This window comes from Choloepus didactylus, chromosome 16 (genome assembly GCF_015220235.1).
Source record: "Choloepus didactylus isolate mChoDid1 chromosome 16, mChoDid1.pri, whole genome shotgun sequence".
Lineage (NCBI taxonomy): Eukaryota > Metazoa > Chordata > Mammalia > Pilosa > Megalonychidae > Choloepus > Choloepus didactylus.
The window spans coordinates 17900341-18044519 of NC_051322.1; the positions used below are offsets into that span (position 1 = coordinate 17900341).

General features: G+C 38.8%; 1 protein-coding gene across 3 annotated transcripts; it reads right to left on the minus strand.

Moving 5' to 3' along the window:
• Positions 1 to 3846: 3846 nt before the first annotated feature.
• Positions 3847 to 63049, minus strand: ZCCHC2 (zinc finger CCHC-type containing 2). Of its 3 annotated transcripts, XR_005212185.1 has the most exons (15): positions 61976 to 63049; positions 49040 to 49151; positions 46288 to 46364; positions 43954 to 44025; positions 39827 to 39939; positions 32327 to 32421; positions 29279 to 29362; positions 27583 to 27640; positions 21774 to 21909; positions 20597 to 20661; positions 20106 to 20200; positions 15859 to 16002; positions 11091 to 12584; positions 10000 to 10140; positions 3847 to 4976 (listed from the first exon to the last, which is right to left on the minus strand). XR_005212185.1 is itself a non-coding variant. In XM_037805873.1 (14 exons), exons 1-14 carry the CDS (start codon positions 62915 to 62917, stop codon positions 10073 to 10075), a joined length of 3540 nt encoding a protein of 1179 aa, XP_037661801.1. In that variant the 5' UTR covers positions 62918 to 63049; the 3' UTR covers positions 8031 to 10072. The 3 variants fall into 3 exon arrangements, 2 of the variants coding, with proteins under 2 accessions (XP_037661801.1, XP_037661800.1); XM_037805873.1 differs by lacking the exon at positions 3847 to 4976 and having other exon boundaries at positions 8031 to 10140; positions 15859 to 15987; XM_037805872.1 differs by lacking the exon at positions 3847 to 4976 and having other exon boundaries at positions 8031 to 10140.
• Between the last annotated feature and the right edge of the window lie 81130 nt (positions 63050 to 144179).

Genomic DNA, 144179 nt, shown 5'->3' on the forward strand with positions numbered 1-144179 from the left:
AAAAGGCAACACCTGCAACCCTCTGTTTGAGTTTAGAAACTTATTTGTTCTTTTAATAGTCATGTCGCTATAAACACATTGGGGAGGAATCTAGGCCCCTGTGTCCCAAATAAGGCCAAAGGAAGTTCAGAGGGGACATGGCTGCAGGCTCACAATTTCTGTCTCCTGGGCAGGTAGGAAAAGAGGTCAGCAGTGACCCAGCCATCATTGTGCCTGGTTGTCCCTACAAGGAGGGACTTGGAAATCCTCAGTATCCTCCCCCACCACCAAGCAAACCTGGTGGGCTCTGGGTTTGGACCTTTGCAGCCACAGAGGAATCCCACCTTAGGCACATTGCTGAGTGCACTGCAAGGCCCAACGGGAGACCGCTTGGCAATGCTAAGATTAAACACAGAGTGAAGTCCTCTGCCTAGTTCCTGTCCCTGGGTGTCTCCACATTCCCATGTCATTTCAATAAAAAGAGCAAAGCACAGTCTAAGCCAAAGAAGAGAGACAATCCTAATTTTGGCAGGCCCTAAAATAGGAAGGCAGGTTTTGAACAAATGAAGAAAACATTTTTAAAGGAACAACTTGATAGTGCTCCCTGAATGCCAGGCACCACGTTTAAATGTATTATCTTATTAACCCTCACACCAGCCCTATGAGATAGCTAGTATTGTAATCTTTATTTTACAGGTGAGGGAACTGAGGCGCAGAAGTAAAGGAACTTGTTTGATGCCCCCCAGTTCATGAGTGGCAGCCTTAGGGTTTGTACTGGTTTGTATATATTATGTCCCCCAGAAAAAGCCATGTTCTTTGATGTAATCTTGTGTGGGCAGACATATCAGTGTTAATTAGATTGTAATTCTTTGAGTGTTTCCATGGAGATGTGCCCCACCCAACTGTGGGTGATGACTCTGATTGGATAATTTTCATGGAGGTGTTGCCCCACCCATTCAGGGTGGGTCTAAATTAAATCATTGAAGCCATATAAATGAGCTGACAAAGAGAAGGAATTCAGTGCAGCTGAGAGTGACATTTTGAAGAGGAGCCACAGCCAAGAGGGACACTTTGAAGAAAGCACAGGAACTGCAGATGAGAGACAGTTTGAAGACGGCCATTGAAAGCAGACTGTTGCTCCAGAGAAGCTGAGAGAGGACAAATATCCCAAGTGCAACTAAGAGTGACATTTTTGAGGAACTGCAGCCTAGAGAGGAATGTTCTGGGAGAAAGCCATTTTGAAACCAGAACTTCGGAGCAGATGCCAGCCACATGCCTTCCCAGCTAATAGAGGTTTTCCAGACACCATTGGCCATCCTCCAGTGAGGGTACCCGATTGCTGATGTGTTACCTTGGACACTTTATGGCCTTAAGACTGTAACTGTGTAACCAAATAAACCCCCTTTATAAAAGCCAGTCCATTTCTGGTGTTTTGCATTCCGGCAGCATTGGCAAACTAGAACAGGGTTCAAACTTAGTTTATGCTGATAACCACCTATTACGCTGCCTTTAAGAAAAATTTACAACTGTGATTAAAAAGTTGTGCAGGAACCTGATGCATTCAGAATTGCAGTTATCACTTATTTGTTAGTAAATATATCTTCCAAAGTGTTTGGAAATTGCTTGGCCTAGTGGTTTAAACATTCCCCCTAAAATCAAATTTATGCTCCTTTGTTTTGCAAACTGCCCTCCCTCTCCCTCCAACCCCCATCAGTGGTGAAAGGCAGATTTCAGCCACTTACCTTTTCATATTTCTGTCCAAATTAGTCAAGTTCAAGTGAAGTTTTCCTGTACGCCTCTGCTGCTGCATATGCAGTGTAGCTTGCTGCCTCAGTCTCACACCCTGTAAAGGAACCAACTCCTCTGGGGGCCTTGGGAAGCCTCTTCTGTCCCCGGTGTGTTTGAGGAGTTATCAGAGATCTATTAGTGACTCATAGATGAGGTTTGGGCCTCCTGGGGCAAAGCCCTTCCTCACCCAAGGCCCTGGCAGCTGGGAACAGAGACAAGAGCTGGGAAGAGTGGAGGCTTGAGGAGGCAGGGGTGGGGGCAACAGGGTCTTTGGGAGCAGGTCCGAGGAGCTGCTGGGGGAGCGCATGGCCGGGGACTTCAGGGAGGGAATGAATGCAAGTGCAGGACCAACTCCTGACAGTGGGAGGAGACACGGGCACCTTCCCACAGGCATCCAAGAGATGGGCGTGTTGGGAGAGGGATAGAGAAGGAGAACGGAAAGCCCCAAAGAGGCTGTTGAGTTAGCAAGGGCAGTGATGTCAACATAAAATCTTTGCATGGAACTTGAAAAACATTTGAGACTTCAGTTCTATAGGTCTGCTTGTTGAGTAAAGTATTTTGATTTAAGCCCTTCAGGTGATTCTGCTGCAGGTGACCTAAGGACCTCAAGTTGAGAAACACTGGCCTACAAGATGTCACTCTTGCAACCCACCCCTTTTAAGCCTACTTCCTCTCCTGCTTCCCGCCTTGGCTTTGGGCCGCCCTGCAACTACCCCCTGCTCTTCCTTCTGTGCAGTGGCCTCCTCCACACCCCGGGAGCCCCGCCCAGCCCTTGCTCTGCCGGTTGCCCCGCAGCGCTTGTGAGCACTGCCTTGTGCCTCATCTCCCCACCCAGCACATTCCACATTATTTTTCTGAAACACCTTGCTGATTATGCCGTTATCTTTGCCATCTCTCACCTCATCACTAAGGAAATTCTTCCTCCTTGACCCAACTAAAACATTGGACCCTTTGAAAATCTTTCCCCAGTTCTCTCCAGGCAGAGTTCATGTCTCCATTCTCCATGGTCCTTCTTCTCTTTGCTATATTGTGGTTATTATGCCCCTCACTAGACTCTGAGCTCCCAGCCTGGCTCACTGCAAGTTGTCGGTAAATGTTTGCTAAATTACTTAGCAAATCTGTGCAAGTGCTACTAACCTCCCAAGCACCAGATGCTATTTGATTATGCTAAGAAAACAGCACCAAAAAGACAGAGTGTGATTCTTAGTCTGACAGAACATCAGGACCTTAAAGATAATGGAAAGTGCATCTTTGTATAGATAATGCTGGTATGTCAGAGGTGGGCAGACTTTTTCTGTAAAGGGCTAGAGTGAATATTTTAGGTTTTCAGGGTTATACGGTCTCTGTCCTGACTACCCAACTTTGCTGTTGTGGGGCAAAAGCAGCCGTGGACAGTACACAGATGACTGAATGTAGCTATGTTCCAAAAGAACTTTATTTGGGGACAATGAAATTTGAATGTTATGTAATTTTCCCATGTTATGGATTTTTTTTGTTATTCAACAATTTAAATGTAAAAATCATTCTCTTTAGCTTGCGGGCTGCAGTTTGCTAACCCTGGGCAGAAGTTGCCAGTTTGCCACCCACGTCCAGCCCTCTGTCCTTTGGCACAAGACTCAGCATGAGCTTTGTTTCTTGACTTAGAGGCCCCCACAGGTAAAAACTTTATAAATACAAGCAGAGAAGGGCCTAGAGATTTTGAGGATAAGGAGGGGGGCCAGAAACTGCTCTGGAGCCCAGGGCAATGTGCAGCTGGAAGTATGTTGATGCTGCCACCTGGTGACTGGCGGCCTAAAGGAGCCTTCTCTCTCAGCTCTCACCCAAGGACCTGGGGAACATTTTCCTTCCCACAGGCACAGTGTGGGGCTTGTGTTCCTGATAACACCGAATAAGGACTGCAGATCAACTGATCCAAAGGTTAGTGTAAAAGAATTAGAAACCTTTATAATCATAATTATTTAAGGTGAAAAATTAAGCTTCACATCATGAATATTTGGAGCAGAAAGGCACCTTTTATATCATTTAGTTCAGTGTCCACCACCCCTTACTGATCATCCAGCCAGCTTTTAGATAAGAATAAAGGTGGGCATCTTCTTTGGTGGGCATCTTAGCACGTAGAGGGGCTTTCTGGGGGTGGGTGTGATTGTCACAGTTCCTGCCTTCAGATTGCTGTGGGTGGTGGTGAGGGTGGAGGGAGTGGCCGGGACCATCTCCATGGCCATGCCAGAGCTTCAAAAATATCAGCAGAGACACACGTCCTCTCTGCTTGCCCTGCTGCTTCATTTCTTAATTTCCCAAAAGTCTAAAAGCTAACGGAGTAAACTCTTGGTTTGATTTATGATGAGATAAAGGGCATAATAAAAACCTTTGCAAGGCAAAATGCAGTGTTCCAACAGAGGAACGTCTGTGCATATTTAAAGCCTTCTGAGACAGGAAAGAGCTGATACTCCTTGAATTTGTCGGAGGCAGCCAAATGCTTAAAGCTCAGTTCTAAAGGTCCTGGGACTTCCCATCTCTGGAAACTTTTCTCCATCCCAAGTCCTCAGATCCTTCAACACACACACAGAAGACGCACAGATCATCTAGGGCAGGGCACCTGTCCAGGCCTTCCCCGGCCCCGCCCATCCTCTCTTAGGGGCCCGAGGCCACGGCACTTCTTAGCTGCAGGGTTCCTATGGATTTGTGCAGTTGTAAAGTCACTGCCCTGGGTTTGGAGTAGAAGCACCTGGGGGAAGTGGCAGAGAGCAGTGCAAGGAAGTGAGCATTCATGGCAAACTGGGGCCTGGGCTTCATCACTGACACGTCTGTGCACTTAACCTCTCTGAACCTTGAGTTCCTAATCTGTAAAATAGGGATAAAGATCTCGTACCCTTCAAACGTGTGATGTGCAAATGCAAGGGGAACTGTAAATGACCATAAATATGTTCAAGGCTGATTATATGCAAACTTTGTTCTCAATGGCTGAAAGAGGAGACTCTTAGAATTACTTTTATGGCCAGCTGCCTGCATTCTTTAAGGTTCTGGGCCCAGGCTTACAATACCGCATGTTTTCTCTCTTACGTTAATGTTCTCTAAATTAGGTCAGTAGGAAGTAACATCTGCTTGCTTGCATTGTCCTCATCTCCCACCAGGTGGCATTGCTTCCCACTGAGCAACTTCTTTTGGTAAGAGGCTGGCTGAGACCACCTTTTATAGCAATCGAATTGGAGCTGCCAGAGGAAAAAGGAAAAACAATCAGGAACCACCGACCTCCCACCTCACCCTGCCTCTCAATCCCAAAATTTAAAAGTAGCTCCAGGTGCGCGAGGCTTGCAGTCAGAGCCGATGGAGGTGTGACTGCATGAAGGAGAGCGCCCTGGTTCACATGCAGAACAGGCAAAAGAGGAAACCTAAAGCCTAATGTTTATCAATCTTGCTTCCAAGATTGATAAACATTTGCATACACGCAAAAAGTTCAGGCAGTGTTTACCCATGCCCCAATCTAGAGGGCTTACATTTTTCAAAAGAGGAAAACATTTTTAAATGAGGTAGCTTTCTCTGAGAAGTGGCAAAGAAAAGTTATTTTTGCATTTATAGGCCCAATAACTGTGATCTATAAGCAGTGACAAAATGATGCTGGATTGACCTTAGGAATGCAAACTGTGCAAGCCACCGTGCTAATGGTTTCGTGAGAAGCCAAGGCTGCACACCACAGCCTGCCTCTGCACGGGGAGGCTGCAGGGTCTGCAGAACTGCAGTTGGGGGAACCACCCCGCACGAGACTGTACATGACTGTGAGCCGCTCACTCCTGGCACAGCAGGTCTCACCCCTCAAGAAGGGAAGGTCCAAGGATGCAGTGACTTGTTTAGAGTCAAGGCACCCCATTTCCTCACTTCCTCCCCCACACCTCAAATCTCATTTCACTGAAAAGAAATGAGCCCTTTTTGTGGGATTGGGGGTGGGGAGGGTAGGCACTTTTTATATTCTTTTGAGATGAAATTATGGAAAAGTTATGGAGTTGAACTACTACCACTGCTTGCCTCCATTGGTTTCACTGCCTTAACCTTAGAAGGCTTTTGTAATCTGCATGTAGAACTGAAAAAAGGTCTCTTCCAAGCTGAAGTGAATGGTATGCATAACAATTATAGGCCACCTGTATTTTTTTTTAATATTTTATACTGTGCTTTTAAACTCTTTAGAACATTCTAAAAAAATATATTTTTACCACTTACATGAAAAAATAATGGATTTTGCCTTGTAGCAAACTTACTTTGAGATGCAATCATTAGTACTGCACAACTCAGCCCATGTGCACGGAGACCCTATCTGCCATTAACTGATAAGCTCTCCAATTAGATTAAATCTTTGAGGGCAAGAAATAGTCCATGTCTTTCATCAGTGGATAGAAGTGAACTGACTGATCTTAATCTAACGAGGAACTATGTCTGCCAGGTGCCTTACCACCCAGAAGAACCATCTCCTTCACTCTCAGCCAACTTCTCTTGCACATTTTCCATTCTCTTCAAACAGCATAACACTTCTGTCGATCAAATTGAATTCAATTAATACTTGGGTGCCGTCTAAGTGCTATTTCATTATGTTGGACCTTTCTCATGTATTATTTAATTCTCATAGCTGTCACTTAAAACTAACAGTCTCATTTTACGTCTAGGGAAAACAAAGCTCAGAGGCCCAAGGTTCCTTCTCCTTGTCTCTCGCATTGTTTTCTAAATCGGCACCTCCAGTCAGTTCTCCCCACTTGCCAACCCAAGTCCAGGCCCTCACTGCCTCACCCCAGATTACTTCAATCGCCTCAACAACCTCTGGACATCCAGCTTTCTTTCCTAGGCCATACAACGATTTCCTCAAATACCACAGTCAACATGTTCCTCCTCTATTTAAAACTTGATAACCTTCCTTTTCCATTCAAGTAACTCCAAAATCTCCTGTCTGACCCTATTTTTATCTGTTGAACCATAAATCTCGTAACTCTGAAATGTTCCCTCCACTACAACTGTATTTGTGCATCCCCCTTCCCCTGCACACCCTGTCATGTCCCCCCCAGTGCCTTTCCTGACACACTTTCCTGCCTCAAATGCATCCCCTCACAGGGGCCGTGAGTCTCGCTGTGCCCTTCAAGTCTTGCAGGAGCATGCCTAGCCTCCCCTCGTGCTATCAGGTCATCAGTGGAACCTGTAAGGATGTGGACCGAGGAGACCTTGTATACTGCTGGTGTGACCGTAAACCACCCGGAAAACAACACGGCACTATCTTGGAAAACTGCATATTTGCATTCCTACAAACCAGCAATTCCACTCCTAGATACAGAATATCCTAGAGAACTCTTGCACACACAATCCAGGAGACTTACAAAAACATTAAAGTATGACACCATTTTTATAAAAATCAAGAAAACCAAAAACTGTATATTTTTGGGGGATATGTAGTATGGGAAAACAAAAAAGCAAGGGAATAATTATACTTAGGAGTGGTTGCCTTGGTATGGTGCGGGAAGGAAAGAGGGTGAGTAAATAGGTAAGGAGCACAGTAATACTGGTATTGGAGATGTTCCAGTTCATTTGGAAGGTAGGTCTGTAACTCAGATACTATGTCAGGGAAAAGCTGGTACACTGCAAACAATCCCAGTGGCCAACTGGATTCTTAGCTGGCTTCAGACAAGAATCCAATGCCCTGAGAACTCGAATCCTTCCAAGTGTCCATTCCTGGGCTAAGGACTGGGCACTTCCACAGGGCTCGGGCAGAACAACACACCAGTCATCCCATCACCAGAGAACACGCCCATCCCTGGAGGCTTCCACAGGACCTCTCCTAGGCTCTCATACGTTACTGCTCGTTTAAAAACCTTGACCTGAGACTGGATTGAGGAGGACAAAACCAAAGAAATAAAACTTTAAATATCATACTGAGATAGTTGCCTGGCTGATAAAAGAACAGATTTGAGAGTCAATCAGGCCCCTTAAACTTTCTGTGAGGGCCTCAACCAGAAACATAAGCCCTGTGCTGGGGGGAACAGTGTGTCCACCAACAAAGAATCGCAGTCTCCCTTCTTCTGAGGTCACACAGATGACCTATGCTAAGGTTACCTGGGGAAAAACTGAAGAACACCCAGATGGTAGAGAACTTTGGGATTCACCACCCATTAGCACATAAGCAGGGATATGGGTTGATTCCTTTAAAAAAAAAAAAAAAAAATCACCATGCACCATGTCCTCCTATCCTTCACTTTTACAAAATTTGCAATGAAGCACAATGCTTAAGCTGTTTTTCATTTTTTTTTATTGCTGTTAATTCAAGGAAAAAAGGTTGCATAAAATCCAATCTGTTCTAGAAATATAAGTGGCCTTTCCAGTACATAACATTTCAAATATCAAAGTATATGGTAAACATACAAATAAGGAGAAGGTAACATACCTCCTATGTACAGTACAGTATTTTAAATCATAAAATAAGCTCCATAAAGTACAACTGGCAAGTGATTCACAATGCGTTCATACGTGGCTTATCAAACTCTCACTTGAACAACTCAACTGCAGCTTAACAATTAATTTAATAATGTGGTCCAAAAATACCCAGATCAAATAAAATATATTTAATCAAAATAATTTCCTTTACTCAAACTTTTTCTTTTTAAATTAAAGCTTTCATCTACCCCTTCATACCCACCCCCCTTTTCCCTTCCCCATAACTCCCACTTCTGAAAGAAAGTTTCAAAATGTACATTGATGCTATAAATATAAATCCTACCTATGAAGCATTAAATTTAGCTTCTTTTTCCTTCAAGCTTTTCTCCTTTTGTCTAGCAATGTGCCAGGCTTCTGACCCAAGACTGGATACTTAAGTTCCTCCGCTGCACACCAGCCATACTCCACCGAACAAATCTATCGTTTCTGCTCTGTTCTGAGGAATGGGAAAACAAAGGTAGCCACCCCCTCCCCCCACCCGAACCCCTTAGACCTACGACTATACAGTGGTAGTTGTTCACTGCTGTTGAAAGCAGCAGTCAGAGAAAAATACACCCAATCTTCCAGATAACCTCAGTGCACTTTAGGAAATCAAAAATCACCTGGAAGCAATTTAGTCCATAGATTGGCTTTAAAAAACTTCTTTTACAGCAGCATTAAACTTAGTGACATGACACTGACATGATTAATACCATCTTAACCCACTCGGAATTCAGTCTTTCACATTATCATCAAGCCTAGTGGTAAACTGTTACAAAAGTGACTTTGCTTCGAGACACAGGTTAGGGAACAAATACCTGACTTTTTGTAGAAACCCACAGCTTCTGTTCCGATTGAAATAAACCATATACATTTCAAACACAACATAACACTGTAACAGTTGGTACAGGAGAAGAGAAATCTTTACCCAAAGTAGTGTCTCTTTCACTGTGACACAGTAGTAGACCACAAGAAAATTGGCTGTCGACTTTCATTACAAGCACAAACACACAAGAGAACAACAGTCATACCAGTTTGTTCACTTTGTGTCTCTCTGTAGCAACAGGCTAAAAAAGTATGATGGAAGTAAAAAGTTTGGTTTGTTTTTGTTTTTAAGAAAAAGCTTTTTGTCCATTTCATATATATTTTTTTCAGTTTCATATGGTTTTACTTCTTCCTCTCTCTCCCACTTATTTTAATTTTTACTTGGACAACAAGCGCTGCATATATGTATTTGTATGATGCTGTTATTACATATATACACACTATTTGGGGAATCTGATTTCTCCCTTAACATTAAGGTGAAAAACATTTTACCCTCAGTTTATATGCAGAGCAGTTTACAATGTGTGGACAAGGACACTGTCAATCAATCACTCCACAGGCAGTGGGGAAAATGAGGGTGGGGGGGAAAAGTGGGAGTTTGGGGTCAAAGTGAGAAAAGCTGGGGAAGAAGCCAAGTTCCTTTTTTTCAAAACCATATGACTGTCACCAGTGTTGTAAAAAAAAGGTCAAATACACAGTTTTAAAGATTCAGTAAACATTGCACACAGCAAGTATTCAGTGTAACAAGAAAACAAAAAGCACACAACATTTTCCTTTTGACAGTTTGTTTGGATGTTTAAATTACATGTATCATACATATAAGCCTGTTGTTGAACCAGGAGACCAGAGGCTCAAAAGCAATGCATTCTTCTTTTGTTTTGGACATTGGGACAAGAGAAGTGAAAAGCCCCAACTGCATAGAAATCTAGGAAATGTAAAGACAAAAAAAAACAAACAACAAAATACCTTTCCTTTCCTCCCCTCCACACCCCACCGTAACTCGCCCCCACTTCAGTGTGTTAAGGAGGCTTTACTTGTTTCAGTCTGCAGAATCCAACGTATCACTAGAAGGGGGGAGGGGAGGTGCGTATCTCAGTCTGTAAGTGCCTAAAACGGGAAAGACAGAACCGCTAAGTCACTGCTTACAGTTAAATGTATCACAAACCACTACAAGATATCAAATGGGCATGCTCCTCAGAAGGCACCTTCCTCAGCACTTAAGTATGATTACAAATGGTAAATAAAATTACTTTAAAAAGGCAATATGAAGTTTGTGCTTTAAGTTCAACCTAAAGCTATCAAACTCGATCTTCCTTTAAAAATGCCAAGTAAACAGACTCCCAATTCAAGACTTCTTTTTCTGGGTAGGATTTGGCAAAATGACAAAAGCCAAATGCAAGTGAAAGGGAAAAGTTTGTGGTTACCACTGAATTTGGTCTCCTACTCATACTATTACGAGCACTTTCTTGTTCTTTCGGATAAGAATATTAAATTTAGTTCAAATTCCCTTACCCCCAAACCAGTGCTTAAATACTGTTCTTGTAAAATGCAACTGAATCTTGGATCTTTTTTTTTTTTTAAATATCTGCTGGGAGGGAAAGGGGCAGTATGGGGGAATACACATGAGGCCAGTGAGTTATGCATAGTTACACTAAATAGTGTCTAAAAACCTTACGTGTTGGCTGACTAGATTACTTCCTATTTTTTCAGTATTTAAAAATTTTGCTTACTATATGAAACAGGATTGTAGCTTTTAAAAAAAGTGCCACAAGCAAGAGATTTGACATTATAGAATGCAAATTCCCATTATATTCTTTGAAAGTGCCTTTATAGTTTATTCTTTACTGGAAACTGACTCCCCCCAAACTTCCTTGTGCTTTGTGTGACCTAAGACTATACTAGGTTTTTAAGCTTGCATTTTGTGATTTGTCACTGAAAACACAACACACATAAAAGAACACACAGAACTTTCTGCTACAACAGAGTCCCCGTGATCGAGAAGGGAAGGAGAAATGGGTCAGCTCAAAAGCAAGTCCTCTGGGAGCTATCGGGATTACCTTGCTGGTTGGCCTCCATGGACGACTGCTTACAGTCCTGTGCATAGTGCCCGCTCACACCACAATTGTAACATGAAACATTCCCATTCTTCTTGGGCCCCGAACCATTGGTGTTGGCAACTACACTGGGTGCTGGATATACAGGATAGAATCTCCCAAATCCTGCCATCTGTTGCATGCCATAGTTGGCTTGGCTCCCCATGACTGGGTCATGCATCAGTCCATTTGCATATGGAGTCTGAGGCAGAAAAAAAGGAAGTTGGTTTCCATTGCTCTGATGTGCTTGGTTGAGGTAGCTGCCATTGCAAATGGATGGCAGAGTAAAGAATGACGGGACTCGGTACACTGGTCCGGGCATTGGATTAGGGTAATAGTAACTGTTTAGCTGAAGGTTTCCATTGGTCCCACAGCTGCACCTTCGCCCGCAAGAACCACACGGACCTGAGCCCATCTGCTGGGGTGGCAATATTGTCCCATTAGTGTTCGTATTTCCCACAGCACTGATGTAAGACGTGCTGTCACTCTGTGCAGTACTGTGTGTCAACGCAGGGCTGGGGCAGGGGGCAGGGCCTGGGGTGTGGGTAGGAACTGCGGGAGGAACCGTGGCCTGGACCTGACTGAGGCCCGCACTCGGGGACTGAGTGGAAGTGGCCGCTGTGTTTAGCACGTTGGAATTCTGGTTGGGTAATGCACTGGCAGCAAGGGGAGAGCCCGGTAAAGTGTAGGAAGCTGGTGGCTGTGCAGCTGAGAGGCCAGCTGATGGAAGAACTACCTTCACATTGGTAGGCTGAGGGATTGTCCCTGCGTTTCCCTCCATTTGAGGCACCATTTGATTTAGTCCTACCACTTGGGATACAGATTTTGTGATGGGATCCGTGGTAGCAGCGGGAGATCCTGGAAAACTACCTGGGTTATGGACAGGAATAAAGGCAGTGTTTGGTGATCCGATGTTCAGACTCCCGGCTGGTTGCTGGGGGACATTAACTGTGCAACTCTCAGAAGATCCTTGTGGCGGTGCTACCTTCAGCCTCTGAATTGTGAGATGCAAAGCAGGGGTGCCACTGTGGGGAAGGAAAGTTGATGGAATTGGTAAAGGGGAAGCCAGTAATTCGAGGTGCTTTTCAGACTCGCCAGTAGAAGCCGTTGGTGCGAGTATTCCTACAGGGGCTGAATTTGTGGACTCCCTTATTGCAGAAAGAGCAACAGGACTAGGAACAAGCATTCCTATTGTTTTGCCTTCAGCAGATTTGGGTGAAGGTACAACAACCTCAGACTTCTGGGCACCATTGTGCATGACACAGTGTAAAGTTGGCATAAAAGAAATATGCTGATACTTGGGCGAGTTTAAGGGATCCTCTAAAAGGCTTCCGTTCTCGTTTCCTAATGAAGCAATTTGAACAGGTGGCTTGACAGTGACAGTCTGGTTGACAGAACCATAACTTGTAAACCTGGTTGTAGGTGGATTCCCAGAGTCCTCAGAATTGCTGTCTGTATCTAAGAGAAACAAATGTAAATAGATATTAACACCTTTCTTTCTAGAAATAAAACTTAAGTCTATCAAAATTAACTCTGAAGTTTGGAACCGGGATACATATGTCCCTCTACCATGTTACATGCCTGTCCAACATGACCATTTTTAACTTTTGGCTTTCCATAGATCACCATCATATCCAGCTTTATTTGAAAATATATGGGAAGATAAAAACAAAACACATTACAAGGTTATCTGGAGACTGAATGAAGCACGTATAAAATGAAATGATTTATTTAACACCACCTTATTGCTGGGGAAAGTATTAGATACCTTTAGCTTTAATCAATTTTAGGCTAGACAAATCCAGGTTCTTTGTATTTGTCTCAGATAAATGATACAATTTAAGTATGTTAAAATCGGGACTATATTTAACCAAAATCTAGAGCTAGGGAAGGGAAGAATTTTTTAGAAAGTAATAAATAAATATTCTTATTTTTAAATATTTCAACAAGGGAAATTTAAAATTTAAAACTCCTGTTACACAGTCATAAAAACCAGTGTGCTAGAACAGCTTTATAAATACTAGTTGAATTATACTGTGTACTTAAAATGTTTATATTTATTAAGGTAATAATTGGCTATATTCAGTTTCAGATGTTAAAATTTTTTGAAACAGAACACTAAAAACTAATCAGACTAGTCTTTGTGGAGAAAGGTCAAATAAAATCTACTTATTGAATGTCAACACTTTTATTAATTCAACTATTTTCGATTACAGAGAAGAGATTTAATTAATGAACGAATGAGTCTAGGATAAACTTCCCCTAATGGATTAAGAATTGGGGATGTTTCTGGCTAAATTTTACAAAACAAAAAGTATCAAAAATTTAGAAATTCATTTAAGGCATTATATATATACCATTATACCAATACAAAGTCAAAAATAAACATTTAATTCCAAAAGAAGCTAGAACATTTTTCAGATGACCAACTAAACTGGGCTTTAAACTAAACTTTGTTAAATCTTAAGTCATAGCAAATAACCCCATGATTTTAAATGGTCCCAAAAGCTTTTCTGAACATTGTAAGTACTTATCTAGCTATTCAGAAATAGGTATCATCCTTTTCACTTTGATTTTGAAAATCAAAGTCTCAGAACAACAATGAAACCCACTACTACAATCAACAAGAATGAAAAAGCACATGCCTTTCAAAGACACCTTTTCATGCACTCAACATTCCAAAAATGACTAAAGCCCTCTACCAAAGTGGATATTTTAGCTGGTTTTAGAGAGCCCTAAATGAGTCATCTGTTTAGGGAAGGCTCATTTAGCCACTTAACAGCCAAGCCTATTTGATAAAAGGGCAAGTTCCTCCATATAGACCCGCCAACTCACGCCAACTGATGACAGGAAAGGGCTGTTACAAAGTTCCCGAGTGTGCAGTTGTACTCAACAATTGTGACCTGGAGGCCAAACCTGCACTGTTATTAGCTAAAGGGCCACTGGATTATTTGTGCATCACATAGAATCAAGCATAACCTGTGAGATGAAACATACTCAAAGCTTGTCTCTTCAGGGAAATGCATACAAACACCCCCATTCAGCCTTCGTAACACTTCTGTGAGAGGCTGCTTTCATTTTTTTCTCTCAGAAGGAAACTGCAGACCAGACGTGCAGAGTGGACTTAGGCGCAGAGTCACAGGTTACCTTTGTTTTGACTATAAAGACGGACGTGAATTACATGTGCTGCATCAGCACTGCAGCCACAGCACCAAAGCTTGGTTCCCGCAGGCTGCACGTGAGAAAAGAATGCTGAGCTCTAGGGATCACTACGGAAAGGTGACCCAAGACAAAGAATTTGATATTGCCCACCAGCACGACATACCTTCTAACCAAAGGGTTACCAACTGGATGCTCTTATCGTGTAAAGAACTACACCCTCCTTCAACATACACATTTTCGAGCTCTAACTTCCTGAATGGTGGATAGTAAGGAGCTCCAAAAATCTATGCCATAGAAACCATGAGAACACTGGCAAAAACTGTGAAAGACAACTTTTTTGAAACTCTGGAAATTAGCCAGACAATCCAAAGAGTGTTTATTCAAGAAAAACTGCTGAATCTAGATAAGAAAATGAGGCTTGCGGTGTTTTAATTTGCACGAATCCCATTCTCCTAGCTCCAGCTTTGAGGCAGCCCTGAAAACAGTACTGCAACTACAGTAGCTGAAAACCAGCAGCCTAGCAGCCACCAAGAGAAGTAGGGGTTGGAGCTCCCCAAAGCCCTCCCTATCTTCAAAGAACTCTCACTATTTGATAGGTCAAGCAGCTTGCTAAAAAAGCTCCATTCTCAGGGTTTGTCTTTATTTGTGACCTGACTCAGGGCTCACTCTATGTGAACAGCTCTATCTGGAAGCATTTGCCATAAACAAGAAATTGTTTAACAAGTTGGGGTACCAAGAAGCTGACCAAAAAACTTGAAAGGAAAAACTAGAGAATGAGTTGTCCATAGGGGGCTCTGAAAAGCTCCAAGACATTCCAGGGAGTCTAGAAAGCCACACTCACGCACAGGGCAGTGTGCATGCCCAGGAAAGACCCAGCGTGGCCCTACGCTCTCACCTCTCTGGCTGACTTTGAAGCTCTGCACAAAGAGGAAGTGAAGACATAAACACACAGAAAAATAGCAAAACAGCAGATGTAAATCCTACCTTACCAGTAATCACATAACATGTAGAGATAAAGCACACCAATCAAATGGCAGAGATTAGGAAAATGAATTTAAAATATGATCCAACTATATGCTGCTACAAGAGACACACTTTAGATTCAAAGACACAAATAGGTTTAAAGTAAAACAATGAAAAAGAAGTTACCATGTAAAAAGTACCCCAAAGAGAGCTGGAGCAGCAAAACTATTATCTGACAAAATAGACTTTAAGACAAAAATTGTTATTAGAGACAAAGAAGGGTATTTTATCATGATAAATGGGTCAATCCTTCAGGAAGACATTAACGATTAGAAACATATGCACCTAACAACAGACTACACTCCGTAATGACTCAGTCTATTTAATTTCATATGCAGTGACGTTTTGTAAAATCAACATTGCAAGAACTGCTAAAGCAACGGTTTGTAAGACACTCTTTATACCAATGAAATTTAAAATCATTAATGACAGTTATAGGAACACAACATGCTTATGTTTGAGTTTGATTTTAAGGAACAGCACACATTTGCCTCCTCCATTTCCATGCCCCCCCCGCCCTCTTCCCACCCTCCACCAAATAGCAAACCTCTATCTTTTTCCTCTTCACTTTCAAAGCTTTCTCTCCCATCATGTCGTGGGCTAGATGGAGAACTGTAACTCTCTGAAGATGTTTCTCCACATGTGTCATGTCCAGATCCAGTGTCCAAATTCACGTCTAAAAATAACAACCCTATTTTAAAAAACCATGTTAAACAGTTCAAATAATTCTGAATTGAACCATTAGAAATTAGTTGCCATTGTAAATATATTCTTTTAAAAATTTTCTACAATCACCTAAAAAGCTGGTCCTTGACCTAGGTGAAAATTCATCATTAAATCACAATTTTAATATAAAATAATTAAAAATAATTGATAAATACATTTTTAAAGGTGTAGAGGACCAAGTCTATCTTACCGACTAAGAAAGAAATCAGAGTTAAGGTTCTTTGAAGGGTCTGTCTAATACTATCATGTTGATTGACTTTCTAAGTCTAGATATTTTAACTCCTCAGAGTTGATGGAAAATTCATTCTTTGAAAGAACTTAAAAATAGCCCTGATTGACAAAATGCCTGTTCAGTTAAAATTACTATGCATGAGGCATTTTAAATCAGGGTAAAAAGCTTCCCATTTACTAGACTGAGTAGCCCCTGCTGCCTAGAGGCCAAACCTACACTGACAAAGAGTGAAGTGTGGGGTGCAGTACCTGCTAGGATCAAATAGCTCTATCTGTTTAGGGCACAGGAGAGTTTATTGGTATATCTAGAATTGGGCATTTCTACACTGGCCCAAACTTAGGGAACTGCCCATTCATTTCTGTATACCCAGCCCAAACTTAGGGAACTGCCCATTCATTTCTGTATACCCAGCAACCAGCAGAGCTTCTGTCTAAAAGCAAGCATTCAATACATCTTTAATGTATAAATTCCCTTATAAGGGATTCTGGAGCGATCTTAAAGAACTGTAGATCAGTGAAACACATCCATTGCAACGTGCTAGGACCAATAAAAGGTAATGATTATTAATCAGTTGGGCAAAATATGTTAGAGAAAAAGACATGTATTGTGTCACAAGCAATTTAGTTGTCTAACCTGTGGTTTTTAAGGGCATAAATTTGTAACAGTGCTAAGATTGTTAAAGGTGACCTAGCCGAGCCCAGCCACTCAAATGTTAGATGAATACTGAAGAAACAAAGTCAGCAAGAATGCACATGGTGCTAAGTCCTTTTGGGCAATAAAATACTAAACTGCCAAGGTAAAATTCTACAAAATCTCACGAGGTTATAAGAAGAGAGGTAGAGGGGTTACATGGGCAAGTTATAGGAAAGTAATCCAGGGTACACTTAGGCACAACAGGCTGTGGATGTGACTAAGGAGACGGGTGCTCGTCACACTGATGGCTGTGTGAAGACAATCTAATGAGCTATCACTGGCGATACTGGCCCAACAACCTGGCACTGAATTATACTAATGGAGACAAATGTGTGGCAAAGTGGAAAACAAATGGAAGGAGGAAAGATCAGAGGTAAGGGAGGCTGGCATAAAGTATTTCTACAAGTTCACTCAGGGAGACCTTTTGTTTTATTTAGCTTTTTCCTCCCTCTTTTAGCTGCCATTACCAAAGGAAACCTCTAAGATAGTGAAATGTTATAATATTCTCTTGGAATTAAATACTTATGTAAGTTACATGGGTTTTTTTTCATGTCATTTCTTCCCAAAAATGATTCAGCTGATTCAATAAGATGCCCATATGACTTTAGATTCAAAATGTAACCATTTTCTGAGTGGAGAACTGTGGGCTGACAAGTGCCACCTGCTGGGCAGGAGAGGAAAAGCAGAGTCGAGAGGCTTCACAGTCTGACAATCTTCTGGGGCTCATCCTCAGGGATGTCTGACAGTCTCAGGGATGTCTGACAATCTTCTGGGGCTCATCCTCAGGGAAACTTAATACTAATTACACCCTCCTCCTGAGACCTGGGCCTGTCTGTCTGGGAAAATCTGACTGGGGATAATCAAGGAAATGAGATGCCTAGACAACAGAAAATTACGAGTTGCATTACGAAAAACAAAGACATGGTCCAGTCAAAGGAACAAACTTACACTTCAAATGAAATACAGGAGTTGAAACAACTAATTAAAGATGTTCAAACAAACATGCTAAATCAAATCAATGAGCTGAAAGAAAATGTGGCAAATGAGATGAGGAATATAAAGAAGATACTGGGACAATAGAGAAGAATTCATAAGTTTGAAAAAACAAATGGCAGAACTTGTGGGAATGAAAGACACAACAGAAGAGACGAAAAACACAATGGAGAGATACAATAGCAGATTTGAAAAGGCAGAAGGAAGGATTACTGAACTAGAGGACAGGACATCTGAAATCCTACATACAAAATAACAGACAGGGAAAAGAATGGAAAAATATGACCAGGGTCTCAGGGAAACTGAATGACAACATAAAGTGATCCAGTGTATGGACAGATGAGTAGAAAAATGGGGGAAAAAAGTTAATGAGTAATAGTGGGGGAAGAGGGGGTATGGTTTAAGTGTTCCTTTTTAATTTTGTTTTCATTCTTATTTTTACTTTTACTTTTTGGAGTAATTAAAATGTACAAAAACTGAGCGGATGAATGTACAACTGTATGATGATACTGTGAACAACTGTACACTTTGGATGACTGTATGGTATGTGAATATATTTCAATAAAATTGACTAACTCAGTAATACTTCAAATTCTAATTTTTTTCTACTGAGTCTTAATGTAATAGATAAAACCATTAATGAAATAACTAAGATAAAAGAGTTGCATACTCTAAGAAGCTTCTAAAACTTACTTTTACAAAGAAAGGTAATATAATAGTATTGTTTACGTGTGAGAAATGGAGAAAGGCAAAATAAAAAGCTCTTATGATGTTCTACCAAAAAAAAAAAAAAAAAACACAAAAAGCATTAGAGCATTGAATTTTTCTAGGCATAAAAAAGGTGTATTTCTCCATTTATTTAGATATTCTTAGTGTCTTTCAATAATGTTTTATACTTTAATTCATAAAAGAGTTGCACATATTTTGTTTGAATTATTTCTAGATGTCTTTTTTAGGGGTCAGGTTTGCTATTATAAACAGTATGTATTTATAATTGTTGCTAGTATTTAAGAATGCAATTAACATGTTTAGCTATTTTGTAATTGGCAACTTTGCTAAATATTAATGCTGATAATTTATTTGTAGGTTCTATGGGGTTTGCTATGAACAAAAATAGTAGGCTTTTTTTTTTTTCCAATTCATATTCCTTTTGGATCTTCTCTTGTTTTACTTTCTTGGTGTACTCATTATGCCCTCCAATATGACCGTGAATAAAAGTGGAGACAGACATAAAAAAAAAAAAAAAAGTAACCATTTTCTTTCATCAATAGTCAGTCTCTTCATACAAATATCTACTGAAAATACACTCCATTTAAAAAATATATTCTGGTTATTTATACCACATCAAAACTACTAACATTTGAATAAAATCCAAATAAAAATCCTTATGGGTGAAATCATCTGACAAATTATAAGGCAGACACACGGACAAAACATTCTTCTAGAGAATGTTCGTGAGCTTTTCTCTCTTCATATCTTTTATATCTTTATAGCTTTACTATTGGTAGTAAAAGGTTAAAAAAAACAAAAAACAAAAAACACAGACACGCAATCAATGAACCAGTAGAAGGAGCATTCTCAGCCATATGAACAAAAATCTTGGACTTAAAAATAAAGGGACCTCAAAATAATGGTGGGTAAATGGAAACCACACAAACCTTGTACAACAAAATGTTGAGGATATGAATTCCCCTAAACCCCATAAAACTCTACAAAGGACAGTTATTAAATCACAAAAAAAGTCAAGAACATTCTAAATTATGGCTTCCATAAACACATCTGCTGGCTCCCACCACGGTGCCCTGCAGGACGTGGAGGAGGTCTTCCGTGTCCTCTGAAGCTGCGCTCCAGAGCAGAGACTGGTGTGGAAGGGAAACAAGTTAGGAGACCACTGCTGCCAAAAGAAGGGAGAAGGTAGGTCAACATAACTGTGGCAAAGGAAATGTTTACCTCCAGGACTGAATTATATCCCTTACATTAACTCCACTAACATTTAAGAATTGTTTAAGTCAGCTCTTACTTTACATTAATGCAACGTAAAAGTATAAAATAAGAACTTGACATGACAGCTTGATGCCACCTAATAAAATAAGCATCGTGCTGAATATTTGAGGGTGAGAGGTAACTGAAAGAAAAACAATCTCCCTTACCTTTTATGGCACCACCATGGGCATGCTGAGCAGTGGAGAGCCTAATGCCATTTATTCTACTATTCAATCTGTTGTCAGTTTTCTTAATTTTCTCCCTAAACCAAATATATACAAGTTACCCACAATTTTCATGGAGTCTGCTATGCAGCCCAGTAAGTACAATATTAACAAAATCCCCCTCAAATTTTTTTTATAATTAAAGAAAATAATTTCAGTAAGGTATAATCTGAACGTTAACATTTACCCCTCTTACTGTACAGTTCTGAAAGTTTTCCACCTTTGAAGTAAATATACTGTTTGACATTAGCTTTAATTTTATCATCTGTACATGCTGATTTTATGAATTTAAAAAGTAAAGCCCAGAAGTAAAAATATAATGAAAGCTAATGCAAAAATACTACTTGTATCATATAAGCTAAACACACCTATTCAAATACTGCATGTTATCTTTCCTTACCAATCTGATAATGGAAACATTAAATTGGACCTACTTTTCTATTTGTGGCTTTCCTTTCTTCTTATTTATTGAAGATAAGCTCCATTTTTCAGCTGAATGCTGGTAGAAAGAATAAAAAGAGCAGACTAAAGCTAAACCATAATAATCACGCAGGTATTCTCTTGTTCTGATGTCAAACGTTAAAATGCCACCTTCCCAGTTGTATATACTTATCAATTTTGATTTCCAACCTATTTTTGAAATCATCTACCTGTACCATTAAAATTTGCCTCATCTGTGACAAATACTTAATATTCATCATCAGACAAGTATTTATTTCCTGGTTTGCTTTTTTAACGAACCTGTATTCTTTCTTCTGACCACAAAATAAAATGTAAAAAAGCAACTGGTATTTCTTTTAGTTTACTAGAATTCTCAAAAAGTTCAGGTTGGTAAAACTGACAAAACATGTTTTTACTAACTCTAAGAAGAAAAGGTATAGGCATTAGAGTAGAAGGGTAAAAAGTATAATCAGATGGGTTTTGAAAATAGGCTATAAGTAAGTATGACTGAGACAACTTACTGTTTCTCAATGCTTTAATGGTTTACTCTGTAAAAACGCATTCCAGGACAGGTTAACACCGGATCTGAGTGCTAGCCAGAGATACAATTAGGGTAACAATTCTGTTTTCTAGAGAGAGGAAGAAGGTTCTTTGCATACCTGCAATACTTCTTCCTCATACCTGTGGTACTGCTGGACTACACTAGACCTATTTGAGAGCATTCTGCTATCTGATTATGCCCAGTTCATAAGAAAGCAAATGTTTCCTGTGACATTCATGAGTGCCAGTAAATTGGCCCAACTACTCATGAAGGTCAGTTTCAAAATTCACATCACCAACAGATAGCAAGACAGTGTCTGAAATGTAAACAATGACTCCAAAAGCAAGAAAATGTGGCCTAACAATTTTATGTACTCCCAGTTAGAATAAACATTTCAGGTGTCTTAAAGTATACAAATTTTACATGAACAAAGTAACCTAAATATGCTTCTTCAGTTCTCAGAGGAGCTTAGAACATATATACCAGTTAAGTTTAAGTCTAATAATTTATTATGCCTTCATTTCTTTCTGCCAGATATATCAGCTGGCAGAATGCTTACAGAACTCAGTTTTCTTATAGAGTAGTAATGCTTTAACTATTTGGCAAAAAAACATAAAAATACCCTGTACCTGGTTAGCTAAGGTCCCACAGTGCTCTGGGTGCTGCATGGCGGTGCAGCTCTGCTTCCTCCAATCCACGATTCCATTCTGTTCAGAACACTGCAAAGCCAGCCCATCCAATGGAGAACAACTTGTACCAATAGTGCTATCAAAGGAAAAGTGTGCATGTCTTTAAAGTATGAAAATGTGTCCTCCATAATCTATCCTGTTATATCACACAACGAAGAAGCTATAGTAACACTTTCCTCAGCATTTAAGTTTTCTATAGTATGCTAGATAAAGTTCTAAAGAAAAAAAAATGTATATTATGGAAAATAAACCAGTACACATCTACTTTGTCTATTTAATAATTAACACTGCCTCTAAAGGGAGTAATAACAAATGTAGTTCTGCTTTTAGACTCTATGCTATGGCCATCTTGTACCACTTTACAGTGGGGAATAGAGAGACTTGTGTAACTCCAAATCTTGAGAGAATCTCTGTACTAAGTACTGCATATAACCAGACAAATGAAGGGATCAGATAATATGACTAAAAACCAAATGAAACTCAGTAACAGAGAGAGAAATGGAAAATTCACAAATTTGTGAAAATTAAACAACATACCCTTAAACAACCAATGCAGTCAAAGAAGAAATCACAAGGGAAATCAGAACATATCCTGAGGCTAATTAAAATGAAAACATAACATACCAACACTTATGGGATGCAGCAAAGGCAGTGCTGAAAGAGAGATGTATAGCTCTAAATGCTTACATTATAAAGGAAGAAGAAAGACCTCAAATCAGAGACCTCCCCTTAAAACAGGAGGACCTAGAAAAAAGAAGAGCAAACTAAACCCAAAGTGAGGAGAAGGAAAGAAATAACAATGATTAGAGTGGAGATACATGAAACAGAGAATAAAAAAATAAAATAAAATAGAAAAACCAAAATAGAATCAACGACACCAAAAGCTGGTTCTTTGAAAAGAGCAATAAAATTGACAAACCTTTTGGTAGACTGACAAGGAAAAAAAGGAGACACAAATAACTTAAAAACAGAAATGAAAAAGGGGACATTACTACTGACTCCACAGAAATAAGAAAGACGACAAGAAGATACTATGAATAACTGTATGCCAACAAATTAGACAACACAGATGAAATGGACAAATTCCTAGAAACACACAAACTACTTACACTGACTCAAGAAGAAACAGAAGATCTCAACAAAGCAGTAACTAGTAAAGAAATTCAATCAATAATAAAACACCTCCCAAAAAAGAAAAGCCCAGGACCAGATGGGTTCACAGGGGAATTTTACCAAACATTCCAAGAAGTATTAATGCCAATCCTGCCCAAACGCTTCCAAAAAACTGAAGACAAGGAACACTCCCTAACTCATTCTACAAAGTCAACATCACCCTCATACCCAAGCCAGATAAAGAAACCACAGAAAAACAAATTACAGACCAGTATCTGTAATAACAGCAAACTGAATCCAACAGCACATTAAAAGAATTATACGCCATGATCAAGTGGGATTTATCCCAGGTATGCAAGGGTGGTTTAACTTAAAGAAAAACAGTTAATATAATAAATTACATTAATAAAACAAAGGAAAAAAACACACGCTCATCTCAATTGATGCAGAAAAAGCATTCGACAAGATCCAGCATCCCTTCTTGACAAAAATACTCAGAATACTAGAATAGAAGGAAACATGCTCAACATCATAAAGGGAACATATGAAAAACCCATAGTTAACATAACACTTAATGGTGAAAGATCGAAAGCTTTCCCTCTGATATCAGGAATAAGACAAGGATGTGCACTGTCACCATTGTTATCCAACATTGTACTGGAAGTTCTAGCCAAAGCAATTAGGTAAGAAAAAGACATGAAAGGCATCCATGGAAAGGAAGAAGTAAAACTTTCTCTATTTGCAGATGATATGATCCTATATACAAAAAATCCTGAAAAATCCATGACAAAGTCACCAAAGCTAATAAGTGAATTCAGCAAAATGACAAGATACAAAATCACTGTTTCTATACAGTAATAATGAACAATTGGAAGAAATTAAAAATTCCATTTACAATAGCAACTAAAAGAATATATCTAGGAATAAATCTAACCAAGTATATTAAGGACTTTTACACAGAAATCTGCAAAATATTGCTAAAAGAAATCACAGAAGACCTAAATAAATAGAATGGCATTCTGTGTTCATGGATTGGAAAAGTAAATATTGTGAAGATGACAATTCTGCCCAAAGCAATTCAGAGATTTAACACAATCCCAATCAAAATTCCAACAGCTTTCTTTGCAGAAATGGAAAAGGCAATCATCAGATTTATATGAAAAGGTAAGGAACCCCAAATACAAAAGCCATCTTGAAAAAGAACAAAGTTGGAGGACTCACACTTCTTGATCTTAAAACTAATTACAAACTACAGTAATCAAAATAGCATAGTACTGGCAGAAGGACAGACATATTAGACCAATGGAATTGATTTTTTAGACTTCAGACATCAACCCTTATATTCATGGCCAATTAAGAGAACAGTCTCTTCAACAAACGGTTCTGGGTAAACCAGATCTCCATACGCAAAAGAATGAAGGTGGGTTCCCACCTCACACCATATGTAAAAATAAACTCAAAATGGATCAAAGATGTTAGTATTCAGAACCAGAATTATAAAACTCCTAGAAGAAAACATGGGAAGGCATCTTGAGGATTTTGTGTTAACCAACGATTTCTTAGACTTTACACCCAAAGTATTAGCAACAAAAGACAATATAGATAAACGGGACTTCACAAAATTAGAGACTTTTGACCAAAGGGCTTCATCATGAAAGTAAAACAACCTATACATGGGAGAAAATATTTGGTGATCACATATCTGGTAAGGGTTTAATATCCAGAACATATAAAGAAATCCTACTACTCAACAACAAAAAGACAAAAAACCAATTTAAAAATGGGCAAAAGACCTAATAGACATTTCTCCAAAGAAGATCTACAAATAGTCAAAAAGCAAATGTAAAGATACCTTACATCATTAACCATCAGGGAAATGCAAATCAAAACCACAATGAGATACCATTTCACATCCACTAGAATGGCTGCCATTTAAAAAAATGGAAAACTACAAGTGTTGGAGAGAATATAGAGAAACACGAACATTCATTCATTGTTGGTAAGAATGTAAAATGGTGCAGCTGCTGTAGAACAGTGTTTGGTGGTTCCTTAGAAAGTTAACTATAGAATTACCTACCATATGACCCCGTAATCCCACCACTACGTTTATACCCAAAAGAATTGAAAGCAAGGACTCAAACAGATATTTGCACTCCAATGTTCATAGCGGCATTATTCACAATTGCCAAATGATGGAGCAACCCAAGTGCCCATCAACTGATGAATGGATAAATAAAATGTGATAAATACATACAATGGACTATTACTCAGCCATAAAAAGGAATGAATTCTGATATATGTGACAATACCAATGAACCCTGAAGACATCATGTTGAATGCAATAAGCCAGACACAAAAGGAAAAATATTGTATTATCTCACTAATTTGAAATAATTAGAATAAACAAACTCACAGAGTTGAGAATCTAGAATATAGATTACCAGGGGTGAGGATGGAGGTAGGAATGGAGAGTTAATGCTTAACTTGTAGGAGTTTCTATTTGGGATGATGGAAAAGTTTAGGTAATGAAATGTGGCGATGGTACCACAACACTGTGAATGTAATTAATAGCACTGAAATATATATTTAAATATGGCTAAAAGAGGAAAACTTAGGCTTATATATGTTAGTAGAACAAAAATTTTTTAAATATATCCTTAGGCCTGTACAACACAGTCACTCTCTAGAGGAAACGATGGACTACAGTTAAAAGCACGATAATTATAAAAATATTCTTTCATCAGTAGCAGCAAATTTACCACAAAAATGCTACGTGTTAATAATAGGGTAGTATATGAGAACTCTGTATTTTATACATGATTTTTCTGGAAACCTACAACTTCTCTAATAAAAAATAATAAAATAAATAATTGAAAACATAAAACTAACAACAACAACAAAGAATCCCCAAGAAACATGCACTAGAAACTGACCAAGAGGATCCAGACAACAGAGTAATGGACATGGACTTAAAATAACAGTGCTTAACACATTCAAAGAATAAGACACAACTGAGAAATTTGGAAAAGTACATGAAACTATAAAAAAGAACTAAATTTAAATTCTAGAACTATAAAATAAACTGAAATTAAGAACTCAGTGGATGGAAAACATGCAAAAAATCAGTGAGGAGGAAATTTTGTTAGAAGAAAACACTCAGAATGGAGTACTGAGAGAAAAACATGAAAAAGACAACAAAGAGTTTAAAAGACCTCTGGTACATAATGAAAAATCTAACACACAAGGACCTGACATCTCAGAGGAAGGAGAAAGAACCAGGGCTGAAGCAATATTTAAAGAGATAACAGCAGACTTTTCTAAAGCCAAGAGATATCAAGTTACAGATTCAAGAAGAATTCATTCAAAGAAAGCTACAAAGCATAACACAGGGAAACTGATGAAAACCAGATAATGGGAAAATATTAAAAGCAATTAGAGAGAAAAAGCACGTTACCTTCAAAGGAGTAACAATAAGATGGACAGAAACAATGGAAGCCAGACAGCTTATGTTTGAGTTCTCCCCAAAAGCTGAACCTGGAATGAGTGTTATTTATTTGGGAGCTGATCCCAGGAAGCAGGAAGCAAGGCAATGGGGAGAGTAAGATAAGAAGGAAAAACCACTGTAAGAGTTCATTACTGAGGGTGCCACGTCAGCAACAGGGGATCCAACTGCTGAGACCCCCGAGAACCATCTACCCAAAGGACAGGAAGCTGCGGCTCCCCCACCAGCCGGGGGCTGACCCCGGGCGGTTCAACCCCCCCGCACTTCTGAACTATGGTTGTGTGAGGGGCAAGCAGGTTCTCACAGAATCAGAAAAGACCCCGGGCAGAAAGTGGGAAGACTGTGGCGCTTGCTGGAGGTGGGACAGTGCCATGTGAGGGAGCCGGAGCTCACGCAGGCTGTCTGTACCTGCAGCGGAAACCAGAGGGAGGCTGAGGGTACGACACAAGCACCAAAGGCACATCAGCAAACAACGGGACTATCATTTCAAAGCACTGAAACAAAATAACCGCCTACCTAGAATCCTACACCCAGCAAAAGTATCTTTCAAAAATGACACAATAAAGATATTTTTCAGACAAAACCTAAGTGAATTCACACTGGCAGATGTGATTATAGGAAAGAGTAAAGTGTTCTTCAGTTAGCAGGAAAGTGATCATAAACGGATGCTGAGATACAGGGAGGAATGAAGAGCAATGGAATGGGTAAAATCTAAATAATTACTGAAAAAAGGTTTCATGGGTCTTAAAATATAGAGAGAATGAAAATACATGATAGCTCTAGTTTATGAGTCAAGAGGAGATAAACGAAGATACAGTGATCTAAGGTCCTCAAATTGTAAAGTGGTACAAGCACAAATTACTATTAGACTTTATTAAGTCAAAGATGAATGATAAAATCTCTAGGGTTACAAATGGACAGAGAGAAAAACAATGTCTAACAATTAAGGCTGTAAGAGAAAAATAGGAAAATAACCCAAAAGAAGGTAAAGGACAGAAAAGGAAATACAGAAAAGGAGAGACAAACGGAAAGAAAATAAAATAGTTGAATTATACCCAAATATATAATTAAATTAAATGTAATACTGATTAAAAATGTATAAAGACATTCATGTTTTGGAAATTAGATACCTACTTCACGATGGTACTTTTCCCAGTATGTTTCTTGTGGATTATGGTATGCTGTAACACATCTAGAGTAGGGGAACAAGCAATTAATTTATTATACTAAATGCTTTAGTAAAAATCCAAAAGACTGATGCTACTAATTTCTGTGATCAGGCAGAACAACTCCATGCTAACATGGAGCCAAGCATGAGTGCTTCTAAGCATGTAACATTTCTCAAAACAGCAAATCTGTTAAAGGAACCATGTTTCAAAGACATAATAAGCTATTGGGTTTCCTCAAATATCCTCTCAAATGTACTCTGCCTAGTAGCAAATTAATCTCATTCAAAACTTTGAAAGTCTGATGTGAGCATGCCACTGCAAAGCTACACCATTTGATTTCAGGTAGACAGAACTGTCCTTTTAACTATTTAAAAAAAAATGAAGTGTTTCAAAGATTCAAAAAACACATACCTATTATAACAAACTCCCATGTATCCACTTCCCATATTTCTGTTTGCTTTTTTTTTTCTTTTTTTTTTAAGAAACAAAATATCACAGATCCAATGGTGGAAAGCCTTCCTCCAGGCAGTCCCCTCCCTCCCTCTCACAGAAGCTTAACCAGCCCCCTGAACTTTATGGAAACACGCTAGCACATGTATTTTTTTTTAATGCTACCCATATATGTGTTCCTGGAAACATACAGTGGTGCTGCATGTTTGAATATACTATAAATATCCTTTGCTTTAATTGCCACAGGGCATCAATATCCAGAATTTATTTGCAACTTTATTAACATTTAAAACATTCAGGTTATTTCCAGTTATTTGCTGTTACAAACAACACAGTTGTGAGGACCCCGTTCGGGTCCCCTTGAGCACCTGCACAACAATTTTATAGAAGTAGAACTGCTGGGTGGCAGCATAAAATTATCTCTGACTTTCCTAGGTAGTGCCAAACTTCTTTCCAAAACAGCAATACCAGTTTATACTCCCATCAGCAGTGAATAAGAGTTCCCGTTACTTCATAGCCTTGATAACGTCAGGCTTCAAATTTTTTTGCTAATCTGATGAGTGTGAAATGATACTTACAGTTTTAATTAGCATTTTCCTGACTACTAGAGAGGCTGAGCACTGTTCAATGGCCACTGAGTTTCTTCTTCTATGGACTGCCAATTTATTTTTCTCCCATATTTCTTTTAGGTTGATTTTCTCATTGATTTACAGGAGGCTCCTTCCATAGCCTGGATTTAGTACTGTGCTTGTAAGTATATTGTAAACATCATCTCCCAGTCTGTGACTTATCTTCTAACTGTACAGTTTCTTTTATTCTATGTAAGTTCTAATTTAATTTAGATTAGTAAGATTTCAACTAGTGTCATTTTCTGCCTTAAGAAATCGTTCTCTCCCCAGATACCTTGTATTTTCTTCTCCAAGTTCAGTTTTACACTGAACACATAATTTGTTATTCAGTTGATATTTCTGTGCATGATGTTAGTGGGGATCCAATTATGTCATTTTTCTTTTCACATGGAAAGCCAACTGTGCCGACACCATTTACTGAGTATTCCATTGTTTCCCCACTTATTTGTAATGCTATCTCTGTCATACTCCAAGTTCCCACATTCTGTTTCTTGGCACCGTAACCTGATCCAATGGTCTATGTGCTTACCCCTGTGCCAATAGCAGGCAGACTAACTTACTCCAGTAAGGATCAACATTTACCTTCTTCCTGACTTGAAGCTTCTGAGCTGTCTTCTTTCAAGTGTTCTAATACCTTAGACGTCTTCAGAGAGGACTGTAAGTTATCTGCAGGAATAATTCAATACTATTAACTTTTTAGGAAAACTACAATAGAGAGAAAATAAATAAAATGATTATTTTCCCCCCAAAGAAGATGAGAGTGGAAGTTAGTGATAAAAAGATAATTTCTACTAGTTAGGGTCTTTAATAAACCAAGATGACTTGGCCCAAATCACTAAAGGACTGGAAATAGCCAGCTTTTCCCGCAAGAACCACATGATGTGCAGGGACTTTCCCAGTTTGCTCCTGAGTAAGACTGGAGTGATGGACTAATGGGTGCTTATCAAACAATCTGTGGTGTGGTTAGATTTTGCTTTTGTTGTTTGTTTTCAATTTCCAATTTGTTGTGGACTGTTACTTTTGTAAAACACAGTAATAACGTGACAATGTCAAACTGCTATGAAAGCCTCTCACTGTCTGCTCTCAATTTCTGTTCTCTATTACAGACTAGTAACTAGCAATTTGTGGACCAGCAGTGGTCCAGAGAATACATTTTGATCGCACTGGACTACTTCTCCATTAAAATACAGACCAATAGGATTCTCAAGTTCAACATCTTGAGTCATTAGGAATTTAATGTTTGTTTCTGCAGTGTTAGACTATAAGGATATGGAGTGCTGCTCTGCATCGCAGGGAAACAAAACATTTCTAAAGCTGTCAATTTTTCAGAAGAAACAAATACATGAAAATAAAAACATATTCACTGGTGAAACAACTGAGACATACATGAGCATTACCCTGACAAGTTTTTCTAAAATCTAATATCATGTACTTTAATACAGTATTTTAATTTTTAAAACAATCTGAATCTGATACTTTACAACAAAATCTGCCAACAACCTCCTTAGCATTACTCAGGTAATTTAAATACTGTCATGCTCTCAAAATGAGTTTTCTATTATTTAAAAATATACTACTCACCTGGGTGAGTTTTTCTGGCAGCCTGTTAATCTCAATTAAACGTTTAATGTTTTCTTCAGTGCATTTTTGGAATTAAAAAGAAGCTATTTACAGATGTTCACTAGAAAGTACTCATACCTGGTTCAGGCAGAAAGCACTGATTGTTAAATCTACACATCTTTAGATGGATCAGGATTCTCTAAAAAGAAAAACTTGCCACTAGCAGGGCATAAGTTACCTGTGGCATTCACCTTGCCTTACTCAACTATTCATGAAGTCATACATTTTAATTCTAATTGCTAATAATCTGTTTAAATATTTAAGGAATATACACATACATATATATATCTATTTATTTATTTTATATATGCACACACACAAGAGACACTTGATTTAAAAGTTAACCCAAACATGTTATAATATCCAATTCATATTATTTTTCACCAGTTTCCCACCTAAAATTGAGAAAATATGCATTTTCTTTCCCCTTTAGGTTAAGGCAAATACGAGTTTATTGGAAACAGAAAAGAGGATTTAAAGAACATTCTTGTTATAGTGGCTGTGCTTAAAGATTGCAGAAATTCTGACGCACATGTCAATTTTACTGGCGGAATATTTGTTAAAAAAGAAGGCTGAGATAGATGTTGTGTATAAAACTAAACACAAAGCAGACTGTGATGAATGCTGTAACGCAAGGGCAAAACTGAACTTTAAGAATGTAAGGAAACCCAGGAAAGTTTCATGGAAGAGGTGATATTTCAGTTGGGTCTTCAAATGGATGTGATTCAAGAGGCTGTAACACAAGAAACATGGGTAGTGAAGAAGTAGCCTAACCCAAAGAGAAGTCTGGTCTTGCCCTGGCTCCTTGGAGATGCTCTCTAAGCCCTTGGACTGGCTTGCCTGATAAGAAGGCCTTTGTTTGCCTGGAGGCCTTGGGCCCTGGGCGCTGCAGAGGGGCTGGAAACTAAGGCTAGCCACTTTTACTCCGGACACCAGGACCTGGGTAAGCTTCTCTGGTTGCCACATGCATTGTTGCTGGGAGGGGTAAACACTGTCTGCACAACTCCAGTGGGAGAGGACAACTGTAAGCTTTGTGTGTGTAATTCTGCTCTCTGCCGCATGCGTTTCTTTACTCGGTTGATTTTAATCTGTATCCTCTCACTGTTATAAATTGTAACTGCGAGTGTAACAGCTTTCAGTGAGCTCTGTAAATCCTTCCAGCAAATTATCGAACTTGAGGGTGGTCTTGAGGACCCTTGAATTGGCAACTGGTGTCAGCCGTGAGGGTGGTCTTGGGGATACCTGCATGCTACAGAAGGGCACTTAAATAAGAGTACAGAATGAGTGAAGACACTGGGACAGGAAATAGCAGGTATACTGAGTAAATGCTGAGTCTTTGAGCAGCCAGAACATAAAAAGTCAGAAAGGAGGCTCAAGTAAGCTCATGGCAGGGTTTGAACTTCATACAAACTTTAAAGGTTTTGAATAAGAGATTACAATTCAAATTTATACCCTAGATAATCCTGAGTTAGGTTAAATAGAGTGAGAAACTAGAATCTGAGACAACAGGGCTGGTAAGAAGGGAACAAACAGGGAGGCATCCTTTGTCCTGGCCTTTAAATGACTAGATATGAAGAGGAAAAGTGAAAGGAATAGGCTGATGTTCCCACCTAGGGACAATGGGAGGACAGGGAGGTCATTATTGGAGACAGGAGCACAGGAGGAATGAGGCAGATTACAGATTATAGACCAGGCAACCAACTTCACTACAACATCTCTGCAACCTGTAAGCCAGCTGTGGCAAGCACCTTCAGAATCAAGTACGTCCAAAAGTTTTAAGATGCCTAGACCTTACCTTTGAATCAGTCTGTTTTGCTATGTTTGCTTTTAGACATTATTTTCTTTAAATAAAGTACCATGCAAAAGTCACTTTAAAAACTACAAATATTTCATACTTGTATGTCACTGCTCCTTGACTTCGACTGAAACAACAATCCCATACAAGATGGCACGGTAAAGCAAGAAAACCAAGCAAGTTAGATTTATACAGAGGAAGAGAAGGATGCTTACTCAGACTGTGTAAAGATTCTGACGATATGGACTGAAAAAAGCTGTGTACTTTCTGACTCTGTAGAAAAGCTTGTGATGAAGTTGAAAATAGCTGCCTGCATATAAAAAGAAAAGAGATTTGTTAATTTCATGTAATAATATATCCCCAAGAGTCTCATTTTAGATTATAAAGCAGATTTAAGTGGCAGTTTAATTCAAGGATAAGTACTATTTTGTTTTCCTAAAGAAAATATTATTTCCTAATATATTTCCTACAGGAGGAAGTAAATAAAAAATTAACAAAGGTTATTTGCAATAATCTACTAAAAACTTATTTTAATTTTTAAAATTTTGTATAATCTAGTAAGGTTTCAATTCTGGCAAAAATTTATTTCAGCCTTTTGTCCAAGTCAGCCAACTGCTTTCCTCTTCTTCACAGGTGGTGTTACTTTCCATCATCTGTACCATTAAGGAACCTTCCCACACTCTTAACAGGAGAAGTCAAGAAGTTTTTATGTTAAGACTCCTGGAAAATATTGAAAATACTGAACATGGTGATGTATCAGTTAAAATGTATTAAGTATTTCTACATTATAAGTTATGACGGTTTGAAGATTCATGTTCATTGCGAACCATACCATGACTCTAAGTTATTTGTGATCTTTGAAAAACCAATTATCCTCAGTTTATTAATGTAATGAAAGATGCCAACTGGAGGTCTTCCCTACAGTGGTACTATAAAAGGTTCTTTAGCATCCAGTTACAGCTCAGTTTCAATGGAAAGTTTACTCTTGGATTTGAGTACCAGTTCAATCACTTAGAAGCTGAATCACCTTTTAGATCTGAATACCAGTTCTACCACTTAGAAGCTCAATCACCCTAAGCAAGTTATTTTTAGTCTTTTAGCCTCCATATCCTCAAAGAGAATACTACCAATTCCTAGGGTATATACAAATAAACTGGCACCCTGCCTGGTACACAGGTGCTCAACATACAAATCCCCTTTCTATTACTTTTGAACACTTCAAATGCTCATTAAATTTTAATTCTTAATTTCTCCTAAATCATTCAGGTTAATATAAAATCATTAAATACCATAACAAAAGATGACCCACATGGGACAGAGCTGCCTTGTATATTACGCAAAATTGCTTCTTGGTACTAAAATGTGGAGATACATTTTCAATAGGAGGACAAAGGCAAAAAATGAAGAGAAAGAGAACAATTAGATCTGATGTGAGGAACTAGTCTGAATTTCTGTCTGAACACATGACTAAAGACTGGGGTTAAAAACCCAAAGGCAGCAATGGAAACTGTGCCTACTTACGTTCACAAACTAACTGGCCACAAGCACAGACACATCTTCAACACGAGGCCTGAGTGCCAGGTGCCAGTCCAGACACCACTCACGACCCGGTATCAACCACACATCCACTACAAAACACCACGGCACACGCTGAAGCCACGCACAAGATAAAGACGCAGGACTGAAACCAGCACACAAACTGAAGTCAAGGCTACTAACATACACACAAGACGGCAATTAGCCTATTCAGAAATCACTGGAGCAATTCTTTAATTAAATTAAATGAACAAAAACAAAAAGACTACATTTTGACATGACAAAAATCATCAATCCAACCTCAAATGTACATTTCAGCACCATAATTTTCATTTTCCTAATTTAAAGCGCATACTTGGAACTGATACAGTATGTTCTATACCAACCAATCCTTATTTCACTTACAAACTCACTTCCTATTTCCCACTTTCATTTTCTTACTCCCTTCTTTATAAATATACATTTCTTAAGTGACACAAACGATGGTGCTACTAATAACCTAAAATTCAAAAACTGAGAGTTAAGTGCCCTAACATCCTATTAACAGTGTTGAGATGACTGGCTATTTGGGAGAAGTTATGGATCCCAACCATACTTCTTACACCAAAATAAAATACAAATGAATCAAAGATTTTAAAAAGGGGTGGGAGGAGAGTACTAGAAGAAAACATCTTAAATATAAACATAATCTGTGAAAAGGTCTTTCCCAGTACGACACAAAGCCCTGATATCTAAGAGAAAAGAATGATAAATCTCACTACATATAAATTTAAAACATCTACATGGCCAAGAAATAAAGACAAACAGGGCTCCTTTCCTTAATCTAATAAGTAACTCTTATAAATCAATAAGACCAATACAAAAGTGGACTGCACCAAAAGGCCAATCATAGGAAAGTACAAATGGCCACTACAATAGATTTAAAATGATATGCTCTTCCTCTTTAAGATTAGCAAAGGTGAGAAACTGAGACTATCTTGTGTCTGCTGAGGTGCGGAGATACAAGACTCCTGAGGGGGTCAACTGCTGCTACTTTAGAATCATTTTAAGAAATACTGTATATTAAAATATGTATAACCTTTGACCCAACAATTACAATTCTAGACATTTATCCTACAGATAAATATGTACCCAGATGTGTTGAGAAACATATTCCCAGATACTCACTGTGGTATTATTTGTAGTAGTTTTAAAACATTAGTAAACAACCAAAATGGCCATCAAAACATACTGATTAACTTAATTATGGTACAACTAAAACTGAAATATGTAGCAAATAAAAAAAGAAGGCAGCATTCTTTCTACATGTACACGGATGTGTAACGTGTCCCAATATATTCAATGAAAAGAGCCAAGTGGCATTAAAGTATGTATAGGATAATTCCACGTGCAAAATAAAGGAAATACATACATACACATAAACGCAAGGGCACAAATGTGCACAGAAAATTCCTGAAAGGTTATATAGATACTTAAAGAAGGCTACCTGTAACAACTAGACTTGGAGAGGGGAATTAAGAGACTTTTCACACTACACTTTGCCTTGCATTCTTCACAATTAGCTTGAATAAATAAATAGCTTTACAGTAAAAGGGTTAGCTTAACACACACACACACAGGCAAAATATGACTACTGCTAAGGAGAATCCTGAAAAGCTAAAACAAAGAGTCAGATGCAGTATTTTAATTGGGGTCCTGGCTGAGAGAACCAAATTTCTGAAAGTGGTTCCTTGTGGAAATAATTTTTTTTCCTGAAAAATCTCAAATAAAAGTTGCAAATATGTACAAAGAATTTGTTTTTCTGTACCTTAAGTTGCTGATCTGATGCCCTGATACCTGGAAATACATTACTTCCTATAAAGACATTACACGGTCAACATCAGGACACCATTGCTGATAAATTACTACCTTCTAATTTTCAGACCCCACTCAAGTTTTGCTAATTGACCCCAACATGTCTTTTTTATCAGAGACTCCACTGAAAACCCTGCACTGCATGCAGACATGTGTCTCCAGCTCCTCGCTCTGTTCCTGACTCTCACGGCTTTAAGAGGACAGGTAGGATATTCTGGGGAATGTTCTCAGTGTAGGTCTGTCTGGTGCTTCCTCACGTTTAGATTCGTGGCAGGAGTGGCAGAAGAGAGATCCCGTGTTCTTTGGCTGCAGCCGATCACGTGGCGGAAGACGGTGATTAGTGATCAAGTTCACTTTACTGGATTAAAGTGGCATCTGCCAGGCTTCTTCACTCTAAAATTACTTTTGCTCCCTTTATAATGAATAAGCATTGTGTAAATGGCTTTGATACTATAAATATCCCATTCGTCAAACATTTAATCTATTCACTTACTCATTTATTTCAACATGGATTCACGGTTTCCTATTTCATTCAATGATCTTATTATTTTGATGTTTGACTTTTCCCAGATTTGGCTTCTGTGTCCTTTTGACATGGTCACATCATTTGTGGGGCCTCCTTGCTTTTCGGCACAGCAGACTCGCTCATCTTGTACTTTTCCTGTCCCAGCCCTGAAATCAGCTTTTCCTCCAAAGAGCCTTAGTTCTTTTTAATGGAGAATGACTTTTACAAGTCAAGATCTGGCCACTAGACATGCTACTACTATGGCACCGTGGCTGCCCCCAGGCCCACTCAATGAACAAAGTTGTTGTGCAAACAAATGTGTACACACACACCCTATACACACTACCGTATCTGTTTACCTATATATACTGGCAAACACAAGTCCACACCAGTCCCTTTGATTCCAACAGACACTCCAGGTTCATTCTGGTTCTCTCCTTTTCCACATCTTAACTCCCTTCTCCAACAGTGAGAAACCTGGTTCTCATTATCCTTAATGTATCTACTTATTCAACCAATCGTCCTGTCATCAGTGGTGTCCCATTCCCATGCTGCTCCCCTCCTCCACCACACAGCCCTCCTGACCCTACTAGGCTCCCCGCCCTGCACTGGGCCATCCTTCCCCGTGGATGCGCCACGCCCTTCTCGGCCCCTGACAGGCCTCCAGCCACCCTCGGTCACGTGCAGATGACCTCCTCACACCACATGGGTCACTTCTCTGCCCTGAGGCCGCCGCTCGCCTTGCTTTGCCCCACCGAGTGCTTCAGACCTATCTGTTGAGGAGGGACAGGGGATAGGCGGATAAGAGCTAGTAATAACTTTTTGTTATTACTAAGACTTGAACCACATGGTGAGTTTAGCATGTCTCCCAGAACACATATTTATCAACACGTATTTGTTTAAAAATAACAAATATATTCTCACATAAACAAATACATGAGAACAGGTAAGAGAATTTGGGAAACAGTACCTGGAAAAACCAGATCTACTAGGTATTCATAACCTATAAAGCAGTAATAATTAAAACGTGATCCAAGAACAGAAATGACAGATTGATGGAATAAGAAGCCCATAAACAGATATCAAAATACCTAAGAATTTATGTAAAGAATCATATAGGAAATCAATAATATAGACAAAAAATTAATTCACTGAATAGAAATTTGTTTGGAAAAGAGAAATAAATTTGGGTTCTGAACTCATGTGGTATTTCAAAAGAAATGCCAAAATGATTAAAGGAAACAAAATGATAAAAACTTTCAAATATACCAGTAGGATACAGTACTAGGAATGTAACTATTCAAAGGTTATCTGCACTTAAATTCTGATATTGCCAGACAGCTTTCCAAAGAAATGTTACCAACTGACAGCCCTCACAAACAAAGAATAAGAGTATCTGTGAAGATTTTTATAACATAGAAATAATTGCAAGTAATTTTTTCTAGATTTGAGGATTGTTGTCACTTTGCTTACAGTGCATTTTCTTTATTATATCATACAGAAATTTGATTTATGAGCATTTGAATTTTTTTAAAATGGTTTCAAGGTACTGTGTGACACTTAGAAAAATCTTTCATACGCACGTAACAGATTTCACGTTCTCTTTCCTGCATTTGTCTTTAAGGCATATAGAGTTTATTTTGATGTAAAATCAAAACAGACTCCAACTTAATTCTTTTTCAGGTAGCTACTGAGATGTAGCTAACATTTAACATACAATTTGAGAACTACTTTCTGTTCTGGAACGAGTTATATGGAAACATAGAAGTAAAAACTGACAGACTTAATATAATATTTTTAAACTTTATTTAAAATATCACAGCTAACTGAAAAATATAAAAGATAAATGGTTATTAAACAAGAGGAAGGGGTAGCAACAGACAAGACAGATTTAACGAAGCATTAGGAATACTGTATTTTATATAAATTTTTTTATATAAAATGCTAGGGTATTAGAATAGCTAGAAGGAAATAATTGAAATGTTGGAACTGTGACCCCATAACATTCTTTGAAATTTATTCTATAGCTACTCATTAAATTGCACTTTGAAAGTTATCACCTTTCTTTATATATATATTTCACAACAAGGAAATAACTGAAACTGTAGAACTGCAATCCATAACATTCTTTGAAATGTGCTCTCTAACTACTTGTCGTACTTTGAAAGTTATATATATATATATAAATTGGATTTGCTTGGAGTGTGCCCCACCCAGATGTGGGAGATGATTCTGATGGGATGTTCCCATGGAGGCGTGGCCCCACCCATTTAGGGTGGGCCTTGATCAGTGGAGCTATATAAATGAGCTGACTCAGAGAGACGGAACTCACTGAGTGCAGCTGGGAGTGATGTTTTGAAGAGGAGCAAGCTTGCTAGAGAGGAACGTCCTGGGAGAAAGCCATTCTGAGGCCGGAGTTTTGGAGCAGACGCCGGCTGCCTTCCCAGCTAACAGAGGTTTTCCGGACGCCATTGGCCATCCTCCGGTGAAGGTACCCGATTGCTGAGGTGTTACCTTGGACGCTTTGTGGCCTTAAGACTGTAACTGTGTCACGAAATAAACCCCCGTTTTATAAAAGCCTATCCATCTCTGGTGTTTTGCATTCTGCAGCATTAGCAAACTAGGACAACAAGGAACAGTTTTACCTCAGAACCACTAATCCAGACATTTCATGCTCTAAGCTCAACTTGATTCTTTCTAGCTTATTTGGCCATCCCCAGGCCCCTGTTCCCAACTGCTGTCCCTTCCCCTCAGACTCCCCCATTCCCACTCTTCCATTCCAGCGTACACCTAATCATCCATCATTCTGTAAAACTGAACAGTTTGTCCTAAATTCGCCTGCCCCATTTGTCCTTTTGTCACATCTATCCAAAAACGCTCCAATCAATCCAACCCTCTGCTTTCCTACCACCTGGACCTGAACTGCTGGAAAGATTTTTTTTTAAATCATCCAACAGGACAGACGGACATCACTATAATTTACTCATCTTCAATCTCTACTGGACTCCAAACCCGGTCCAGCTTACTAGGCTTCCTTCATCGGGTTGTTCTCCAAATTCTACAAAACTATTTTAAATCCCCTCTACTCTCAAACATCTGATTCCCCATCCTCAATCTACTCCTTAAGCTCTTACTTTAGAGAAAATATAAACCATGAGACAAGAGATCCCTCAACTTCTCACTATGAAACATGGAATTTACCTACCACAAACCTTTGCATGTATGGGGGAAGAGGGTATAACTGTGCCAGCAGTTACGTCCCCTCACCTGCATCTTCAATCCCTTCCTCTCTCTGCAAGCACACAGGAGGCCATGGGAGCTAACCCAGCCAAGGTACAACATTCATCTACCTACAATGAGCAAAGACCCTAACTTATCCACCACTGTTCTTCCAGCCAACAAAAGGCAGAGAGCAGGCATTCAATAGGTGTTGTTTTCTTCACTTTCCCATCCTTTAACCCAATTTCTTACTTGATAGCTTACAACAAAACAAATAAACAAGCCTAAAGTCTACCTCTTGGGAAAGGGCCTCTTTCAATAAATATTTTATGGGGAAAATAAAAGGTTTTTTTATTGAATATTTGTGTGCTTCAGATGCAATGATTTATGATATCGGAGAGTTGACAAGTACAATGATAAATTACTTTGGTGCCTTTTACTATGAGACTAGACCTGAAAAACACATGGATAGAAAGCCCGTTTTTTTAAGTACTCCAAAGAAAGAATCTCCGAGCACCCTTTAAAACCCATTCTAATTCTCCTGGACAGCCTGCCATGTCTGTGCAATTGTTGTGATAAGTGTTCATTAAACTGTTGTTACCTTAAGACAGGCTCCAGACCAGGATGTCGCCGTTCTTCCCTTTTCAAGGAACCCTGATTCAGCGCTCTTAAGATGGTCTTGTCAAAAGTCTCTGAAGACAACTCTTTTGGAAGCTAGAAAAGAAAACAAAATAAAACAATATATAAAGTTAAGTTTCTTATTAATTGGTAAATATTTTATAAACCAGATGTATAAAATGAAAAGAAATGCCTCCTGCCCATATTAAACATCCCAAAGCAACTCCTTTTCCAAATCTTCAAGAAAGGGCTCCATGCTGAAGCAGTACAGGTTTTTCTCTACCAGGAAACACAAGGTGGGACTTCCGTCCACACCACAGGGCTCCCCGAGATGCAGATGCATGCCTGAGACAGGCCTGCAGAAACTTCCCATGTGCCACGCTGAATTACACACGCCAAAGTTCTCCAGTTAAACCCAGCACTTTGCATTGTATACCAAGCTTTGTTTGTCTGTTTGGCCTCAAAGAATATTCTAAAGAGTGTTATCTCTGCCTTCATAGTTGTTAATTTTGTGCCTTCTCTATACACTTTAATATACTACTGCCATACAGCAAATAAAGAACTAGGTATGAAAAGTGGGGAGAAAAACTCTCAACCTTGCATATAAAAGGTTTAGTAACCTTCCCCTCATTGTGGTGGAGGTACCCTCAGAGCAATATGAGCTAGAAACCAGACACACACAAAAATCACTTAAAATTTTAAGTCATTTAACTAGTTTATTTTTAAAAATTCATATTGAATTCTTTATAAAATTGACTTTCCAAGTCTTTCAAGAATTCAAAATTTTAAATTTGACTTTTAATAACTAGTCTTTGCAATTAACTTCTGAATAATTGCCACTTTCATTAAATTTAAGAGTAGAACCATTAACACTGTAACTACAGAGCCATAGGAATATAAAAAAAGTCTACACAAGTTGCTGATTAATGTATTGAGCTTTAATTTGAGAAACCTAAAGTACATATTTTTTGGCAAATAAGCATTTTGAGTATGTAACTAAAGTAAAAAAAAGTGTTACTAATTTTAGGCTAGCAGGAATATGACACTCAAGGTGTTATGTCAGAACGAAGCTGAGTGTCTGATTAACCTGGTGACATCCATGGCTCTGTACACCCTGACAGCAGAATCATTTCCTCTGACCACTAACTGGAAGAAGTAAATTCTGGATCTGCACATTTCCCAAACAAAGAAATCACTATTTCAATATTCATACTTTGGTATTAGCATTATAATATAGATTTAGGAACAAAAATTACATAATATAGTCATGCATTGTATTTCCCATTTTAAAAATGACTTGTATAGTTAAAGAAAACCAACTACAGTGGAGAAGTCCACTGAAACTACCTCATCACTGACGATTCTTTTTAAATACATGCAGGTAATGGTATATAAATTTTCTTCAAGTCAATGCCATTTTTCACAAAACTGGGCAGTGTTGATATACAGTCATTAGTTTTTGCAAACTGATTTACTTAAGTATTTTTTGTCTTCAATTTCCAGGGACTATTTTCAGTCTTAAAGGAGGACATATTTGCTAAAAATACAGCTTTAAATCATGTCTTTTATAGTCTAGTAACTCATTTTGAATTTTCTCACTTCCCAAATCTTACTTTTAGCATCCCAAGCCTCCCCTCAAGCGCTTGCTCAGCCTCAGCACACGCTATTAGCAATTTTCCTTTAAATCACTAGGGCCCAAAGGATAATTATCTACCAAAACTCAATGAAGTTTAGTTTTTGTAAGACTTTATTCCTTGAGTCAACAAATATCCAAACTCCTACTCTGCCCCAGGTACTGTTTTAAGCACTGCGGATACAGCAGCGATGGACAGAAACTAAACCCTGCCCTCATGGAGCTTACATTCTGGTAATAAAAACAACATATATAGCTTGTCAGATGTAGTTCCTAAGAAGAAAAATAAAGCAAGGGAAGGGGGAGAAGGTGTGGGAACCATAGGCTGCCATTTATGTGGGAAAACAAGGATTTGAAAGCACTATCGTCAAACTTACACACTTTTCTACATAATAGCAAACTAGAAGTACACACAGTAAAATAACATCTACAAAATTTAGAAGTTGTTAGTTGTACAGGTGGTCAAAAGGACAGTTTTTGTTCTTTCTGTAGATTTTTAAAAGGAAGGTAAAAAAGAAAAAGGATGGTTTTGCCAATAGACAAAGTTTGACAGTAAACCTGAAAAGATATTTCATAGTAGGCATTTTCTGGAAGTGCATAATGTTGCAGATAATTACACATAAACCGATGAGCCATTTATTCTATTTTAGAAAAATACTTAAGATTTAAATGTTGGCTCAACAGGGGGAACATCAATTACCATGTTTCTGAGAAGTGAATTACTTATTTGGGGCTGAATTTCTTTAAAGCACCTGAACTTTTAGAAAAACTATGTGACTGAAAAAGTGAAATCTGTCAGGGCTACAATAGCGGAAGCTTAAGGAGACCCAGCAGGTGAAAGGCCCCAGGTGAAGGGCGGGCTCTGAGCGCTGGCTTCACTCTCCTGGCAGCGTGAACGCAGAGCTGCACCGCCCCCCCACACACACACACAAACACACAACACATTTGGCTTTGACAGGTAGCTAGCTGTGCTGGTCCCCCCGCACAATGGACTCCACATTCCAATTGTACCTCCAACTTTAGAATTCCATCACGGAGAAAGCAACAGAATAAAGGAGAAAAGAGGAAAACAAAGCAAGTTGCTCTCTAACCCAAATGAAGCCTGCTCATGGAGCTCATCTTAACTGCTTAAATCATGAGCACACTGGCCAGGAGCTAGCTCTCTCCTGTGGGCACCCGGCTGAGGGCTCCTGCTCTCAAGCCACGGCCACTCTCTTTCCTTGGAAGCCTTTCCTGCACTTCTACAACCATCACCATGATCCAAGTCCTCAGGCAGAAGCCAAGCCCTCACACACCCGTGCCTTCCCTCGCTCATTTCTTCCTTACCAAGTTGTCTAAAGCTGACTCGAAATAAATGAAACCCCACCCTCCACCCCCATCTTTATGTGCAGTTCCTAGCTTAAAATAAGCCACAGGAAAATGGAACTATCCAAGTCATCCCGGGGTGTTATTTCAGGCATCTGAAACCATTCAGATGGACTAACAAGAAATCCAGGTGAACTAACACTTTGACAGAATATCAAACTATGTGCTCCTCAGAGTGCCAACATTTAACTGCTGCTCAAAGTTCTGCAAGCTGATGAAAACGAGTCTCTTCCAGCTTTAAGAATGAGTCAGACACACATGATCTGAAAAGAATATTCTTACAGTGACAAGCAATTTAAAAACTAGGACTGTTCTGAAAAATTGCAGATGTTATAGGCTCAATAACTACATAGCACCTTTACCAAAAAGTTAATAGTTGAGAACGCTTCCTATTTCTGGACTTTCACATTTATCTCCCTAATCCCAATAACAATAAATCTAAAAATATCTGATTAAGAAATAGTATTTTATTGATTGTCCATTTAAACCTACTCTTTTCTATATGTATTTATTTCTATCCATACTCTTTCAGTAAAGTAAAATTAGTATAAAAGAAACAGGTAGGTGATGGTTTGAGCAAAATGATCTGATACCTTTTACCTCTGCAAGTCTGTATAAGATGTTTCCATTATTATTCTCAATAGCTTGGAGATTCAATCATTTTTTAGAGATGCAGGGGTTTGGGAGTGAAGCTGGAACTCAAAGAAAGAAGAAATGGAGACGCATTTAAGGAAGTCTTCAGAGGTGGCTGAATAGCGGTCAGGTCTGAGAACCATGACCAAATGAAAATAAGCCTCATCTATTTTTACAGATGCACTCTTTCATAAGAAATACCCTTAAAAGCAACCACCAATAATAAACATCTTAGCAAGGAACTAGGAATAAGGTTTTATTTTTTTAAACATGGAAAACCATCGTTTCCTTATATTCGTAACATAAAGTAATTAAAACTTAAGTTTAACATGACATTTTCAAAAGTTAATGTCCATGGAGAATTCTAAGCCAACCTTTAAATATGTATTTTAATTTTCCTGAGGTTTGTTTTACATTGAAACTTTTGGATTCTGTATATTACGTAAAAATCATTTTAACAACAAAATCTTTACTTTTACCTTCAGCAGAAATTCCTGTAGTTCTTGGTGGGTTTTTGTTACTGTTGTTACTGAAAGATCAGACCAATTTACCTGATTTAAAAGAAACACACACATATTATATGGTTATTCCTCAGGTGGGAATTGGCTGGAAAAAAGCCATGTGTAAAGCAAAGGGCCTTACTTAAATTTCATTAAGATTGACAATAAGAAATGATAAGAAAAATTACTATGACAAATGTCATAATTTCTTCAAAATTGTTTAAATTAACTATACACTGACATTCTACTCAAAAAAGCTTTCTAGTGCCTTTCAAATTGCATGGTTTTGTAAAAATAATTCTTTAAATAATGCGACTATGCTTTAGTAATTTTCAGAAAGAGAAATGTCTTAATTCCTTTTTGTGAAGTTGACTCCAAAATAACACTTTGACAGTGCAGATCTATGCCCAAGAAAAGATAAAAATTCTATCTCCTAGAGCCTAAGTATATATTCTTAAGAGAAATAACTAGAGTTAACTGCCCATCTTTGAATATTTCTTATTACCATACATAGTTTTATGATGATGTATAGTTAACCAAGAGATTTCATCTTTATCTTACATCTTTAAAATCCTATTAAAGTGGGTGGGGCAGGTATGATGCTCTCTGCTTTCAGATAGAGAAACTAAAGCTCAAAGAAGTTTACATGGGTGCGACCTAAGTAAGCAGAAGAGCCAGAATGGGAATCTATTATGCTACCTGCCTCCTGGATTCTTTTTCAATTCAGTGGACTTGACTGGGATCCACTAATAATTTCTATCCTACAATTAAATATCTGAGCTATGTTAATATCTAAGCCCTCCCTACCAACTACTCTTATTACAATTAATCAGATATTTTAAAATACATTGAAAATTTTATCTAGCAACCCTCAAAACAATCTTTATTAACTGTCACTTCTTTTAAATGATTTTTAATTATTCAAATATTCATTGAGCAGCTACTTGTGCCAGGCACTGTTCTCAGTGAAGGAACACAGGAGAGAGCAAGACAGTTTAGTCTCTGCTGGATGAGTTTACAGTCTAGTGCAGGAGACATAAAAGGAGATAAGTAAGAAGAACTTCAAAGAGTGATTAGTGCTTTGAAGAAATGAACAGGGCATGGTGCAAGAGTGGAGGCACAGCAGAGCAGATATCCAAGAAGTCCTCTGAGAAAGGGGCACTTGGGCACAGATTGGAGGGCAGAGGGTCCCAGGTCAAGGAGACAGAAAAGGCTTCAGGAAGGAACAAGTCTGTGAGTTCTAGAGCAAAGGGAAAGTCAGCATGACCAAAAGAGAGCAAAGAGTGGCTTGTGTCACCTGTTACAAAACTGTAAATGAAACACATGGAGATAAGGACTTAAAACTTGCATGAAGATACTTCTCCTACGAAGCAGAAGTCAAAGTTTCAAAATTCACTCAATAAATATACTAAGCAGGACAGATACAGTGTATAGATACAGATACAGGGGTAACACAAGCATGAAGATTTCTGGACAATAAGCTACCAGGAAGATGCAGCCCAGTTATAAATAATCTGTGGAAGATAGGAAGGGAGTAAAGGTTTGATGAATGAGAAAACATTCTGTTGGAGGATGAGAAATGATTCTAGCTAAAATTCAGCAAGATCTTTGAGGAAGGAACTGAAGTGAGGAAGCACAGAAACCTGGTGTTGTTCCCTGTAGCATCAGGTGTGTGCAGTTCACCTGCAGGGAGGAAGGTTGAAAAGGTAAAACGATGGAGCAGGGAGGAATAAAGAAGAGATGGATAACATCACCAGGCAGTAAGGAGACACCAGAGGTCATCCCAGGAGTCATCTAATCAGAGATGGGCTTCAGGGTTAACCAGACAGCTGTTTGGAGGACAGAATGGTGGGACAGCAACTACAGGTAAGACGACCAGGGAGCAAAGGCCAGGGAATAAAAACATCACAGAGAACGGAGGGGAGGAAAATGTCAGGGAAATCAATGCCAGGAAAGACAACGCTGGCAATCTTGTTTTAAACAACATGGGTGGAAAGTCTTCTACTTTTTAAAGGTACATCTTATATCTTGTCTCCCTAAATCTTTTTTTTTTTTTTAAATAAAATTTTCAGAGTAATTTTAATGTGACAAAATCTTTGAAGTTTTTTTTACTCTGGAAAACCATGCAGAGGATACTAAAAACAGTTCATTCCTTTCCATTAAAAAAAAAAATATATATATATATATATATGTATATCTTTTCTTGAATTAGCAAACCTGTCGTAAGTTTTTCCAAAGATCAATTTTCATTCTTTCTAAAAGATCATTTAACACAGAATATGAGATATCTTTTTGTGGGTGACAGTAGCTTACTTTGAAGGTGTATTCCCAATATTTGTCAGCCCTTTTTCTCTGGACTCCTTTCAACATTATCTTCTCAATGTGTACAGCTGAAAGAAAAAAAAAACACACACACACACATACAATGACTTGTTCTACAGAGTCTAGATACAACTTTCAGTTAACTAGGACAACCCTATAATTTGACAAATGCTTAACAATTAAGTTGTTTGCTTTCATCTTTACTACTGGCAATAAACCATGAAATAAAAAACAGAAGCATAGCAATGTGCCATCCATCCATGAGATAGTATTTTTCTATCTCTATTCAACATGCAGAGTGCCTAGGTACTTTCAAGCACACTGCTAAACACCAGAGATAAAGATAATAATAATAATAATAATAAGGTGCCTGCACTGAAGATATTTTCTAGATGATAATCTTCAAAATTGCTTTCAGATCACCATACCAGAATTACGGCATGTTAGTATCAAATGCATGTGTTCATTCAACTATTTATACACAACATGTATACACTAGAAAATATCTTGTTTTTTTAATTGAAAAAAAAAAACTATTCAAAAGTAATATATCAAAATTGTTAAATATCTAATTGGGATATAAAAATAGTTTCTTTCAAAGATGTCCTTTAATATCATAATACCGAACCATGAAGGTTCACTCCAGCAAAATTTTTGCAATCTATTATAAAATAGCAGTGATAAATTACGTTGTGATTTAGGAACAATTTACTCTGAACTGAACTGTATTGTAATCTGCTTATTTGTCAAGTAAGCAAATACACAAATCCTGCAACCACTCATCTTAAACATCCTTTAAAAAAAATACTGACTTAGGAAGTGAAACTTTTTGCAAAATGACAAAAGCCAATCTACTAAGCATAACATAAGGATTAAAGAAGAAAAGACAGTTGCTTAGGGTGCAAAGTGATAATGAATATGACAAAGGTTGCAGGAAGAGTCAGGACAGTGACTGAATAGGAACGGGTTACAGCTGGATTCAATGGATCAGGAGATCGGGAAGAAAAGGGAAGGATTTATTTTGCCCCAGTGAAATAAGTTAAAATAGTTGAAGTCAAATATACAAAGTAACAAAATTAAAGAGGAAGAAATAAGATTGTTATAGATCATGGAGGAGAGTGATAAGAGAACAAAGAGTATAAGATACAGAAGAAATCTGCAGGTAAACAGACATTCATAATAAACTAAGGAGATACCATTATTAGTGTTCTATGCTAACATTCCAAACATACTAAGCGCTTGGTTCCCTGCTTCTGGGTCAAGTTCCCCTCCTGAGCTAGAAATGTTGATAATAAGAGACAAAAGAAAACCTCAAAAGCCAAATGAGAAGCCTGTAATTCCTCAGAATATTATAAAGACCAAGGTGGGGGATGGAAGGGCTACTGTTTTCAAAAGCTTTCCTATTAAATTATTTAAAGGAAGATGTTATTAAACAAAGGCTTCCTCAACTAATCTACCTTTAGAAATAAAGCAGCTCTATTTCTGCCAATCAGTGGGCTAAGGGTAGGGTAGGAGAACCTCGTTGTTTGGTCAGACCTCCAGTTTGTCTTAGCAGAAAAAGCCACTATGACATTGTGGGGTATGGGAACATAGCTATTATTTTCAGCTTCAATTCCAAGTTATACCTGCCATTATCTATCAGAATCAAGATGAGTAAGACAGGATACTAAACAATGAGGAATGGATGACAACAGGAGATCCCCTTTAGTGCTGTTAATTGACACTAAAAAGCATGTACAACATACTTTAGGTATGTAAAAATAATCACCTATAGTACCACATTAGAGTTGATAACATTTTGATGCAGTCTTTAGGTTTTTCAAGAAAATATATTTTTTTATTAAAAAAAAAAAAGAGGAGACCTTCCTTGTAAAACCAAACTCTGCTTTAGATCACTCATATCTTCAATGAGCTTAAGTGACACAGTCTGTGACTGAAGTAGATTAATTGGAGAGAGAGGAGTACTGTGAAAATGTCTTGACTAAAAGTAGTAATTATGTAAACTTTTAAAAACATTAAACATTCATGTCTACTTCTTCTCTGGGAGGAAAATGTATTACACAAAAAGAATTATTATCAGGACTAACTAGAAACAGAGTAACATAAGTTAAAAATGGTTACAACTGAGTATGATGCTTATTGCATATCTTTGTCTCCTCTAAGGCACAGATGACAGTCTAAGTTTCCCACTTCAATTATCCTCTCCAACACAGGTTAATGGACTTCCGAAATGCAAAGAGAAGAGAATACCTGAACTCCTTTATTTTTAGATGGCAATGTCTTTTCATTCTCCCATCCCAGCCTTCTTGAAAACTGCTATTATTGCAGGAAGCATGAATTTGTAAGAAATTTATTCACTCTCTTACAGTGAACATTTCTGAAATTTATTGTTCAATCAACACCGAGCACATTCTATAGATTAAAACACTATACTAAATGCTCTGGGAATATGATAAGGTCTTTGCCACTTTCCAGAAGCACACAACCAGGTTTCAGGTACAGTCACACAGATGACTGATAATACGAGGAGAATCAAGCAGGTGTGTGCTAGGACAAGGAAAGTGCTCCAGGAGCAGAGAAAGGGCACAGAACTGGGAAGGACCAGTATGTGAGCTAAACCCAGAAGGACCAGCAGTATTTCCCTACTCCAAAAAGGAGAGGGAAAAGTTAGAGTTAATCAGTGTATTACCCTGCAATCTTCTGGTGCACTAATGCTTTAAGTTTACAAAAAAATACAGCATACCTTCTCGCTGGGCTCTGTGAGGTGTCACAGTAAGTCCATCTTGGGGCACTGGCGCTTGTTCTATGAAGCTGGTCGTGTTACTTTGCATGTAATCACCATGAGCAGAGTCATTCTAGATGAGAAAGGGAACCGTGTTAATCTACACCACAGACTAATAAATCCCATTAAAGTAAACAAGTTAAATTTTAAGCTTTATACTTTTAATAGCAACCATTTTACTAGCAACTTTTAGAGATCAAATATGTGATTATATATTAGGGGCTGAAAGGCACAAAGTGTCGGAGTAGCAAGGAAAAGAAATACCAACTTTTATTTTCATTTAACTATATTCTAGGAATTATTCACTGCCTCAGCTTTCTTAGGGCACATATAAAAATTTCATATTGCTATTCAGAGTTGCCAATGATGTCAATTCTATACTAAAATAAACCAGAATTGAAGGAACACAGTTATCCCCCATATGTAAGGGCATTTGTAATTTTAAATTATTCATTACACAACTTGTAGTCATTGATTGGTTTCAGTGAATATTTTTCTACATTGCTCATATGGTTCAAAAATTAAAAATAATACAACCTTCAAAGACAAATTAATGCAAAATATGCAAAAAAGAAAAGTTTTATGCCGTCTTCACAGACATTATACTATTGAAGTAATTGTCAGAAAGTGTTGGCTTTACAATCAAAGCACATTTTTGAATTCTGAAGCTACTTTAAAGACACAATCTAACAAGCAAGAAAAAGCCTCCTGTTTAATATCCTGGGGAGGAAAATGAAGTTTAAGTTTCTACCCAAGGATCTAAATTCACCAACCCATGAAATATCTTCTAATTAAGTGATTCTTCTCAACCCTATCCCAAGTCTCAATGCTATAAAATCAGTTAGACTAAGTTTAGAAGCTATTTCTAAAATTTACACACACTGTCTCCTAAGTTGCAGAGATCAGAATTATGGGTTTACTAGCCACAAAAGAGAATGATGGCTCAGCAATTCTATCTCCCATTTCCACATGTCATATATGCTTTTCTATACTTGGTGTTGGGGGAAGTGTGCCATAAATTTTGAGAAATAGTTTAATGGGGATCTCATTGAGAGGAATCATATCCAATTTGTCCATTAAGTTCAACTTCCCATAAAAATGTAACACAGATGACATGCTAGAATTGACATTTCACAAAGACTAGTTAGGTGAAAGTGTCTGGACCAAATGAGAAGCAGGTAATTTTTCTCTGATTGGATTAAGGAAGATAGTTTAAAAATTCTAACCCTGCAAAAATATGCACAGGAACACAAAGCCCATTTGGATGTGCATACCCTGTTCCTTTCTAAAACTTATTTGAGGCAAAGTTTTTTCTGTCCTATGACTTGCCTCCTCAACAGCTACTGGTTATCTAAAATCTTTGAGTCCTATAACTCAGGTGATCTGGACACAGTTTTGTCATCTTATTCCCAACAGAGAGTATTCGGATTTAACTTCCACACATCATGATTATATAATACTTCAGAAGATTTCTTCAATGTGGGAAAAGTTTTTGGACTAGTCAAGTGGCTGGACAATCCTAAAAAAAACACTTCTCTGAAGCATACCATTAGAACAAAGGTCAATTTGCCTCATTGAAGCTTATTTTGTTAACAAAAGTCAAGTGGTAGATGGAGTTTGTTTTAGCTAACCCAACAATATTCTGTTTCCTTGGGGCCCTTGATATAGACCATTAAAAGTTCCAAGACATTCTCAATATAAAAACAAAGCAAGAATTAAGAATTTCTTTGTTGATTTTTTTTTTTGAATTTACTGAAATTACTAAAAACCCCTTTCTTACACCCTATACAAAAATTAACTCAAAGTGGATCAAAGGCCTCAATATAAATCAGTACTATAAAACTCTTAGATATAGGGAAACATCTTCAGGATCTAATGATAGGAGATAGCTTCTTAGACCTTACACCCAAAGCACAAGCAACGAAAGAAAAAATAGATAAATGGGAACTCCTCAAAATCAAAAGCTTCCGTACCTCAAAAAACTTTACCAGAAAGGTGAAGAGGCAGCCAACTCAATGGAAGAAAATATTTGGAAACCATATATTTGATAAGAGACTGACATGATGCATATATAAAGAAATCCTACAACTCAACAACACTAGTTCAAACAGCCCAATTATATAAAATAGGCAAAAGATATGAAATGGTATTTTTCTGAACAGGAAATACACATGGCTAAAAAACACATGAATAAATGTTCATCTTCACTAGCTATCAGGGAAATGCAAATCAAAACCACAATGAGATACCATCTCACACCAATAAGAATGGCTGCCATTAAACAAACAGGAAACAATAAATGCTGGAGAGGATGTGGAGAAATTGAAACTCTTATTCATTGCTGGTGGGAATGAATAATGGTACAGCCACTGTGGAAGATAGTTTGGCGGTTTCTCAGAAAACTAGATACTGAATTAACTCTACCATCCAGCAATTCCACTTCTTGGTATATACCTAGAAGATGTGAAAGCAGTGACACAAACAGACATTTGCACACCCATGTTCACAGCAGCACTGTTCACAACTGCCAAGAGATGGAAACAATCCAAATGCCCTTCAACAGATGACTGGATAAACAGAATGTGGTACATACATACATACGATGGAATACTATGCAGCAGTAAGAAGGAACAAGGTCCTGAAACATATGGCAACATGGATGAACCTTGAAGATATAACACTGAGTGAAATAAGTCAAACACACAAGGAGAGATATTGTATGTTACCACTTCTATGAACTCTTGGAACAATGTAAAATCAATGTCTTATGATGTGGAATATTGGGGACCTACTGATAGAAGCTAGTGAGGGGGAATGATAATCTAATATGTTCAGATATGTTAATGATGGTGAATTCAAAGGTGTAGCAATGGATAGGGGTGATGATTGTTTGTTAATGGATAATATCAGAGATGTACGGAAGGTGAATAGGATTGAAAGGGCTTCTTTAAAGGCATGTTTCCCACAGATCAGCACCACAAATATAGATAGGTGTTTGCATGATCTATTTCTAAGATATGACACTGGCACAGAGAGTTGCTCTATCTGAGACTCTATAAAAGTTTCACTCACTAAGTTTGTTCTTCAGAAACATAAATCCTTCAGGGAACTCCTATGCCAGCTAAGTCCCCAAACCCAGAGGCAACAGCCTCTTCAAGAACATCAACCAGATGTGTCCCCTTTTCTCATAAAGTTGACACCCCTTTTCAATATGAACAAGTTAGGGTAGTCACTGCCTAGACATCCCTGAAGATCGGGAAAGTGATAAACTAGAGGAAGGGGTAGCAAGAGACAAGATAAAGAATTTAACAAAGGATTATGAGTACTAAATCTCTATATAATTTTCTTTTTCTTAGTTGCTAGGATATTAGAATAGCTAGAAGGAAAGAAGTGAAATGGTGGAACTCTAACCCACAGCATCCTTTGAAATTTGTTCTATAGCTATTTGTTAAATTGTAACTTGAAAGCTATCACCTTTTCGAATGTATATTTCACAATAAGGAAATAACTGAAACGATGGTATTGTAACTCAAAACAACTTTGGAAATTTCCTATATAACTACTTATTAAATCATACTTTGGAAGGTATCTTTTTGTATATGCTATATTTCACAATAAGGAAATAACTGAAACAGTGGAACTGTAACCTATAATATTCTTTGAAATTTGCTAATTATAAAAAAAAAATAAATAAAAAAATAAACATTCCCTACAGACAACTATGTAAACAATAAGAAAATAGTTCCTAATTTATGACTTTTTTGGTCTTACCAAAACATCATCACTAGATTTTGCACAAATTTATGCACTTCCCACACACAGAAGCTTAGTTAATTTAGGAATCTAAACCGTTCCATGCTTTTTACTTAAAGAAACAATTCATTTTCTTATTCCCAAAGCAATTGCGCCTATAAAATATAGTTGCAAATATTTTTATAAAGTACCTGGTGAAATTGAAAACCACCAAAAAAATCACAGCAGTTAAAGTCACTTATTATATTGGAATTTCTCAGAACTACATCTAAGAAGCTCAAGCACAGGAAATTATGACTAAGCACTGACAAAAAAATGAGACATGAGTTCCCTGGAGAATTTAAAATCTACTAGGGAAAGCCAATTTTATATATTAAAAATAATACTAAGAACGACATGAGAAGTATCAAAATTATAACACAGAATACGCATACTACTGGAATTCACAGGTGGTAAAGAATCTTAGGAGAAAGCTGCCAAAGTGACATTTCCAAAGACCATCATGCAAGAAGTAAGGACATGAGTTCAACCTTGAATGGAAAGTAGGATGTGCGAAGAAAGAGAAAAAAGGGATTTTTGAGACCAAAGAACGGTTAGAGGCCAGGCTCCCTCAATCATTGAAAGGAAATGTAATCTGACTAAAATAATACTTAGGAAGATGTATCTGACAGTGGTATCCAACAGGTAAAAGAGGCAAGGCAGGAAAGTCTCAAAGGAGAATGGTGCCAGCAAGAAGGATGAGGAAAGGATGAATACAGGATATGAGGGGAAGAGAGGATTAAGGTTATCAAGCAAATCAGGGTGACTAGAAGTACAAAAGCACTACCAAGAGAATCAGGTGAGTCTGGAGGAATTTTTTTTTTAATCGATGCCTTCTTCTTATACATATTAAATTTAATGTGACAGTGGCCATCCAGGAGATATAGACCACAAGCACACACTCATACACACACATTTTCACTGGCTCCCACTGGCAACCTGTTCCTTTTACCTGAACTTCAAGCCCTCTGTAGCCCAACTTCTATTATTTCTTCAAACTTCTACTTTTTTGCTTGTCCACTGAAACCAAATTGTGCTATTCACTTGCTAAACCATATGTATGTCCCTCTTGTTTACCAAGCATTTTCATACACAGTATTACATTCATCTTTACAACAGTCTTATGCAGTAGATGGTGATGAGCACTCTGAAGACTAGAAAAACTACATGACCTGCCAAAATGACCATTGCAAAACCTAACTCTAACCTAAATTAGTGGCTGAGTGAACAGAAAACCCTTCTAAGGGAATCTGTATAAGACAGCTAAGAAATTTAGAAGGGAATTCAAATGTTCCTTGGAGTACAGGAAGAACAGATGGAAACGCACCATCAAGGGTACAGCCACGCCACCACCTGTTACATAAACACATGATCAGGTACTTCCCTTCTAGAGGGACTGTCTACATAGGAAGCAAAAAAGGAACTGGACGAACGAGGCTTTTTTGACAAAGCACTCCCCAAAAGTAAAAGAAGTACTTTAGACACACCGTTCTCCATAATGAAAAATATAGTCAATAAAATTAAAGCTCAGTCTGCTTTGAGAATAATGCAGGCCTTTTTTCTTCTCTCTCACCTTGAAAATAAAAAAAAAACATTAGCTTAACATTTCTCAAAGAAGGACAAAAATAGTAAATGAGCTAAAAGAAATTAGCCAATTTAATCGCTTCTATAAAAAGGTGTAAAAATGAATTCCAATCTGTGCTCTGAATTAACAAAGACTTATATAACTTAACAAAATTGAAACATAGCTTTAAATTATAGTTTTCCAGCTAAATGTAAAAACTGGACAAAGATTTAAGCAGATTATGAATACATGGGAATTAATGATAATCCAAATTCAAAATATGTATTTTGCCTATTCCTACTCCCAAATCCTAAGGGGAGAATATGTATTTCATAAATTGTGTCCTAGGGCATTGCTTCCTTTGGGTTTATTTTATCTGTAGCATATATACACATCCTTACAATTTAAATATTAACAAAAATAAAATAACTGCCCCAAATAAATGTTCCAAACACTAACTTTTCAATCTGTGTCCTTCCTGAACATCCATGTATTCATAAGTATAGTAACAGAGAACAATATACAAAATACTCCATTATATGGATTTTTATTCAGTGAAAAAAAAAAAATAGAAAACAGATTCTATAACAATCTGGATGGCTGCATCACAGTGGAAAAGAAAAATGCATTGAGCACCATTCTCAAGAGAATTCATATTCAAGACAGTAAATGAACTACTTTTCATCTTATCTCATTAATTCAGTCATCACAACCTCCTTAAGGAAGTTATTATCTCCATTTTACAGGTAAGACTGAGGCTCAGAGATTTAAGTGGCCTGGTTAGTATCACAGAGTTAGTGGCAGCAATGGAATTTAAGCCTCAGGTCTAGTGTTCTACTAAGCATGCCTATCACTCTTCAAGGCCTTTTGACCCACTTTCTGCCCCCTCTCTACATGGAAAAAAGTAGGGGGGAGAAATATATATATATATATATAGAGGGAAAAAAGGAACTTGCTTCCTCTCCACCTCCACCACCTCTTCCTTCCTACTGTGCTGTGCCACTTTCCCAGAGTTCTCCTTACCTGAGAAATCTATTGCATGGGAAACTGGTAACTGGAGGATACCCAATAGCCCAATAGCTCCTATTTGCTACCAAAATAATCACTGCTTAACCCTGATATTCAAAAGCCTCTTCCAAAAGGCTTTTATAAAGAACTACTTGTATCTTCTGCTGCAGCCAAAGTAACTTAAAATTTCCCTTAAAAGACAGCTATTTCTGTATTTGTGAAATGCTGTTCCCACTCTTCTACCACCAACTTTCAAACAAGGCTTAACATGGGCCTGTAATAACTAACAATTATTGAAGACCATGTGTCAGATATTATTCTGAGTATTATCCTTGTAATCCTAACTACCCAAGCACTATAATTATTCCCACCTTGTAAGTGAGGAAATCCTTTTCAGAAAGCTGCCATCACTCTAGTGAGACTATTCACTTTAAACTCACTCAGCAGTAGCCAACTTAAATAAGTTATTTATGACATGTGATAATTAAAATTGTTCTTTTTAAAAAGCATCTTTGTAGTGCCCAGTGCAATGACAACTGAAATCCTGATATCTAACCTTTCCTTTTTGGTTGGCAGCTGACTTCTTTCAAGAGGCAGAGAAAGAACATACAGGAAAGTTTTTGTTCTTCCTTTGGCATTTTAAAAATGTACACTAGGATTCTCGTTGCCATCTACCTTCAAGTTATCTTAGAGTAAAAGCATTTATGTGAAAACTCTTAGAAAAGTTTTTTTCTTTTTCAGGCCACAGCACTAAAATAATTTGAGGTATCTGGTCTATCAAGTACAATACTACATAGCTAATTAACATATCTATGAAAAGGCAACATGTTTGCAAAGTTTTTCTTTTAATCTGTTTATTAACTATTGATGTTTGTAAGAACCCACTGCCACTTCAATTTTTGTGAATTCAATGATACTAAGTTCAAATGTAACTTTCTGGGTTCAAATGACACAGACACTTGATTAGCACATGCCTTTGCATCAAAAACATAGTTTCTATCTTTCATTCAAGCATGAGCACTATTTGTGAGCCAAGCAACTATCTTTTCAACAGTATTAACCATTACTATGAGAATCTATGCATTTTTATGCTTCTTACACATTGGTGTTGCTGATTCTGGGTTAAACTTCCAAAATTAGAGCAACCATTTCCATAAACTGGGCCTTTAAGCATACAGAGGTAGGATGCTTGCGTCTATTTCATGTCTTTTCAATGAAACAGCAACAAACCTGACACCTTTTAAAATACTTATGGAGTTTTTTGTTGCTATTGTTAACACACCATTTATAGTTTTGGTTCCTAATTGTAAGGTATCCATTTTTTTTTTCCAGCTATACTATACATGCAATCTGTAACTCTGTAACACAGAACTAAATCATATTTACCAGGACACTGTTAATGAGTATTTTCACTACTGCCCACTGGCCTATTTGCACATTTTATACAAGTGACTGGCTGTCCACTGCAGCTGTAAAGAATACAAGTTTCAAGTACAAGGCTCCTAAAAGTAATGCCAAATTTAAGTTATAATCCAATGTCATATCTAATATAAAATCATCCAAACCCCACAAAAAAAACCGTGAAAATGTTACAGAAATATTATCTTTAAAAGTAGAAACATACTGGAAATCTTCAATCATGACTTAATACAGTATATGCTAGTAGTAAGTCTGTGGACTTGCCACCTCCACTATCAATACTGTAACATACCCTGTCACTAGATAGTTGCTGAGCCTTAACTTGAAAGACTATAATATAAAATGGGCATAAAAGCATATGTTCTACTTGTGTCATTAGTTTTTAACTTTTTTTTGTAGAGAAGCTGCTTTATATTAGGTATTGGATACAAGTCTGGAGAGAATCAGGAACACTATTCTGGTCAAGCATGCCTTACTTAAAAAAGTAAAGCAAAAGGAAATCAGTTCTATATCATCCATTTAGCACGCTATACTGAGCACTGAAAAACTTCACTTAGCCAATAGTAAGAACAAGGATCATTCTTAAGCAATTAAAAAGTTTCATACATGTGTCTGCAAGGTTACTTCCGGGGGATTAAAGTGCTGCCCCACGAACTACCCCTTAAACGATCGTCACAGCCAAGCATTTCCAGAGAACACAACCCACGTGGTTCCCAGCCCGAGTCTGCCTAACTAGCCAGCACGAGGCCTTCGCCTCCTCTAGCAGAGGCCGGGAGCGGCCCTGGTTGGCCGGGCTCCGCCCCCTGCCCCGCCCTCCGGGAGCGCGCCGGTCACGTGGCCGCGCGCGCTGCCGCCATCTTGCAGCGGCTGAAGAGGAAGCCGGCCGTAGGGACCTGCTGCGGATCGCCATCTGCCGACCGGCGGGCAGACTCTGGCTCTAACACTCCAGTGACGCGCGGGACTCGGGTTCCTCTCTGCAGACTCAGAGATGCGCCCTCCCTCCTCAGGAAGGGACCGGTGGCGGAAGGCCGAGGCACCGCGGGATTGGACTGCAGCGAATCAGGATTTAAATCAAGCCATCCCAATTAGCAGCGCCTGGAGTGACAGCCTGGGAGCAACAAGATATGTTAAAATGTCTTTAAGGCCAGAACATGCCACAGCTGGGGGACTAGGACTACTCTTTAACAAGCAGAAAATGTGAGGTCGTAACAATTTAACGAGACGTAAATGCTTTGTTAAGGTAACCCTAAACTCCTTCTGGAGAAACAAGTTCAGAGCACCTTCAGTGTCCAGAAATAGCCTTCACCGTCACCTGTGGTACCCTTATCCCCTAAGATTTATTTTCTTCAATAGATGGCCAGAGCACCGGGCACTTCCTGTGAGGTGACGATGTGCTGAAATTAATAGCAGGATACCCACCCTCGCTTTATCCACTCCTCCCAGCATTCACTGGTTGCCAGAAAAGGCCACACACTGCCGGCAAGATAAAAAGCTCATTACACCGGCTTGTAGGCATTTCGCCCCTTGGTCTAGTCGCCTTTCAATTTTAGCATTAAAAACAAACAAACAATAAAACTCCTAGCAGTTAATTAACATAAAAATTCGGGTACACTTTTTGTCTAATGAAATAGAATGAACTGTTCCATTGTGGGATATTTTCATTAGACCTACGTTCTAAGGTTGTCTTTATTATCTGTATATATACACTACTATGAGAATTTAAAAATAGATACTTTAAGCATTGTTACTGAGTTCGGCTGTCTTCTCGAAATGTAATCTGTGGTATACAGGCTTCTCAATTAAGACAATTTTTTTTTGAGTCATTTCAGTGAGTACGCTGAGAAGTGGAATGGCTTTCACGATCCATGCAGACCCTACATGCTAGAAAGTTCATAGATGAAAGATAAAACTTCAAGCTCACCAAGAAAATGCTGGGCACTAGCATTACCACAGCTCTGAACTGGATAACACCTAAGTCCTAAAACGTGGGTTAGTCACCTCACGGAAGCCTGTTCTCTCTAAAACCTTTCCAGCCCCCAAATTCTTTGATTGCATGGGTATTGAGTCCACAGAGCCATTAGAAAAAAATAATGCCCAATTTTAGTTCCAGAGTATTAGAATGACAGTAGATACATAAGTTGAATTAACTTTCAAGCAAGGGGGGGAGGGGATCCCCTTTTCCACTTTATCATCCAAAGGCCCATGTAAGTTGAAAGTATGTCATCCAAATTAATACCTTTTAAAAGGCTATAACCGACTCACAGCAAGTAAAGAAGACTGAGTGTGCCCCAGGCCCTGCATGGCTCCTCTGACTTCACATCTGACTATCAACCTAGAGGAGCCTTGGGTGACACTTGTAGCAGGTAGAGTTGTTTCCATTACCTGCAACTAAGAATTGACCGATACATACTTGAAACATTGGAAATGTGGACAAATTCCAGATAGCAGCAGCATGAGAAGCTATTCTACCCTCTACTTCTTAAGAAAGGATGATTAATGTAATTATCCCTCTCAAATCACTGGAGTTAAACACCAGATAGCATTAGCATGTACAGAGCTTACATCACGTGTACTTTGGTAAAATGACTTCCGGAACCAAAGAAGCCTCAGGGTCATCTTCGTGGGACAAGAAAAGAGACAGGAAAGCACAACAGAACAATATCAGTGGAAGAAACAAATAAGACTCTGAGGATGTAGCTGAAGAGAGGTGGAGGAAAACATACAACCAGGCTGACAGGTCTCCCACTGGACTCATCATTGCAAGTGTAGACCCTGCATCTTCCTAGCTCATCGTCACTCCCAGTTTCCTAGACAACTACATCATATATTCTCCTTTTTTTGTCAAAGATTTAAAATTGTGATGATTTTATGGTTACGGTATATACCCAAAAGAATTGAAAGCAGGAACTCAAACAACCCAAATGTCCATCAACAGATGAAAAGATGAACAAAATGCAGTATGTATATACAACAAAATATACAGAAATCATTGAAGTTCTGCTATGTATATGTTACAACATGGATGATCCTGGAAAACATTATGCTGAATAAGTTAGACATAAAAGACAAATATTGTATGATTTACATACATGTAAAGTCTAGAATAAGCAAATTTGCAGTGACAGAAAATAGATCAGAGGTTACCAGAGGCCCCAGAGAGGAGTCAAGGGGGAGTTTTTGCTTAATAGGTGCAGAGTTTGTGGTTGAGGTGATAAAAAAGTTTTGGTAATGGATAGTGGTAATGGTAGCACAACATTGTAAATGTAATTAATATCACTGTGAAGTATATGCTTAAAAATGTTTAAAATAGGAAATTTTGTGTTATATGTGTTACCACAATTCAAGAATTTATCAAGTATAGAAAATATCTACCAAAATTGCTGATTTTATATGTTTATATATCCCAAAGAATTGAAAGCAGGGACTTGAACAGATATTTGCACACTGATGTTCACAGCAATATTATTTACATGTGTCCATCAATGGATGAATGGATAAACAAAATGTGGCATATACGTAGAATGGAATATTATTCTGCTGTAAAAAAGAATGAAGTTTTGATACATGCTACAACATGGATGAACCTTGAAGACATCACATTGAGTGAAATAAGAGAGACATGAAAGGACAAATATATCATATGATCTCACTTATATGAAATAATTAGAATATGTAATTTCATAGAATAAGAAATTAGAATATAGGTTACCAGGGGCATGGGTGGGGTGGGGGATGGGGAGTTAGTGTTTAATTGGTACAGTTTCTGTTTGGAATGATGGAAAAGTTTTGGTACTGGATGGTGGAAATGGTTGCACAACATTGTGAATATAATTAACATTACTGAATTGTATACCTGAATGTGGTTAAAATGGGAAATTTTATGTTGTATATATGTTATCACAATAAATTAAAAAAGCAAAACTATACAACACAAAGAATGAACACTAACATAATTGTGGACCTTAATAATATACTTAGAATAATATTAGTTCATCAGTTGTAACAAATGTACGACACTAGTATAAAATGTTAATAATATGGAAACTTGTGTGTGTTTGGGAGGAATAACAAGGCAACTGTGTACTTCCTGGAAGATTTTTCTGTAAGCCTACAACTGCTCTAAAATATTAAAAAATTTGCTGATTTAAAAAAAAAAAAAAAAAAAGGCTATAACCAACGAAAATAACCTCTTCTTGTACATGGTTTTTACTCTAACAGAAACTATACCCTTCTTCCCCTACCCCTAAAATGTCATCCTCAAGGACTTTACAGGACCAAATCGTTATTAAATTGCTTTCATGGCGCTATAAAAATTCATCTTTAAAGTTTGCGACAAGTGGCTCATCTATATTCTCTTCTACTACATTTTGGCGTCTAATAACTTTTAGAAAATGATATTACTATCGTAAGGGCCCAACAAATTTCCCCCGACCCAAAACTGTAGGCATGAACCGAGCTCGTTAGAAAGCAGGTTTTGCCAGGGGTAAACCTCTGCCCTAGCAGAGGTTTCTTTACTTGGACAACCTGAGTTACTGCTTATCTAATTGAGTTAATTCTCAGGCCTTCGCATCAAATTTCTTCTGGGAACATCAGGTTCTTTGAGCAGGAGCCAAGAGACCCAAATTGCCCCTTTAACGCAGGCATCCAGTGAGCAAAAAGTCCCTATGTACAAAAACAAGGGCAGCACCCCGGAAGCGCACCTTCAGGACACCTCGCCGAGGAGTAAGGCAGGGCTTTAAAACGTGACAAGAGCAGAGCGCCCGTCAGCAAGAATGGGAAGGTGCTGCTCCGGGTTAGGCTGCGGCGAACAGACAAGCTCCGCCAGTGCCCGAGGGACGTTCAAAGCCCAAAACGCCCCGAAAGCCTTCATCCGAGACCGGCACCCGGGCCGCGAGCACCATGCCTTCCGCGGCCACTCCAGCACGGAAGGGACTTCTAGAGCATTCTGCTAATGGCGGGTGTCCGTGTGTGCAAGGGGTAGGGGTGGGGGCGGGGGTGGAACTGAGCGGCACCGCAAAGCGAAGCGGAGTGGGAACTGCGAGCCACCTGCGCCGGGGTGAGGCTCGGTCAAGGGGTGCCCAAGAGCGAGTCCTGGGAGGCTCCGCGCGCCTTACCTGGGCCCTGTGGCCCGCAAAGTTGCACGGCCCAACCTCCACCTCCGCGTCTTCGGAACCCCCGCGGAGCGCGCTGCGGAGTCTCTCCAGGTGCTCCCTCAGGGTGACCCGCTGGTGGAAGGAGAAAGCCGGATGCAGGGAAGCCATGGTGAAGAGCAGCAGCAGCTCCTCCTGGGCCCTGAAGCCGAGCCCGTTGCCGGCCCGGGACTCCGCGCCGCTGCCTTCCGGCCCGGACCCGTCTTTCTGGGCGTCCTCCTCGCCGTCACAGTCCTCGCTGCGCTCGTCCTCCGCGCCGCCCAGAGAGCCCTCGGCCCGGGCTGCACGCAGGCTCTTGAGCACGGAGTCCACCTGGGGCAGGAGGCGGTGCAGGCGGCCGGCGGCCTCACGGTTCTCCGAGCCCAGCAGCGCCAGGTAGACTATGAGGCGCGAGCGCACGGCGGGCTCGCGGAAGTCGGCCAGCGGCCCCGGGTCCGAGAGGCCGTTGGCCTTGGCCTCCGAGTCGCGCAGGTAGTGGTAGTCTTTGCGCGCCAAGTCCTCGAGGCACGAGCCAAGGAATCGCAGCTCCAGCGGGTTGCACAGGTCCAGCAGCCCGCACATGAACTCCAGGCGCTGCGCCGAGCCCAGCACCAGCCCGAACCACTCGTACACCCGCTCCTGCTCGCGCAGCGCCACCGCGGGCCCGCCGCCGCTGCCCAGCATGCCCGACCCCGCCGCCGCTCCGCCAGCAACAGGCGGCCCGAGCCCCCGGGGCGGCGGCGGCGGCTGCTGCTGCTGCGGGGGGCCCCGCGACTGGCCCGCGGGCGGCGGCGGCGGGGGGCGGCAGTCCCGGCGGCGGCGCTGCGGTGCCTTCGCGCCCGGCCGCGAGTCCGCCTCGGGCCTCTCCGCCTCTGGCGGCGGCTCCGCGGGGTGCGTCGGCTTCAGCGGCAGCTTCATCCTCAGCATCCTCGGCTAAGGCGGCGCGGACATGCGAGCGGGGGCGGCCAGGCGGGGCCAGGAGACGGGGCGGGGGCCGAGGCGGCGGCGCGGCCGTCAGGAGCCGGGCCCCGCCATGCCGCCGGGGGAGGGCCGGGGGCGGGTCTCGGCCGGCGAAGGGGGCGGTGGCCGGCCGGCGGGGTCGCTGGCAACGTCTTCCCGGGCGGGAGGCGGGGCGTGCCCGCGGCGGCTCCTCCCGGTGGGTGCCGCGCCGGCTCTGGGGGCCCGGTGCGGGTGGGCGCAAGCGAGCGAGCGTGTCCTCCTTCCGCCTCCCTCCTCCCGTCGTCCGCACTGGGCTGGGGCGGCGGCGCCTGAGCGGTTCCCTCGCGAGCCGGCGCGGACCCAGCAGCAGGGAGAGGAGGAGGAGCGGCCGGGCCTGGTGGCGGGCGCTCCGCATCGCATCTCAGCCAATCAGCGGTCCGAGCCGTCGGTTACGTAGTTCTCCCCGCCCCCAGGGGCCGCCTCTTTCCGCAAAGCCACGCCCAGCCCCAACCCGGCCGCCTCTCCTTTCATGGCTTCCGCGCGGTCCTAAAAGGCTCAGCGTTTGCAGCAGAGTGGGGAAGAATCTGGCTTCAACCGCGGAGCCGCGGCGGGGTGTGCTGAGCGCGGCGAAGAGCGTGCGGGACACGTGAGGGCGCCGGGTGTTCACCTTTCCTGAACGCCGCGGCCCTCCCCTTTACTACTGCCTTTCTGCGACCTCGCGTCGCCCTCCCCGCCTCCTCCTGCGACGCGGGACAGCCTTCCCCCGGGGTGGGAAGCGTCTCTGGAGCGGGAATTCCTTTGAAGTGAGCGCGCTGGCCCAGCATAAGCTCCTAAATCCCCCACAGCCTCGTCAACTTTCTGAAACTCAGCCCTGGGATAATTCCACAAAAACCTGTAAAAGGATCTGTGTGCTTACGCGCATGCTTGCGGATCAGGGTCCTGGGGGGTTCCGGTGGGTGGTTCCCCGCGCGCGCCCCGGCCGAGTGCGGGCTCCGCGGAGCGCAGCGGGGACCCGCCGGCCAAGGGGCGCGAAGCGACCGCCACCTGCGGGAATTCCAAGGCTTCTGGACCCCGAGGTGACGCGCTGCCTGGGTGCCCCTGACCTAACGGTTGCCTCTGGCCTGTAACGCCTTTTGCAAACTTTTTCAACGACAGTTTAGGAAAAGCCCCCCAAAACTTCCATCTTTGGGGAATCGTTATGTTTGCTAAATAACGTTTCGGGGCCTTACACTGATTTTGAATCCCTGTGTTGATACACTGACTCGAAGAATTTAATAAGCTACCACACTGGCAGGCTTAAAATTTTTTGTTTGAAGGTTTCGTTACATTTTTAAGGTTTGAAGACCTCCAGAATGTCTCACTGTTGCTCTTTTAGCAATGTAGTCCGAATGTTTGAAACCCGGCTGGATAATATGAGAGCTAATAAAAAAGGTGGGCTTTAAAAATCCTTAATGTTGTAAATTAGGTAATACTACAACTGTGTTCTCGGAGTTTACAGAAAAAGTCACTTTGTAACTCCAGAAGTGTTGGGACTTCTTTAAGAGAGCGTATGCTGAGTCCTCTTTGCTTGTCTCACAACTTCATGCCCAAAGATGCTAATTTATGAATCAGTTTCATAACACATTTGAGGTTGACAAAATGCGCATTTTTTTTTACCATTTCCTTATATCCTTTGAATGTAGTTTAAGGAGTGTTATAAACAATCGGCAGAAACTTTTTAAGGACTTTTATTAACGAAAGTTAAAGAACCTGATCAGATCCCTGCCCCCTTTTGTTTACAACCCCAACTGCCCTGGAATCCTCTGCTCTTGTTTCATCTCCTATTCCTCATTTCTAAAGCTTAGGGTGAAACACTTTAAACATAATATTAATCTTGCTAGATAGTCATAAATTGATAGCAAGTCACCTGTCTAAATCTGGATAGTCTAGGCAGGGAGCAAGTGCTTTACCTCTGAGTTGATTTTTACATGTGACCCAGGCAAAGGGTCATTACATTTTCCTTGGCTGTAAGAAGCCATTTGGTAGGAGCTCTCCACAATACTTGATTCATAAATTTTGCAACAGAATTCAGCTTTGTAATCAATATTCATTACTTTTGTCCTATCTTTGGTCAACTTGAGAAAATACAGTGTTAAAAACTCCTACACATAAATGACATGTACTATAATTTAATGATTCTGATTATCATCTGTCAGCTGGACCATTTACTATTTATCCCTCAGTGCAGTGTTTCTGGGTCCTCTTCCCATGCTACAACTCACCAGATCAGGCTTCAATCCCTGCCCACCCCCACCATAAATGAGAGCAATGACACATTCAGTAAAAGTGATGTCCCAAGGCAGTGCTTCTCAGATAGGCCCAGAGGAGAATCCAGGGTGAAGTGTGGGTGTGTGTTTAGTTGGGAAAAACTACCCAGATGATTCTAATAAACTCCCACCTGTCCTCCTATTGAGACTCTGCTCTAGACACTGGTATTTTACACATTCTCTGGATAATCAATTCAGATGGGCCAGATAGTGTTCCTGTAGTAATAGTGGGTGTGCAGTTTGCATCCACATCTTTAATAAAGCGATATATCATGTAAAAGACATATTTAAGGGCACAAGTGCTATTGTCTCTTTTCCCTAAATGATATCAAATGTATATTCAGTATACTGTTTTATTTGCCTCTTTCACAATGAATGATGGTATAACTGGTAGTACTCTCCATTTATTTATATGAAACCAAAAGCTGGTTTCAAGTTTAGGTTACACTTGGGATTAAGATAATAGCCAGTGACAGAAGAGACTATTACAGTTTTGAATAGTGTAATAGACAATTTCCCTTTTGAGATTGGGTTACTGCAAGAACTTTCACCAAAACCATAGAGAATTAAATAGTTCCAAGCAGACTAATATACTTAGTGACACCAAATCCATAAAAGGGATGCCCAAATACATCCATTTCTACTTCAGATGATATCCTGAACCAGCCAACCTGATCTATACCAAGAATTGTCTTCCCTATCAGTTTCCCCCATTAGAATATAAATATCTTAATATGAAATGGCCATGTCTTAATTTTATAAATCATAGTTTTCATTGTAAAATATAATATATACATACAGAAGTGATAACTTTTCAACTGCAATTTAGTAAGTAGTTATATTTTCACACCGGCACATAGTAGATGTTAATAAGTGTTTGTTGAATAAACAAATGAACAAATAATGCTCCAGGAATTAAAAGTAACTGCCAGCAGCTCCTGGGCCACTTCCATCCTTGTTCATGTCTAGCAGGCAAGAGAGAACATCTGTGTCCCAGTGTTGCCAGACCCTAATTGAATTGGCTTAGGCTACATGTCATTCCTGAGCAGTTGCTGGGGTCAGAGAAATGGAGCCAGCTTCTTCAGAATCATGTGCATCCCCCAAAAGAAATCAGAAGATATTGGAAAGGAAGCGGGGAACAGGGGAAAGCAACCAGCATGTGTCTAATATTGTTCTCGCACTCTCTAGGTTTGATCATGTAAAGTGGCACAGGTATAAGGTATCTCAAAAAAATTTTTGTTTAGTTGAGCCACATACAACATTTATTTTGAAAGACATACTAAATGATGATTTGTCTTTAAAGGGTACACTTTAAAAACTGATGTAAATATCTTGCAAACAACACAGTAAATTATTCATTGATGTACAATGTTGGAAAAAAAATGATTGCATATCAAAATTTAAAAAGCTATTTTTTAAGGTTTTGAAAAGCAGCCTATAGGCCTCCCTGTAATTGTGCCTAAGAGCCTCCTCCCAAATGCCTCTTTGTTGCTCAGATGTGGCCCTCTCTCTCTAGCTAAGCCAACTTGAAAGGTGAAATCACTGCCCTCCCCCCCTACGTGGGATCAGACACCCAGGGGAGTGAATCTCCCTGGCAACGTGGAATATGACTCCCGGGGAGGAATGTAGACCTGGCATCGTGGGACGGAGAACATCTTCTTGACCAAAAGGGGGATGTGAAAGGAAATGAAATAAGCTTCAGTGGCAGAGAGATTCCAAAAGGAGCCGAGAGGTCACTCTGGTGGGCACTCTTACGCACAATTTAGACAAGCCTTTTTAGGTTCTAAAGAATTGGGGTAGCTGGTGGTGGATATCTGAAACTATCAAACTACAACCCAGAACCCATGAATCTCGAAGACAATTGTATAAAAATGTAGCTTATGAGGGGTGACAATGGGATTGGGAAAGCCATAAGGACCACACTCCACTTTGTCTAGTTTATGGATGGATGAGTAGAAAAATAGGGGAAGGAAACAAACAAACAAACAGACAAAGGTACCCAATGTTCTTTTTTACTTCAATTGCTCTTTTTCACTTTAATTATTATTATTGTTATTTTTGTGTGTGTGCTAATGAAGGTGTCAAGGATTGATTTAGGTGATGAATGTACAACTATGTAATGGTACTGTGAACAATCGAATGTATGATTTGTTTTGTATGACTGTGTGGTATGTGAATATATCTCAATAAAATGAAGATTAAAAAAAAAAGGATAAGCCCTGGAAAAATGAAAATAAATAAATAAATAAATAAATAAAAAAAAAGAAAAGCAGCCTATAAGACAGATTTGGCATAATAAAAAATTATCAGTATTCTCACTGGGACAGTGTTACCATTGGGTAACATAGCCAGTGTTGATGTATGGTACCTTTTCTGGAATTCAGGGTTGGGCTGAATTCAGAGTCTCCCTGGAGTTGTGGTTCTATTTGTCATTAAGGTTCTTAGGGACTTAGACTGACTAGACTCCCCTAGTTCTCCTTCTTCTTAATTGAAACTTTTGGAGAAACCCTGAAGTTCACCAAATCTTTGGAGCCTGTTCAGGAATAAACTTGATTCTAAAATGATTAGGTTTAGGAGGCAGGGCAAGATGGCAGCATAGGGAGGTATGGAATTTAGTTAGTCCTCTGGAACAACTACCAAATAGCCAGGAACAGCTAGTAAATAGTCTGGAACAACTTTTGGGAGACATCCGTGACCAAACATACATCGTACACCAGTCTGGAATGGGTGGGATGGCTGAGATCACAACATAAGAACTGTAAATAAAGCTCCCCAAACCGTGGAGCTGGTGCCCCGCCCCCAACTGGCATGGCAGGCTGAGCTGAAATACTTCCCTGTGGAAAAAAGCAGTCTACTAGAAGGAAGAGAAGGTAACTCAACCAAGTTCCAACTGTGGTTTTAGTTTATGAATTTGGACTACTGAATACAAGCTACAAGCACAGACAAACAAGGAGCAAGCCGGAAAGGACCCGAGGCTTCTGACAGAGAGGAGGCATGGCTGATGGAAAAAAAAAAATACATAAATAAATGAAAACAGAGGCTTTTGGAGTCAGCTGAACTCAGAATACTGAAAAAGGGCCGTGTCCCAAGAAAAAGGGGCACATAGAACTGGGCACCAACTGTGATTCTTGACTGTTAACTGGAGGGCTAGGGACTGGCTCTGAAAAGGAGATTTCTTTCTTTTTTCCTTATTTTTCTCTCATTCTAAGTATCTCATTAGAGAAAGCCTCGGGTATTTTCAATTGTCAGTGTTGACCCAGGCAACGGTGGAGTTAGGATAGTTAGAGAAACAAAAGAAGTCAAATGTAGGAGATAAATCCCTTAAGGGCTTATCTTCCCTTTGAAGAGGAGGAGGCAGGGCCCAGCTCAAGTGGCTGCCTTCCCTCAGAGAATGCAGACCCCAGGGCCTGGGAGAGGAAAAAAAGAAAAAAAAACAGAAACAGCTTAAGCTTGGCTTCTGACAGTCTTAAAGCCCTGACAGGGACAGGTGGGAAGCTGCAGGCTGACAAGTGCCACCTGCTGGGCAGGATAGGAAAAGCACAGTGTCAAGAGGCCTCACAGGAAACTCTGATAATCTGCTGGGTCTCATCCTCAGGGAAATCTGATACTGATTACACCCTCTTGAGACCAGGGCCCATCTGGTCTGGGAAAATCTGATTGGGGTAATAAAAAATTATGAATCACACCAGAAAAAATGAAGATATGGCCCAAAGGAACAAACTTATACTTCAAATGAGATACAGAGTTGAAACAACAAATTAAAGCTCTCCAAACAAATATGCTAAATATATACAAAAATAAAATTAATGAGTTGAGAGAAGATATGGCAAAAGAGATGAAAGACATGAAGGAGATATTGGGTGAACATAAGGAAGAACTTGAAAGATTGAAAAAACAATTGGCAGAACTTATGGGAATGAAAGGCACAATAGGAGAAATGAGAAACACAATGGAGACATATGACAGCAGATTTGAAGAAGCAGAAGAAAGGATTCAGGGAGTAGAGGACAAGCCATATGAAATCCTACACAAAAGAACAGATAGGGAAAAGAATGGAAAAATATGAGCAGGGTCTCAAGGAATTGAATGACAACATGAAGTACATGAATATATGTGTCATGGGTATCTTAGAAGGAGAAGAGAAGGGAAAAGGGGTAGAAACAATAATGGAGGAAATAGTCACTGAAAATTTCCCATCTCTTATGAAAGACATAAAATTACAGATCCAAGAAGCACAGCATACCCCAAACAGAAAAGATCTGAGTAGACTGACTCCAAGATTCTTAATAATCAGATTATCAAATGTCAAAGACAAAGAGAGAATTCTGAAAGCAGCAAGAGAAAAGTGACCCATCACATACAAAGAAAGCTCAATAAGACTGTGTGCGGATTTCTCAGTAGAAACCATGGAGGCAGAAGGAAGTGGTGTGATATATTTAAGATACTGAAAGAGAAAAACTGCCAACCAAGAACTCTATATATGGCAAAACTGTCCTTCAAAAATGAGAGTTTAAAATATTTTCAGACAAACAGATACTGAGACACCTGCTAAACAGGAGACTGCTCTATCAGAAATAGTAAAGGGAGCACTACAGGCAGATAGGAAAAGACAGGAGAGATTGGTTTGGAGAAGAGAGTAGAAATGAAGACTATCAGTGAGAGTAAAAGAGAAAAAAATAAAATAAAATGACATATAAATTCCAAAAGTCAAAATGGTAGACAGTAGACATTACATTGAGTGAAATTAGCCAGAAACAAAAGGACAGGTACTCAATAGACACACCAATATGAACTAACACTGATAAGTGAAATTTGAGGGTTAAAGTTGAGAACACGGGTTATCAGGAGAGAGAAAGAGGGTAGAAATTGGTCATTTGATGCTGAAGGAGTACATAAGGCTAAACAGGATTGAATGTATAGATCCAGAAATCGATAGCATGGTATTGTGTGATGGTAGCACAATATTGTAAGTACTTTGAACAAAGCTGAGTGTGAGTATGGTTGAAAGGGGCATGTATGATGCCAGAAGGAAAGATAGACGATAAATACTGGGACTGTATAACTCAGTGAAACATAGAGTGGTCATTGATGGTGATTAAATTTACAAATATAAGAATGTTTTTAAAGATGAAGAACAAATGAATGTCAGCATTGCAAGGTGTTGAGAACTGGATGGTACAAGGGAAAAAAATACAATCAATGCAAACTAGAGTCTATAGTTAATGGTAACATTGTAAGATGTTTCCATTAATTGTAAAAAAGGCAATATACTAAAGCTAAATGTCTATAAGGGGGATATAAGGGAGTGATGATGGAATTCTTGGTGGTGGTGGTGGCATCTGACCTTTTCATTGTATTTTACTTTATTTTTATTTTTCTTCTATCTTTTATATATTTATTCTTCTTTGTTTTTCTCCTTTTCCTCTCTGTGGAAGAAATGGAAGTGTCATTATATAGGTTGTGAAGGTTAATCCATAAGTATGTGATTATACTGGGAATCATTGATTGGTTACTTAGAATGGATTGTACGGGTGTTTGAATAAAACTGTTTAAAAATAGAGGGTTACAAGTGCTGTGGGAAATGTGGAGAGAGGGATGTACCTATTCACTGTTGGTAGGGAAGTAGAATGGTGCAGCCCATCTGGAGGGCAGTGTGGTGGTTTCACAGGAAACTAACTATGGGGTTGCCATATGGTCCTGCAACCCCATTATCGGGTATATACTGGGAAGAACTGAGAGCAGGGACATGAATGGACATTGCACACTGGTGTTTATGGCAGCTGTATTCACGATTCGCAATGGATGGAGGTGATCTAAGGGTACATTGACCAATAAGTGGAATGGTGAACTGTGGTGTATACATTCAATGGAATATTGAGCAGCAGCAAGAAGAAATGAAGTATGCAATTAGGTGAATGGACCTTGAGTGAACCTCGTATGTTGAGTGAAATAAGCCAGAATCAAAAAGATAAACATTATAATGCCTCAATAATATGGGCTAATTATAATGTGCAAACTCTGAGAACTGAATCTGAGAGCATAGTTATCAGGAGAAGGCTTATGTAAAGGTTCTTAGATTGTAAACTCTTACAACAGTCACATATATTCATGAGCTGTAATGGTTATTTCTAAATTCTGAGATGACGAGCTATTTGTGTATAACCTAGTTGGTCCCCAGAACTTCGGGTATCTGTGTGAAACCTGAGACTCAGAGCCAAAGTTTGGCATTATGAATGTCAACATTACCCCATACAGCAAATGTTAAAGAAGCTGAAAAAAGAGATCAGACTTTAATTAGAGATTTGAACAAAATGGACTTGGTTAGGTCTAAGGTAAACTGGACTAAAGGGAAAAGGAAGATATGACCATGTTTTAAAACTTTAACTTCTATGTATGATCAAAGGAATTGATGTTTACTTGGTGGAAAATCTTTACTTTCTGTTGCATGCTATATAATTTAGTATGGTTAGTTTATTCAAACATTGTAATACATGGACCTTGAATAGGGGGTGAGATCTGGTTGGTTGTACAGGTTAGCATGAAGCCCTGAAACATCTCATAGTAATTTGGGCAGAGAATAAAAATGCATTTGCAAAGCCCCCTTGAGGGACTGGGGAAAAATCAGAAATACTAAACTTCCCCACTTGGGGAATCCCTGACATTCTCACAAGCACTGGGGACTACCAATTTAGAAGGCTGAGCCCTCCATCTTGGGGCTTGCCCTTATGAAGCTTGTTACTGCCAAGGAGAGGCTAAGCCTACTTATAATTGTGCCTAAGAGTCAACAAAAGAGAACCTCTTTTGTTGCTCAGATGTGGCCTCTCTCTCTAAGCCAACACTGCAGGTAAACTCACGGCACCCACCCCCCACCCCCACCCCACGTGGGACAGGACTCCAGGGGATGAGCCTGGGCCCAGCATTTTGAGATTGAGAAAGCCTTCTGGACCAAAAGGGGGAAGAGAAATGAAACAAAGTTTCAGTGGCTGAGAGATTTCAAATGGAGTCCAGAGGTCATTCTGGAGGTTATTCTTATGCATTTTATAGATATCCCTTTTTAGTTATTAGTGTATTAGAATAACTAGAAGACAATACCTGAAACTGTTGAACTGCAGTTCAGTATCCTTGATTCTTGAAGATGACTGTATAACTCTATAGCTTATACTGTGTGACTGTGTGATTGTGACAACCTTGTGGCTCACACTCCATTTATCCAGTGTATGAACAGATGAGTAGAAAAAAGGGGGACTAAAAGTAAATGAATAATTGAGGGGGGTATGAGATGTTTTGGGTGCTTTTTCCTACTTTTTATTTTTATTTTCTTTTTTATTTTTATTTCTTGGAGTATTGAAAATGTTCAAAAAATTTATTGGGGTGATGAATGTACAACTATATGATACTGTGAACAATTAATTGTACATTTGGATGATTGTATGATATGTGAATGTATCTCAATAAAATTGCATTTAAAAAATAAATAAAATGATTAGGTTTAGAAAATCCTCAGGCTTGTGTCAGAAATTAAGGAACTGGATGATGTTAGGCACTTGCCAGGGCAGAAGTCCTTAACTGAGCCTCTAGTTCTCTGGGACCAAAAATAGACTTTTTGCCCACTTGTTCAAAAAGGCAAGGGCTGTCTCCCTGATTTCAAGGGACCCATGGAGAGGTAAAATTGAAGTTTCTGAAGGTTTGCTTGCTGGATAAAAAACCACTGCTCCAACAGAGTTCTCTGGAATAGAATTTGCTGAATTCATGTAGTTTTAAAAATATGTGGTTACATTAAATTATTGATGAATGTAGTAAATGTTGTTGATTGTCATCCCAGCTTCAAACCTATCATCTCTCACCCTTTCTTCTTCTTAAAAGAAGCCTGATTTTGTTGAACTATCAAGTCTTCTCCCAAAAACTCCATATGGCTTTAGGGGAGTACCCTAGCCATTGACCCACATATCAATTTTGGTTAGTACAACCATCAAGAAATCCCATACTTCTTGCCAATCAGTTCAGAAATCCAGATTTTTGTCAATCAGCCCAAGATATTTCCCAGGCAACTGTGATTGATCAAAAGAAGTAGGCATGTGACCTATGGAGACCTAATCAGATAAGGAAAAATAAAATAAACATTATTTAGCTCATGATTGTGTGGTCTGGCCAAGTGGTTTTCTGGTCTGAGCCAACTTGGTCAGGGCTGGATGGTCTAGAATGGCTGCCCACATATCTCTGGGGCCTCAGCTGGGGTGGCTGGGACAGCTGGGATGGATAGGGCCTCTTTCTGGATGGTTTCTCATCCTCCAGGAGCTAGCCTGGGCTTCTTTGCATGGGGCTTTCATAGCATGTGAAGATAAGCCCCAATGTGCAAGAGCTTTTCAAGCCTGTGCTTGTGTTACGTTTGCTAATATCCCAATGACCGAAGCCAAGCCCATGATGCAAGGACTTGACATGGCCAAGCCCAGATGGAAGGGGTGAAAAAACAGACTCTGCTCTGAATGGAAGAAAAGAAAAAAGTCACATTGGAAAGTGATGTACATATAGGAATTGGAGTACTTTGTGGCCATCTTTTGTAGTCTACCACAGAGAGCTTCTCTCTCTTTCTTGGGACATCAATGAGAAAATATGTTGCTCATTTGCTTTGTGGCCTACCTTTCAACCATGAGAGCAGCCACAGAGGAGGGTAGTGGCTGGAAAGATGCAGACAAAGGGAGCCATAGCCTTGATTATACCACATCTGGAGCTTTCCCTACCTCTGGACTTTCTGTTATTTTAAAATAATATATTTTATATAATTTTACTTAAGATAAATAAGACACTCTTTTAAGTCATTTGTGTTGGAGTTTTATTTACTTGCCACCAAAAACACTTTGATATGGTTATCATGTATAATTTATATGATATGGTCATCATATATAATCTATTCTAGAAGAGATTAAATGTTTTAGGGAATTCGGAAAGATGAATATGGTTAAAAGCTTCCCCTTCTCTCTACTTCTTTTCATCTTCACTCATGTGACTATACATGCATTCATTAAGTTTTTTCATCCTCTTAAGACCACAACTTAATCAACTGGTAAAATAGCTAAGGTATTAGTATTCATGTGCCTCCTATTTTCAAATATATAGAATATGTTGTCAGTAAATGAGGCTCTAAAATAAATATCCCCTAGAATATGGAGGTGCAGTCAGGAGAAGGTAATTCTCTATGAGTAAAACTAGCACCCAAGTCTTGGTTTCCAAATACAATTTCCCACTAAGAAGAACCAAGGATCCTTGGAAAAATGGCCAATTCTGGATATGGAGATAGGAAGGTGAGTCTGGAAAATCTTGTTATACAAGAAAGCAAAGAATTGTTTCAAGAATGAATGGGATATGTCAAAAGAATACATGGGTCCACTTGAAGGGGCTCCTACTGGCCAAATTTGGCACAATTTGGGTATCAAGTAGAATAGGACTCTACCATTGAATAAAAAAAGAATCCAAGTCCATAGGGATTCTCAGAGATAAGGGGACAAGGAGGGTCTTCTATACAGAAGAACATCAACAAAGAAATGTAAAATGAAAGAATAAAGGAAATATTATTTTGAAACCACCAAAAGTCACAATTGATTCAGGCATTTTCATCATTGGGTGAAAATTTCTTGGGAAACGAAATAGTCACATGTTCTCAAAGTACCACCTCAATTAATTATAAAGGGGGATAGACACTTTTATGCTACTAGATCTGGTAGACACCACATTAACCATGTGGTCAAAATTGCATTACCGATAATGAGACAATTTAATATTATGTTCTTCCTTGTATTATGGATGCCCCTGGAAGAACAACATCATTTGTAATATTTTTTCCAAAATATTTAAACTTAACCAACTCATGAGAAGCTGAGACAAATCTGGATTGTGGGACATTATACAAGACAATTGACCTGAATCTTCAAACTTATCAATGTCATGGAAGCAAAAACAGGCAGGGAACTGTTCCAGATTAAAGGAAACTAAAGATAATGTCAACCAAATTCAATTCATGATCCTTGATTGGATCTTGGATTTAAAAAAATAAAACTCTAAAGGACATTTTGGTGATAATCAGGTAAATTTTAGTATGTACTCTATTAACATATTATTGTAATCAATGTAAACTTTCTCAAGTGAGATAATGACATTGTGGCTATGTAAAAAATTGTCTTTGTTTTCAAGAGGTACATGCTGAAGCATTTAAGTTTGAAATGTCATGAAATCAACTTATTTTTAGATAGCTCAAGAAAATATTTATATTGAGAGAAATAAAGCAAATGTAGCAAAATATTAATAACTGGCAAATCTAGGTGAGGGGTATGTAGGCAAAAATTGTACCATTTTATCTTTTTGTGGGTGTTATTTTTTTTCTTTACAATAAATGGAAAAGATGGAGATCACAAACGGGTGACTAAAAAATCAAATATATTAAATTTATGAAGGCATTTTAACATTGAAAGTTGAGTAACTAGGTTTGTAAATGGGGCCAAACAATCAAAGGACCTCTTAAAATTATATCTAAAATAGAACAATAAGATTTGTAAAGGGAATTTAAAAGCTTAATGGAGAACTGTTTTTCTGAATTTGCCTTAATATACTGACGTTTCAAAAACTTAGAGTGAAGCTGGTTAGAATCAACTTGTAATAGCTTGAAGAGTCATAACATGTCCCAAGTCAGCTTATCAATGTGTTATGAAGGAAACCTGGGAATGGGACACAGCCAAGTTCAATCAAGGTCAATCTAAGCCGGAAACATGCTAAAGAAGGCTGCAAAATAATAACCCTAGAATCCAGCTACATGAAATCATGGAGGGGTACTAGGAAGATGGTGTTCCAAGTGGAGTACATTATGATTAAATTATTTTAATTAATTTTATTATCTGTCTTGTTTCAAAGGATATTTAAGATGTCTGCCTATAATCTAAAAGAAACTGGGCAATTGACGCATTCGTTAAGGTTTACACAGCATTTTTCAATGTTAAAGAGCCTTGTAACTGGTGGACATGAGTTTTCCATCACTAGAAAGACATACTCTGTTGTTGAGAAGAGTTAGTTCTTTGGACTTTTCCCTCACTTGTGAAAAATCTCCGATACCATCCAGTTTTCACACTGAATCAACCAATTGATAGCCAATTCAGTTTCCCAGTGACTTAATGCTGGGAAACAGGATACCCTGGAGAGTGGAGAGATATAATCCACTACCAAGGAAGGGATATCTTACAATGTAAATAAATACACTGACATTTTGGTTTACTTGTCTCTTGTAAATTTAGACTGGTCACTTCCCCTGAATCTTATCAATTCTGGGTAAACAAATAAGAGCCGTTTCTTGGATCCTGGTTTATGTATGGTGACTTGAGCAGCCTACTGTTCTTTTTTTTTTTTAATCATATTTTTTAAATTGTAGAATATAACATATATGCACAAAAGTGATAACTTTCCAGGTGCAATTTAACAAGTAGTTAGCAGATTTCAAAGAATGTTATAGGTTACAATTCCAGTTTCAGTTATTTCCTATTATGAAATACAGCATATATACAAAAAGGTACTATTTTCCAAAGCATGATTTTGTTCTTGTTCTTTGATGTCATTTAAATTTATACACATGTAAACTTATATAAAGTCCCCAACAATACCACTTTAAGAATATTATTCTTTTTTGAGAAAAAAAACTGTTTGCAAGAATTTTTAAAAAATTAAAATTTTACTTTTCAACTTTTGAGGACTGGTTACAAACCTTTATATAAAGAGGGAAATGAATACTAAATGAATAACTAAACCCACATAAATAACTGTTATAAGATCTAATTATTTTTTAAAATACTAGTTTTAAAACCAAAACTTATGTTTAAATTATGCCAAAATAAATCATTGATTTCTTTAGTTGATTCAAAAATTATTCAATTAAAAACCAGAGAATTTGTTGATGATGTGGAAAAATATTTGTTTTCTTTTTCACTTTTTCAGCTGATTATGATGGAGCTATATGGACACAAGCTTAGTAAATATTATCTAAACTAAAAATACTTTTGTCACATTTATCTCTTTCAAAGAATATCTAATAAAAATATTGGTTTTACAGTCTGCTCATACTTGAAATATTCACAAATTTTTATTTTGCTATTAAATCTCAAGTCAAACTTTATTTTTCTTGCATGCAATATTGATATTTTAAATGTTCTACCAACATATGCAACTTCTAAAGTCTTTTCATCATGTCTCAAATCACTCACTATAAAAGAGGCAGGAGAACAGTTTTATTTTACAGACATATAAGCTAAGTCCAGATATTATGATTCTATCTATATAGGTCTACTGTTTTTCAGATTAACTGTGCCTGTGTAAGGTTAGTGATCTCATGGTGTGTGTCAGTGTTGCCGATGAAATTTGAATGACCTACGGAATCATTTCAGTTCTATGGGAAGCTTTTGTGGTGAAGCCAACTAGGGTTGAAAGTGCTCAAAGAAATTTGACTAAGAACGTGTCTTTTCTGAACCTCTGAGGAGTTCAATAGGTGACTCAGGCAGGAAGCCACAAGGAGGAGATGACTGCATGGTGCTAAATGAAGACTCTTCTACACATTACCAACTCCCAGGAAACCTTCCCCCAAACACCCTTTCTGCTCCCACACCTAGCCTTCTGGCTGCAAGACCTCTCCGGCATTAAATGTTGAGGAAACCACACTATGGGACCATCCTACTTTCTGCACCCCATTTGGGACAATGGTTGCCCCACTCACCCTTCTAGAATCCACTTCTCTGAACTCAAGCAGTGACCCTAGGGGTTGACGTCATGCAGTGACAGTGGCACAATGTAGAGGTCCTCTAACCATGCAGAGTTGCAATGATTTATCTCTTAACTCCACGTGATCCTTGTTGGCCTGCCAAGTGTGATTCCTCCTCTGATCAGGTGAAGAAGTCAGAGCAGAGAAATGACAGTCAGGAAAAGAATAATTCCCCCACAGCAAAGCCTAAGCCTCTCGGAACAGAGCCACAGTAATAATGACCATTCATTGAGTACTGAATTTTGTACTACCCACTTTATACACACTAGCTCCATTAATCTTAATAACATTTTTCAGAGAGGTGCTATGTCACGGATGAGGAAACAGACTGAGAGGTTACACAATTTTCCCAAGGCCATGTGGCTAGAAAGTGACTAAGGCGTGATTCAAACCCTGGTTGGCTACCCCAAAGCTAAATGTTCACCCACTATACCACCTAGATAATGTGAGATCCTCTAGAATCAAGGACCCAAAAAAGTTTAAAAGGACATTTATCATTTGTTTCCTGCCTATAAAATCACACATGCTCATAGTTGAAAATTTGATTAATAAGAATAAACAAAATTAACTATAATTCTTCTACCTATAGGTAACTACTATACAATTCATTTCCAATATTTTCCTGAGATTGTCTGTTTGTGTGTGTACACATATATGTGTATATATTTTTTCAGAGTATATGTCATACACTGTGTAGTTTTTCACTACTACATTTTCCACTTAAGAATATATTGATTGCTTAATTTTATTTTTTGGTTTTTCATAGCTAATATATATAGAACTACAGTTGATTTTTTTTTTTTTTTGATTCTTCAGCCAAGACAGAAGAGATGATATATTATATGTGTTACGTTGGGCCACAACTGAGAACAGAACTAGTCCAGAATGTCACAGGTCCAGGGAAAAGGACCAAAAGGGACTGCTTTGGTACAATCAAGGTGGGTCTCTCAGAGGTCCTCATGGAAGTTGGACAACACTGGAAGTTCTAGGTCTATTGAGAGAGAAGTTCGAGACAGTAGCCTGCAGTCAACAACTTGTATCAGCATCCCCAGCCTCTGGCATTGCATATTTCTGCTCCCCTGTTCTCCATGGGTGCACACACTAATGATTTACTTGGACCTCTGCCTCATCTTTCTTCTTTTGCACTTCAGCCTGTGCATTCGCTTCTTCCTCCACTTGGCTCTCATGGCGCAGAGGTTCTGAGCAAGATGGCGCTAAGGCCGAAAACCAGTTGATTTTTATATGTTGAACCTGTATCCTGCAAACTTGCTGAACTTGTTTATTAGTTATAGAACTATTTTGTGTCCATGTGGATTCTACATATAGGATCTCTACATACAGGATCATGAATCTGAGAATAAAGACAGTTTTCCATTTACCTTTCCCATCTGTATGCCTGTTAATTCTTTTTCTTCCCTGATTGCAATGGCTAGAATTTCCAGTACAATGTTGAATAGAAGTGGTGAGGGTTGACATCCTTGCCTTATTCTCAATCTTAGTGGGAAAAAATTCAGTCTTTCACAATTAAATATGATGTTACTTGTACATTTTTCATAGATGCTCTTTATCAGATTGTCGTAGTTCCCTTCTATTCCCAGTTTGCAGAGCAATTTGATCATGAATGGGCTTTAGATTTCGTCCAGTGCTTTTCCTGTCTGTTGAGATGATGTTGATTTTTGTAATTTATTCTTATATGGTGCATTATACTAAGTGATTTCTGGATATTAAACCAACTTTGCATTCCTGAGATAAATCCCATTTGGTCATCATCTGTAATCTTTTAAAAATATTGCTAGATTCATCTTGCTAATAGTTTGCTGAATATTTTTGCATCTATATTCATGAGGGATATTGGTCTGTAGTTTTCTTTTTGTGTGTGATGTCTTTGGTTTGGTATTGGGTTAATACTGGCCTCACAGAATGAGTTGGGGAGTGTTTTTTTCCACCTGTATTTTCTGCAAAAGAGTTTATGAAGGATGGTATTATTTCTTCTTTAAATGTTTTTAGGGACTCTCCAGTGAGGCTTTCTGGGCCTGGAATTTTCTTTGGGGGGAGACTTAAAATTACGAATTCAATTCCTTTACTTGTTATAGTTCTATTCTTATTTTCTATTTCTTATTCAGTCAGTATTGGTAATTTTTATCTTTCTGGGAATTTGTCCATTTCATCTAATTTGTCTAATTTATTGGCATAAAGTTCTTCATAGTATTCCCTTATAATCCTTTTGATTTGTTTAAGGTCAATAGTTATATCCTCTCTTTCATTCCTGGTTTTGTTAAGTTGTATCTTCTTAATTTTTTTCTTGGTTGGTGTAGCTAAAGTTTTACCAATATTCTGATCTTTTCAAAGAAGCAACTTGTAATTTCATTGGGTTTTCTAAATTGTTTTTTCTGTTTTCCGTTTTATTGATTTTACTGTGGTATGTATTATTTCCTTCATTCTTATTGGTTTAAGTTTATTTTTATTTTTCTAGTACTTCTTTTCTATGAAAGCTATAAATTTTCCTATATGCACTACTTTAGCTACAACCCATAAATTCTGATTTTTTTTCTCCATTCTGTGAAAAATATTTTCTAATTTCCCTTGTGGTTTCTTTTTTGACACATGGGTTATTTAAAAAAGTGTTATTCAAATTCCAAATATTTGTAGATTTCCAAAATTTCCTTTTGTAGTTGATTTCTAACTTATTTGCATTGTGACCAGAAAATATACTTTGCAATATTTTAATCCTATAAAATTTTAAATCCATTGCAACTTCCTTTGTGGCATAGCATATGGTCTATCCTAGAGAACGTTCCATATGTCTTGAAAGGAAAGAGTATTCTGCTGTTGGTAGGTGGAGTGCCCTATAGACACCAGGGCAACTTGGCTGATAGTGTTGCTTGAGTCTTCTTTACCATCACTGTTTTCTGTCTAGTTGTTCTTACCAATTATTGAAAGTGAGATATTGAAATCTCCAACTATTCTTTATCATTTTTAGTACTCTTCATTTTTCCATGTGGTTCAAGTTACTGTCCCATGCATTTCCTTGCTCCCATACCTTCATTCCCTCCCTTCTCCTTTGTGTAATAATTGTCATGTATCTTTAAGTTTATCTTTTATAAGCCCAAAAATACAGTTTTATAATTATTGTTTTATGCAATCGTATTTTCAATTAGTTAAGAAAAGATATTCACACTGTCTTTTATATTCACCTACGTAAGTACCTTTACTGGTGCTCTTTTTTTCATCTTGCAAATTCAAGTTACCATCTGCCCTCATTTCCTTTCACTCCCAAGGATTCCTTTAGTATTTCTTGTAAGGCAAGTCTGCTAACAACAATCTCTCTCAGCCTGTATTTATTTGGGACTATATTTTGCCTTAATTTCCAAAGAATAGTTGTGCTGAATATAGAGCTCTGAGTTGACAGTTCTCCCCCTTCTGCCACCAGTGCCTTGACTATGCCATTCCCCTGCCTCTGGCTTCCATTATGATGGATAGTAAGCTGTTAATATTATTGTGGTTCCCTTGTATCTGGTGAGTCATTTGTCTCTTGTTCTTGCTGCTTTTGAGATGTTTTCTTTGTCTTCAGCAGAAACTAAAATGAAAATGTGGGGCCTCTTGTTCATAAATCATTGTTCCAGTTTGCTAAGGCTGCCATTATGCAAAATAGCAGAAATAGACTGGCTTTTATAAAGGGGTTTATTTGGTTACAAAGTTACAGTCTGAACTCCATGAAAATGTCCAAATGAAGGCATCAACACAAGTATACCTTCACTGAAGGAAGGCCAACGGCATCTGGAAAACCTCTGCTAGTTGGGAAGGCACGTGGCTGGTGTCTGCTGGTCCCAGGTTGTGTTCCAGCTCTACTCTCAGCTCCTGTGCATTCTTCAAAGTTTCTCTCTTGGCTGCAGCACTTCCTTCTGTCTGTGAACTTTTTTGTGGGAATCCAGTGATTCAATTAAGACCGACCCTGAATGGGTGGGGTAACACTTCCATGGAAATTATCCAATCAAAGTTCTCACCCACAGTTGATTGAGTCACATCTCCATGGAAACACTCAATCAAAGGATTTCAACCTAATCAACACTAATATGTCTGCCCCCACAAGATTATATCAAAGAGCATGGCATTTTGCGTGACGTAATACCTCCAAACTGGAACAATCATCAAGAATTTCAAAATGGTGACAGCAAAGCTGGCCCTGGCCTTTGACTTTTGACAATTTGCCAATGATTTGATGGTAAGATGTAGGATTTAACTACTTAGAATTTGTTGAACTTCTTCAACATGTAGATTAGGTTTCTCATCAAATTTGGGAGGTTTACAGGCATTATTTCTTCAAATATTTTATTCTGCCCCTTTCTTTGTCTCTGCTCTCCTGGTACTCCTATTTACATATCTTGGGGAGCTCTGCAGTATTCCTCAGGTCTCTGAAGCACCGTTTATTTTTTGTCATTTTTTTCTTCTGTTCTTCATATCATATCATCTCTTTTGATCTGTCTTCAAGCTCACTGATTCTTTTTTCTGCCAACTCAGATCTGCCATTAAGTCCCTCTAGTGAATTTTTCATTTTAGTTATTATGATTCTCAACTCCAGAATTTCCATTTGGTTCTTTTTAAAATTAATTTCTATCTCTTTTATCAAAAATCTCTGTTGGGTGAGATGTTGTTGTTGTACATTAATTCTTTAGACATGGTTTCCTTTAGTTCTTTGAACATATTTATAATAGCTGATTAAAAGTTTTGTCTGCTAAATCCAACATCTGGCCTCCTGAGAGACAATGCCTATTGACTGCTTTTCTCCCTGTGTGTGGGTCATAGTTCACTGTTTCTTTTCATGAGTCATGATTTTTTGTTAAAAGATGAACACTTTAGATAAATATATTGTATTAACTCTGGATTCTAATCCCCTCCTCTGGGGAGTGTTACTGTTGCTGGTTTATTTGTTGGTTTGTTAAGCAACCACCCTCTATTAATGGATCTGTATTTGGGTAGAAGATCGCATTCAATGTTCATGCAGTTTACAAGTCTACCTCTGCTTTTAATTTCTGTATGCACAAAGCCTCCAATTCATCCAGGTTCAAGTACAGAACCTTCTTCTGGTCTCTCCTGAGCTCATGCACAGCCTTGCACATGCTTGTAGTCTTCCAGAACCCCAGGGATTTGTGGGCACCTATCAGGGCCCACGTAGTCCCCAGATCATCCTGTTAAATTTCTGGTCTGCTGGTGTGTTGCTTGCCCCAACCAGTATTGCATCCTCAGGCTAGTGGTGAGGTTGGCCTGCCCTGATCGTTTGCTACTGAGATGGCAATTGTTTTTGACAGTGCCCCTTGGCATGGGTTTTTCCAAGCTCTGTTCTGAATGAAATCAGCCCCCTGGCGGCAGCAGCTCAGGGCATTTCTGTCCTGGTAGATTTTCCACACCTTGGGGCTGGGGGTAGGGAGACCATGGCAGCAGCCCTAGGCTAAAACCCACTGACTCCCACTGATCCTCCCGAAGTTTGTTGATGCCTTTGGTCAATTTACAGAGTCCTGAAATGGTTGTTTTTGACAACGTTGTCCAATTTTATCATTGCTTTTATGGGGACAGGGTTTGCCATCCTTCTCCCTCAACCATTCTGGCAGTCCCACCTCTGCATTTTTAAAAACTCTTTTTTTCGTAGTTTCTATAGGCATTACAATATACATCCTTATTTTTTCCACAGTCACTTTAGAGTTAATTTTGTTTCCACCTCTTGCAAAATGTAGAAACCTTGTAATCCACAGGTTCATTTACCACTGCTTGTTCTCTTCTGCTCTCCCCACCTACCTGCTGTCCTTTACACTATCACTGCCACATATCTAGATACAATTTTCAGGAGCTGGATTAAATAACTGGTCAACCCCTTTTCATTTATAAAACACAAATGCTTTTACAGGAGAAAGAAAATTGTAACAAAAACTCTTCATGTGTGTTCTGCAGCTACGAAGAGTGCATGTCTTTTCTTATAGTTTAAAACTGAAATGGGAAAGAAGGCCTTTATGTTTCAGGGACAGGTGCCTAGAATAAGGGCTCTAATTCTTTCTAACAGGTACACCAAATAGCCAAGGGTTATTTGGGGCAAAGGTATTGTGTACAGAGTGAGTGATCTGTGTATGCTTGCAGCACCTTTGCTCCCATGCAATTCCACAGAACTGAAATTACATATCTTTTATACAAGGAGAGAATTGGCATCCACCGGTATTTTACAACAGTGTAATTGCTAATCATGAATGTCTCTTAGATATTTCAGGGAATGGTATATCTTCCACTCCTGACTGTTGTGTTTTATAGCAGAATTATTGGGAGGATGTTTTTAGGCTGTGGTTTTTGTTTAGTTGTTTTATTTTTGTATGATGAATAATTTATTTACTTTTCAATGCTATCTTTCAGAATATTTTTTCTTTTGCCCTAAAGTGATCTTTTGGTGAGATGTGCTGGGAATATTGTGTTACGTATATGTTTACAGCTTGGCTATACTGCGTTTATCTGTTTTGGAAATTTAATTTTTAGTGACCAGAGAGCACATTCATCTAACTTGCCAAGAAGAGGTACATGAGCCTCCCATTTTATTCCTTGTCTGGAATGTATCTTGTCCCCCTCTCAATGCATATAGTCATCCTTGCTCAAGTCTCCACTCTTTCAGGGACTCCTCCCAGGTTATGCCACCTGGAAATAGTGTTTTCATCCTTCATTTATCATTCATTCAAAATAGATTTATTGAGCACCTACTCTTTGTAAGACATTGCATTAGATAAGAGAAGTTATGTAAAAGTTGTCACTTACAGATATGTGTTTCTATATCTTATTTCCTCAGTTAAATTGTCAGTTGCTGGTGGGGGGGTATATCCTCTACTATATTATTTTTTGCATTCCTTATAAAATTTAGCAGGGTGACTTCTAGGTAGTAAGGGTCCAGGGAAAAGTTTAACATTCCTATGATGATTATGATATTTGTAAACTTCCTTTAAATATCCTTGTGTGTGTAAGACACAAATAGTTCCAATAGTTAGTTATACCTTTTAATCATTCCACACGAAATGTCCTAATACAGCCATGGAACTAAATTTTGAATCTATTCAAAGCTCAGTAATCTCATCCTATGTAAATAATTACTGTTACCTGGCAATTTTTCCCCATTATTTTCCCAGGATTTGTAAGATATCTGTCTTTCTCACTCCTTACTCTTAATGGTAGGTGTGTGTGCAAGTGCATGTCCGAAGAACCATATAAATACAACACCCTATAATGCATTAAATAATCCTGGTCACTGTCAGATTTCCCTATGGTGTAGGATTAGTACTCAGGGACCAGTAGAAAGAGCTCTGTCCTAGGAATAAGGACATAAAGCTTCCAATCCTTCACTGATGTTCATTTCTTTCTTTGCAAAATGTGGAATGTGGAAGGTATTGGGCTGGGTGATTGCTAAAGTTTCTTCTAGCTGTAAAATTATATGAGCTTTCTGGACTGACTTCTTTGAATACAAATCTGAAAATGGAACATCAGAATTTAATATACAAATATAGTATACATCACTTGCAAATTTTAGCCTACTGTCTCCTTATTTTTCAATATCTATGATAAACAGTCTTTGTGGATGGTGTTTTCCCAGCCTAGAAGGCCCTTCTCACCTCTTCTGTGTTTATGTAAGTCCTACCCATTCTTCAAGGTCAGAGAAAAATAACAGCCTGGAGGCGGGGCAAGATGGCAGACTGGTGAGCTGTAAGTTTTAGTTACTCCTCCAGGAAAGTAGGTAAAAAGCCAGGAACTGCATGGACTGGACACCACAGAGCAATCTGACTTTGGGCATACTTCATACAACACTCATGAAAACGTGGAACTGCTGAGATCAGCGAAATCTGTAAGTTTTTGCGGCCAGGGGACCCGCGCCCCTCCCTGCCAGGCTCAGTCCCGTGGGAGGAGGGGCTGTCAGCTCCGGGAAGGAGAAGGGAGAACTGCAGTGGTAGCCCTTCTCAGAAACTCATTCTACTGATTCATACTCCAACCATAGATAGACTGAGACCAGACACCAGAGAATCTGAGAGCTGCCAGCCCAGCAGAGAGGAGACAGGCATAGAAAAAAAAAAATAACGCGAAAAACTCCAATAAAAGCAGAGGATTTTTGGAGTTCTGGTGAACACAGAAAGGGGAAGGGCGGAGCTCAGGCCTTGAGGCGCATATGCAAATCCCGAAGAAAAGCTGATCTCTCTGCCCTGTGGACCTTTCCTTCATGGCCCTGGTTGCTTTGTCTATTAGCATTTCAATAACCCATTAGATCTCTGAGGAGGGCCCTTTTTTTTTTTTTAATCCTTTTTTCTTTTTCTAAAAAATTACTCTAAGAAGCCCAATACAGAAAGCTTCAAAGAATTGCAATTTGGGCACGTCAAGTCAAGAGCAGAACTAAGAGAGCTCTGAGACAAAAGGCAATAATCCAGTGGCTGAGAAAATTCACTAAACACCACAACTTCCCAAGAAAAGGGGGGTGTCTGCTCACAGCCACCATCCTGGTGGACAGGAAACACTCCTGCCCATCGCCAGCCCCATAGCCCAGAGCTGTCCCAGACAACCCAGTGTGACGGAAGTGCTTCAAATAACAGGCACATACCACAAAACTGGGCGTGGACATTAGCCTTCCCTGCAACCTCAGCTGACTGTCCCAGAGCTGGGAAGGTGGAGCAGTGTGAATTAACAAAGCCCCATTCAGCCATCATTTGAGCAGACTGGGAGCCTCCCTACACAGCCCAGAAGCCCAGAACTGCCCTGGGGGGACGGCACTCACCTGTGACATAGCACAGTCATCCCTCAACAGAGGACCCGGGGTGCACAGCCTGGAAGAGGGGCCCACTTGCAAGTCTCAGGAGCCATACGCCAATACCAAGGACTTGTGGGTCAGTGGCAGAGACAAACTGTGGCAGGACTGAACTGAAGGATTAGACTATTGCAGCAGCTTTAAAACTCTAGGATCATCAGGGAGATTTGATTGTTAGGGCCACCACCCCTCCCCGACTGCCCAGAAACACGCCCCACATACAGGGCAGGCAACACCAACTACACACGCAAGCTTGGTACACCAATTGAGCCCCACAAGACTCACTCCCCCACTCACCAAAAAGGCTAAGCAGGGGAGAACTGGCTTGTGGAGAACAGGTGGATCGTGGACGCCACCTGCTGGTTAGTTAGAGAAAGTACTCCACGAAGCTGTAGATCTGATAAATTAGAGATAAGGACTTAAATAGGTCTACAAATCCTAAAAGAACCCTATCAAGTTCAGCAAATGCCACGAGGCCAAAAACAACAGAAAATTATAAAGCATATGAAAAAACCAGATGATATGGATAACCCAAGCCCAAGCATCCAAATCAAAAGACCAGAAGAGACACAGCACCTAGAGCAGCTACTCAAAGAACTAAAGATGAACAATGAGGCCATAGTACGGGATATGAAGGAAATCAAGAAGACTCTAGAAGAGCATAAAGAAGACATTGCAAGACTAAATAAAAAAATGGATGATCTTATGGAAATTAAAGAAACTGTTGACCAAATTAAAAAGATTCTGGACACTCATAGTACAAGACTAGAGGAAGTTGAACAACGAATCAGTGACCTGGAAGATGACAGAATGGAAAATGAAAGCATAAAAGAAAGAATGGGGAAAAAAATTGAAAAAATCGAAATGGACCTCAGGGATATGATAGATAATATGAAACGTCCAAATATAAGACTCATTGGTGTCCCAGAAGGGTAAGAAAAGGGTAAAGGTCTAGGAAGAGTATTCAAAGAAATTGTTGGGGAAAACTTCCCAAACCTTCTAAACAACATAAATACACAAATCATAAATGCTCAGCGAACCCCAAATAGAATAAATCCAAATAAACCCACTCCGAGACATATACTGATCACACTGTCAAACACAGAAGAGAAGGAGCAAGTTCTGAAAGCAGCAAGAGAAAAGCAATTCACCACATACAAAGGAAACAGCATAAGACTAAGTAGTGACTACTCAGCAGCCACCATGGAGGCGAGAAGGCAGTGGCACGATATATTTAGAATTCTGAGTGAGAAAAATTTCCAGCCAAGAATACTTTATCCAGCAAAGCTCTCCTTCAAATTTGAGGGAGAGCTTAAATTTTTCACAGACAAACAAATGCTGAGAGAATTTGCTAACAAGAGACCTACCCTACTGGAGATACTAAAGGGAGCCCTACAGACAGAGAAACAAAGACAGGACAGAGAGACTTGGAGAAAGGTTCAGTACTAAAGAGATTCGGTATGGGTACAATAAAGGATATTAATAGAGAGAGGGGAAAAATATGGCAAACATAAACCAAAGGATAAGATGGCCGATTCAAGAAATGCCTTCACGGTTTTAACGTTGAATGTAAATGGATTAAACTCCCCAATTAAAAGATATAGATTCGCAGAATGGATCAAAAAAAATGAACCATCAGTATGTTGCATACAAGAGACTCATCTTAGACACAGGGACACAAAGAAACTGAAAGTGAAAGGATGGAAAAAAATATTTCATGCAAGCTACAGCCAAAAGAAAGCAGGTGTAGCAATATTAATCTCAGATAAAATAGACTTCAAATGCAGGGATGTTTTTTTTTTTTTTTTTTTTTTTTTTTTTTTTTTTTTTTATCATCATTTTATTGAGATATATTCACATACCACGCAGTCATACAAAACAAATTATACTTTCGATTGTTTACAGTACCATTACATAGTTGTACATTCATCACCTAAATCAATCCCTGACACCTTCATTAGCACACACACAAAAATAACAAGAATAATAATTAGAGTGAAAAAGAGCAATTGAAGTAAAAAAGAACACTAGGTACCTTTGTCTGTTTGTTTGCTTCCCCTACTTTTCTACACATCGATCCATAAACTAGACAAAGTGGAGTTTGGTCCTTATGGCATTCCCAATCCCACTGTCACCCCTCATAAGCTACATTTTTATACAACTGTCTTTGAGATTCATGGGTTCTGGGTTGTAGTTTAATAGTTTCAGGTATCCACCACCAGCTACCCCAATTCTTTAGAACCTAAAAAAGGTTGTCTAAAGTGTGCGTAAGAGTGCCCACCAGAGTGATCTCTCGGCTCGTTTTGGAATCTCTCTGCCACTGAAGCTTATTTCATTTCCTTTCACATCCCCCTTTTGGTCAAGAAGATGTTCTCCATCCCACGATGCCGGGTCTACATTCCTCCCCGGGAGTCATATTCCACGTTGCCAGGGAGATTCACTTCCCTGGGTGTCTGATCCCACGTAGGGGGGAGGGCAGTGATTTCACCTTTCAAGTTGGCTTAGCTAGAGAGAGAGGGCCACATCTGAGCAACAAAGAGGCATTCAGGAGGAGACTCTTAGGCACAAATACAGGGAGGCCTAGCCTCTCCTTTGCAGCAACCGTCTTCCCAAGGGTAAAACTTATGGTAGAGGGCTCAACCCATCAAACCACCAGTCCCCTATGTCTGTGGTCATGTTAGCAACCATGGAGGTGGGGTAGGCGAATACCCCTGCATTCTCCACAGGCTCCTCAAGGGGGCACTACATCTTTTTTTTGTTTTTTTTTTTCCTTGTTTGTCTTTTTTCTTTTTTTTTTTTTTTTTTTTTTTTAACTTTCCCTTCTTTTTTCAAATCAACTGTATGAAAAAAAAAGTTAAAAAGAAAACAAACATACAATAAAAGAACATTTCAAAGAGACCATAGCAAGGGAGTAAGAAAAAGACAACTAACCTAAGATAACTGCTTAACTTCCAACATGTTCCTACTTTACCCCAAGAAAGTTACATACTATAGCAACATTTCAGTGAACTTGTTCCTACTACATCCATCAGAAATTAACACACCATAGTCATTTCTGGGCATCCCCAGAACGTTAAATAGCTTATCTGTTCTTCTTGGATTATTGTTCCCCCTTCCTTAATTGCTCTCTACTGCTAGTTCCCCTACATTCTACATTATAAACCATTTGTTTTACATTTTTCAAAGTTCACATTAGTGGTAGCATATAATATTTCTCTTTTTGTGCCTGGCTTATTTCGCTCAGCATTATGTCTTCAAGGTTCATCCATGTTGTCATATGTTTCACCAGATCGTTCCTTCTTACTGCCGCGTAGTATTCCATCGTGTATATACCACATTTTATTTATCCACTCATCTGTTGAAGGACATTTGGGTTGTTTCCATCTCTTGGCAATTGTGAATAATGCTGCTATGAACATTGGCGTGCAGATATCTGTTCGTGTCACTGCTTTCCGATCTTCCGGGTATATACCGAGAAGTGCAATCGCTGGATCGAATGGTAGCTCTATCTCTAGTTTTCTAAGGAACTGCCAGACTGACTTCCAGAGTGGCTGAACCATTATACAGTCCCACCAACAATGAATAAGAGTTCCAATTTCTCCACATCCCCTCCAGCATTTGTAGTTTCCTGTTTGTTTAATGGCAGCCATTCTAACCGGTGTTAGATGGTATCTCATTGTGGTCTTAATTTGCATCTCTCTAATAGCTAGTGAAGCTGAACATTTTTTCATGTGTTTCTTGGCCATTTGTATTTCCTCTTCAGAGAACTGTCTTTTCATATCTTTTGCCCATTTTATAATTGGGCTGTCTGTACTATTGTCATTGAGTTGTAGGATTTCTTTGTATATGCAAGATATCAGTCTTTTGTCAGATACATGGTTTCCAAAAATTTTTTCCCATTGAGTTGGCTGCCTCTTTACCTTTTTGAGAAATTCCTTTGAGGTGCAGAAACTTCTAAGCTTGAGGAGTTCCCATTTATCTATTTTCTCTTTTGTTGCTTGTGCTTTGGGTGTAAAGTCTAGGAAGTGGCCTCCTAATACAAGGTCTTGAAGATGTTTTCCTACATTATCTTCTAGGAGTTTTATGGTACTTTCTTTTATATTGAGATCTTTGGTCCATTTTGAGTTAATTTTTGTGTAGGGGGTGAGGTAGGGGTCCTCCTTCATTCTTTTGGATATGGATATCCAACTCTCCCAGCCCCATTTGTTGAAAAGACCATTATGGCTCAGTTCGGTGACTTTGGGGGCCTTATCAAAGATCAGTCGGCCATAGATCTGAGGGTCTATCTCTGAATTCTCAATTCGATTCCATTGATCTATATGTCTATCTTTGTGCCAGTACCATGCTGTTTTGGCAACTGTGGGTTTATAATAGGCTTCAAAGTCAGGGAGTGTAAGTCCTCCCACTTCGTTTTTCTTTTTTAGAGTGTCTTTAGCAATTCGAGGCATCTTCCCTTTCCAAATAAATTTGATAACTAGCTTTTCCAAGTCTGCAAAGTAGGTTGTTGGAATTTTGATTGGGATTGCATTGAATCTGTAGATGAGTTTGGGTAGAATTGACATCTTAATGACATTTAGCCTTCCTATCCACGAACATGGAATATTTTTCCATCTTTTAAGGTCCCCTTCTATTTCTTTTAGTAGAGTTATGTAGTTTTCTTTGTATAGGTCTTTTACATCTTTGGTTAAGTTTATTCCTAGGTACTTGATTTTTTTAGTTGCTATTGAAAATGGTATCTTTTTCTTGAGTGTCTCTTCAGTTTGTTCATTTCTAGCATATAGAAACATTACTGACTTATGTGCATTAATCTTGTATCCCGCTACTTTGCTAAATTTGTTTATTAGCTCTAGTAGGTGTATCGTTGATTTCTCAGGGTTTTCTAGATATAAGATCATATCATCTGCAAACAATGACAGTTTTACTTCTTCTTTTCCAATTTGGATGCCTTTTATTTCTTTGTCTTGCTGGATTGCCCTGGCTAGCACTTCCAGCACAATGTTGAATAACAGTGGTGACAGCGGGCATCCTTGTCTTGTTCCCGATCTTAGAGGGAAGGCTTTCAGTCTCTCACCATTGAGTACTATGCTGGCTGTGGGTTTTTCATATATGCTCTTTATCATGTTGAGGAAGTTTCCTTCAATTCCTACCTTTTGAAGTGTTTTTATCAAAAAGGGATGTTGGATTTTGTCAAATGCTTTTTTCAGCATCTATTGAGATGATCAATTGATTTTTCCCTTTCGAGTTTTTAATGTGTTGTAATACATTGATTGTTTTTCTTATGTTGAACCATCCTTGCATGCCTGGAATGAACCCCACTTGGTCATGGTGTATGATTTTTTTAATGTGTCTTTGGATTCGATTTGCAAGTATTTTGTTGAGGATTTTTGCATCTATATTCATTAGGGAGATTGGCCGGTAGTTTTCCTTTTTTGTAGCATCTTTGCCTGGTTTTGGTATTAGATTGATGTTAGCTTCATAAAATGAGTTAGGTAGTGTTCCATTTTTTTCAATGTTTTGAAAGAGTTTGAGTAAGATTGGTGTCAGTTCTTTCTGGAAAGTTTGGTAGAATTCCCCTGTGAAGCCATCTGGCCCTGGGCATTTATTTGTGGGAAGATTTTTGATGACTGATTGGATCTCTTTGCTTGTGATGGGTTGGTTGAGGTCTTCTATTTCTTCTCTGGTCAGTCTAGGTTGTTCATATGTTTCCAGGAAATTGTCCATTTCTTCTACATTATCCAGTTTGTTGCCATACAGTTGTTCATAATATCCTCTTATAATTTTTTTAATTTCTTCAGGATCTGCAGTTATGTCACCTTTTTCATTCATTATTTTGTTTATATGGGTCTTCTCTCTTTTTGATTTTGTCAGTCTAGCTAGGGGCTTGTCAATCTTGTTGATCTTCTCAAAGAACCAACTTTTGGTGATATTTATCCTTTCTATTGTTTTTTTTGTTCTCTATGTCATTTATTTCTGCTTTAATCCTTGTGATTTCTTTTCTTGTACTTGGTTTAGGATTGGTTTGCTGTTCATTTTCTAGCTTCTTCAGTTGATCCATTAGTTCTTTGATTTTGGCTCTTTCTTCCTTTTTAATATATGCGTTTAGTGCTATAAATTTCCCCCTTAGCACTGCTTTTGCTGCATCCCATAGGTTTTGGTATGTTGTGTTCTCATTTTCATTCGTCTCTATATATTTAGCAATTTCTCTTGCTATTTCTTCTTTAACCCACTGATTGTTTAGGAGTGTGTTGTTTAACCTCCAGGTATTTGTGAATTTTCTAAGTCTCTGATGGTTATTGACTTCTAATTGTATTCCATTGTGGTCAGAGAATGTGCTTTGAATAATTTCAATCTTTTTAAATTTATTGAGGCTTGTTTTATGTCCCAGCATATGATCTATTATGGAGAAAGTTCCGTGAGCACTAGAAAAGTATGTGTATCCTGTTGATTTGGGATGTAATGTCCTGTATATGTCTGTTAAATCTAATTCATTTATCAGATTGTTTAGGTTTTCAATTTCCTTATTGGTCTTCTGTCTGGTTGATCTATCTATAGGAGAGAGTGATGTGTTGAAGTCTCCCACAATTATTGTGGAAACATCAATTGCTTTCTTTAGTTTTGTCAATGTTTCTCTCATGTATTTTGTGGCACCTTGATTGGGTGCATAGACATTTACGATTGTTATTTCTTCTTGCTGAATTGCCCCTTTTATTAGTATGTAGTGGCCTTCTTTGTCTCTCAAAACATCCCTGCATTTGAAGTCTATTTTATCTGAGATTAATATTGCTACACCTGCTTTCTTTTGGCTGTAGCTTGCATGAAATATTTTTTTCCATCCTTTCACTTTCAGTTTCTTTGTGTCCCTGTGTCTAAGATGAGTCTCTTGTATGCAACATATTGATGGTTCATTTTTTTTGATCCATTCTGCGAATCTATATCTTTTAATTGGGGAGTTTAATCCATTTACATTCAACGTTAAAACCGTGAAGGCATTTCTTGAATCGGCCATCTTATCCTTTGGATTATGTTTGCCATATTTTTCCCTCTCTCTATTAATATCCTTTATTGTACCCATACCGAATCTCTTTAGTACTGAACCTTTCTCCAAGTCTCTCTGTCCTGTCTTTGTTTCTCTGTCTGTAGGGCTCCCTTGAGTATCTCCAGTAGGGCAGGTCTCTTGTTAGCAAATTCTCTCAGCATTTCTTTGTCTGTGAAAAATTTAAGCTCTCCCTCAAATTTGAAGGAGAGCTTTGCTGGATAAAGTATTCTTGGCTGGAAATTCCTCTCACTCAGAATTTTAAATATATCGTGCCACTGCCTTCTCGCCTCCATGGTGGCTGCTGAGTAGTCATTACTTAGTCTTATGCTGTTTCCTTTGTATGTGGTGAATTGCTTTTCTCTTGCTGCTTTCAGAACTTGCTCCTTCTCTTCTATGTTTGACAGTGTGATCAGTATATGTCTCGGAGTGGGTTTTTTTGGATTTATTCTATTTGGAGTTCGCTGAGCATTTATGATTTGTGTATTTATGTTGTTTAGAAGATTTGGGAAGTTTTCCCCAACAATTTCTTTGAATACTCTTCCTAGACCTTTACCCTTTTCTTCCCCTTCTGGGACACCAATGAGTCTTATATTTGGACGTTTCATATTATCTATCATATCCCTGAGGTCCATTTCGATTTTTTCAATTTTTTTCCCCATTCTTTCTTTTATGCTTTCATTTTCCATTCTGTCATCTTCCAGGTCACTGATTCGTTGTTCAACTTCCTCTAGTCTTGTACTATGAGTGTCCAGAATCTTTTTAATTTGGTCAACAGTTTCTTTAATTTCCATAAGATCATCCATTTTTTTATTTAGTCTTGCAGTGTCTTCTTTATGCTCTTCTAGAGTCTTTTTGATTTCCTTCATATCCCGTACTAGGGTCTCATTGTTCATCTTTAGTTCTTTGAGTAGCTGCTCTAGGTGTGTCTCTTCTGGTCTTTTGATTTGGGTGCTTGGGCTTGGGTTATCCATATCATCTGGTTTTTTCATATGCTTTATAATTTTCTGTTGTTTTTGGCCTCGTGGCATTTGCTGACCTTGATAGGGTTCTTTTAGGGTTTGTAGACCAGTTGAAGTCCTTATCTCTAATTTATCAGATCTACAGCTTCGTGGAGTACACTTTCTCTAACTAACCAGCAGGTGGCGTCCACGAGCCACCTGTTCTCCACAAGCCAGATCTCCCCTGCTTAGCCTTTTTGGTGAGTGGGGGAGTGAGTCTTGTGGGGCCCAATTGGTGTCCCAAGCTTGCGTGTGTAGTTGGTGTTGCCTGCCCTGTATGTGGGGCGTGTTTCTGGGCAGTCGGGGAGGGGGGGTGGCCCTAACAATCAAATCTCCCTGATGATCCTAGAGTTTTAAAGCTACTGCAATAGTCTAATCCTTCAGTTCAGTCCTGCCACAGTTTGTCTCTGCCACTGACCCACAAGTCTTTGGTATTGGCGTATGGCTCCTGAGACTTGCAAGTGGGCCCCTCTTCCAGGCTGTGCACCCCGGGTCCTCTGTTGGGGGATGACTGTGCTATGTCACAGGTGAGTGCCGTCCCCCCAGGGCAGTTCTGGGCTGCTGGGCTGTGTTGGGAGGCTCCCAGTCTGCTCAAATGATGGCTGAATGGGGCTCTGTTAATTCACACTGCTCCCCCTTCCCAGCTCTGGGACATTCAGCTGAGGTTGCAGGGAAGGCTAATGTCCCCGCCCAGTTTTGTGGTGTGTGCCTGTTATTTGAAGCACTTCCGTCACACTGGGTTGTCTGGGGCAGCTCTGGGCTATGGGGCTGGCGATGGGCAGGAGTGTTTCCTGTCCACCAGGATGGTGGCTGTGAGCGGACACCCCCCTTTTCTTGGGAAGTTGTGTTGTTTAGTGAATTTTCTCAGCCACTGGATTATTGCCTTTTGTCTCAGAGCTCTCTTAGTTCTGCTCTTGACTTGACGTGCCCAAATTTCAATTCTTTGAAGCTTTCTGTATTGAGCTTCTTAGAGTAATTGTTTTAGAAAAAGCAAAAAGGATTTAAAAAACAAAAAAAACAAAAAAAAAAAACGGCCCTCCTCAGAGATCTAATGGGTTATTGAAATGCTAATAGACAAAGCAGCCAGGGCCATTAAGGAAAGGTGCCCAGGGCAGAGAGATCAGCCTTGCTTCGGGATTTGCATATGCGCCTCAAGGCCTGATCTCCGCCCTTCCCCTTTCTGTGTTCACCAGAACTCCAAAAATCCTCTGCTTTTATTTTGGAGTTTTTCGTGTTGTTTTTTTTCTATGCCTGTCTCCTCTCTGCTGGGCTGGCTGCTCTCAGAGTCTCTGGTGTCTGGCCTCAGTCTATCTATGGTTGGAGTTTGAATCAGTAGAATGAGTTTCCGATAAGAGCAGCCACTGCAATTCTCCCTTCTCCTTCCTGGAGCTGACAGCCCCTCCTCCCCCGGGACTGAGCCTGGCAGGGAGGGGCGCGGGTCCCCTGGCCGCAAAAACTTACAGATTTCGCTGATCTCAGCAGTTCCACGTTTTCATGAGTGTTGTATGAAGTATGCCCAAAGACAGATTGCTCTGTGGTGTCCAGTCCACGCAGTTCCTGGCTTTTTACCTACTTTCCTGGAGGAGTAACTAAAACATACAGCTCACCAGTCTGCCATCTTGCCCCGCCTCTCGCAGGGATGTTTTGAGAGACAAAGAAGGCCACTACATACTAATAAAAGGGGCAATTCAGCAAGAAGAAATAACAATCGTAAATGTCTATGCACCCAATCAAGGTGCCACAAAATACATGAGAGAAACACTGGCAAAACTAAAGGAAGCAATTGATGTTTCCACAATAATTGTGGGAGACTTCAACACATCACTCTCTCCTATAGATAGATCAACCAGACAGAAGACCAATAAGGAAACTGAAAACCTAAACAATCTGATAAATGAATTAGATTTAACAGACATCTACAGGACATTACATCCCAAATCACCAGGATACACATACTTTTCTAGTGCTCATGGAACTTTCTCCAGAATAGATCATATGCTGGGACATAAAACAAGCCTCAATAAATTTAAAAAGATTGAAATTATTCAAAGCACATTCTCTGACCACAATGGAATACAATTAGAAGTCAGTAACCATCAGAGACTTAGAAAATTCACAAATACCTGGAGGTTAAACAACACACTCCTAAACAATCAGTGGGTTAAAGAAGAAATAGCAAGAGAAATTGCTAAATATATAGAGACGAATGAAAATGAGAACACAACATACCAAAACCTATGGGATGCAGCAAAAGCAGTGCTAAGGGGGAAATTTATAGCACTAAACGCATATATTAAAAAGGAAGAAAGAGCCAAAATCAAAGAACTAATGGATCAACTGAAGAAGCTAGAAAACGAACAGCAAACCAATCCTAAACCAAGTAGAAGAAAAGAAATAACAAGGATTAAAGCAGAAATAAATGACATCGAGAACAAAAAAACAATAGAGAAGATAAATATCACCAAAAGTTGGTTCTTTGAGAAGATCAACAAGATTGACAAGCCCCTAGCTAGACTGACAAAATCAAAAAGAGAGAAGACCCATATAAACAAAATAATGAATGAAAAAGGTAACATAACTGCAGATCCTGAAGAAATTAAAAAAATTATAAGAGGATACTATGAACAACTGTATGGCAACAAACTGGATAATGTAGAAGAAATGGACAATTTCCTGGAAACATATGAACAACCTAGACTGACCAGAGAAGAAACAGAAGACCTCAAGCAACCCATCACAAGCAAAGAGATCCAATCAGTCATCAAAAATCTTCCCACAAATAAATGCCCAGGGCCAGATGGCTTCACAGGGGAATTCTACCAAACTTTCCAGAAAGAACTGACACCAATCTTACTCAAACTCTTTCAAAACATTGAAGAAAATGGAACACTACCTAACTCATTTTATGAAGCTAACATCAATCTAATACCAAAACCAGGCAAAGATGCTACAAAAAAGGAAAACTACCGGCCAATCTCCCTAATGAATATAGATGCAAAAATCCTCAACAAAATACTTGCAAATCGAATCCAAAGACACATTAAAAAAATCATACACCATGACCAAGTGGGGTTCATTCCAGGCATGCAAGGATGGTTCAACATAAGAAAATCAATCAATGTATTACAACACATTAACAAGTCAAAAGGGAAAAATCAATTGATCATCTCAATAGATACTGAAAAAGCATTTGACAAAATCCAACATCCGTTTTTGATAAAAACACTTCAAAAGGTAGGAATTGAAGGAAACTTCCTCAACATGATAAAAAGCATATATGAAAAACCCACAGCCAGCATAGTACTCAATGGTGAGAGACTGAAAGCCTTCCCTCTAAGATCAGGAACAAGACAAGGATGCCCGCTGTCACCACTGTTATTCAACATTGTGCTGGAAGTGCTAGCCAGGGCAATCCGGCAAGACAAAGAAATAAAAGGCATCCAAATTGGAAAAGAAGAAGTAAAACTGTCATTGTTTGCAGATGATATGATCTTATATCTAGAAAACCCTGAGAAATCAAGGATACACCTACTAGACCTAATAAACAAATTTAGCAAAGTAGCGGGATACAAGATTAATGCACATAAGTCAGTAATGTTTCTATATGCTAGAAATGAACAAACTGAAGAGACACTCAAGAAAAAGATACCATTTTCAATAGCAACTAAAAAAATCAAGTACCTAGGAATAAACTTAACCAAAGATGTAAAAGACCTATACAAAGAAAACTACATAACTCTACTAAAAGAAATAGAAGGGGACCTTAAAAGATGGAAAAATATTCCATGTTCATGGATAGGAAGGCTAAATGTCATTAAGATGTCAATTCTACCCAAACTCATCTACAGATTCAATGCAATCCCAATCAAAATTCCAACAACCTACTTTGCAGACTTGGAAAAGCTAGTTATCAAATTTATTTGGAAAGGGAAGATGCCTCGAATTGCTAAAGACACTCTAAAAAAGAAAAACGAAGTGGGAGGACTTACACTCCCTGACTTTGAAGCTTATTATAAAGCCACAGTTGCCAAAACAGCATGGTACTGGCACAAAGATAGACATATAGATCAATGGAATCGAATTGAGAATTCAGAGATAGACCCTCAGATCTATGGCCGACTGATCTTTGATAAGGCCCCCAAAGTCACCGAACTGAGCCATAATGGTCTTTTCAACAAATGGGGCTGGGAGAGTTGGATATCCATATCCAAAAGAATGAAAGAGGACCCCTACCTCACCCCCTACACAAAAATTAACTCAAAATGGACCAAAGATCTCAATATAAAAGAAAGTACCATAAAACTCCTAGAAGATAATGTAGGAAAACATCTTCAAGACCTTGTATTAGGAGGCCACTTCCTAGACTTTACACCCAAAGCACAAGCAACAAAAGAGAAAATAGATAAATGGGAACTCCTCAAGCTTAGAAGTTTCTGCACCTCAAAGGAATTTCTCAAAAAGGTAAAGAGGCAGCCAACTCAATGGGAAAAAATTTTTGGAAACCATGTATCTGACAAAAGACTGATATCTTGCATATACAAAGAAATCCTACAACTCAATGACAATAGTACAGACAGCCCAATTATAAAATGGGCAAAAGATATGAAAAGACAGTTCTCTGAAGAGGAAATACAAATGGCCAAGAAACACATGAAAAAATGTTCAGCTTCACTAGCTATTAGAGAGATGCAAATTAAGACCACAATGAGATACCATCTAACACCGGTTAGAATGGCTGCCATTAAACAAACAGGAAACTACAAATGCTGGAGGGGATGTGGAGAAATTGGAACTCTTATTCATTGTTGGTGGGACTGTATAATGGTTCAGCCACTCTGGAAGTCAGTCTGGCAGTTCCTTAGAAAACTAGATATAGAGCTACCATTCGATCCAGCGATTGCACTTCTCGGTATATACCCGGAAGATCAGAAAGCAGTGACACGAACAGATATCTGCACGCCAATGTTCATAGCAGCATTATTCACAATTGCCAAGAGATGGAAACAACCCAAATGTCCTTCAACGGATGAGTGGATAAATAAAATGTGGTATATACACACGATGGAATACTACGCAGCAGTAAGAAGGAACGATCTCGTGAAACATATGACAACATGGATGAACCTTGAAGACATAATGCTGAGCGAAATAAGCCAGGCACAAAAAGAGAAATATTATATGCTACCACTAATGTGAACTTTGAAAAATGTAAAACAAATGGTTTATAATGTAGAATGTAGGGGAACTAGCAGTAGAGAGCAATTAAGGAAGGGGGAACAATAATCCAAGAAGAACAGATAAGCTATTTAACGTTCTGGGGATGCCCAGAAATGACTATGGTCTGTTAATTTCTGATGGATATAGTAGGAACAAGTTCACAGATATGTTGCTATATTATGTAACTTTCTTGGGGTAAAGTAGGAACATGTTGGAAGTTAAGCAGTTATCTTAGGTTAGTTGTCTTTTTCTTACTCCCTTGTTATGGTCTCTTTGAAATGTTCTTTTATCGTATGTTTGTTTTCTTTTTAACTTTTTTTTTTCATACAGTTGATTTAAAAAAGAAGGGAAAGTTAAAAAAAAAAAAAAAAGAAAGAAAAACAAGGAAAAAAAAAAAAAGATGTGGTGCCCCCTTGAGGAGCCTGTGGAGAGTGCGGGGGTATTCGCCTACCCCACCTCCATGGTTGCTAACATCACCACAGACATAGGGGACTGGTGTTTTGATGGGTTGAGCCCTCTACCATAGGTTTTACCCTTGGGGGGACGGTTGCTGCAAAGGAGAGGCTAGGCCTCCCTGTATTTGTGCCTAAGAGTCTCCTCCTGAATGCCTCTTTGTTCCTCAGATGTGGCCCTCTCTCTCTGGCTAAGCCAACTTGAAAGGTGAAATCACTGCCTTCCCCCCTACGTGGGATCAGACGCCCAGGGGAGTGAATCTCCCTGGCAACGTGGAATATGACTCCCGGGGAGGAATGTAGACCTGGCATCGTGGGACGGAGAACATCTTCTTGACCAAAAGGGGGATGTGAAAGGAAATGAAATAAGCTTCAGTGGCAGAGAGATTCCAAAACGAGCCGAGAGGTCACTCTGGTGGGCACTCTTACGCACACTTTAGACAACCCTTTTTAGGTTCTAAAGAATTGGGGTAGCTGGTGGTGGATACCTGGAACTGTCAAACTGCAACCCAGAACCCATGAATCTCAAAGACAGTTGTATGGAAATGTAGCTTATGAGGGGTGACAGTGGGATTGGGAAAGCCATAAGGACCAAACTCCACTTTGTCTAGTTTATGGATGGATGTGTAGAGGGGTAGGGGAGGGAAACGGACAGACAAGGGTACCCAGTGTTCTTTTTTGCTTCGGTTGCTCTTTTTCGCTCTAATTATTGTTCTTGTTGTTTTTGTGTGTGTGCTGGTGAGGGTATCAGGGATTGATTTAGGTGATGAATGTACAACTATGTAATGGTGCTGTGAACAGTCGAAAGTGCGATTTGTTTTGTATGTCTGCGTGGTATGTGAATATATCTCAATAAAATGATGATTAAAAAAAAAAAAAATAACAGCCTGCTCTTCCCCAACCATTCCGGCCGCGTGGGTCTCATCTCTCTCTGAGCTTCTGTGGCATGTACCACTCGTTCAGCAAAAAAAAATTTTTACCGTAATTATTTCTTGTGAATAATTCTTGTTTATCCTATGAGTCATGGATCACATTTTATGCTTCTATTCTTCACTGTCAAATAAATGTATTGATTAGCGTTTGACTTTTAAATTCAAAAATGGTCACATTACTGAGCTGCTGAAAACCATTCAGAGGCATAGGTAAAATAAAGGACACTTTTGTATAAATTAGACATGTGGTAAACTGCTTTTAGCAGAATCTAAAATTGTAAACCAGGCAATTTTAAGTAGCCGATTTTACCAAGAACATTTACTTTGAATGGGCTGGTTTAGTGTATAAACTTCTACAACTTTTTTGTAAAGCAACTTGATAATATGTATCAAGAACCTTAAAACTTTTCGTACTCTTTAGTATACCTACTTCTGGGAACGTATCCTAAGGAGATACAGTTATCCCTTCCACATCACAGGGGGTCGGGGGTGTGGTGCTCCCACAATCTGGAAAAATCTGTGTAAAATTTTTTTACTTATTTAACTTTAAAAAAGAAATCAGGTAGTTTATGGTATTAAAAGGTAAAATATATTGATATTATATAATACTATACATATGTTTTATGTATTTCTGAATTTCTAAACTTTTCTGTGTCATCTGCTAGCCTTCCCAGGTCATCTACAATTTCTGCAAAAACTCCCCCAAAATTCCCATTTAAATTCTTATGTCGACATGTGATATATCAAAACAGCAACAGGGAAAGTTGTGGTGTGGAAGGGATAACTGTAACCCTAAATTGGTAAAAGAAAAAAAAAAAAAAGCTTTATATTCAACCATGTTCATAATTGGATTTTTTGTAATATTAGTGTTTAACGAATGGTCAAATATGCTATATATGTATGAGGGAATATTATGTAACCATTACAAATGTAGTTAGTAAAATTTGTATCAGCATGGGGAACTGCTATGATATATAGCATTTATATATCATCATAATAATAATTATCCTATAATATGATATGGTATAATGAAATAAATCAAGTTATAAAAGTAAACATATAGCATGATCAAAACAGTACAAATATATGAGTAAGAAAAGAAATTGAAAGAAATATACCAAAATGCTACGAGGAGTCATCTTTGAATGACAAGACTGTAATTTGATGTTTTTCTTTGCTTTCTACTTTTTTCTGTTTTCCACATTGTCAAAATTGAGCAGGTAATCATTTTGGAATAGGAAAATAAATAAATTCAAATATGGGGACATCAAGGGTTTGGTTTTAAGCCCAATTTTTTTAAAAAGGGGTTTAAATATTTAGTGATTTAATGTCTAGCATATATATGGTTGTCTAAACAGAAGTTCAATGTTTTTTTTCTTCCCTAGGTATAGTCAAGGTTGAAGAGTGATCTAACCACTTGGTCCCTATTTTGAGTCCTTTCCTCAAACTTTCTCTTCATGTTGTCCCACGGAGTCCTTGGGCAGTCTGCATTTCTACAGAGCTACGAATCCACTGTGAGGGGAAGGAGAAGGAAGAAGTAGCCTCAGGGACTCTTTCCTCCACGTTAGGGCCAGAAAGCCAGCTGGTTCACAGAGATCTGACTAGGGCCCTTCCCCAGGCCAAGGCAGCAGCACCCAGTGTGTTTGTTTGAGTTGGGCTGATGAGGGTATCAGATTCTTGGTGGCCTTTTCACATCAAGGAACGTGCAGGGGTTAAGTCAAGCTACAGACACACACAGGTCCTAAGGCCTCTGTTGGGCCAATTTATGATACTAATAAAGGAGATGTGTTTGCTCAATTCTAGAATACATTTACATGGTACTAAACTTTAAATCTGTTTACAATAAATTTAGGAATATCTACCTTAGATACATTAGAATAACTAATACATTTTAGGCCATTCCCATTTTTAATTATGCAAGCCATACCAAAAGGAAAAAAAAAAGTTTTTCAATGTGAACACGGTTCCCTCTATCAGAGATTAAAAACTCCAAAATAGACTTCCCAAAAATTAGGTTGAAGGGTACAAAGGAAAAAGTATAACAAACAGGATCAGATAATACCACTGAAAAGTGAAAGAAAATATCTTGAGAAACAGAACTGAAACTTAAGAGAGAGAAAATGAAATGAAACTGAAACTTAGCAAAGCTATTAAAAAAAAAAAAGTCCTGAAGTTAACAGAGTCCTGTAGGTAACCATTTATGAAGCAATATTATAAAAAAGTGAATCATGTAAATGTCTTACTTTCCTAGGTTACATTTATACTCAAAATGAAACTCTCATTCAGCTGTGTGACCTTGCTGGAGTCACTTAACCTCTCTGAGTCTGTTTATGCATCTGTGGAAACAGGGAACAGACAGGTTAACCTGGATTGACCAGAGGCTCCCAGTGGCCCTTCCGTTGTTGCGGGGCCTGGGAACTGCCGCGGCTCCGGGTCAGTCACCCCCAGACTGCCTTGGTCTCCTCAGGCTGCCGCAACAAACTACCACAAACTGGCTGTTGGAAAGCAACAGGAATTTATCGCCTCACAGTTCTGGAGGCCAGAAATCTGGATCAAGGTGTCAGCAGGGCCAAGCTTCCTGGGAAGTCTGTAGGGAAGACTTGGTCCCCGCCCTTCTGCTGGCTTCTGGCTGTGGCTGGCCAGCAGTCCCCGGCTTCCTCTCCTCCGTCGGTCTCTGAGTCCAAATTTCCTCTTACCGGTCACCATGCATCCTGGGTGCTCCAACCTGCTCCAGGATGAGCGCATTCCAACTTGCCTAATTCCACCTGGGACGACTCCACTTCCAAATGAGGTCACATTCCGAGGACCTGGGGATTAGAACCCAGGCCCAGGGGGCTGTGTGCCAGTTTAGATGCTCTGCTGTCGCCATCTAGAAATTCTTAACCATCAGTTTCATTTTGCACTGAGCCCCACAAGAGACTTAGTGGGTCCTGAGCACAACATCCAAGACCTGCTCAGGTGGGGAAGGGGGAGAGGGGAGTTCAGGAACTGGCCCCGGGATATGTGACTTTTCCCCAAGTCCCCATAAATGGCAGGACAGGGCTGACCTGTGCTTGTGCCCTCTCAGAATGTCACAGCACCTGAAGGACTCCCCTGAGAGTTTGTGAGGAATGTGGCCCATTCCCAAGGAGGTGGCTCCAGTTTGATATCTGGAAGAGGGACAAGGACGTGGTCATTGTTCTTTTCTCCTTCATTTTTTTATAAATTGAGGTAAAATTCACATAACATAAAATTAACCACTGTATACAGTCCAGTGGCATTTAGTATATCACAGTTGTGCCTAGCTCACACCCAGCATATCACATGTCCACCTAGTTCCAAAATATTTTTATCACCTTGAAATGAAACTGTACCCATTAGGCAGTCACTCCCGATTTTCTGCTCCTCCCTGCCCTTGGCAACCACCAATCTGCTTTCTGTCTCCACGACTTGACCTATTCTGGCTATTTCTTACAAGTAGAATCATACAATACCTGACCTTTTGTGCCTGGCTTCTTTCACTTAGCATAATGTTTTTGAGGTTCACCATTTTGTAGCATGTAGCGTTATGGCTGAATAATAATATTCCATTGTATGGACAGACCACATTTTATTTATCCATTCATCAGGTGTTGGACATCTGGGTCTTTTCCACCTTTGTCTATTGCAAATAGTGCTGCTATGAATATTCGTGTACAAGTATCTGTCTGAGTCCGTTTTCATTTCTTTTGGGTGTATACCTAGGAGTGGAATTGCCAAGTCATAAGGTAATTCTATGCTTAAGTTTTTTGAGGAGCTGCCAAATAGTTTTCCATAACACTGCACTGTATATATTCCCACCAGCAATGTACGAAGGGTTCCAATTTTTCTACATCCTCGCCAAAATGTTATTGTACTTTTTTTATATTATAGCCATTCTAGTGGGTATGAAGTGGTATCTCATTGTGGTTTTGATTTACATTTCTCTAACAACTAATGATGCTGAGAATCTTTTCATTTGTATGTTAGCCATTTGTATGTCTTGTTTGGAGAAATGTCAATTCAAGTCCTTTACCCAATTTTTAATTGCATTGTCTTTTGTTGTTGAGTTATACGAGCTCTTTTTATATTCTGGATACTAGACCCATATCAGATATATAATTTGCAACTATTTTCTCCCATTCCATAGGTTGTATTTCACTTTCTTGATAGTGTCTTTTGATGCACAAGTGTTATTAATTTTGATGAAGTCCAATATATCTTTTTCTTTTGCTGTTCCTACTTTTGGTGTCATATCTAAGAATCCATTGCCAAATCCAAGGCCATGAAGATTTAACCCTATATTTTATTTTAAAGGTTTTATGGTTTTAGCTCATATTTCAGCTACTCATCCATTTTGAGTTAATTTTTTACATGGTGTGAGGTAGGAGTCCAACTTCATTCTTTTGCATGTGGATATCTAGTCCATCCACCATTTGTTGAAGAGACTATTCTTTCCGCATTTTATTATCTTGGCACCCTTGTCAAAAATCAACTGACCATAGATGTATGGGTTTATATCTAGATTCTCAGTTCTATTCCTTTGGTCTATATGTCTTGTCACTTTTAATGGGAGTGGATAAGAATGCATCAGGATGAGCTGCAGCCTGCCTTACACAAATTCATGGTCACCTGTCCTTATATTCTGGCCCCATACATCAGATCCATAGGGCTTTTTGATAAAAGACTAGATCTGTTAAAAATTAAGCATAAATACTACAAACACATATGCTAAGACAACAATCTAGGGACCTCTTCAAGAACTTGAAATAAATTTTCAGTCTGTGCAGCCTTACTGTACAGACCTGTCCTAGAAGCAAAGGTTTTCATTATTCTGGTGGATGAACTCGTTCTACAAATATAAGTTAAACTCTTGAGGAAGGACGATCCCTCCAGTATTCTGCAAACAATTCAGAATACAGGGCCTTGTATGCTGTAACCAGGAAGAAATGATAAATACTAGCTTGACGCTATGTCCAGTTTGGCAACATAACAATCTGCTTTTCTCTCTTTTTAGACAAAGGATCAGATTTTCCAGGAGTAAATTTATTGACAGTTTTGTGTGCCACGCTAGAGATGGCATTTGTTCATTCCTCCAGCAAGCACAGCCAGAGTGTCTCCCGTGAGCCACAAACCGCACCTGGCATTGGGTGCAGCCGGTGCCTTCTGGAAGCTTCTGGGTAACCCTGTGTAAGGGGAAGGCAGCGGATGTTTCCACGACTCCACCTGCTCTGGTTCTAGTGACCCTGCCCTGGGTCAGAGGCATAATTTATCCCGCAGTGAACACACCCCTTAGCCTCCTGATTCAGCCAAGACATTTAGGACCTTTTCATATGGAATTTTACTAAGATGCTAACGGAAATCCCCAAAGAACAAAAACAAAGAAGAAAATACCATAGCAGAGAAGATACAAGCACATTTACTGAACAAGGATCGTTTATCCCAAGGGAATAAGTCTAGTACAGATTGCTGGGGTGAACACAGGCCACTGTTTCCTCCTCTCTGTCCCCGAACCCCAATTTTCCACACACCCTCCCCAGTACCCTTAGCATAATCCTTTCTTTGGCTGCCAAAATCTTAAAGGCTTTCCAAGGGAGGAATAGTCTCTTTTCAGAGCCGTCCTAGTTAGGTTCCAGAACCTTCAGACTCTCTGTAGGGATGATTAAATTATCAATAAACTCTCTTCCAACCCCAGGCCCATCCCAACCTTTTCAGGGGGCTGGAGTAAAAGTACAAAGGGAGACCCATATACCATATGTCTAAACATTTAATAGTTACAAATTGAGCAAAAAATTGTTAAATAACATGTTGTATCATATGACTGACAAATGTAGCTTCCTAATTACATGGAAAGCAGGCCCACGGCCCACCCCTGTTCCTCTCATTGTCTTACTCCATGAAGGGCCTTTCGTACATGTGTGGACATTCTGGGCATGTCCAGGTTCTGGTCATACTCCCCACAAACAGTACCCCCCCTTGGACCTTATGGTGCATACACTGGCAGTGCAGAGAGATCCACTCAGGAGAGCAGCCCTGGAAGTGGACTGAGGCCATTTTGGCAGGAATTCCAAAGCCCTGGGGACCTGGAGCATGGTTTGGAAGTGGAGAACTGGGCAAGTAATGGGCATGACCCCTTGCCCTGTGGTCTCTGTGCCCTGTGAAGAGGGGCCAGGCTGGAGGATGGCCAGAGTGGGGGCCTCTAGAGCAGAGAGCCCAGCACAGGGGTCCCAGATTTGGATCAATGGGTCATACTGCAGAGCTGCACAAACACACACATGCACACACTCTCTTTTTTTTCATTAATTTCAATTTTTCAGATAATTGTAGATTCAATGCAGTTTTAAGGAATAATACAGAGAAAGCCCTCATGTACTTAGCCAAGGTTCTTCCAAATGGAAATGAAATGAAAATGGGAGGAACAAAGGATGCTTTTATGCATTTCCTGTTGAACATTAGTGAACACTGCTTGCAAAAATGTATCAGATTTATCAGGTATTGAGTAATAACCATTTGCACAAGCACTGTTTTTTAAATTGATATATAAATTCATATACCGTAAAATTCACCCATTTAAATTGTAAAATTCAGTGTATTTTACTATATTCACAAAGAAGTTATGCAGCCATCACCACTATCTAATCCCAGAACATTTTCATTATCCCAGAAGGAAACCCTGTACCCATTAGAAGTCACTTCTCATTCCTCCCTTCTCCCAACCTCTCATCTATTTTTTCTATGGATTTGCCTGTTCTGAACATTTCATCTAAGTGGAATCTTACAATATGTGGCCTTTTGTATCTGCCTTATTTCACTTAGCATAATATTTTCAAGGCTTATCCATATCATAGCATGTATTAGTCAGTACTCCATTATTTTAAAAAAATATTTTGTCATAACATATACATAGCATAAAAATTACCATTTTAACAATTTTTTAAAACATTTTTTATTGTGAAATATAACATATATAGAAAAATACAGTTTAAGAGGTAGTTATGGAGCAAATTTCAAAGTATAGTATGGGTTACAGTTCCACAATTTCAGTTATTTCCTTCTGGCTGTTCTAATACACTAGAAACTAAAAACAAGTATCTATATAATAACTCAGTAGTCATAATCATTTGTTAAATCTTAACTTCCCTGTTACAACTCCTCCCTCTCCTTTGATCATTTTCTCAGTCTTTCTTGGGCAATGACCATTCTAATTTCTTCATATTGTAAAGGGGTGTCGACATTTTGGGGTAGGGGAATGCAACTGGTTGATGTTCTGGGACAGACTGCTACCTCTAAGTTTCAGGACTTATCTGGCATAGGGACAATCTTGAGGTTTTAAGTTTCTGGAAAATAAACTTAATAAGCAAAATGTTTATAGAGTCTTAGATAGAGCCCTGGCTTTTCTTTAGGGTTTTCAAGAATGCTTGGTTGGGGCTTGACATACCGTGGCAATTTGTAATATCTAGCTGAAGTTTGCATAAGAGTAACCTCCAGAATGACCTCTCAACTCTATTTGAAATCTCTTAGCCACTTAAACCTTATTTACATTCCTTCTCCCCCTTTTGGTCAAGAAGGCATTGTCAATCCCACGATGCCAGGGCCAAGCTCGTTCTTGGGAGTCATGCCCCACATTGCCAGTATAAACAACATATCTCGTCATTTTGATTTCTGAAGTTCACATCTCCTTTCTCTTCCCATGGTTACTTTCTTAGTTCAGGTCTTCTCCACTCTCGTGTAGACCACTGAAATAACTGGTGTCTTGCCTCCAGTCCCTATTTCAATGCATCCTCCATTCTGCAGCCCACTTTCCCAAAACATGGAAATTATCCTGTCACTCCTATGCTCAGAAACCTCCAGGAGCTCCCATCACCCCAGGGATGAAGTGGAAGATCCTTGATGGGTGATCAAGCCCCTTATCACCCGTGCAGCTCCTCCTCATCCCGCCACTCTTGGGAACTCCCTGTTCCACCAATCTTGATCTGCATCTGTCTTCATGGCTGGTTGCTCTGGGTGCTCTGCTACCCTGGCCCCTCCAGCATCTGCTAGGGGACATCCTCGTTATCCCTCAACATCTACTGCCATTGCTAGCTCCTCTGGGAAGATCTTCCTCATCTATGAAATCAGAAGTACTTGTTTCTTATTCTGCATTTTGTAGCCCCTTGTCTGTTCCTCTGCTTACCAATTACTTCATTATGCCTCCACCTCTCTCAGGGCAGAGTCTGCATTTCATTCACCTTTGTGTCCTCTTGACCAAGTCCCCCATCTCCTCCCTCCACCTTCCACCCTCACCCCAGCTGCCATAAATCTCCATGAATGTCAGCTGGAAGCAAGCCAATGAACAGAGGCGTGTTCAGGCTTTGAACAGGGTTTGACCCTCCACATCTCTGTGCTTTGAGATTTTGAATTCTGTGGAATGCAAGGCATATGTAAGGGGTCGATTTGGTGTCTGGAGTAGTTCATGCTTAGATCAGAAAAACAAAAGTCAATAGGCTGAGGTAACTTAGGAGGTAAAGTGGATTCCGGAGAACCCAGTCAGTTTGGAGTTCAGAAAATTATAGGGAAATAGGAAGGGAGTGCAGTGGCAAATGGGAGAGTAAGAGAAAGACCTGCACCACCAAGAAACTTGCAAATATGTTGGAAACCTGGGGGAATCAAGATTCTCAAATAGGCCTTATTGTTCGCCAGGTACATTCTATTTACTGTCTGTTTTGTTTGGAAAATGAAGTCTTAGAATGTTGATAACCCTGAAGTGTGGTGACTCAGTGGTGGGCAGGCACATTGTTTCTCTCTCTTTTAGTCATAAAATTCTGGAAAGAAGAGTGAGAGGAAGACTGAGCCAGCTCCTGATACACTTCCTGAACTCTAGTGAATGGCACATGGTTCGTAAAACCCATGAGAGGCAAAGACCAACTGTTTTGTTTCCATCAATTGTATGGGATGTTGACATCAAACAAAATGTCAGGCGCCAATCCAAAGATCAAAATATATAAATCTGAAATAGAATAGGGTACACTTCATTATGTCATTCTTCAAGGCACACACTGATTGAACTTCTCTGAAAAGAAGGGCCATTGATTTTGGCATCAAATACCTAACAGTTCAAGGTACAGGGACATTTTCTGGGCTCCTCTGGGCCAGCCAGGACATCTGACCAGGAGGTCCACATCGGAAAGAAGCTATTTCCAGTCCTGTCAGACTTGAGGGTTTTTCCTGGTGCATGTAACAACCCCATTCTCTGAGGATAAAATGAACCTTAGACCTGGGCTGATTACGATGCAGTAGGAAATATAACATTGGCATTGACTGGTCTCAGAGCAGAGCTTAGAAGAAATTTCTGGATACAACAGAGTCATCTATCAATCACAAAGTGCTGAATATTTTAGAATTTTGAGCATTTGTTTTTTGATTCCAGTCTAATTTATATTTCATAGCACACTTTTGGAATTACTATCTTAGGGATTTATATACTACCTCTTTACCCTCCCAACAGGATTTGAAGCAGCTTCTCTCCCTTTGAGGTTAATGTCTTTGGGACCTTAAACTCTTCAAAATGTATTTGGTGTCATATGAGCCAACCAAAGTTTTTCTTAGGGAATTGCCAGAGAAAATACATGACCGAGGAAGGAGAGGCATAGTTAAGCCAGAGGACTCATGTCCGAGTGCTCTGGAAACAGGATTCTGCTGGAGGCTGTTTTGGGGGAAAGAGACTAACAGTTTAAAAACTGATTTCTAGAGGACTGCTTTGGAGAACAGGGCCTGACACACAGAATTTGTTCAATAAATATTTGTTGAACGGAGCAGTTTCCCCACAAGCATGCTGCTGCCCACAGAGGGCAGCCGGGGCCCTCAGGCAGGGCACTTGCAATGGGTGCGGATGTTCTCATTTACTGTGTGTGCCATGATGTGGAAAATCAGTCTGGAGATAACCAGACCCGGCCCCGTCACACATTTCTCACTCCAGATTGTTCTGGGAGCTCTTCGAGGGCGGGAAGACAGCTCGTGTGTTCTTATGTCCTTGAACCAGGGACCGGGCCTGGAGTCTGGTAGACACTAAATAAATGCGGAGCCGATTTGCAAGCATGCTTTATATAGCTTCTTCTAAGTCATCTATTAGAATGTTGAGCAGTAAAATATCAGGGACAGAACCATCAATCCCCCAGGTGCCAGATTGACAATAATTTATTAAGTCATATTGGGGGGATGTTAAGTTCAAAAATGAGAAGACTTTGGAGGGACCCAAAAGTAATGTCCGAACTCCAGAAGTCTTGTCCCAAGGGTATGACAGGAACCAATGAGTGAAAAATGGGGAGAGGAACATTTCTCCCAAGAATAGCATCAAGTGTGAGGGGGTGGGGAAAGGGCCTTCTCAGTAGGGCTGGCATGAGGCTCAATGTACAGTTTATCTGAATAATTTGGCTCCATGTATAAAAAGTCTTAAATACGTGCAGAACCTTTGACCCAGTAATTCCACATCTAGATTTCTGCCACAGAAGTCTGATCAACCTCACCAAGATATCCGCACAAGGATGCTCAACGCAGTATTGGTTACAATAGAGAAACATTTAGAACCACCTAAATCTTCAAGAATAAGGGCTTAAATAAATCATGGTTCACTCATTCCATGGAATTTTATACAGGTATTAAAATGGTGATACAGGGCTATGTTTATTTGAATGAAAATATGTTCACACTATATGGTTAAATTAAAAAATATAGGGTACAAATGTTACCATTTTAATTTAATTTTAATAGAAATGTATATATCTATACAGAGAGGAAGACATTTCTGAAATATATATTAAAATGCTAATGGGGTTATCTCTGAGTGTTGAGAAGACAAATGATTTAAATTTTTCTATTTTAGTTTATCTGTTATTTCTAAAATTTCAACTATGAACACATAATACTGCTAAAATAATAATAATAATAATAAAAGTTACTGCTGATGAAAACTTGCTCCTGTTGCCCATTAAAATAGTGAGCATTCCATTCCCCAAAGCACTTGGCCAGAAGCAAAATGGTCACCTGACTGGATGCTGTAGGACGGAAGATGGAACAGAAGAGGCTGAGGTCCCGTCTGAGTGGAGATATGAAGAATCCGTGGAGGAAGAGGGTGACACTGGAGAACCTGCATGAGGTCCTCGCATACCTGTCAGGCAAATATGGTTTTTCAGAAATAATATTTTAAAATTCTTTGAAAAGCTTTCTTTTGTTGTTGAGAATATGATTTTAAAAATTATCAATTTTTAATTGTGGCAAAATATACCTAACATAAAAATCATTTTAACCATTTTAAGGGGACCATTCTTTGACGTTAAGTACATCGACAACACTGTGTAACTTTCACCAGTGTTTCCAGACTATCTTCATTATCCCAAACCAAAACTCATACTCATTTAGCAGTAACCCCCTATTCCCTCCTCCCACCCCTCACCACCCCCAGTAACCTATTCTGCTTCCTGTCTCTATGAATTTGCTTAAGCTAAGAATTTCATATAAGAGAAATCATACAGCATTTGTCCTTTTGAGTCTGGCTTATTTCACTCAACATGATGTCTTCAAGATTCATCCAGATTGTAGCATGTACCAGCACTTCACTTCTTCTTTTTTTTTTTTTTTTTTTTTGGTATATAAAGATATTTATTACATCATGACAAAAGATTATCTTTAATTTATAAAGAACACATACACATCAAGAAAAAATCAAGACCCAGTTGAAATTAGGATGAAGGAGATAAACAGAAAGTACAAATGGCTAATAGGAATGAAAATTATTCATTCTCATTAGTAATCAATGAAACACAAATTAAAACAATAAAAATTTACCATTTTCACCCAACAAAATGGTACAGATTTTATTTTTATTTTAAATGAGAGTATCCTATGACTTCACTTCTTTTTATGGCTGAATAATATTCCACTGCATGGATGGGGATATCACATTTGTTTATCCATTCATCTAGGGATACTTCCAACTTTTGGCTATTATGAATAATGCTGCAATGAATATTGGTGTCAAAATATCTGTCTGGAGCCCATGCTTTCAAATTCTGGGGGTATATACCTAGGAATGGAATTGCCAGGTCATATGGTAATTCTATGTTTAACTTTCTGAGGAACCACCAAACTATTTTCCATGGTAGCTGCACCATTTTACATGCCCACCAACAATGTATGTGAGGTCTATCCCTTGTCAACATTTGTTATTTTCAGATTTTTAATAATAGCCAACCTAGTGAGTATGAAGTGGTATCTTATTGCAGTTTCAATTTGCATTTATCTAATGGCTAACAATGTTGCACTTTTCATACATTTATTGGCCATTTGAATATCTTCTTTGGAGAAATGTCTATTCAAATTCTTCAGCTATTTCTTAGTTGGGTTGTTTGTCTTTTAGATATGAAGTTGCAGGAGTTCTTGATATTTTCTGGTTACTAAGTCCTTATCAGATATATAGTTTTCAAATATTTTCTCTCATTCTTTTGGTTGTCTTTTCACTGTCTTGATAATATCCTTTGATGCACAAAAGTTTTTAATTTTGGTGTCTTTTTTTTCTTTTGTTGCTTCTGCTTTTGGTGTAAAATCTAAAAATCTTTTGCCTAATACAAGGTCCTGGAGATATTTCCCCATGTTTCCTTGTAAGAATTCATTTTTGCACATGGTGAGAGGTTAGGGTCTATATTCATTCTTTTGCCTGTGGATTTCCAGTTGTCCCAGCACCATTTGTTGAAGAGACTATTATTTCTCCATTGAATGGACTTGGCTCCATTGTTGAAAATGAACTGGCCATGGATGTGTGGATTTATCCCTGGACTCGGAATTCTATTCCATCAGCTGCCGGAATTTTGAGGGATTGCATTTAATTTGTGCATCACTTTAGGCATGCTGACATCTTAACAATAGTAAATCTTCCAATCCATGAACATGGGACATCTTCCCATTTAATTAGGACTTCTTTAATTTCTTACAGCAACATTTTGTAGTTTTCAGTGTACAAGTCTTTCACCTCCTTGGTAAATTTATTCCTAGATATTTTATTCTTTTAGATGCTCTTGTAAATGGAATTGTCTTCATTTCCTTTTCAGATGGCTCATTACTGTATATAGAAACCCAATTGACTTCTGCATGTTTTTCTTGTATCCTGTAAGTTTACTGAATTCGTTTATTAGTTCTAGTTTTCTTGTGGATTCTTTAGGATTTTCTCTATATAGCATCATGTCATCTGTGAATAGGGATAATTTTACTTCTTCCTTTCCAATTTGGATACTTTTATTTCTTTTTCTTGCCTGGTGCTCTGGCAATAACTTCCAGTACAATGTTGAATAGCAGCATTGGGGGAAAGCTTTCAATCTTTCACCGTTGAGTGTGATATTTGCGGTAGGTTTTTCATAAATGCCATTTATCATGTTGAAAAGTTCCCTTCTATTCCAGTTTTTCTGAGCATTTTTATCACGAAAGGATGTTGGGTTTTGCCAAGTGCGTTTTCTGCATCCATTGAAATGATCGTGTGTTTTTTTCCTTCTTTCTGTTAATGTAGTGTATTACATTGGTTGATTTTCTTATGTTGAACCACACTTGCTTACCTTGGATAAATCCCACTTGATCATGGTGTATAATTCTTTTAATGTGCTGTTGGATTTGGTTCACTAGAATTTTGTTGAGGATTTTTGCATCTATAGTCATAAGGGATATTGGTCTGTAATTTTCTTTTCTTGAGCTGTCTTTTTTTTTGGCTTTGGGGTATCAGAGTAAAAGACTGTCTTTTAAAAATTGGAAATTATGTTCTTAGTATTTGCCTCTTTCTATGATTTCTTAATGAGCAATAACCTAAAAATTGAGACCTAAAAATTGGAATAGTCTCATTTTAATCCCTGCTTTGGCACACAATATCTTTGTATCTGGCCCTGAAAATAGAAATAATATTTGCTTCTTACCTCATTGGGTAATGTAAGCTTCATGAGGCCAGGAATTTTTATTTGTTTTGTTCCAGAGCCCAGAACAGTGCCTGGCACACAGCAGGCACTCAGTAAACATTTTTTGAATGAATACATGAATGTTGGCAAAGTAAAATAAACAACTTGGAAGAAAGCTGCTCTGCAAAATAAGTATTTTTACTGTATTCATATTACTTTAAAAACATGAATTTGTCAACAGAATCCCCAAACAAAAACTCATTCTTTTTTTTTTTTTTTTAAACCTTTTTAGTTTGAAATACTTTCAAACTTACAGGACATTTACAAAAACAATATAAACACCATACTGAAGATGCCAACAAACCCCTATCCCCCCAGATACCCAGACCCACCAATATTAACATTTTGCCATATTTGCTGTATATCTATCTATCCATCCATCCATTTTTTGAATGCTTGAGTTACTGTTTCTAGGACACTTAAAACAGCCATGCACATTTCCTCAGAATAATCATATTTACTTACATAATCATTCATTTTTATGTAATTATTTTTTTCAAATTACTAAGATTCTTTAAAAATCAGGTATGATCTTTATGCAGGCGTATATTTTAAAAATGAGGATGATCTACAAATTATGTTCTAGATAACCTCTGTTCCACAGAACTTTCTGCGGCAGTGGGAATATACTATAGCTGCATTGTCCAGTGCAGTAGCCAATAGCCACACTAGGCTACTGAGCACTCGAAATCTTGCTGTTGAGAATGAGGACCTGATTTTTAAAGATTACTTAATTTTAATTAATTTAAACTTGGATAGCCACCTGACTGGAGGCTACTATATTAGACAATGCAGTTCTAGAGCAAACTTCTTACCTCAGTTTACGTGACAAGGTAAATACCATTTGTTTACCAAGACACTGTGCATAAGCATGAACCATTCCTGCAATCTGGAGTGAATCTGGTACAGAAAGAAGGGCATGGAAATTAACCCAAGAATTATATGTTTCAGTGGGCATGACAACAGGTGGTTTTCATAGCTTTTAAAACTAACTTTATCACACAGCCTTCCTAATCTCCAACAGTCTGCTAAACTCTGGAGTTCCACAGGTTTATTTGTATCCCGAATAAAATGTATAAAAGTTACAATATCCAAAGCAATTATCTTGCACTGCAGGCTGACAACATTAGAATGAAAAGTGCAATTTGCATGGAAGGTATTAATATTACTGCTGTTATAGAGCACCGTTTTTATTAGTTGACTATTGTATGTTAATGCTTTGGTGCTGTGCATTGTAACTAAAGGTGTTTGTTTGTTTTTGCTAAAAGATCTCCTTGATCTAACAGAATTGAGGAATTAAATGAATGCAAAATTAAGGCAACCATTCAGAAGAACCACCCCATTTCCTTCCTCAAAAGCCTTTATGAGACATTCATGCGAAGTGTTCTCCTTTAAATTAATTGAGCTTTATCTTAATTCTTCATCTTATTGGTATATAATGTCCTATGGCCTTTCTTAAAGATGTAGCTCTTACCACAGATCAAAGAACAAAAAGTAATTTAGGAGAAAAGCAAACACAGAGGGAGAATGCAGTTAAACTGAGTATATTTTTGCGGAGTTAAACAGAAAAAAACATGTTTTTTAGGTTTATTGAGAATTATAACCAGTTGTTAAATGAAGTGCAATCAGAAAACATCTTGGCTATTTTTCCCACCACTGCCTTCAAACATGTGCTGTTGGATCTCCCTTCTTGGAGTCTGGAAGACTTGGAGGTCACCTTTGTCTCAGTTTCCAAACTGTCACTAAATCCTATACTTCAGATTTAATTCTTCTTCTCCAATCCTGCTGCTACCACCAGAGTCAGAGACTTCAACCCTTGGATTAAAGATATCCTGTCTCTGTCTTGCCTAGCTCAAAGATCTTCCTCCAACCCATCCTGCATTCCTGTCCCAGTGAATGCTTTCATCACTCACCCAACAATAAATAGATGAGGAATAAATGTTCATCTTCTAACCTAGGGACCACCAGGGCTTCTGTTGCCTATAGCAACAGGTCCCAGTTTGGTCTTGGCAGTGTGACATGGGGATGAACAAAAAGATCATCTTTCCTGCGAGTTGAGAGTCCCTTTACCACCAGTTGACCTGTGTCCTTGGGCAAATCACCTAATCCCTTCACCCGAGTTTCCTCTTCTCTAAAACACTGAGATGACACCAGGTGGTATTTAAATTCTCTTCCAGCTCAACTTTTCCATTATTTTTAGTCCAAATGTCCAATTTTTAAGGTTTTTTTTAATAGTTTCAACCTATTCTCTCTAATCAAAAAAGTTCCCACTTCTCCTCAATTTATAGATCTTGGACCTCTCTTTCCTTATTTTCCTTATTCTAGCTCAAAGTCCAGCTCCTTATCAGTCCAGCACCTGCTGGTATAGCCTTTCTTAATACCCAGTTATTCCTTGGGTGCAATCATCTTGGTTTCCCAAGTTATAGCAAGCAATTTGATAACAGAGATTATATTTTGTGATTCTAGTGTATGGTTTACAGATTCTAGACCAGTTTTGATCACCTAAGAGCTGTGCAATAAATACTTGATGGTTGATTGTAAATCATGTTATTTAAAAGTTAGCATGACATTTGTTCACTTATTTATTCAGTAAATGTCTACTGAGAACCTAGTGTGAGCCAGGTGCTGTCCTAGGCATGGAGACCCCAGTAAGCAAGACACACCTGGTCTCCTGCTCCCCTGGAGCACACCTTCAAGACACCTGTAATGTATACGGTTCATGGGTTATACATTCTATATAGTCTAATGAAACCATACAAAATCAAGGGTGGGGAAGGAGCAAGGAATCAGTAAAATAATTTTCATGTTTATTTTGAACTAAGTTTAGTGCAGTGGTTCCTTTTAGAAGATGGACATCAACAGTCAGTTTTCAAACTAAAACTTCAATTTTAGGGGTTCGGGAAGAAACACAATTTGATGATATATTACTGAAAAGCTATAAATATTGATAAAGTACAGTATTACTATTTATGTGCTCCTTCTGATAAGTAATAATTATAGGAAATAAATATGTAGGTGCAAGCCACTTTAAAAAGGTGCTATCTGTGCTGTGCTTTTGTTTTAAAACCATGCACATGCCTCTGAAAACATCTGTGAGTCAGAATACAACAGACACCATGGCGGGCAGCTGTGTCCTGCTGGCAGCCTGCTCGATGCTTTTGCTCAAGTACAATTTCTTAAAATTTCAATTAATCTTCTACTACCATTTACTCACATCCCACAATGTGCCTTACTGGTGGAAGTTGTATCTTTACAGCAGTGTTCCTCAAGCCTTTAGGCTCCAGGACCCCTTTCTGCATTTAAAAATTACTGGGACTCCAAAGAGCTTTTGTTTATGCAAATCATAGCTTGAGAGCTCTATCGTTATTTACTCTTGGAGAAATTTCTAAAAAATTAATTCATTTAAAAGCAGCAAAAAATCCATTGTATGTTTACATTAATGAAAAATATCCATATTTTCCAAAAAAAAAAATTAGTGAGAAAAGTGGCATTGTTTTACATATTTGCAAATCTCTTTACTTATCTGGCTTAATGGATGACAGCTTGATTCTCATATCTGTTTCTGCATTCAATCTGTTGTCATTATTTTTTTCAGTTGAAATATTTGGGAAAAATAAATCTAGCCTCATACAGATATGTGTTTGGAAAAGAGAGGAGCCTTTTCATAGCCTTTTCAGATAATTTTGGACATTCTTCTTTGATACTGCATCAAAACCAGACAGGTCAGAGTTTCTTATATTTACTTGCAATATGGATCCTGAAACTGTATCAGTGAACCTTCCCTACTCTGTTACACTCTGTTACATTAAATACATTGGTCTATCTTGCATTTTGAATGGCTCTCTTATCCATTTCCATGCATGATTTAATAACATCCTGCTTTGATTATTTGGAAAATATTGGTTTGCTGAGTTATGGAGATCTTCCAAATGTTGATACATATCATTATGCAATAGCAAAAAAAGTCACATTCATTAATATCACCATGGAACACATCTAAAAATTCCTTAAGTATTGGGAAGCTGTCAAGCTCATGAAGGCTGATACAAGATTTGCAAAAGTCTAATCTTTACTTAAAAGATCAAAGGCAACAAATACGGTCAGCTACTTTCCTTGGAATGACAGGTTCACTTGGTTCCTTTTCAAGAAAATGTCTGCCAGACAGCCAAATCTGAATAACCATGGTTGCCAGCCATTCTTTCATGTAAAAAGAGTTGTTCCATGAGAAAAAGCAGTTAGTCTAGGTTACAACTCAAACACTTGCACAGGTGCTTTTCCTGGTGATAACCGCCAGAGGTGAGCATGCGACAGAAGTGCTTTATGGTATTTTCCATTGTATCAAAGAGAATGTTCAAAAGTTATGTGCTCAAAGGTCAAGATTTAATCAAATTAATAAGTTACACTGCTTTATCAAGGATATTCTTACATAAAACTGGCCTTTTAAAAAATCCATCGTGCATAGAAGTGAAGATTACCACGACTGCTGGTGCATTTGATCCACTGCCACAATTCCTGCTAAGGAATCAGCCGTTTAACTCACCAATGCTTTTGCAACCATCAGTGCAAACGTCAACACAGAAAAAAAAAAGCAAAAACCTCCTTAGCATTATGAACATAATTTTGATTTTATGGACCCCCTATAAGGTTTTTGGGGACCCCCAAGAGTCCATGGGTCACAGCTTGAAAACTGCTGCTTTAGAGTCTTTCGGGCAGGTAACCTCTGGGATGCCTGCCCCTTGAAAACCATTCCCCTTCCTTCTCGGTCAGGGAGACTTCTGACTTTTCTTCAATGCTCAGCTCAAATGCACCTGTGTATGGGTCCCACCCACCTTCAGACAGGCCAGCCTGCCTTCCTTTGTTTGAGGGTTGCACTCTGTTCACATTTTCATTGCAGCTCTAACCCAGGCATTTATCTACTTACACATCTGCTTCTTTACTTGATTATGAGATCCTTGAGTTCAGGGACCAGTTCTTTTTTTCCTCTGTACCCTCAGCACCAAGCGCAGTGCTCAGATGAATATTTATTAAATGAGTGGATAAATCAATGCTCCATTTCAAACCACCATAGCAGCTGCCATCTATCCTTCCCTCGTGTTCTGTCGCTCGCAGAGCCAAAGCTTCTGCACCTACAGACTTGGGTTCCAGGACTGCTGGCCCATGGCCATAATTTGCTGTACAACATTAATTTGGGATGCCATTTTAACAACTTAAAAAAATTATCACATTAAAAGAATGTATTACTCTTCCTAAAGTATGTAGTAAACATTGAGCCATAATTAGTTTTCCTTGAGCCTATTTCAAAAGAAAATAAAACATTTCACTTCCTACTAATACTTCAGTTTCTTTCTTTTTAAAAATTATGTCTGGAGTAATGAAAATGTTCTAAAATTGATCTGGTGATGAATGCACAACTATGTGATGATAGTGTGAGCCACTGATTGTATACTTTGGATGGATTGTATGGTATGTGAATATATCCCAATAAAATTGCATTTTTAAAAAAAATATGGTGTATCTCACACTTCCCCATTTCACTGAGGTTCTTCTTTGTTCCCCCAGATAAATTTATTGTTCTATGGATCAATGATAATATTTTGGCTCTTTGTCTTTTATGGATTCACTCATTAATTCCACAAATATTCATTAAGTGCTTCCCTCATGCCAGAAACAATTTTAGGTGCTAGGAATACAGCAATGAATAAACAAAATCTGTGCTACCATTAATCCTATAGTCTAGTGAATAAATTCTGCTTTATCAAACCAACTTGGCTTAAAATTCAAAGCTATGTCTCTTGTCTCTTGATTATGTATTCTGAAAACTTCTTCCTGAACCTTTAGTAGTAAGCACACTACTGACTCAGATAACATTTTGGCTCTCTCCTATGTAGCTGCCAAGGACTTTTTCTACACACATAGTCACCATAACAAAAATATAAGAGGGATCACAGCCAAAGAGTAATTTAATCTTTCTAAAGTCCCACTAGTGCATTGGGAAATACCAGCGTGGGCAGTGCCGACAAAGTTCACACATGACTGCACACGGTTTTCTAGAACTTAATTCCAACAACCGAGGACAAAGTCATAACAAATCTGGGATAGTCTCAACACATGTCAACATTTTCATCTAATGGGACACTCCAAAACTAGACATAGTAATTTTAAAGGAGGTGACTTTTAAATCACTGAGAAGATACTCACGAAATTAAGGACAAGATGAGAAGTAACTTTATATCTGTCTCAATCACAATGTACTTGTAAAGGACCCGGGTAAAGCAGCTAACAGACGTATCACTAGGGTACCGTTCTTCCTATTTTTCCAGCGAGTTTACAACAGTGCCACAATGTTCTGTCCTTTCTTTTGTCTGTAGGCCAGAATTGAGCCTTATCTGTATGTGATTCCCCGGGCATGGGAATGAGCTTAAATCACACTCCTGTAGTACGACTCACCAGCTTCACTCATTGGTGTTTGATGACTTACCTTTGATGTTTGTGATGAGAAGTGAGCCGATATCACCAAAAGCCCCTGACGTTGCAGAGGTTGAAGACAGAAGAGCAGCTTGAAAACAGACCATCCAACTAGCCACCACTGGATGATTCCTACAGCCTCTGTGACTTTCGATACAGGTGTGTGTACCCCATAAGCATGCACAAGGAACTCCATTGGGGTGCTGGAAGAAAATAGGAGAATGTCTGTTCATAACTTATTTTTTTTAATCTCGTTTTGTAATTTCTATTTTTGTGTATGCTTTATAATGTACAACCTCACAGGAGTTTAGTTCTACAATTTACAAGTAAATAAATGCATTTGGAAGGTATCTGCAAATATTTTTCATCGATGTGGCAGGCCAACAAGAAAGTCTCCGGATGTTGTTCTGAGCAGCCAGGTGGAAACACCTCAATAAAACAGGTTGGATGAAACCCCTTGAAAACCAGAGTACACTGTGTCAGGAGCAGGAGACTGTCTTGCCTTTTCTGTCTTGGAAAAGTGTGAAATTGGGAAAATGTTGCTGATCTAGACCATTTTTGAGCTCTACATGGTGTAGAATTTTGTGGGAAGCCCTCGTCAGGAGCTCGGTTAAAGAAGGACTCCCTGGTGCTACCTTGGCTGCCTCATGTCCCCACCCTCAACTCCAGCTCACAGCATCTGCTCTGCTGTTTCCACCACTGGGAAATTTGATCCAACTTGTGGCCCTTGTGGCTCCCAATCCCAACCAAACTGAGCAAGGCCTTGCAGAAGCAGCCATGTTTCCTGGGCTGGCCGGGGTTTTGTTTCAGATGGAACCACAGAACAAAGACCCCACTCCCCCGCCCCAAACCCCACTGCTCCTGACTCCTTGACTCCTTGCAATCATGTAGGGCCCCCAGGGCTGCACTGGCTCCCAGGGTTGGTGGGGTGAGACTGCAAAGAGCCCAGGCTGGGACTACTCTCCTGCAAAGATGTAATTACTTTTCTGGATTAAGAGAGATTTTATTTTCTCTGATCTTCTGCAGGTAATACACATCTCTATTCCTTGCCTTTCTATCCCCTCTCCTTAAAGCACCATTTGAAAATAGTTGCTTACTTTTCATTTCAAAACCCTTGTTCTAACTTCCCGCATGGACTTAGGTTCCTAATAGGAAGGAACAGTGTATTGAGGAATTCCTACTCCTTTATATTTTTAGTTCTTAAAAATGCTTCACATTGACAGTGATGCTGAATTTGAGTTGTATCAGAGAGAGTTGCAGTTGCACTTCTGAAAGCAATGTTAATAAAACCTCTCCAGCCTTTGGGCCTTTCTCTATCTCTTGGTGGCCAGGGGAGAGGACTCCCTGTCCTCCTTGGTGCTGACTTACCTTGTTGTACCTTTCCTTTAAGTGCCTGAGGCATGCTTACCATGAGGATGGCTGATGCACCTGCGTCTTCTGTCTCACCCCCCAGCAAGGACTCCAGGCCTCTTTAAACCAGCAAGATGCTGCACTGCCACTCACTCCAAACCTTTCTCTTTATCAGGTTGCCATATCCCAGGCAAAAATACAACTGACTCAATAAAAAGTTATACTTATCTGTGAGACCCCCCAAAGGGAGAGTTTTATAATAAAAGAAGATGAAAAACATAAGCCTTGAAAACATAGATTTTAAAAGTGTATGAAGTATTAAAATAGGAAAAAAAATCACCAGAAACTACTAGAAAATCATACATAGTAGAAGAGGAAATAAGATTTCCTAGTTTGCAAATCGTTCCTCTTCCACATCACTCAACATTTTCCTTCATAAAGCTCTTGACCCCTGGAACCCTTGGTTCTCACTCTGAAGCTCTCCCACATTATTGAGGGTAATCTCCTTTATTTAAAGACAACTAATTGTAAATGCTGATCAGACAACTAGATCAGGGCTAGGCCAAACAACTGGACACCATAACCTAGCCAAGTTAACACATAAAATTAACCATTGTTAATTATATGTTAACATGTTAATTATAGGTCAATAATACCAATGTTGTAGGTATTAATTTACATGGCTCATTCTCCATTAGATTTTGATTACTCCAGGATAAAAATCAGGTTTTGCATGTCTTTTTACTGAGCACAGCACTTAGTAAACAGTAGGCATTAAATAAAGGTTGAGTAATGGGAAGGAAAAAAAGAAATTTTCTGAGAAAAGAAGAGAGAAAGCCTATTGAGACAGGAAATTGGAAAAGGAGCACAACAATTCTCTGGGCCACAAGAAGGTTATTTTATGCTGCCATAACGAGATATTTTGTCTCCATCTTATTGGGAAGATTCCAAGTATTACATACCAAACTGAGATGGGAGGGGTGATGGAGGGGAAAACAGAAAAGACTCAATGCAGATAGTCAATTTTAGAATGGCATTTTCCCCACCCACATTGTCTTATAGGCTGTCAGAAGGAAAGCAAATCAAATTAATCACTAAGTGTGAAATGCCTTCAAATTCCCTACAAATGATTTGGGGGTGATTTTGAGAATTAAAGATGAGGAAAAGAATAAGTCTAAATAGGTAATTTAATGGTCTCTACTAAGAACTGGAGGCAAGAGTTTTCCGCTATCATCATCAAGCAAGGAGAAAACGTGTGCCAGTGGACAGGGAAACATTCACATTGTAAGAAGCATTTTAGAGATGGGTGACCATTTCATCATTTGATTCAGGATGCAAGGAAAGTGGAGATGTAATGAGATGCAGCTTGGTGCTTGTTTTACACTGTGTTTTCAGGATGGTCATTATCAAACACTTTCATTAACTGAAGGCTCCTCAAAGGGTGGGTATTCTGTTAATGTGGGAGAAGATGGAATTCAAGATTTTTATGTCTTCCGAAACAGATGTTATAATTTAAAGTTCATGAGATATAGAAAAGAAGAAATGCAATAAAAAAAACTTAAAGTCTTAGTTCTTATTTTCCAGGCCAAAGCTTGCAGGATAATTGTATAAATAGTTCTGAGATTCTCTTCTATTTTTTTTTTTTTTTTTTTCCTTTCTGGAGATGATCCCAAAGTTTCTTTTGGATATATCTAATGGTTATCCAGATGGCATTCCAAGAATCACTTTTCTAAATGTTAACATCCCTTTAGAAACTCAGGAATGAACTTGAGCTGATGGAGAGGAAGGAACATTAAGTGTAGAGGCTATGGAATGGAAGGAAGGGAGAGTGTACAGGTGCCAAAGAAGAAATATTCCATTTAAAAGGCAGAAAAGAGGTGAGAGGAGAAAAACCTTGGATGTATCAAACCTGTCACAGCCCTTATGAGACAGTGTCGCCCTGAGCTAGTCTCAACCTTATGAACGGATCTCAGTAGCAGTATAAATACAATGTTAGGGCTTATAGATGTTTCACAACCAGGCTTGCTAACTCTCAGACTTTCTTGACTGAATTCAGACAGGTTTGAAAAGCAAATTATAGTTACCTTAAAAAAAAAGCAGCAGGCGGGGCAAGATGGCAGACTGGTGAGCTGTATGTTTTAGTTACTCCTCCAGGAAAGTAGGTAAAAAGCCAGGAACTGCGTGGACTGGACACCACAGAGCAATCTGTCTTTGGGCATACTTCATACAACACTCATGAAAACGTGGAACTGCTGAGATCAGCGAAATCTGTAAGTTTTTGCGGCCAGGGAACCCGCGCCCCTCCCTGCCAGGCTCAGTCCCGGGGGAGGAGGGGCTGTCAGCTCCGGGAAGGAGAAGGGAGAATTGCAGTGGCTGCTCTTATCGGAAACTCATTCTACTGATTCAAACTCCAACCATAGATAGACTGAGACCAGACACCAGAGACTCTGAGAGCAGCCAGCCCAGCAGAGAGGAGACAGGCATAGAAAAAAAAACAACACGAAAAACTCCAAAATAAAAGCAGAGGATTTTTGGAGTTCTGGTGAACACAGAAAGGGGAAGGGCGGAGATCAGGCCTTGAGGCGCATATGCAAATCCCGAAGCAAAGCTGATCTCTCTGCCCTGTGCACCTTTCCTTAATGGCCCTGGTTGCTTTGTCTATTAGCATTTCAATAACCCATTAGATCTCTGAGGAGGGCCGTTTTTTTTTGTTTTTTTTTTTTTTTTTTTTTAAATCCTTTTTGCTTTTTCTAAAACAATTACTCTAAGAAGCTCAATACAGAAAGCTTCAAAGAATTGCAATTTGGGCACGTCAAGTCAAGAGCAGAACTAAGAGAGCTCTGAGACAAAAGGCAATAATCCAGTGGCTGAGAAAATTCACTAAACAACACAACTTCCCAAGAAAAGGGGGGTGTCCGCTCACAGCCACCATCCTGGTGGACAGGAAACACTCCTGCCCATCACCAGCCCCATAGCCCAGAGCTGCCCCAGACAACCCAGTGTGACGGAAGTGCTTCAAATAACAGGCACACACCACAAAACTGGGCGTGGACATTAGCCTTCCCTGCAACCTCAGCTGAATGTCCCAGAGCTGGGAAGGGGGAGCAGTGTGAATTAACAGAGCCCCATTCAGCCATCATTTGAGCAGACTGGGAGCCTCCCAACACAGCCCAGCAGCCCAGAACTGCCCTGGGGGGACGGCACTCACCTGTGACATAGCACAGTCATCCCTCAACAGAGGACCCGGGGTGCACAGCCTGGAAGAGGGGCCCACTTGCAAGTCTCAGGAGCCATACGCCAATACCAAAGACTTGTGGGTCAGTGGCAGAGACAAACTGTGGCAGGACTGAACTGAAGGATTAGACTATTGCAGCAGCTTTAAAACTCTAGGATCATCAGGGAGATTTGATTGTTAGGGCCACCCCCCCCCCGACTGCCCAGAAACACGCCCCACATACAGGGCAGGCAACACCAACTACACACGCAAGCTTGGTACACCAATTGGGCCCCAAAAGACTCACTCCCCCACTCACCAAAAAGGCTAAGCAGGGGAGATCTGGCTTGTGGAGAACAGGTGGCTCGTGGAGGCCACCTGCTGGTTAGTTAGAGAAAGTGTACTCCACGAAGCTATAGATCTGATAAATTAGAGATAAGGACTTCAACTGGTCTACAAACCCTAAAAGAACCCTATCAAGTTCAGCAAATGCCACGAGGCCAAAAACAACAGAAAATTATAAAGCATATGAAAAAAACAGACGATATGGATAACCCAAGCCCAAGCACCCAAATCAAAAGACCAGAAGAGACACAGCACCTAGAGCAGCTACTCAAAGAACTAAAGATGAACAATGAGACCATAGTACGGGATATGAAGGAAATCAAGAAGACCCTAGAAGAGCATAAAGAAGACATTGCAAGACTAAATAAAAAAATGGATGATCTTATGGAAATTAAAGAAACTGTTGACCAAATTAAAAAGATTCTGGACACTCATAGTACAAGACTAGAGGAAGCTGAACAACGAATCAGTGACCTGGAAGATGACAGAATGGAAAATGAAAGCATAAAAGAAAGAATGGGGAAAAAAATTGAAAAACTCGAAATGGACCTCAGGGATATGAAAGATAATATGAAACGTCCAAATATAAGACTCATTGGTGTCCCAGAAGGGGAAGAAAAGGGTAAAGGTCTAGGAAGAGTATTCAAAGAAATTGTTGGGGAAAACTTCCCAAATCTTCTAAACAACATAAATACACAAATCATAAATGCTCAGCGAACTCCAAATAGAATAAATCCAAAAAAACCCACTCCGAGACATACACTGATCACACTGTCAAACATAGAAGAGAAGGAGCAAGTTCTGAAAGCAGCAAGAGAAAAGCAATTCACCACATACAAAGGAAACAGCATAAGACTAAGTAGTGACTACTCAGCAGCCACCATGGAGGCAAGAAGGCAGTGGCACGATATATTTAAAATTCTGAGTGAGAGGAATTTCCAGCCAAGAATACTTTATCCAGCAAAGCTCTCCTTCAAATTTGAGGGAGAGCTTAAATTTTTCACAGACAAAGAAATGCTGAGAGAATTTGCTAACAAGAGACCTGCCCTACTGGAGATACTAAAGGGAGCCCTACAGACAGAGAAACAAAGACAGGACAGAGAGACCTGGAGAAAGGTTCAGTACTAAAGAGATTCGGTATGGGTACAATAAAGGATATTAATAGAGAGAGGGAAAAATATGGCAAACATAATCCAAAGGATAAGATGGCCGATTCAAGAAATGCCTTCACGGTTTTAACGTTGAATGTAAATGGATTAAACTCCCCAATTAAAAGATATAGATTCGCAGAATGGATCAAAAAAAATGAACCATCAATATGTTGCATACAAGAGACTCATCTTAGACACAGGGACACAAAGAAACTGAAAGTGAAAGGATGGAAAAAAATATTTCATGCAAGCTACAGCCAAAAGAAAGCAGGTGTAGCAATATTAATCTCAGATAAAATAGACTTCAAATGCAGGGATGTTTTGAGAGACAAAGAAGGCCACTACATACTAATAAAAGGGGCAATTCAGCAAGAAGAAATAACAATCGTAAATGTCTATGCACCCAATCAAGGTGCCACAAAATACATGAGAGAAACACTGGCAAAACTAAAGGAAGCAATTGATGTTTCCACAATAATTGTGGGAGACTTCAACACATCACTCTCTCCTATAGATAGATCAACCAGACAGAAGACCAATAAGGAAATTGAAAACCTAAACAATCTGATAAATGAATTAGATTTAACAGACATATACAGGACATTACATCCCAAATCACCAGGATACACATACTTTTCTAGTGCTCACGGAACTTTCTCCAGAATAGATCATATGCTGGGACATAAAACAAGCCTCAATAAATTTAAAAAGATTGAAATTATTCAAAGCACATTCTCTGACCACAGTGGAATACAATTAGAAGTCAATAACCATCAGAGACTTAGAAAATTCACAAATACCTGGAGGTTAAACAACACACTCCTAAACAATCAGTGGGTTAAAGAAGAAATAGCAAGAGAAATTACTAAATATATAGAGACGAATGAAAATGAGAACACAACATACCAAAACCTATGGGATGCAGCAAAAGCAGTGCTAAGGGGGAAATTTATAGCACTAAACGCATATATTAAAAAGGAAGAAAGAGCCAAAATCAAAGAACTAATGGATCAACTGAAGAAGCTAGAAAATGAACAGCAAACCAATCCTAAACCAAGTACAAGAAAAGAAATAACAAGGATTAAAGCAGAAATAAATGACATAGAGAACAAAAAAACAATAGAAAGGATAAATATCACCAAAAGTTGGTTCTTTGAGAAGATCAACAAGATTGACAAGCCCCTAGCTAGACTGACAAAATCAAAAAGAGAGAAGACCCATATAAACAAAATAATGAATGAAAAAGGTGACATAACTGCAGATCCTGAAGAAATTAAAAAAATTATAAGAGGATATTATGAACAACTGTATGGCAACAAACTGGATAATGTAGAAGAAATGGACAACTTCCTGGAAACATATGAACAACCTAGACTGACCAGAGAAGAAATAGAAGACCTCAACCAACCCATCACAAGCAAAGAGATCCAATCAGTCATCAAAAATCTTCCCACAAATAAATGCCCAGGGCCAGATGGCTTCACAGAGGAATTCTGCCAAACTTTCCAGAAAGAACTGACACCAATCTTACTCAAACTCTTTCAAAACATTGAAAAAAATGGAACACTACCTAACTCATTTTATGAAGCTAACATCAATCTAATACCAAAACCAGGCAAAGATGCTACAAAAAAGGAAAACTACCGGCCAATCTCCCTAATGAATATAGATGCAAAAATCCTCAACAAAATACTTGCAAATCGAATCCAAAGACACATTAAAAAAATCATACACCATGACCAAGTGGGGTTCATTCCAGGCATGCAAGGATGGTTCAACATAAGAAAAACAATCAATGTATTACAACACATTAAAAACTCGAAAGGGAAAAATCAATTGATCATCTCAATAGATGCTGAAAAAGCATTTGACAAAATCCAACATCCCTTTTCGATAAAAACACTTCAAAAGGTAGGAATTGAAGGAAACTTCCTCAACATGATAAAGAGCATATATGAAAAACCCACAGCCAGCATAGTACTCAATGGTGAGAGACTGAAAGCCTTCCCTCTAAGATCAGGAACAAGACAAGGATGCCCGCTGTCACCACTGTTATTCAACATTGTGCTGGAAGTGCTATCCAGGGCAATCCGGCAAGACAAAGAAATAAAAGGCATCCAAATTGGAAAAGAAGAAGTAAAACTGTCATTGTTTGCAGATGATATGATCTTATATCTAGAAAACCCTGAGAAATCAATGATACACCTAGTAGAGCTAATAAACAAATTTAGCAAAGTAGCGGGATACAAGATTAATGCACATAAGTCAGTAATGTTTCTATATGCTAGAAATGAACAAACTGAAGAGACACTCAAGAAAAAGATACCATTTTCAATAGCAACTAAAAAAATCAAGTACCTAGGAATAAACTTAACCAAAGATGTGAAAGACCTATACAAAGAAAACTACATAACTCTACTAAAAGAAATAGAAGGGGACCTTAAAAGATGGAAAAATATTCCATGTTCATGGATAGGAAGGCTAAATGTCATTAAGATGTCAATTCTACCCAAACTCATCTACAGATTCAATGCAATCCCAATCAAAATTCCAACAACCTACTTTGCAGACTTGGAAAAGCTAGTTATCAAATTTATTTGGAAAGGGAAGATGCCTCGAATTGCTAAAGACACTCTAAAAAAGAAAAACGAAGTGGGAGGACTTACACTCCCTGACTTTGAAGCTTATTATAAAGCCACAGTTGCCAAAACAGCATGGTACTGGCACAAAGATAGACATATAGATCAATGGAATCGAATTGAGAATTCAGAGATAGACCCTCAGATCTATGGCCGACTGATCTTTGATAAGGCCCCCAAAGTCACCGAACTGAGCCATAATGGTCTTTTCAACAAATGGGGCTGGGAGAGTTGGATATCCATATCCAAAAGAATGAAAGAGGACCCCTACCTCACCCCCTACACAAAAATTAACTCAAAATGGACCAAAGATCTCAATATAAAAGAAAGTACCATTAAACTCCTAGAAGATAATGTAGGAAAACATCTTCAAGACCTTGTATTAGGAGGCCACTTCCTAGACTTTACACCCAAAGCACAAGCAACAAAAGAGAAAATAGATAAATGGGAACTCCTCAAGCTTAGAAGTTTCTGCACCTCAAAGGAATTTCTCAAAAAGGTAAAGAGGCAGCCAACTCAATGGGAAAAAATTTTTGGAAACCATGTATCTGACAAAAGACTGATATCTTGCATATACAAAGAAATCCTACAACTCAATGACAATAGTACAGACAGCCCAATTATAAAATGGGCAAAAGATATGAAAAGACAGTTCTCTGAAGAGGAAATACAAATGGCCAAGAAACACATGAAAAAATGTTCAGCTTCACTAGCTATTAGAGAGATGCAAATTAAGACCACAATGAGATACCATCTAACACCGGTTAGAATGGCTGCCATTAAACAAACAGGAAACTACAAATGCTGGAGGGGATGTGGAGAAATTGGAACTCTTATTCATTGTTGGTGGGACTGTATAATGGTTCAGCCACTCTGGAAGTCAGTCTGGCAGTTCCTTAGAAAACTAGATATAGAGCTACCATTCGATCCAGCGATTGCACTTCTCGGTATATACCCGGAAGATCGGAAAGCAGTGACACGAACAGATATCTGCACGCCAATGTTCATAGCAGCATTATTCACAATTGCCAAGAGATGGAAACAACCCAAATGTCCTTCAACAGATGAGTGGATAAATAAAATGTGGTATATACACACGATGGAATACTACGCGGCAGTAAGAAGGAACGATCTCGTGAAACATATGACAACATGGATGAACCTTGAAGACATAATGCTGAGCGAAATAAGCCAGGCACAAAAAGAGAAATATTATATGCTACCACTAATGTGAACTTTGAAAAATGTAAAACAAATGGTTTATAATGTAGAATGTAGGGGAACTAGCAGTAGAGAGCAATTAAGGAAGGGGGAACAATAATCCAAGAAGAACAGATAAGCTATTTAACGTTCTGGGGATGCCCAGAAATGACTATGGTCTGTTAATTTCTGATGGATGTAGTAGGAACAAGTTCACTGAAATGTTGCTATATTATGTAACTTTCTTGGGGTAAAGTAGGAACATGTTGGAAGTTAAGCCGTTATCTTAGGTTAGTTGTCTTTTTCTTACTCCCTTGTTATGGTCTCTTTGAAATGTTCTTTTATTGTATGTTTGTTTTCTTTTTAACTTTTTTTTTCATACAGTTGATTTAAAAAAGAAGGGAAAGTTAAAAAAAAAAAAAAAGAAAAAAGACAAACAAGGAAAAAAAAAAAAAAAGATGTAGTGCCCCCTTGAGGAGCCTGTGGAGAATGCAGGGGTATTCGCCTAACCCACCTCCATGGTTGCTAACATGACCACAGACATAGGGGACTGGTGGTTTGATGGGTTGAGCCCTCTACCATAAGTTTTACCCTTGGGAAGACGGTTGCTGCAAAGGAGAGGCTAGGCCTCCCTGTATTTGTGCCTAAGAGTCTCCTCCTGAATGCCTCTTTGTTGCTCAGATGTGGCCCTGTCTCTCTGGCTAAGCCAACTTGAAAGGTGAAATCACTGCCCTCCCCCCTACGTGGGATCAGACACCCAGGGAAGTGAATCTCCCTGGCAACGTGGAATATGACTCCCGGGGAGGAATGTAGACCCGGCATCGTGGGACGGAGAATATCTTCTTGACCAAAAGGGGGATGTGAAAGGAAATGAAATAAGCTTCAGTGGCAGAGAGATTCCAAAACGAGCCGAGAGATCACTCTGGTGGGCACTCTTACGCACACTTTAGACAACCTTTTTTAGGTTCTAAAGAATTGGGGTAGCTGGTGGTGGATACCTGAAACTATTAAACTACAACCCAGAACCCATGAATCTCGAAGACAGTTGTATAAAAATGTAGCTTATGAGGGGTGACAGTGGGATTGGGAATGCCATAAGGACCAAACTCCACTTTGTCTAGTTTATGGATGGATGTGTAGAAAAGTAGGGGAAGCAAACAAACAGACAAAGGTACCCAGTGTTCTTTTTTACTTCAATTGCTCTTTTTCACTCTAATTATTATTCTTGTTATTTTTGTGTGTGTGCTAATGAAGGTGTCAGGGATTGATTTAGGTGATGAATGTACAACTATGTAATGGTACTGTGAACAATCGAAAGTACAATTTGTTTTGTATGACTGCGTGGTATGTGAATATATCTCAATAAAATGATGATTAAAAAAAAAAAAAAAAAAAGCAGATGAGCTTTCCCTTCAGAAACAACTAGATGCTCTTCCAGAAGCTGCCAAACCTCTCTTCAGACCCACTAGCTAATGCTAGAAATTCTAACCAGAACTTCAGTACTTTAGTTTAAGGCTCCACTCTGTTAAAATGCACCTGCCCTACACACCACCTTTTTATTCACACTCCCCCAGAAGGAAGAGTCAAGGAAAGCAGATATCAGTCACTTTGGGGTTAGTGAATGAGCTTCAGTTTCAGTATTGAGTACAACTTTTTTTAGGTGTGTTATCCGCTGTGTGTGTGTCTGTGTGCATGTGTGTTTTAATACATTCACAGAGTTGTGCAACCATCACCACAATCAATTTTAGAACATTTTCATCACCCCAAAAAGAAATTCTGTATTCATTAGTAGTCATTTCCCATCGCCACCAAAGCCCCCAGTCCCTGGTTGTCAATAATCTGTATTCTGTCTCTATGAATTTACCAATTCTAGGCATTTCATATAAATAGACTCATACAATAGGTGACTTTTTGTGTCTGACTTCTTTCACTTGGCATGTTTTCAAGGTTCATTCATGTTGTAGCATGTATCAGTACTTCACTACTTTTTATTGTCAAGTATTAGTCCATTGAATAGATACACCACATTTTGTCTATCCATTCATCTGTTGACAGATATTTGGGTTGTTTCCACTTTTTTTGGCTATTATGAATAATGCTGCTGTGATTCATGAGCAAGTTTTTGTGTGGACATATGCTTTCATTTATCTTGGGTGTATACTTAGGTGTAGAAATGCTAGGTCATACAGTAGTAACTGTTGAACATTTTGAGGAAATGCCAAACTGTTTCCAAAGTAACAGCACCATTTTATACCCCCCTTAGTGATGTATCAGGTTTGCAGTAGCTCCACATCCTCACCAACATTTGCTATTGTATGTCTTTTTCATTTTAGCTATTCTCTAGTGGGCATGGAGTAGTATCTTATTGTGGCTTTGATTTGCATTTCTCTAACCACAAAAGATGTTGAGCAACTTTTCATGTGCTTATGGGTTATCTGTATACCTTTTTTGGAGAAAAATCTATTGCGATCCTTTGCCCACTTTTAAATTGAATTGTCATTTTATTATTCAGTTGCAAGATATCTTTATGTATTCTTAGCACATATATGATTTGCAAAGATTTTCTCCCATTCTGTAGGTGTCTTTTCACTTTCTAGATGATATCATTAGCAGCACAAAATCTTTAATATCGATGAAGTTCAATTTATCTATTTGTTCTTTTGTCACTTGTGCTTTTAGTTCTGAGAAGGCTTTGCCTGATGCAAAACCACAAAAATTTACTTCAACGTTTTCTTCTAAGAGTGTTACAGTTTTAGCTCTGGCATTTATGTCTATGATACAGTTTTTGAGTTAATTTCTGTGCATCACGGAAGGGAGGAGCCTGACTTCAGTCTTTGCATGTTGATACCCATTTGTCCCAGCACAATTTATGACAAAACTATTTTCCCCTAATGTATTATCTTGGCACCCTTGTCAAATTTCTGGTCTCTTAATTCTATTCCATTGATCTATGTGTCTATCCACATGTCAGGATTACATGTAATGATTATTATAGCTCTGTAGTAAGTTTTGAAATCAAGAAGTGTGAGTTCTTGCACTTTGTTCTTCTTTTTTACAGGATTAATTTGGCTATTTTAAGTCCTTTCCATTCCCTTCTTGTCAATTTCTCCCCTCCCCCAAACAAAAACAAAAACAAAAACAAAAAAACCAACCAGCTGAGATTTTGATAGGGATTGCATTGCATCTGCAGATCATTTGGGGAGTATTGCCATCTTAACATATTGTCTTCCATTCCATGATCATAAGACGTCTCTCCATTTATTTCCTTCGTCTTCAATTTCTTTCAGCAATGCTTTGTAGTTTTCAGTGTACAAGTCTTGCACTTCTTTCATTACATTTATTCCCAAGTATTTTATTCTTTTTGATGTGATTGTAAATGGAATTTTTGTAATTTCATTTTCAACATGTTCATTGCCAGCATATAGAAATGCACTTTTGTATATTGATCTTGTAACTTGCAACCTTGCTGAATTCATCTATTAGTTCTAACAGCTTTTTCTTTTAATGGATTCCTTAGGATTTTCTATATATAAGATCATTCCATCTGCAAATAAAGATGGTTTTCCTTCTTCCTTTCCAATCTGGGGGCCTTTATTTCTTTTCCTTGCTAACTGTCCTGGAATACAATGTGGAATATAAGTAGCAAGAGCTGACATCTTTGTCTTTTTTCTGACCTTTGGAACAAAGCAGCCAGTCTTTCACCATTAAGTACGATAGCTTTTTGTCAATGCCTTTATTAGACTGTGGAAGTTCCCTTCTATTTATAGTTTGTTGAGTGTTTTTATCATGAATGGGTGTTGGATTTTATCAAAGTTTTTTCTGTGCCTTTTAAGATGATCATGTAATTTTTAAAATTCTATTGATATGGTGGATTACATTAATTGTTTGATGTTGTGCTAACCTTGTATTTCTGGAATAACTCCATCTGGTCACAGTGTACACTCCTTGTTATAAGTTGTAGATTTTGTGTTGGTATTTTGCTGAGGATTTTTCCATTTATAGGCAAAAGATACAGTGATCTGCAATTTTCTTTTGTTGTGTTGTCTGTGTCTAGTTTTGGTTTAATGATAATACTGGCCTCATAGAATGAGTTGGAGCATATTTCCTCCTCTTCTATTTTTTTAGGAAGCATTTGTTTGGAATTGGTATTAATTCTTCTATAAATGTTTGGTAGAATTCACCAGTGAAGCTGGGATTTTCTTTGTGGGGAGTTTTAATATTAATAGTTCTATTTGCTTCACTTGTTATAAGTCTATTCAGATTGTCTATTTCTTCTTGAATCAGTTCAGTGGTGTGTGTCTTTCTAGGAATTTGTCCATTTCATGTAAATTAACTTTTTGGCATTCAGTTATTCACAGTATTCCTTTATAATTGTTTTTTTGTTATTCCTCAGTGTAGGTTTTGACATGGAAGCAGAACAAGGAGAATGGGCGACAGAGGAAGAAGCAGCAACTACTTTGGGTGGAAAAGGTGGAACCAGGAGAATAAAGTATTATGTTTCCTTCCTCTTAGCCACAATCAAACAAGACTTCCCACTACATGTCTGCTTGGGGGGTGTGGGTGATGACGAGGTACTGTCTATTTGAAAGATGCCAAAGATAGGAATTGGGAGGTGGAGACTTGGTGTATACTTCCATCGCTCTTTTACTGAGACACAGTCCTGCTGGATTTAATAAATATCTTGGATTCAATGAAAGATAACTGACCTTTTAGGAAAAAGGTTCTGTCTGGGTCTTTGGTATTGCTATGTATGCAGCTATGGACAAAATGATGGAAAAATCACAGAGCTCACCTATAGCAGTACTATTATTAGAAGTAACTGCATAAATAACTGACAAATGTGAATGCAAAATATCATATTTAATTCCAAAGTTAATTCTACACTTACTTATGAACTTACAAAACAGTAGCTTATCATTCAGGATGGAATATATTAAACAGGGAACCTCTGATAATCTATGTTTTCTTTCTAGGGCATATGAAGAACCTCATAGGACCTTTGTATAACTTTAATTTTTTTTAAAATTTGTATTTGTAGGACTTTAAATATTTCCAACAAAAGAAGTGTTTATCAATGAAAGCAATAAATGAACTAACTATTGCAACTCAAACATACATATGAAAATTTAAGTTTCTGGACATGAAGGACCAAATATTCTTTTCATCTTCCCTCCATTAAAAGTAAAGTGTATTCTTATGTTATCATTTGATTTTCAACAACGGTTTTGAAACAATTCAATGGGAAAAGAAAATCTTTTTTAACAAATGGTGCTAAAAAATTGATTTCTAAATGGAAAAAAAGAACCCTGATTCCTACCTCGCATCATACATAAAAATAAATTTAAGATGCATCATAGACCTAAATGTAAAATCTGAAATTTTCTCTAGAAAATCCATAGGAGACTTGGGGGTAGGAAAAAGTTACTTAGAACATAGAAAGCAATAAAAGAAAAAGTTGATAAATTAGAATTTATCAAAGTTTAAAACTTCTCATCAAAAGATACATTTTAGGAAATAAAAATGCAAGACAGATTGAGAATAAATATTTGCAAAATGTAAATATGATAAAGGACTGGTATCCAACATGTGTAAAGAACTCCAGAAACTCAGTAATAAGACAGGTGGTAGCAGAACAACCCAATTTAAAAATTATCAAAAGATTTCACCAGACAATTCATAAAGAATGATAAATGAATGGCCAACATGTACATGAAAAATTGCTCATTATCATTAGTTTTCCAGAAAATGCACATTAAAACCACAGTGATATGCCATTATACAGCCACAGAATGGTTAACATGAAAAAGACTGACAAAGCCAAATGTTGGAGAGGATGTGGAACCACTGGAACTTACTTACATTGTCAGCCAAGTGTAAAATGGTATAATTACTTTGGAAAGCAGTTTAGCAGTTTCTTAAAAAAAACAAAAACAAAAACAAAAAACCTACACTTATGATATGATCCAGCCATTCCAACTTTAAGTATTTACTCAAGAAAAATGAAAGCATATGTCTACAAAAAGAACTAAACAGGATTTAAAGCAGTTTTGTTTATTACAGACAAAAATTTACTGACATAAAATAAGACCTGAATAATGATGTGTTAAAACAGTAACAATCATTAAGATGTAAATGGTATTTCTTCTCAAATTAATCTAACTTTAATATAATACTAATGGTTTCTAAAAAAGATAAAATTTGAAAAGTTGATTCTAAAATTCTGAAATCTGACATCATACATAGCCACAAAGCTTAGTAGGATTAACAGATAAGATTTTACTGTTAACATGACTTTACTATTTGACTGTCTGCATTAATATGACTTTAATATCCCAGAAAATTCTTGTCCAGGACTATGAAGTGGCAAATAACTTTAGCATTCATGTTAGCCATGAATTTCCTGAAAATTCAGATGCAGTGAGAGAGCAGGAGGACAATGGATCAGAACAGAAAGGCCAGAAACAGCTCAGTCCTTCTCTGGGTACACTGTAAATCAGGGGGAAAAAGATAAGACTATTTGCTAAATGGGAATGGTCTTATAGTGGAAAAAAACCCCAACTAGATCTCTATCTCTACTCCACACAAAAATAAACTCCAGATAGTTTAAAGACCTAAAAGTGAAAAACAGAACTTTAAATCTTCATGAGAAAATAGAGATTATTTTTATGCTTTCAGTGTAAGGAAGGATTTTTTTAATTTAGACCCACCAAGCATAAATTATAGAGGGAAAAACTGAGACATTTATCAAAATTAAAACTCCTATAGGATAAAAGATACTGAAAACAAAATTAAAAGAGAAAAAATTGATTGGGAAACATTAATCTGCTACCTATTTATAACCAAAGGTAAGAATCCAAAAACCTATATGGAGCTCCTACAATTCATTAAAGACTAACAACCCAATATGAAAAAGAAAAGGGTCAAGGATACGAACAGGCAATTAACAGCTGAGGACAGGCAAATGCCAATAAGCAGGGCAGAAAAGGCCCAACCCTTGTTAATCAAAGAAATGTCCATTAAAACAAGTATTTTTCACTCCTTGGCAACATTTTTTTTTTAAATCTCTCAATATTAAATGACCAGGATATGGAAAAATGGAAAATCTGCAGGTGTAAACGTAATTTGGTGTAACTATTTTGAAGAGCAATTTGATGATATTATGTAAAGTTGAAGTTGCACATATCCTATCACCTGTCAATTCTACTTCCAGAAGTGTTTCCACTTCTAAGGATTCACTTGCTCATGAGTCATGTAAAAGAGTGTTTATTGCAGAATAGTAGTAGTAGAAAAAAGGAAACAAATATGATCTATTTAGATGCCTATACAGCAGTTAAAAGAATGAAACAATAAAATGGAATTAAAAAAATTAAAAAAAGAATGAAACAAATCTATGTGTTATCAGTATACACAGAAGTAAAATACATTTTAAAAGAAAAAGCAAGTTTCAGAATGATATATACTATATATATGCTTTATATGAAAATTTTAAGCACACAGTTACATGTTGGTTATATGTTATAGAAATTTCCTGACAGAAGTGGTGAGATCACATCAACTTTAGAGTAGAGATTGTCTCTGGGGAGAAGGAGGGATGAGATTAGAGAGTGGTAACTATAACATTTTATTTCTTAAACAGTATCTGAAACAAATAGGGCAAAAAGTTAACATTTGTTAATTCTAGGTTGTGGGTTACTAAATTACTGTGGTACTCTTTTATATCTAAAATATTCTATAATTCAGAAAGAAGAAATGAGACGAGTCATCTAGCTTTGTATTATACCCTCTGCAGTATTTTCTAGCCAGATATCAAGGAGGAGTACGTCTGGTGAAGGAGTTTTATGTAAGGGTGCAGGCAGCATGGCCAAGGGTCTCACAGCAGCTCCAAGGGGGCTGTAATAAAACTGGGGCATGCAGACTTGAGGCTAGAGTTGAATCTGGTGCACCCTGAGGACCATCAGCACCTGAAGGTCATGGATACATAGAGCCCAGACATTTTCTTCTTCAGTGATGTAATGGGAAATGCACAATACCACCTATGACGCATTCTTGTCCAAAAATGTAAACTGAATCTATTTAAGCCCCCGTATCTAACTGCAGCTTCTGGAAAATGCAGAAGACACGGGAAACGTATTAAATTATATCACACAGATACAATCAGCAAAATCTAGAATGTGAAAAATCCTAAAAGACAACTTGGTTTCTTCAAGAGATAAATGACAAGGAAAAAAAAGTGGGGAGAAACCTAAAGATTGAAAGCAGTTTAAGAGACAAAAGAACAAATGCAGTATGTGGGCTGTAGTTTTTATCCTGATGTAAATCATTATGGGACAGTTGGAGAAAGTTTTAACATTGATGGATATTTGATTATCTTAAGGAATTATTAAGTTTTTAGCTGTGATAATGGTATTTTGGTTAAGTTATAAAAAGGGGTTCTTATATTTTAGAATTATATACCAAAGTATTTCTGGAAGAAATAATATGATACTTGGGATTTAATACATGATAATCCATTGGGGGCAGTGGGAGGATAGAAACAAAACAAGAATGGCCACTTGTTCATAATTTTTGAAGCTAAGTTATGAACATGGGGGGGACTTTTTAATTCTTCTTCAACTTTTGAATATTTGAAATGTCCCATAATAAATATTTTAAATGGATAGTAATTATGAGATACTTATATTTTATATTTATACATCACACAGGTTCTAACACATCTGTAGGCTTTTTTTTTTTAATTCAGTTTTATTGAGATATATTCTCATACCATACAATCATCCATGGTGTACAATCAACTGTTCGCAGTACCATCATATAGTTGTGCATTCATCATCCCAATCTATTTTTGAACATTTTCCTTATACCAGAAAGAATCAGAATAAGAATAAAAAATAAAAATAAAAAAGAACACCCAAATCATTCCCCCATCCCACCTTATTTTTCATTTAGTTTTTAACCCCATTTTTCTACTCATCCTTCCATACACTGGATAAAGGGAGTGTGATCCACAAGGTTTTCACAATCACACTGTCACCCCTTGTAAGCTACATTGTTATACAATCGTCTTCAAGAGTCAAGGCTACTGGGTTGGAGTTTGGTAGTATCAGGTATTTAATTCTAGCTATTCCAGTACATTAAAACCTAAAAAGTGTTATCTATATAGTGTGTAAGACTGTCCACCAGAGTGACCTCTCGACTCCATTTGGAATCTCTCAGCCACTGAAGCTTTATTTCGTTTCTTTTCGCATCCCCCTTTTGGTCAAGAAGATGTTCTCAATCCCACAATACCAGGTCCAGAATTATCCCCGGGAGTCATATCTTGCACTGCCAGGGAGATTTACACCCTTGGGAGTCAGGTCCCATGTAGGGGGAAGGGCAGCGAGATCACCCACCACGGTGGCTTAGAGAGAGAGGCCACATCTGAGCAACAAAGAGGCACTCAGGGGAGACTCAGGCACAATTATAAGGAGGTTTAGCTTCTCCTTTGCAATAAGAAGCTTCACAGGGGCAAGTCCCAAGACAGAGGGCTCAGCATGTCAAGCTATCAGTCCCCAGTGTTTGTAAGAACATCAGCAACAACCCAGGTGAGGAAGTCCGACACCTCTGCATCCTCCCCCAGCTCCTCAGGGAGGCCCCAAATATGTTTTTATTCCCTGCCCAAATTATTTTGGGATGTGTTGCTATTTCACTCTAACCTATACAGACCTGTCATATCTCACTTCCTATTCAAAGTCCCAAGTAATTGTGGTGTTTGAACAAACTGACTGTAGAAGTTATATTGTTTAGAAAATATAGATCCTACACCAAATAAATATTTCTTCCCTTGGTCTCACATGGAAGTTGAAGTTGTGACACACAGTCAGTTTCAACCTTTACCCTTTGGCCCGATTTGCCCTAGTCTTAACCAGATCTGCTTCATTCATATCTCTAAGTCTGGGCTCTTGTTCAGCATTTTTTTTTTTTAACAGTTGCTGTATGCGTTAATACTGACATGCATATCTGCCAAGATCTAGCTCTGAGTTTCAAGTGTCACACAGATACCCAATTTTCCAGAGACCAATCAGGTTATACACCAAGGGATCAACATCTCAGAGTTTGGAGATAGCCATTACAATTCAGGAATAGATTTGACTGCTGTAAGAGCTTACAATCTAGGACCATTACAGGAAGTGTTCCCCTATTAGGCTGTGCTCTAAGATTCAATTCTGAGTTTACACATGTAGTTAGTCCATATTGGTGAGGCATTATAGTGTTTGCCTTTGTTTCTGGTGTACTTCACTCAAAATGCTGTATACGGGATCCATTCACCTTGTTGCGTGTCTCACAGCTTCATTCCTTCTGGTAGTTGCTCAATATTCCATTGTATGCGTACACCACAGCTCACCATTCTGTTCCTCAGTCAGTGTACCCTTAGGCCACCTCCACCCACTGCAAATCATGAATACTGACTCCATAAACACCAGTGTGCAAATGTCCATTCATGTCTCTGCTCTCAGACCTTCCAAATACATACCCCATAATGAGGTTGACTTTATGGCCCCCACATCCTTAGCTTCTTCCATCTGTAGGCTTTTAATAAATATTGTTGGCTGATGAACATGGGAACAGTAATGAGATCCTTAAATTAAGGTGACAGCAGTGGAAATGACAAGTGGGGACATATGAATTTGTAACATCATGCTTGCCTTGCTTCAAATCAAACACTCAAGATCAGGACTCAGCAAACTATGGGCAGGTGGACCCAGGCTGGCTGCCTGTTTCTGTAAATGCTGTTTTATCTGGACACAGCCTCACTCATTCATTTTCCTATAGTCTAAGGCTGCTCCCACAGCAACAGGGAGCAGGCCACCTGTAAAGACGGTAATATTTACTATCTAGCCCTGTACCGAGAAAGTTTGCCAACCCCTGCTCTGGGAGCAAGACGGCATACAGGCTCACCATAATAAAACAGTGGTTATCTTAGTGTGGCAGGATTACAGATGGGTTTTATATTCTCCTTAGTTTTCCATACAATTCATATTTTCTACAAAGAACATATATATTCTTTCTATAATCAGTGAAACAATAAGGATTATTAAAAACCAGATCGAGGGCCCCCGAAATTCTTTTTAGTTTTTAATTACTAAGTGATTGATTTTATACTTTTTCAGGAAAAAAACACCCACTTGTTAATCAGAGCAATTTTCCTGACTGGCTTTGGAGAAATGTAGTGAGCCAGGCTGAAAACACCAGAGGAAATCCCAGCTCCGCTTCATTTCCTGCCCCAGTGGGAAGACGCCTTTCTCCCGTTTTATGAGAATTGCTTTTAATTCTGAATTCAGAGAACCAAGGTGAATGTTCCTGAGAAAATTGGATTCTAGTAACTGTGCACCTGTCACAGACTGTACATGCCCCTGATTCCATAAGAACACTCATTAAGATCTAGCATATTCTGACTGGGACTTATTTTCCAGGTTTTAATAACAATTAAGAACATTAACTAAAATGGCCAAACATAGACACAACGCTAGCAGCACCTGCAGATTTTTTTAAAGTGTTAGCAAGTGACTTTAATTAAAACAGGAAATGAATAACCTAGATTTTAAAAACATCTGGTAAAATAATAAGGCCAAATCTCCCTTTTAGATACCTCTCTCCTTGCTTTCCTTCCAAAAAGTCTCAAAATAACTTAAGCAAATAAATTATTGTGGATTTTTTTTTTGCTTATAATTTCCCATTAGAATGTAAGCTTGATGAGAATAGGAATTTTATTCTGTTTTGTTTATGGCTGTGTTCCCAGCATGTAGAACCAAAGAAACACATAGTAGGTGTTCAGAAATATTTGTTGGATAAATGAATGAATGCCTATATAAAAGGAATAGATAGGAAAAAATGGTCATGAGGGAAAGTTGCCTTTTAAAAACTTTTTTTGAAATTATAAGAGCAATGTACACTCTTAAAAAACACTGGGAAAATTAAGAAAAGCAGAAAGAAGAGGAAAATTCAACTCCATTCTCATAAATTTAAAGCTATCGATGTTTTTTGTTGTTGTTGTTGTTGTTGTAGTACACCATCATTTTTTCCTTAGGCATAGTTTTTAATTGTAATTTTAACCATAAATAAACGATTTTGTCTTGCTTTGAAAATTAATCTTACAGTATAAAGACTTTCTATGTAATTTCAAGTTCTTTGTAAACAACAATTTTAATGATTGTGCAATAAAATGAATTGCATTGCATTATTTACTTAATAATTCCCACAGTAGTTTCTTTTCTTTTACAATTATAATTATTTATGCTGCAATAAATATCACATTTTTTTCAAGATTTGAGGATTTTTATCTTGCATTTTAAGTTAAAAATTAAAACTTTGAAGACAGCTTCCAAATATCAGAATAAAAATCTTTTGT

Bases quoted from the DNA above. Each gene is read 5' to 3' on its own strand.
- ZCCHC2 (XM_037805872.1), bottom strand. From the start codon at position 62,917: ATGCTGAGGATGAAGCTGCCGCTGAAGCCGACGCACCCCGCGGAGCCG. The intron at 46,365-49,039 runs GTATGCTGTATT...TTTTTCTTTCAG, and splicing joins TCACAGAGCCCAGCGAGAAG to CTGTACACATTGAGAAGATA. The intron at 27,641-29,278 runs GTAAATGTTGAT...CCCCTACTCTAG, and splicing joins AGCTTCAAGTCAGGAAGAAG to ATGTGTTACAGCATACCATA.